Source organism: Talpa occidentalis, unplaced genomic scaffold (assembly GCF_014898055.3).
Source record: "Talpa occidentalis isolate TD23 unplaced genomic scaffold, MPIMG_talOcc4v2.1 talOcc4.10, whole genome shotgun sequence".
Classification (NCBI taxonomy): Eukaryota; Metazoa; Chordata; class Mammalia; order Eulipotyphla; family Talpidae; genus Talpa; species Talpa occidentalis.
In genome coordinates this window covers 95863030-96005101 of record NW_023600993.1, presented here as the reverse complement: position 1 = coordinate 96005101, position 142072 = coordinate 95863030, and the positions used below count along the sequence as shown (strand labels likewise).

Below are 142072 nucleotides of genomic sequence, written 5' to 3'. Positions count from 1 at the left end.
CTGTGTTACCTGGGGAGGACTCCTGTGACTAAGGTAGAAATAGGGACCGAAGACTGGGACATGTCTGGAAATGTAGGAAAACTCTGGGCCAGGCGTCAGAATGTCAGGTCCCTTCCTCCCTCTAGCCCTGTGTGAGCTTAGGCATCTCTCTGGGCCTCAGCCCCCACTGTGGCCTGAGAGTTGCCCCTTGTGGCCTCCTGGAGCCCTTCCAGTTCTGAGGGAGCCCCTGAGTCACATGTGTCAGCAAAACCAATACCCACGTGACCATCTGGCCTGGCCTGAGGAGGGAGCTAATTGTTCCCAGTCCCTTTCTGTGTATGTTAGGGGGGCATTGGTTAGGGGGACTCTGGTTAGGGATCGCCCGTGTGGGACTCCCGGTCATGGATGACAGGATGTGCCAAGCACTATCTCCCCCTCCGGTCTGGGACCTCACTGCGGCTGGAAACCTTATTTTCTCTTCTTTATTTCACAGTAGGGCACAGTCTGCCAGTCATCTCTTTAGGCCGCTGGGTGGGGGTAGGGGAGCCTCATCCCCTGCTCTTTGCTGTCCCAGAGGCCCCTTCTCAAGACAGCAGATCCCTCGTTCAGAACATAACCCCATACAAAAATTTCAATTATTTTAAGAAAGTTGTTTGGGATAAAGCAGAGAATGGGGGGAGGTCTTCTCCCACCCTGTGGCAGCCCCTTATGTTTCCCCCCAGTGAAAGCCCTTACCCGTCAGGAGCGGGGATTGAAACCCAGAGACAGAAGGACTGGAGCCAGGGTCAGGCAGCACATCCATGGCTCCCATCTGCTCCTGGGCTCTGGCCTTCCCCAGCCTGGGGGGTGGAGGACAAAACAAGCTCCTTCCCTCTGCAGGGTCTTTCTTCCCCCACAGGAAGCTGAGGGGCCGGTGCCAAGGGGCTCCCCTCAGCTCAAACTCATCACAGCTCCTCACCAGGAGGCATGGGCTCCCCATCCCATGTGAGACCCCAGCAGGTTTGGCCTCCATCTCTGGGCCTGGTTCTCCCACCTCTGTAAGGGGAAGGCTGGATGAGTGATGAAGTGGCGAGGGTCTGTGGAGGCGGATGGGTGCCTGCACATGCTTCCTCTTCACGGCAACCCTCTAAGGGATACACCGTTATTTCATTTCACAGATGGGGAAACTGAGGCCCCTATGAGTAAAATAGCTTACCCAAGAGGAGGCAGAGCTGGGATCCGAACCCTGGTGACTGTCCCCTGGCCCCCACTGTGACCCACTGTGCAGTATTGCCTCGTAAAAGATTTCTGGAAGCACCGTCCAGTCCCTAGAGTCTGGGATTCAGACAGTATGATAGAAGAGGTCCAGAGGGCAGGGAGAGGCTCCTTACATCCTGGCTGTGTCACTTACTATGTGACCTTGGGCCAGTTGCTTCACCTCTCTGAGCCTTAGCATCCAGGCAGGACTGGAGTGAGAATTAAAAAGCTGGGCATGGCTGCATTCAGGAGCTGGCACTGACCAGGGTTAATCCTCCTGCAGTCTCCACCCCTGCCCCAGAGCCCCTGCAGTTCCTCTGGTGTGGAGGGGGTGGTGGAGACTTTCCCTCCCATCTTCAAGCTGCCCGGCTGTCTCCAGGGGAAGCTGTTTCCCTCAGCCCCTGAGCCCTCATGAAGGACTGACAGGATAGGGTCCAGCCACCCTCCCTCTGAGCTCAGAGGCCAGGACCTGCCCCTCAGAGGCCAGTTCATCCTCATACACCTGGGTGGGCATCTGGGCTGCCCAAGCTGCAGTGAGAGGAGCCTGGGCCAGTTTCCAGGAGCCCGGTGGGGTAGGAAGTGGGGGGGCCCCCAGGCCCCATCCCACTAGCCCTACCGGCCCCGGAGAAAACACTTGGTTCCTGGAAGCCCAGCCAGGCAGAGGGGGTGGAAGTGGCTGTGTTGGAGGAAACCTCACAGGATCTGCCAAGCCTCAGCCTGGAGGCCAGCGGCCCATGGACTAACCACGTGGGGCTGGCTTATGGGGGTGTTTACGGAAATGCTGGCCCTGGGGCTGGCCCAGCTGCTGGGCTGGGATCCCCTGGAGCTTCCACAGGCCTCACAGCACCAGCTTGCCAGGGGACATAAAAAGCTGCAGCTGGGGCCTTGTTTTCCTCTTCGGGCCACCTGGGGAGCAGACAGCTGAGGCGTCAGGCCCTGGGGCAGTGGAGATGGGCAAGATCTCCAGATCCTTTCTGGACCACCCTGCAAAGTGGCATCAACCTGAGATGGGACCCTGGAGCCAGGGTTCAGTCCCGGCTGTGGGCCTCACTGGCTCTGTAACTCTGGGCAAACTGCTTAACTTTTCTGTGCCTCAGTTTCCCTGTCTCTGGAATGGGGTTGATTGTTTGTCATGAAAGAGTTTCCTATTTGTAAAGTGCTTAGCACAATTGCTGTTACAACGTAAATGCAGTAAATGTTTTTGAGAGACAAGTTTGCAACTTAAATAGCAGCTAAGTGAAGTTACCCAGATGAATCAGATTTAGATCCTGCTGGAGGAAGCTTCAAGGTCAAGGTGAGGGATGGGGCTCAGGGTTTAGGAGCTGGGGGTGGGGTGGGATAGAACTGAGTATAGTCACAATGGCAACTAACTGGCGAGCATCAGCTTCTCCAGTGGGTTTGTGAGAACAGGGCCCCCAAGGTCTGCGTCCTGCTTGATTTCTGTGCCAGCAGAGACTGGCACCGAGTGGTGTTCCAACCGGACTTAGAATGACTTGAGCAACACCAGACGCCTTTGAGCCCTTGTTAGAGAGCAACCCATGATATTAAAACGGGTTCCTGGCTGTGGGTCCTCACCCGCGCTCTTTAAAGGGACTTATGAATACTCTACTACACACACACACACAAAAGGTTAATAAAAGGTTTATTTACAAGAGAAAAGGAAATAAGGAAAATGTACAACTCAGGGAAAAAATAGGGAAATAAAGTCTTTAATGCGTCCTACCCGATCCACCGACCTGGAAACCCAAAGTCACTGTCAGAGCTGGCCGGACGCTGCGAGCTGGCGGAGAGCCAAAATGGGGGATCCCCAAAGCCCACGTGTCTGCCTTTTATATCCACCTGGCTGCTTAACCCCACCCTCAGGTCCCAGCCACCTTCCCTTTGGTGGTGATGGGATTTGGAGTTCCCAGTGTCTTTGACTTTGACCTGGGGTGGGGGTGGAGTCCACAAAGCCTGTATGGAATTAGCTTTGGGACATCCTTTTCCCCCTAACAATTCCCCCCTTTCACTTTTTTGCCACCATTTCCATGGTGATGAAGATCGAATATATGGAGGTTGGGATGCAGTCTCAGATGAACATTTTGTCAGGTTTCAGTGTGAAAGAAAACCAGTCTCTCCAGGTATTTGTCCATTGTGGAAAGCAAAAGTCCTCCACTCCACCAACAGACTGAGCTGTGTCCTTCTTTCAGGGTTCAGAGAAGCAAACGTGGCACAGATAGGCCGGCCCAAGGTAGGTGGCAGAGCTGGGACTGAACCTATTGCTGCTATATCTAAGTTCAAAGTCTGCATTTGTAACTTCTGTGCTCCCTGCTGTCTTTCTGAATGCCAATGTCGCATTGAGCTGAACAGCCACAGGAGTTTAGTTGTGCCCAGCCTGAAAAGAGCCAGAAGGATCTCAAGGGAGGGAGGACATTTCAGGCAGAGGGAGCCACCTGAGGAAAAGCAGAGAGGCAGGACAGCCCACGGCTGTAGTCTTGGCACCATGACCTGTTTGTGGAATCCAGACTGTGGGGTTCAGGGCTGAGGTATGTGAATGGAGGAGCAGTAGGCAGCAGGGCTATGGGTTATCAGCCTGAAATGCCAGGGAATGGCTCCGACTCCCCTGTGGAAGCGGAGTCTCTGGACAGTCCCCAGTAGGGCCTGCATGAGGCTAGACGTGTGACTGCCCTGGTGGCCAGGGCGGAGGATGAATTCCAAGGGGAGGAGGAGAAGCAGGAGGTGCACACCAAAAACAAGCCTCTATCACTGGTGAGGAGCTGTCTCCCCCAAATCAACACTTAACTGTCTGTGCTCCACTTCATCCAAGCAGTGGATGCACAGATTTGGGGCCCAGGGCCTGGGCCCAGAGCAGCCAGGCTTAGAGTCCTTGGAGTCCAGAAACATGCCTCTCCCTTCCCAGCACCTGCCCCCACCCCCCACTCCGCCAGCAATAACCTTTCAAAATAACTCCATTTTGGCCACAGAGGCTGCCAGCAGCGGGAGGAGTCGCTGAAGGCAGCAGTGACTGGGGTCAAGGGCACACAAGATCCTCATCAGCCAAGTTGTCCCCCCTCAGCCCACCAGGGACTCAGACAGATGGGAGCTGAGACCTGCAGGACCTGGGGCCGTGAGCTTGGTCACGTGCCTGAGGCTCCTTCATTCACAAAGAGAGACAATAGTAAAGGAGGGTGTGAGGATTATGGGGAGCTTGCAGGTGAGGTGCTTAGCGGGGTTCACAGCGACTTCTCCATCAGCGAGCTAGGGGAGCTAGGAAGGCAGAAGTATCTGTCCGGTCTGGGGAGAGACCTGAAATGGCCTGATGCCTGGAGGGTATCTGGGTCATTCCCCACCCCCACCCCTACCCTCAGCTCTCCTTCAGGAGCCTGGGGCCTGACTTAGCTCAGGAAGGTCAGTCTCTCCCAACAGATGTTAGGGCTCCTGCCTTGAGCCATCTGTCTGCACCCGAGGGTGGAGCTGGTCACAGGTGGGGCTTCTGTGTTTGTAGAATGGGCATGTCGCAGCTCACAGGGTGTCGTGAAGATGAGACAAGACAGCATCACCATACTCAGCACACGCAGTGCTGGCTTGTGGCCCTGAATATTAGTGATTACTATTTTCAAAGATTTTTTTTATTATGTATGTATACAAAAACTGGGGTATAGGCCAGAGTTGTGTGTGTGGGGGCGGGGGGTGAGAGGATTCACCAAAGACAGAGTAGGGAGCAGAACAGGTGGACTGACTGAAATACACTGCTGAGGGGAGCAGCGGGTGAGACAGGAGAGGTCTGCTGCGCCCTGTGGGTAGCTTCCTGGCTGGAGATTGAACTCATGCTGCCCTGGCTGGTGACAGCTTGATAATGCTGACTTTAATCCCTGCGCCACCAGGGAGGCCTAGTGATTAGTATTTTCATGCTACAACATAGAGCAGAGGCTTTAAGACAAGGAAAGTCATCGAAATTCATTGTCATTTAATACTGCTGGAAGGAGAGAAATAATAAAAGTTTGCAATATACACAGGTGGAGGAGCCAAGGAAGCCATTGGGAGAGACCAGAGACAAGGCCATGGCTGGAAACAGCTCAGCCCCTCCCGCTGCAGCCAGTAAAAATGATAGTGACAATAATAGCTTTTCCCAGAGCCAAGCACAGGGTGAGTGCTGAGCCTGTGCGTATGTTTGCACAGAATATCTCATTCCCTCCCCAACATAATGGGATGCAGGGCTGGGGTTTGGGGGCAGTGAAGCAACTAGGGTGCATGTTGAAGGAGGGGTTCACTCTGGCCAAGAAGACAGTCCCCCCTGAGAGCTAGCACCTTCATAAATATCACCCCCACACACCTGCCTGGCCTCTCCCAGTCCCTGCCTTGCCGTGAGCTTAGGAGAAAATGATCCTCATTTAACAGAGGTGGAAACAGAGGCTTGTCAGGTTGGGCCTACGTCTGGGTCACACAGGAAGGAGGGAAGAGGCAGAGGTCAGGCTTCTCTGGTTTTGAAGCTCTTTTTACCCTGAGAAGCTGCCACCCCACCTGGGTTGGGAGGCCCCAGCCCATAGCCCTGAAGGCCCAGAGTTTCCTAGTGCCTCCTGCCTCTGGCTGACCCCTGGGGCTGGAAGAGGTGGCTGCAGGGCGGGGGCCTGGAGATTCCTCTCCACATTCCAGAAGGTTAAGTCTGGGGACCCAGGCTCCCGGCTTCAGCCATCACGTTCCCCAGAAGGAATCTCTACTCATAACAAACCCCAAAGGTCACTCGTCTGGGAAGGAGCATTCCGTCTCCACCCCAGGGCAGGAGAGAGGCCCCAGCATCTATGAAGAACACCCAGATACCCAGATAGGGGGACCTGCTTCTGACCAGCCCGTGAGCCCCCGGCCCCCTCTGGGTTCCCTCTGTGATAGCATCTGGATGGGGCAGGTGCACAGAATGAATGGAGGTCCCAGTTGAAGGAGTCCCTGGGGAAGACAAGGGCAGTGACTGTGAGGGCTCGGGCCTCAGCCTCCTGTGCTCAGATCCCCCTTTCACCACCTCCTGGCTGTGTGACTTTGGGCAAGTTACTTTACCTCTCTGTGCCTCAGTTTCCCCTCCTGTAAAACAAGGATGATGACGCCTACTGCATAGTGGAAGGACAGGGATTAAATGAGACCCATTCACTCAACATCTATTTATGGGAGGCCTGCCAGCCTATTTACTTTAGAAAATGCTGGATATTATTTACTTTAGAAAATGCTGGCACCGTAAAAATGAAGCAAATACTATAAAATGTTAACAGGCGTTAGTTCTAGGGGTTAGGTAAATGGTAAATGGGTGCTCTAACTGTCTTCTGTGCTTTTCTGTATGTGGAAATTTTTTATCAATAGGAAAGAATAAGAGAAAGAAGAAAGCTGAAGGAAGGGGAGGCAGGAAGGGAACATGCCTGCCCTGTTGAACTTTACAATCAACAGGGGAATCAGACAATAAACAAGGAGAACCTGCAGAGCGTGGGTTGCTGCTAAGTCCTCCGGAGCAAAGCCAAGGGGAGAGCCCCCGGGGGAGTGGCCAGGCAAGGTCTCCGTGGAAGGTGACATTGCAGAGTAGAGCTCAGTTCTCCTGTGCTGCATCCTGTGTCCTGGCGTGACCGTCCACCCAGTGGGAGTCACAGCCACGCCCAGCGGCCAACACTCTTGGGACTTTGGAACCTTAGAATTCTACGTCACAGCTACAAATCTCAGTTCAAAAGCCATCGGGGTGGGAAATGTCATTTTAATTTCATTTTTATTGTCACACCCTCCTTCCTAGGTGGGCCAAGCATTCGTCTGGATCAATTTTATTTCTGCCACACCCCACCTCCCAGCACCCACGCATTCCCAGGGGCTGAGTCAAAGTGCGAGGTGTCTCGGGCCTTCGCTGCAAGGCCGTACCGTGTCTCGACTGTCCCCTCTCTACTTTCAGAATCTTCTGGGAGCCCATGGATCCATACAAGCCAAAATATGCCCCCACGTAGCCTTCCCTCTGGCTCTCCCCAGCCTTCCTATTTGGGGGGAAGGAGCTTGTGACCCATCAGTTGGGGCATGAGGGGTTATGTGCAGGAACAGCACCCCATTCTGGTCCCAGGTACTGTGCCGTGTCCACTTGGGTCAGCTGCAGCCCCCCCATGTCCCCGCCTCCAGGATCCAGGCTGAGGGAACAGCCTGAATGTTCTATGGTAGAGGGACAGGAAGACACGGGCTCATGGTTTTAGGCCACGTCCCTTCAGGAATGATCTGTTTTGTGGGGAGGGCTTTCAAAAACTTGAAAACTTGTTCTCTGTTTCTGGGCACACGCAAGGCGCTGTTTCCCAGTCTCATTTGCAGGTAGATGTGGCCGTGTGACCGCATCCTGGCCTCTGGGGCGTCAGCCACATCACCTGCACCATGTCAGATCCAGACTATCATCATCTCCCCGCCATCCTCGTCCCCCCTCCCCGCCTCCCTGCTGAGTGAGGGGATCCCGAGAAGGAGGGAAACAGGGCAGTCAGGGAGTCTGTCCTGAATGGGCCACACGGAGCAGCCCTCCCCACGCCCCACTGTGATGTAAGAGAACCAGCACCACTGGGGTCTGGGGTCCTTTGTGGCAGCAGCTTGCGCACCTGAACCCCACCAACACGCATGCCCATCCCTCCAAACCAGCCAAGGGGATGAGAGAACGTGGCATGGCCGAGGCCCGGGGCTGGGGGGGCAGTTTCTCTTTCAGCTCACTGCCCGCCCTATGCCAGGACAAAGGCTCCGTGGAGGAGGAAGAGGCAGGAAGGGGGGAGAACGGGCTCAAGACACAAGTTGGCCAGGGGGCGGGATCTGCGGGACAGCTGCTTCCTCGCATGCCAGGGCCAAGAGGGGTCCAGCAGGGAAGGGATCTGATGGCAGTGGGGTTGCCGTTACTCCTCCATTGCCGCTCGGCCCTCGGACCCACACGCCAGGTGCCATCCTGCGGAAGGAGGAGAATCAGGCTGCGGCTGAATCATGGCATATGCTCCTCCAGCTGAGGAACTGGGTTTCTTCCAACCACGGGTTGGGGGAGACTCTTAGCACGTGGCATCCCAGGAGCCGAGGGCCCGGGCCTCTGCAGGAGCTGTTTTAGCCCTTGCCTTCCTCTCCCAGGAGGGGAATTTACGGGGTCATTAAGGGGCTAGCTCCAGCATCTCGAGTCCACAACTCCCTAGCCAGGCGCAGTGAGCTCAGCTCCCGAACCTGAAATTAATTCCTTCAACATGAGTGGAGGTGAAATGAAATCACTGACAGAGGGCTACGCTGGAGTCCTTGAACTTAAGTGCAGACTGATCCTGTTATTGCACCACCCCCTCTCCATCCTGCACCTCCACGAGGATTGGACAGGCCCGTGCCTTCCTGGGGCACTTTCTCTTCCCCAGAGCAGACAATCAGGACAGGCTGCCCTGGCTGCCCTCATCCTGACTCCTCCCCCTGCTGGCACCCCATGGTGCCAGCCCTCAGTCTTCCTGCTTGGATGATGGGCTCATCAGCTCCCTGCCCCTCTAGCGCACAGGGCTGTAATAGGACTCAAGTGAACAAGCAGATCACTGTGCTTCAGGAGACAGATTCCCCCAGCACCTGGTCTTGGGTTCGAATCCCAGTTCCAACTTACTTTCATTTTGTGACCTTGAAAGTGCCACTGAACGAAGGTGTGGGGCATTCCGCTGGGATAACGCTGCTTCCTAGTTCATAGGGATGAAATGTGATCAGGCACGTAAATGCTCAGCTCTGTGCCTGGATCTAGGGAGGGCTCTGTTGGGAGAAACAATGACAAGTATCATTAGGGTTAGGTCATTGCTGGAGATTTTGCGAAGTGTAGAGAGGGCTGCAAGTTGAGTCCCCATAAGAGACAACAGAGGAAAGTTCTACACCACCTTAACACCATTTGGTTCTCCCCGACTCCCCTGACCCAACTGCTCTTTCAGAGTTCACTTCCATTACCCTCTTCCTGGGATTTTGCACCATATGGGAGGCAGCGTGGTGCAGAAATGGAAATCTGGGTTTTCCTGTTCTAGTCCCACTTTTGCTGCTCCCTGGCTGTGTAACCCTGGGCAAGCGCATTCCCTTTCTGAGCCTCTGTAACAATTGCTTGAGGCAGTGGGACGGCAGGGTCTACACCAGACCTTCCTCACAGCAGCCAGTGGCCAAGGAGAGAGGGTGTGGCTCTCCGGAGGGCTCAGGGTCGGGGTCACTGGTCTGTGTGGAATTTGGTCTCTGCTGCCAGTACTGCCTCTCCTGATGCCTGGAATTCCATTAGTGACTCATGTCTTTGGGAAATCATGGCCCTCACCCCACTGATTAATGACAATAATAATCCCTCGTGGCATCTCTTTGCTGAGAGTGTTCATACTCCTGGTGTCTCTTGGTCTCAACATGCTGCTATGAAGTAATGAGAGTGAGGAAAACTCAGGTCTGAAGCTATGCAGTAAGGTAGGAGTCAAGTGTGGAGCCCCCATCTCCTGGCTTCTTGGTCAGTGCCTTTCCTCCTATCAACTTTGCTTAAAAATGTTGCCCCTGATATCTGTGCACCCCATGTTTACAACAGCATTATTTACAATAGCCAAAAGATAGAAACCATCCACATGTCCATCAAGAGATGAATGGGTAAGCAAAATACATGCAATGGAATATTACTTAGTCTTGAAAAAGAAGGGCATTCTGACACCTACAACGTGGAAAAACCTGGAGAACATTATGCTAAGTGAAATAATCCATCAGAAACACAAATACTGCATGAACCCACCTATGTGAGGTCTCTAGAGGAGTCAAGTTCATAGAGACAGAAAGCAGGGGGGTGGGGAGTACTGCTTTGTGGCTGCAGAGTTTGTTTTGCAAGAAGAAAGAGTCCTGTGGATGGATGGTAGTGATGGTAGTACAACAACGGGAAGCTGCTTAGTGTCACTGAGGCACACACTTAGAAATGTTAAGATGGCAAATTTTATGTTTGCTTTGCCAAACTGGGTTTTCCTTTCTAGTCCCACTTGCCTTGCCAAATTTTGCCTTGCAGAAATTAATTTTTTTAAATAATGCTGCTCCCAAGAGGAAGATGGTTTAGTGCTAATATTTTTAATGACATAGAGTTTAATTGATCATGATCTGTATTGGTCAGGACAGGCCAGGTTTGGCTGCTATAATAACAAACAACCCCCAAACCTGGCTCCTGAGTCAAACACTAAACCACTGCACCATGCTGCCTCTCACACCAAACCTGTCCCCTCCCGGAGCATTTTGCTTTGCTGGGCTGAAACTCTCCCTTCTCTATCTGCAGCCCAGACTCAGGATAAGGCCAGGGAATCAGTCAGATCTACCCTCTACAGGCTGTGTGACCTTTCTGAGTCTCAGTTTATGCATCTGGAAAATGGGGGCAATATCAGCATGTAGCTTGAGAAGAGACATCCAGATACGTAGAAAGCACTTAGCATGGCCTAGGATGTGCTGTCAGGCCGTGGGTATAAGTTAGCTTCAAGCTGAACCTGGCACATGGAGTGGGAAGGGAGGAATCGAGTAGACTTTAATCTCCTGCCAGCTTGGCTTCAGCTTCAACACTCAGGGAGAAACACCTCCCTCCAGCCAGCCTTGAGTCAGGGCTGGGGAATGGGAGGGACAGGAGCCAGAGGCTGCAGAGACGGTTGTCTCGCGCCTAAAATACTTTCTACCCAATAATCTGTTTTCAATCTCATTCTCTTTTATTTCTTTTTCAAGCCCATCCTGCCAAGGAACAAGCATGTATGTGTGCGTCACTCTCAGCCCAGCCAGTGTCCCTCCCTGTGGGAATTTCTAATTTAAGGAGTGGGGTACAGGACCCCTTAATGTACCATGTGTGTCCCGCCTCCACATCCTTCATGTGCTGTTCCCCGCCCTGCCAGGCAGGGTCTCCTCAGTTCGTCCCTTTCTGCTCGTCATCCGTCCAGCTCAGCCACGGGGCTGCACCTGCCCAGCCCCCTCCCTGCTCACCAGCCCCTGCTGTCTCCCATTCTGGGCACTCGTCTTGAATTCTTGTCTCCTCTAGTTAATGCTTGGAGGGCAGGGACACTTCTTTGGCAAATCCACAGTGATCCTGAGTCCAGGTGTGATTTTTCATCACCATATCCACGGGAAGAGGAGGTGATGATCCTGATCCCTATTTTGCCCCTGAGCAATAATTGGAGGTCCTGAGAGCAGAAGTGAGTGGTTGTGCAGTTGCTGAGGGCCTTGCTCTCCTTGGGCTGAGCACACAGTAGGCCCACACCTGGATCTGCATGGCTGGGACTGGGTGAGCTTGGTGGAAGCTGGACACTCTTCTTCCTGGACACCTGGTAGCCACCCCCAGTCTGCAGTTCCTGGCCCCCCATTGCGGTAGATTGATTATAAAACTGGGTCCAAACTCCACCCCTTGCTGCTTCTGATTCTTTTGTCACGAGACTTTACCCTAGTTCCCCATTCAAAAGATGGATTCTAGTTCCCCCCAATATGGGTTGACCTTGGTCAACAGAATGTGCGAAGCAGCCTTTGTCCTAGTTCTGAGCCTGGCCTCAGAGGCCCGGCAGCTTCTCTGTGTCTCTCCCATCTCTGCCTTTCACCCTCTCCCCCATCTTTCCCCCATCCTTCCTCATTCTCCCCTCCCTCTGCGGGATCCTAAATGAAGAGGGGGGGCAAACTATGTGAAGAGCCCAGTTGTCTCAGCCAGTTCTTAGGTAACACAGCTCCACTGTCATTTAAGCCACAAACATGATCTCCACTCAAACTGAAAATGTCCAGTCAATGTCCTCCTGGAAGCTCCGGTCTTGACTTAGGTTTAGATCTCCCCCCCTTGCCCAGCACAGGTCTGCTTCTGGCTGGAGGCCTCTGCAGTGAGCAGGAGGGAAGAAGCTATTTCTCCATTTCCTCCCCACCCCCCGTGCAGCTAGGCCCTGGTCTGGGTCGTGATGGGGGCGGGAGGATGGCAAGAGTCTCAAGGAGTGCCACCATCCTGGCCAGCTGCCAGCTCTCTAGCCAGGCCCCTTGCTGACTGAGAGGCTGGTCCAGTGCTGTCCAGTGAAACACAACATAATATACAAAAATGAATGGAAAGCAGGGCCTTGAACAGATATGTGGAGACAAATGTGCACAGCAGCATTCTTCACAACAGCCAAGATGTGGAGGCAACACGTATGTCCAAGTGATGAATGGACAAACAAATGTGGTATGTTAATATGGTGAAATAGTATGCAGCCTTGAAAAAGGATGAAAATCTGACACCTGCTCCAACATGGAGACACACACAGGACAGTGTGCTAAGGAAGGTGTTCAGAGGGGCTCATCATACACCTAGAGGAGTCACACTCATGGAGACAGAAAGTAGAAAGGCAGCTCCGGAGTCTGGGAGGAAGATGGGATGGGGAGTGAGTGTTTAATGGATGCAGAGTTTCTATTTGGGATGATGACACATTCTGGAGGTGGGGGGTGGGGGAGGGTGGTGGTTGCCCGGCAATGCAAATGGACTCAACACCACTGAGCTGTAGCTAAACATGGTGAGCCTGGCGCATTGGCTGTTATGTATATTTAACCACAATAACACAATACCATCTGAGCCACAATGGCAAACCACACATGTGATTTAAAATTGTCTAGCAGACACATTTTTAAAAGGAAAGTAAAAACCCAGATGGAATTAACTTGAAGAAATTATATCTAATCAAAAACATCATCATTTCAACACATCATCCACATAAAGTGTTCAAGGAGTTCTTTTTTCATATAAACAAAATCCAGAGTGTATTTTCTACTTATGGCACAGTTGAGGTCACGAGCCTCAAAGCTGATGGGTGGTGGCTGCTGTGTCAATTAGAGTGGGTCAAGGACAAGCCTTTCCGTGAATGGGTGGTGTGTTTCTGTTGGATGCACGGGCATTTTTAATTTTGATGACCAGGTTGCCTTGTCATTCAACCGTGTGAATCCAGGTTGCCTTGCTGGTTGAATCCCACCAGCAAGGTAGGGGGGTGTGTTCTCCATACCCCCACAGGTTAACTGACAATTTGACCGCTAAAAAGGGCCAGCTCGGGTGGATTGAACACAGGTCACCTGTTGGGAATGAAGCTAAGGCTTTGTCAATATGTGAAAAGCCATTGCATTTCCTTCTCTGTGACCCACTGCTCACCTCCTTTGGGGGCTGTGTTTGTATTTCTCTACACACACACCCAGACCCTTCCCCACCCAGAACCTGGAGCTGACTGGGAGCTGGAGGCTAGATACTTCAGGATTACCTGGTGGCGAGGCTGTTTGCAGCTGGAAGAATTGTGTGAGTGCCAGGAAGCAGGTCATCTTTAAGGGCCCACCGCCCTCTGCTGGCCACGCTGTTCCTCCCCACCCCTCCTCACCACGAGTCTGGCCCCAGGGCAGTTAAGGGCTGGGGCTGCCTCTGGAGTTGGGGTTTGATCTCACTCCCACCCTTTCTTCCTGCTGTGTGACTTCAGGGCGGCAACTCCACCTCTCCGGGATGTCCATCTTCTCATCTGTAAAATGGAGATAGTAACCATCCCTCCCTCACAGGGCTGCTGGAGGGAAAATCAGGGAAAAGGCATGGAGGTAGAACAAAACAAGTGCTAAATCGATGGTACTTGGGGCCTGGTGCTGGAGTTCTTTGGCGGCTGGAATTCTTGGGGCAGAGGCTAGTGAAGGAGGTGGCAGGTACAGCTGGCGCATCCTAGGCCCCTGCTGCCCGACAGGCTTCCAGGCCTCGACTTCTTCCTTGTGCAATGGCCAGCCCACTTCACAGAAGGGGTTCAGACGTGCAGCGACGCTGGCACCCTCACACCTGTAAGCCCCCATGCTTCATCTGGGCACAGCCCCAGCCCTGACCCACACGAGAGTGTCGAGCAAATCCAGGCTGAGCACATGGAGGCACTTGGACTCTCCTAGCCCAGCCTCCCTCCAAGACCCTGACTGAGCTCCTCTGGGACACGCTTTCTCCCCATGGAGCCCTAGGAGGGCACTCCCAGGACCACCTCACCTGAGCTCCAGCTGTTTGGTGGTGCCAGCGTGGGCAGTTCCACCTGAGCCAGCCCAGCCTCCTGCCACAGAGCTGCCCTCTTCTGTGACAGCTCTCGCCTAATGGACAATTCACCCAAGTCCTGCCCCCGCTCTGCAGATCTGTGGCTCCCCACTGCTTGCCAAATAAGTTCAGGTTCCCTACCTGGCATTCAAGGCTACCCATGGCCTGTTTGAGCCGCATGAGAAGCACCCATGAAAATCCAGCCCCTCCCGATTGGAGTAAATTCCTCTTTATCCACCCATTCCTCCAGCATCCATTCATTCAACAGTTTATAGTAATCCTGTACCGATCTGCACCTATCACCTACCCTAAAGATACTAGTCTAGGCACTGGAGCAGGGGAGACAGCAGTGTAACCATGACAGCCAAAATGTTTTAGTTCTGCAAATGTTGTCAAGCACCCCACACACACACACCGCACACACACCCCCCGATTTCGGTTCTGCCATGAGCAGTCATGTCCCCCAGTCTCAGATAATTTATATCAGTGGTGATGGCCCCTGTTTGAGAGAGTTATTTCAGGATTAATTAGGTTCGGTGTAAAAGTGCCTGCGCGTGGTGAATGCCAGCTGAGAGGCGACCGGCGGCGAGGGGCGGCTGACTTCGGCTCCCAGGTTCAAGGGAGCGGGGGCTTTGCTCTCTCTGTCCACTAGAGAGCACCAGGAATCAGACTTGCTGCCTGGAGCTCCCCGCCCAGATAAGGCTCAAGGCAGGGAAACTGCATGTTCTCTCGGTCCCTGGATCTGGTTGTCGGTGGGGCTCGGGGGCAGCTTGCAATCGGCCCGTGAGTGCTCGGGCATTTCGATTGGTCATCACGCCCAGTGTCCAGCCCACAGCCCGGGACTGGGAGAGCAAAAAGCCCTGGATTCTGGAGCTGGCTCTTTGCATTTCTGTTCGTGTGGCCTTGGGCGAGTGACTTGACCTCTCTGAGCCTCGATTTCCTTTGCTATACACATGGAATTGTTATTGGTCCCCAAATGGAAAAAGGCTCTTTATGCGGAGGGATGCAGATCGCGATGCTTCCCATCAAGTAAATGGATGCCACAGCGTCATGAGCTGTTTCCCTGCTGATGGGAATTGTGATGTATTAATTAATCCAGATGTTTTATTGAGTGCCTCACCACGAGACAATGCCTCTTTAGCTTATGAGATTGACAAAAATGAAGCTAGCAGAGTTACGTGGCAGGACTCTGGGTAATAGATTTACCCCAATTCAGCACCCCCAGAACCCCCAAAGTCCCTGTAATACCTGTGCATTGCCTGGACACAGAAAAGGAAGAAAGGACTCCAGATGTTTTGGTTTCATCTTTCCCCGGCCTCTGCAGGCTCTGTGCAGGCAGGACTGTCAGGCTGGCTGCCTGGCCTTTGAATTCTCCATCCTGGCACTGTGCCTGGCACACACTACTCTCTACAGACACGTGGTTAATGATCAAGGATGATTTGTGCCAAGTTTACAAATGAGGAACTGAGGTTCAGAGAAGGGGTATGACTTGTCCAAGGGGAACCAGCTAGGGGGACAGGGCTGCGGTCCTGAGGAAGCTCCTTCTACTCTGGGTCTGTCTCAGCTCCCTACACCCCAGCCCCCCTTTGCCAAAACCAGCTGACTTTACAAATATATATTCATGGAGGACTTGTTAGGCCACAGCCTTAAATGGTGTTTGAATTTTCCCCATTTTATGGACGGGAAAACTGAGGCACCTCAGTGCCCTCACTCATCAGGTCTCAAAGCCAGGAAACACTAGAGCAGGATGTTGTCCAGACCATGTCACTGAAATGCTTGCCATTCACCCCTCTGCCAGCTGCCACCCTGAGGGGCTGCTGGGTGTGGGTCTTCTCTATCCCCCCACATCCCTCCCCCCCCCCAACCCCGCACCCTGGTCACGCCTTCTTTTGTGCCATCCTGCACAACCCAGGCCCGGGATGGGGACCCTCGGTTCAGGACTTTGGTAAGGCCGGGGAGGAGGGACTTGTCCAGCAGATGAGGCCCCTTCTTGTTGTGGCCCCATTTGGAAGTTAATGGGTTGTCCTGGGTTTCCAGTGCAAGGTCACCTCTGCCCTTTGAGCCTGGAGCTACCTGTCCACACCCCACCCCATTCTGTATACACCTGCTGAAGTCGGTGCTTTGAGGGTGCAGGGAGGAGGCAAATATTGCACTTTGGCCCCTTTATCTGTACCCCCTCGGATATGTCCAGAGTGTGTGTCCCGTGTGCCACTGATGTAAGTGTGTGTTCATGCACATGCCTGCGGAAGTCAGCAGTCCCGTGCTGAGTGCACTGGGCTCAGCTTGAAGCACTTTCATTGTAATTTTGGCTCAAGGTGGCAACCTAGGAGGATCCAGAACTCAGCTCCTGGCTTGGATCTCCTTGCTAGAGATCAGGTGGAGGAAAACCCCACACTGAAGCAGGCAGGCGAGGCCAAGGCACAATCTTGCCATAAGACCCTCCTGAATGTGACCTGCCATCCAGAGGGAAATCAAAACCCCAGGCTGCTCCCTGAGGAGCAAAGAGTTTGAACCCACATCTGGCACCCCAACTTTTTAAAGACCTGTACCTGAAATGCCTTTGTTGTCTCCTTGAGAGAAATCTGGATAGACAAACACAGCAGACAGGACATGTGGGGCCCAGGGTCTGGGCCCTTTATCTCTCCCTCGAGCTTTTCCCCAGCCTCCCTGTTTAGAGGCCCTGCAGTGGACACCAAGCAAGAGAGATTCTATATAAGATTTTTGAGAGAGTGAAGGCCACAATATTAGCCTTTCCTCTTATCTAATGTAAGCATTTAAAGCTAAAAATTCCCTCTAAGCCCTGCTTTAGATGCATCCCACACACGATGTACTGTATTTTTCATTTTCACTTTGTTTGAAATATTTTCTAATTTTCGTCATGGTTTCCTCTTGGATGCATGGGTTATTTATGTGTAGTCTAATTTTAAAATATGTGGGGTTTTCTTAGGTATCATCTTGTTATTGCTATCTAATTCCACCCCACTGTGATCAGAGAGTAGACTCTGATAGATTTCCACATTTTGAAATAGAATGAGGGTGGTTTGAAGGCACAGTGTAAGTCTACCCCACCCCCAACCCGGTACCTGGTGTACCTGAGAAGCAGTCACGGAGTGGAGAAATAGCTGAATGTCAGTTAGGTCAAGGTGGCTGCTGGTGTCATTCACACCACAGTGACTTGAGTTTTTGATTAGTTGTCTAACAGTTAATGAGAAGAGGTATTCAAATCTCCATACTCTGATCCTTGCAAAGCCTTGTTCATAGAAGCACTGTCCACAACAGCCAAAGGCTGAAAGCAACCCAGTGTCCACCTCGGGGTGAATGGTGGGCAACTCTGGTCTATACATGCAGTATAACATTACCTAGCCTTGAAAAGAAAGCAAATTCTGGCACCTGCTACAGCATGGATGAGGCCTGAGAACATTATGTCAAGTGAAAGAAGTCGGTCACAAAAAGACAAATACTGTGTGACTCCACATATGTGATGAGATGTCTAGAGAAGTGACATTCATAGAGACCGCAGATAGGGTTGTGATGGCCATGGGCTGAGGAGAGGGGAAATGGAGTGGTGTCTCGTGGGTAGAGTTCCTGTTTTACCAGATGAAAAAGTCTTGGAGTTTGGTTACAACGCGAATACATCACGCTACTGAACCTTACACTTAAAATGGTAATTTTTATGTTATGTGTATTTTACCATAACTAGAAATCCTTACATATTTTTTAAATTTTCGATCATTATTGTGGATTCTATTTTCCCTTCAGTTCTATCAAGTCTCGCTTTGTGTGGTAACATACATCTGAAGAGGTGTGACCGTGACCTCTAAATCCAATGCCACATTGTAAGCCTATGTAAGCACAATTAAAAAGTATTTTTATGTATGCTTTATGTATTTTGAAGCTTTGTTATTAGGCACATATATAATAACTATCATGATTTCCTGCTAAATTGACCTGCATTGATTATAAAGTCAGGTTTATCCTCATCTATAGATCTGATTGGAATCCCCTAGTTCCAACCATCTAATGTGATTGAAAACAAGAGTTTGAAAGTAACGGAGCCCTTTGTACCACCTCTATGTGAGGTGATCAATACTGAATGGCTTTGAGCTTCAGTTTCCCCTCTGGGGCTTTATACTTGTACCTATGTCCCAGGATTTTCAGAAAGATGAAGCATAAAACAGTACCCAACACAGTACATAGTGAGTACACAGTAAGCATTAATTGTTAGCATCATCTTGTTATCATATATGTAAAGATGGTTGGGAAATCTTTGAGATAATGGAAGTCAAGCTATAAAAGGAATCTTTGAGACAAACCAGATTATCCTGAGCAAAAAACGTCAGCATTATCCTCAAGTATCTCTTGAGCTATAATAAGATGGAAAATACAACCAATAATTTCTGGGGTGCCTAGGGAAAATCAGAACCCAAGAGAGAACCAGCGGCAGTGGTCAGCTTGACAGAAGAACTTCCCACAACCAAAATTTTGAGTATGCAGATTTTGGGGAAGGGATAAACTCTCCATTCCAGGAGTTTTGCAGAGTGGTTGGAGAGAGAGTTGGTGAAATGAAAGAAATGACTTCTGATGTCTCTACTTTGGCCTCAGTGTCTCTATTAGGGTCCTGAGATTTCCACCCCCCACCCCCCGAGTTTGGCCACACAGGCAGCAAGAAGCCAAATGAGTATTATGGGCAACATATTCCCCTCCTCCCCCGCCTGGCCTCTTTGTGCTCGCATTCCACCAACACAGCCGAGTCTGCACCCCATTACCATTGGACCTTTGCACAAGCCATATCGTCACCAAAGAGGCGCATGCAGGTCTTGTGGATATGCAACTTTCTAATCGAAGGAAAAAAACAATGTAAAATCAAATAATAAAATGAAAATAAAACTTACCAGGTTTTTTTTTTTAAACTGATGTAACATTGGCTATAGCAGGTCAATTTCAGGTATAAAAACTTATAAATCATTATCTGTCTACCCTATATCATGCTTGCCACCCCAAGTCTAGTGTCATCCTTCACCATTCAACTGACCCCTTTAACCAAATTTACCCACCCCACTTCCCTGCTTCCTTCTTGGTAGTCACTATTCTTTTAGTCTAAATTTTTGTTTACAACATTAAAAAACCTGATAAACACTATACAATCACTGAAAAATAACAATGTTTACAGTAATACCCTGATACAACTCTATGATACTTTTATCCCTACATTTGGGCTGTACACTTTTAAGATAACCTTTCAGAGAACATCTATTTTATAATATTTTCTTTAGAGGAATGAGAAGATATTTAGTCTTTAGCGCAGTTCATACAAAGTTTTTTTTTTTTGATGGGAGAATTAGGAACATTTTTTTCGCCTTCACAGCTCATTGGTAGTCATAAATTTTAGGGTTGTTAACAAATTTGGAAAAGCCTCTATCAAATTTCTTCACTTAGGAGCTCAATGATTTCAGGACTTTCCATGTTTCCTTGATTAGTAATTGCAATAGTTCTTTGAATGGATGCCATCTGCCACCCGCTTCATTGCCAATGACATCTTTGTAATGGTGCATTTTGAGTTTTGTCATTTTTATTGACATCAGCATTTCGTGACAACTTCCCCTTAGCTAGATCCCCAAAAATGCCATGGGCCCTCCAGAGATACCCAAAATGAGAGGCATGTGACTGAAGGGGAAGTCAGAGAGCACAGAGGCCGCATTCTTAATCAATTGCAGTTTTTCCAGCAGCTCACTTTGGCACGCTTCACAACAGCACATGACCCCGTGTCCATGCTGCTGGGGCCCCTCCCAGGTCAGTGGAAGGTGCTGGCAAGTGAAGGGCTCTAGCTTAAGCTCCAGGAGTTTCGCAGTAAAGAATTAATAATCCCTTTCTGCCTCTGCCCAGAAAGAAATCCCTGCCATGCCCTTGCCTGATCACGGTGACCAGGTCCTCACCTGGTCCGGCTCCACTCAGGCGTTACTTCTTCCAGGAGGCCTCCAGAGCGGGTCAGCGCTCCTGCTCCCTCCCGTGACCTGCCCCCTGGGCTGGAGGCCACGCCTGCCCAGCTCAGCCAGTATCCTCAGTAGGCTGCCTGCTACATTGCAAAACCACAGGCTCTGAAGGCTGGAGGGACCAGCCAGGCTCACCTGGACGGTAATTTGCAGTGGGGGAGTAGGCACCAAAGTCTCACTCCAGTCAGCATCAGGGATTCAAGCTTCCTAATTGTGTTGTGGGTGCCAGATTTGTGTGCTAGGGTCCATTGTGATCCCCTCCCCTGGGCCAACTCCTCAGCCTAAATATCTTACATCATCTTGGGCCAACCTCAACCTCTAGGCTATGTTTGAGCACTAGATGTGTGCTGGGTGCAGGCTGTAGCTGCAGCAGGGCCACTAAGTTGTCCTTTGCTTTCCCAGTACAGGGCCTTACCCTGGAGTGCCTGTGCCTGTACTAAAGATCCAGGTGCTTCAACTCTGGTTAAAAAAAGTACTTAGCTGTTGTCTAAATTTTGGCCTGGCTAGGGGCAAGACAGGTGTTTTGCATAGTTTTACTTCAGGTTGCAACTAATAACCTCTACAAGGAGATACAGGTGAGCAGGCCCGGCTCTCCCTGCAGTTTGGGCTTCATCTACAGCAGGAACTTCAGGCTCAACCCATAATAATCACTGTGTCCCTGCTCCCACCGTTCTCCAATGATACACCTTCTGTCCTGAATGCCAACTCTGTGTACCCCCTTATTTAGTGTAGTGCCAGGCTTCCAAAGTCCCCAGTGTGGTATGTGCCCCTGAGTCAACACCTCTAGGGGGCTCCAATCAGCTGCTACCCCTCCCTCTACTATGTTGTGCTGGCCCGGTATTGCTCAAACAGGGCCCGGTGACAGTTTTTCCTACCCCTTCCTACCAGGCCATTGCTGCTGACGTAGGCTAGAGTTGTCCATTTGTCTTTTGACCTTACTGCAATTTAGTTGTGAGTATGTGGAGAAGGCGAGCCTGGTGTCTTCATCCTGCCGCCATCTTGCCTGACTCCAGTATCCTTTTAACATTTGAATTATTTGCCAGTTTTTCTTAGATGATTTCATAAAAATTCAGCTTTCTAGCTTGTGGCAGAGACTAGCTTTTTCCTAAAATCATATCCTTTCTGTCAAGGTACATGGTCTCCCTTGCAGTTAGCCAGGAGCACGTGAGCATGCTGCAGGCTGCAGCAGAGGGTGGGCCACAGTAACGTACACCTCTCCCTGCCCAGCCCCAAGACCTCCACCCATCCCTCCACACTCCCCTATGTCTGCCAGCCAGAAGACCCCAGGGAGGACTCCCACTTCTAAAAGGGGGCAGTCACAAAACTAAAGGGGTGAGGCCTTCTGTGGCTGTGAGGGTCCCCCACTGGCGATGCTGGACTATGGTGGGAACAGAAAATACATCTTTATGGTGTTAAGGCATTGAGCTTTGGACACTGTTTGCTGCAGCAGCCTCTCCTGAATAATGCAGCTTCACAAAAAATCAGAAATCTGGTGACTCTGGATTTGCTTTCCTGTCTGGCAACGATGAACTGCAATGTGGGGGCCACTGCCCCCTTCAGCCTGGGAGGCACTTTCTAGCTCACCAGATCCATGACTTGTCTGCCTGGATCCTACAGTTATTTGAGTTGGCAACTTCCAGTCAAATACAATCTCTCTCTCTCTTAAACACATGGGGAAATTGAGGCACGCAGCAAGCCAGGGACTAGCTCAAGGTCATAGTGTAATGGGAACAGAGCTACAATTTGGCCTGAAGACTCCAACTCCTCCTTCAGGGCTTTTTCTCAGACTCTATCTTACTTGAGAGTGGAGGGGGGTTTGAAACCAGAGCCTCGCAGCTTGTGTGGGGCAACACTGGCTCTTTCCTACCACCGCTTAAGTGGTGGGAGCCCTTGGAAAAGTGGCAGTTTTATCTCCCATCGCCAGCAGCCACCCTGGGGCTCAGGCTGCAGGCAGAGACCAGCAGTGATGGAGGCTGCAGTGGTCCCCCTGCCACACCACCCCAGGGCGTGTGCAGTCTGTGGCTCAGGGCTGCAGTGAGGAGCATGGGGTCCCCTGGGTCAGCTCCAGCTGCAGGCTGTTGAGGGGCCCGGCCCACCCTGGGGTACAGCTGCAGACCCCACCCCCAAGGTGTGAGCTATGAGCTGATTAGTACTAAAGGGTCCAATCAGCCACAGGACTGAAAATGGTCCAATCAGACTTGTAGGTGGAGGGGCGGGGAGCCCTGAAAGAGGATATAGGGCAGAGCAGGGCCCAGCTTGGGCCCCCACACTCTGCTCCTGGCCTCTGAGGCGCCCTGACAGATGGGCGGGGGACTGAAAAAGGGCGGTGGGGAAATAGCTTCCTGATCCTGCAGTTTGCTTAGAATTGCCCACCAGCCAAAACAAGACTTCTCCCCAAAGGGCTGGAATCGTCCGGAGTGGAATGGGAGAGGGAGTGAAAAAGGGGTGGGGGGAGGCCGTGAAAAGGAGGATGATGGGGAATGGGAAGGGGAATGAAAAGGGGGGTGGGGAAAAGCTTCCCTGATCCTGCAGTTTGCTTAGAATTGCCCACCAGGCAGAACAAGACTCCTCCCCCAGGGACTAGAATTGTCTGGAGCAGCAGCCGCACCCAGCCCCCGGCTCCCTTAGGAAAGGTCTAGGTCCTGTTGCCGAAGCTTCACCGACAAAAAGTAGAGACAAATTTTCCTTCATCAAATCTTGAAGTGAATTTGTAAAATCCCACGGGAGATGGGGTGTATCAGGGAGGATGGGGGGAGCTCTGAAGGGTGAAGAGGCAGGTTCCGGGAGTGCCCCCTACGTGGCTGTGCTAGGGGGCTGCTCCCCCTCTACTTTCGCTCTGGTGCCTTGGGTATCTGTGGGACGCACATCTCTTAAAGCGTTCAGAGAAAACCCACAACTGAGGGTCTCCCCACGTTCCCTCTGACTTAGTGCTGCATGATCTGCTCTGGAAACATTCGTGGGGGCCCAGGGGTACTGAGGGGACAACAACCCTTTGCCTCTCTTTTACCTGCCTAAACCAGGCCACTGCTTGGAAGCCACAGCAGCTCTGCCGGAAACCTGGGCTGCCCCTCGCTCTCCACCATAGACTGGAGCAGCTGAGAAACTTGAATTTGTGAAGCTGCCACCATCCCTATGTTGATGGGAACAGGGAGAAATTCCTAAACTGAGGGCCTTGGGGGTGGGGAGAGAAGAGTATCCCCTCAGCCTGCCATGGTTGTTCAGTCCTGTTGGCACAGAAAGGCCCTGCCAGAAACCTCCAAGAACCTGAACCCCGGGCCTCGGGCACGAGCGTTCAGAGTGAGACAGGGCAAGCTAGGGTTATTAGGCAGTTTTAGGGATAGTGCAGGAGGGGACCTCTGAAGAATTTAGGGAGGCTTCAGAGATAAGGACAACCAAAGAAATATAACCAATTCCATTGGGAAAAACAAACATGCCAGGACCAAGGACAACATTGTTAATGCTGGTCCTGGTTTCCTTCAGGTGGTAAAGGGAGGCGGAGACTGGAGAAGTGGAGAGTGGTTTAATTTATGGACACATTAGAAGGGCAGCTGTTTAACTTCAATGCAGGGATGCCCATCCAGAGGACTGGGCCATAAAGATAAAGATACAACAAATGGGGAAAGACAGACCTACTAGATAAGGAATGTGAAGATCCCCACTCAGTAGCAAATTAAGTGAGACAGTCGAAAACTGACCAATCACAGAGAGACTGGTGAAGTTTTAGAATAATGAGGGAAAAAAGGTCTATATTCCCTGAAACACAATTCCACTTTGGCTTCCTTGCCCACCAGGCCTGGGAGTCCCACTTTATTTCTGTTCTTTTTCTCCTCAATAAACTTTTTCTTTCTCTAAACAAACTGCCTCTTCTCGCTTGCTTGCCTGAGCGTCTGCGAAGTTCCTGCTGCGGCTTCGTGAGACACCAACCCGTGGGGGTCTAGCGGCTGGGGCTCAGCGCTGCCCTGCAGCCTGGAATCCGTTCCTGGCTGGGAGACTAGGCCTGACAATTCCGGTATCAAGAGTAGTCCTCGAGAAGCAATGATGAGCAGTGACACCAGATGCTCATTAAACAGCAGCAGAGTCAGATTGGGCCACAGTCTCAAATTCCGAGAGTCAAAAGCTCAATTTGTTTAGCACCAAAACTCATTTGAAGGCAACACTGACCCTGAACAAATGCATCACTATTCATACACTAATTTCTACAGAAATATGAATGCGCTTAACTGTGGGGTTACTATGGGGACAGGATGGGCACGGGGCAGGCTCTCCATGATCCTATGCAGACGGGTAAAGGAGAGTCCTGGAGCCAGGGGGGGCCGGGAGGCTGGCAGGCGGCCTAGCCCCAGGCGAATCTTCACTCTTTTCTGGGCTTTCTGGCGTTCTCTCTTGACCTCTACTTCTCTGCTGGCGTCCCTGTACGCTGCCCTTATATGTCCAGTCTCAGCCCAGGTGTACCCACCTATGCATGCCACACCCTACTCCAGGTGTCCGCTATCAGGCGTGCATTTAATCTAATGGCAGGAGGGCGGAAAAGCCTGATACTTACCCTACTTACTAATCTAGACCCCACTGGTGAAACTTCCCTGGGTTCAGGGAGAAGGAAGCCCCAAGAGGTATGGGGGTTCTGGGGGCTCCTGGACCTGGGTGAGGAAGGAGGTGGGGTGCCAGATAATCCTGACTACTGAGGGCTCCCCAGTCAAGACCACAGGCTGGAGACTGGCAGTTAAACGTAGCAGAGAGACTATATCTTCCTACTGCTAACATAGGGCTTGTGCTTTTCTAAAACCCCAAATTCTCCAAATCCCAAAAATGCATCAGGGCCCTGAGACCTCAGGAATTGTGGCCAGTGTACATGCTAACTGCTTTGTGTTAACACGCTTATCCTGGCAATAACACTAGAACACTAAGCCATTGCCACCTTACAGATGGAGAAAGTGAGGCAGAGGGAGTGACTTTCTGCACAGCTAGTGAGTGTTGCAGTGGTTCACCCACTCCACAACCTGCCTTGCCAGGTGGGGTGGGTAGGAAACCACAGGGAATCACCATTTTAAGCTGCATATGCAACAAGAACAGGCCAGGAAGGGGTGCGAGGGGGATCCTGAGGTTGTAGATGTTCTCAGGAGGTGACCGCCCATTCTGGTTTGCCCTGGAACTGGTCTGGGTTTAGCACTGAAAGCCTACACCCCAAGAAACTCAGTCCCACCAAACTGGGAGGGTTGGTCACTCCAGTTCTTGAGGGACCTTGTGCCTCTTCCCCTTTAGACATCATGAGCATTACAACCTTCCTAAGGGGAGCTCCAGGGTCTGAGAACGTGGACTGCTCCATACAACACGGCTTTCTAAACCAGGATCACCTGTGGCCACTTCACCAGGCCAGGGAGAAAGCCTTGGAGTTGCTAATGGGTGGGATCCCGAGCTCAGCATGCTTCCAGCCCGTGCCTCCCTGAGAGGCTTGCCGGGACAAGAGCCGCTCTCTCTGACATTCCCCTTGAGCACTGACTTTGGACTCTGCTGTAAGCACAAAATGTTTAGGAGGGAGACCTGATAGTCCAATTTAGAAATGACTGGCTCTTCCCAGCTTTGAGCTTTAACTTGTTATAAGCCCATCTGACTTCTCAGGAATGAGCCCTATCAGAGACTCCTATGTACCGGCTTCAGGTCTGCCCTGGAGAAGCAAGGCTGGGGCTGTGGAGGCAGCAGAGTAAACCTTGCCTGGGTTCAGGGAGAAGGAAGCCCCAGGCGGCATGGGGGTTCTGGGGACTCCTGGACCTGAGTGAGGTGGGGACGCCAGATAATCCTGACTGAGGGCTCCCCAGTCAAGACCACAGGCTGGAGGCTGGCAGCTTAATGTAGCAGAGACAGAATACATTTACTTACCTCTGCCATTCTCTGAAATTCCAGTAAGACAAGTTTTTTCTTAGTGCATACTGGGACGAGGGAGCTAGCAGAGAGAAGTTGATCAAACTCTGGAAGCTGGAAAGAGGATGAGTTAGAGGATGGTGAGGCCCACGCTTTACTATTCCTGGAGCCTATCGGGCCCTCAGGAGCTCAGGGTCGGGAGAGCCAGGAACCTCCAAAGACCCAGGCATTGAAAAATAGAAGGGTGGCTTGGCTATTTGGGGAAACTGTACTTCCAAGTCTTTGAGCCCTGCTCAGCACAGCACAAGGTACTGGAAGGGGTGGGAAGATTATTTAATAAAATGTTCAGATAAGGCTCAGGACCGGGCCCGCAGAACAGGTCCTCGCTAAATCGGCGGTCTTACTGTCATCAGCTGGCCTCTTTCTGGCTCATTCTTTCAGTCTCAGAAATATGAGGCAGGAGAGGTAAAACGGATGCAGTCAGCCACCTGATAACACACACCCCATCCCCCTGCCCCCAACACACATCCATATACCTTCCACTCATGTCAGGTTATTTGTGGCAGGAGATGGCTAGTTTCCAACATCTATTATTCCCCTAGTAACAGAACCTCCCTTCTTAGCTAGTTACCTTGACTGCCAGTTACAAGGTATTTGTTCTGCAATTAGATGTGGGTTGCCATGTGAATCTAAGAAATGCCAGGGAATCTGGAAGTATCTTTAAAAAGAGTCAACAGGGCCACCCTGGTGGCGCAAGGGGTTAAGCACTTCACTATGAAGAAATTCACAGCCTCTGCAGCATCAGTTCGATCCCAGGCCGGCCAGGGAGCTACCCACATGGCGCAGACGACCTCTCCTGACTCGCCCGCTGCTCCCCTCAGCAGTGTACTTCGGTCAATCTGCCTGTTCTGTTCCCCACTCTGATGAATCCTCTCGCCCACCCCCCCAATACCTCTGGCCTGTACCCCAGCTCTCACATAAATCTTAAAAAAAAAAAAAAAAAATCTGGCCTGCTGCTGTGATAGCCAGTGTGCCAACAGACATTCTGGACAATGAGGCCACATGCTATATGCTAAAAATTGCAAAGCAGGAAGGTGGCAGGAACCACCTCCATGGAGTTGTCCAGCCTTGCACTGCTTAACTTTGAACACCATTTACATGATAGAAATAAACTTTTCTTGCTTGAGTTACTCTATTTTTAAGGTTTTCTGTTGTGTGCAACTGATTCTAATCCTGTCTGATATTTCCTATTCAAATAACCTACAAGGTCAGATATAGTGGAGACCTTTGCCCAGACTCTGCCGGGCCCAGAAGCAAAATCTGGCCCACAGATGTTTAGCTCACACTAAGTCTTAAAAATTAGGAGCTATTTGAACATGTTTTAAATATTTAAAGTGCAATTTCTAGCTTTTCTTGAATTGGAGGATATAGCGAGCTCTCAGCACAGATGAGACTTGTGCTCCCTCACTACACAATCTCCCTTCTGCTGTCCTGTGAACTAGGTATGTCTGTTACCCATGAACTGGGGCATGACCCCGTGAGCTCAGCGTACATGTTATGCCCACTCAACAGATGAGGAAACCAAGGGTGAGGATTTGCTCAGAGGCACAGAGCTCTTGGTGGTAGGCTAATCCAGACTGCATTCCACACTTGCTGTCAACCTTGCCTTCCTGACCCCTTGCTTGGAGTTTCACAGAGAAAGACAATAGAACCAAGGGGAATGAGTGACCTTGTCATATTGTAGCAAACTGGTGGTGCTGGCTCCTGGCTGCCTTGTGAGCTAATCAACCAGAGAGAATGGGGTTTTCCTCCAAATCCTCAGGGCCTGCTTCAGGGCCAGCCAAGAGGCAAACCCAGGATGCCCGCCCGCCCAGGGCTCTGCTGCCAGGCCCGGCTGCTATTCTACCGAGTAGGTCTTCCGGATGCTGACCTATTACCCAATGCAGTTCCACCTCACAGCTTTTTGATCTGAGTCTTGGTTTCTCACCAAGGGCTAATCACACCCCTTACCCTACAGGGCCAATGAAAGATCATGCTGTGAATCCATTCTCAAGGTGAGCAGCACATAGTAGAGGTTCAATAAATTGCAGCTATTGTGAGATGCTTTGTATGAGTGGGTGAGGGAGGGATTAATGTGACTATGTCTCAGAATCCTTTCCCTTAAGATCATCAGCTCGTCCTCCTTAAACCCAAAGCAGCCCAAGCCTTGAACATGGCAGGACATGACCCTGCTCAGATGAGGGCTTCCCCTCTATCTCACGAACTTGAAGTTACCTGTTCATGGTACATCATTCCACCAGCACATAAAAAAATTCCATGTTCCTCCCAGGCCCTGGGTCAGGCCTGGGGATCCAGGAGAAGTTGAACTTTCCTGCTGGTAAGGTTAAACAAGGTCACAGGACTGACAGATCATGGCAAGTCTTGTGGGAAGAGGAGAAAAAGGGCTTCCTGGAGGAGGCATTCCCATGTAGCCAGATGCTCCTTCACAACTGTGCTCTCCTCCCTCCCAAGATGTGCTGGGCTGCATGCCCCAGTGTCCCTGAAATTCCCTGTGGCCACATGTCCCCGCTGTGGGATAGGATGTGGGCTGATGCGTGTGCCCCTCTGAGCCTAGCCCATCAATAACCCAAACTCTTTTTCCTCTGAATAAAGACGACCCCCCCCCTCCAGAGCAATCTTGAGGTCCACTGTAGATTCAGCCTTGGTCCAGAAGGACTGAGTTGAAGGGCAGCTGCCCACCCAGAATTGTTAGGAGTAAGAACTTACTAGCTACTTGCCAATTACTTGTAACATCCCCCTTGTTACAGTAGCCACAGTGAAGCCTGAAAGCCTGTGGTGGGTTTTTAAATGTAACTTTTTCCCTTCATACCTTTAACAACTACATGTGGTTTTATTAGGGCTAAATCGTCAGTGCTGTCACAGCTTAATCCTTTATTTAATCCTTAACTGGAGATATACTCCTGACCAGGATTGGAATATTCTCATTCATTAATTAGATCAATCTTTCTTCCACTCCCTGCCCCACCCCCAACAGGTGATTTCTAGCCAAGGGAGCAAGCAGCAAGCTTAGCCAGGGCGTTGACCAAACTAAGGACGCCAGGAAGCAGCCCCAAACCTTGCCAGGGGCAATTGGACAGATCCCCAGCTTCCTCACCCCTCGGTGCAGTCAATTTGTAACAGGGTGGTCCCCAGGAAAGGGGGAGGTTCCCTGCCCCACCCAAGGGAGGGTGGAGCTGAGCAGGAAGAGGAGAAGCTGGAGAAGAGACTGAGGAAGGAAGGAAGCAGGATGGAGCCAGGAGACCTGGAGGAGGCACATGGAGCCTAGAGACACGTGAAGAAACTGCCTTGTCTTTTGGTCGTGGACTGGGTGACACAGATGTGGGTGAGACCCGTGGGGAGGTGACAATGGCAGCTTTTATCTTAATGTTGATTTTGCTCTTTTCCTTCCGGGCTTGTCCGGTTGTTTGTGACCCTTTTCTGTGGGTCCCCACTGGAAGATGCTTTAGACTTGTGGCAGGCTTTGGGGCCTTGTTCTGGGCCGATCCCATATGGATGGACTTTTACCCAAGAGGGGACGGGTAACTTTGGGTGCTTAATTTAGAAACTAGATTATTTGCCTTTCCTGTATTGTTTCCTAGTTTTATTAAAGTTCCTTCCCATTAAAGTCTCATATGTTTTGTGTTGATGCGGCGGATGGCAGAACCCATTTAAAATAGGCAGGCTTGCGGGGTTTGGGCTGCCCCTCTCTCTGTCCTATAACAAATTCAGACACAGCCTCTGGGGTTCCACTGGGGGACTGAGCTCCAGGCCTATAGCCTGCTAACCTGCCGGCTCTGCTTCCCTCACTTGTTTTGTGCACTTGCCTCCCCAGTTTTCCTGGAATCTCTTCCCAAATAAACTACTTGCACGTAAATCTTTGTCTCAGAATCTGCTTCTGGAGGAACCCTAACCCAGAGCAGAGTTCAGAGGCAGCAAAAAAGGGTGTTGCAGTAGTCTGAGGTTAGTAGCAAGGAGTCATTGTCCTTTGAGAAAGGAGCAAGAGGAAACTGGAGAGGGGGTGGTAGCGAGAGGGCCCCCTGCTAGGCGCCTTGGGGGAGACACAGCTGGCTCAGTGATGGGGTGTGGGGATGGGGTGCAGAGGGAATAAGTAGCCTGACTCCTCCCTCCATCTTTTGATCTGCTGGTGCCCTCTACTGACCAAACCCCTAGGACTAGTGGTCAAGCTGCCTGGCATAGGGCAGCAGAGAAGGGAGAGATGCACCCAGAGGGGCAAAGAGAAGGTTGGCAGCACAGGCCAATTATGTCTGAGTCTGAGCAGCTTGCAAAGCAGAATCTTGATAGTCCACTCCGAGAAGCCTCTCTGGGCATCAGATGGAGTTACCTAAGATCTGGAGCACGGTGGGGCTGGGGTGCGTAGGAGGGTCCATTACTTACTGCTCAACAATCCACCCAAGACCTGGTGGTTTCGAACAACGAACCTTTTATTATACAGGCACAGCTCGGCGATATTGTGGGTTTGATTCCAAACCACATAATATAGAGTATCTCAATAAAGCAAGTCACACACATTTTTTTTTTTTGGTTTCCCAGCATTAATAAAAGTTCACACTAGGGCCTCTCTGGTGGCGCAGCGGTTGAGCGCTGGGTTGCGAAGCTGCCCGCGGCCTCTGCAGCACCAGTTCAATTCCCGGCCGCCCGGGAGGGTCCCATATGGCGCGCAGACCTCTCCTGCCGCCTGCTGCTCCCCTCAGCAGTGTACTTCGTCAGTCTGCCTGTTCTGTTCCCCGCTCTGGTGAATTCTCTCACCCTCCAGCACTTCTGACTGTACCCAGTGCTTGTATAAATAAATAAATCTTAAAAAAATTCACACTGTACTGCACCCCATTAAGTATACGATGGCATTATGACAAAAACTATGGACATACCTTAAGTGGGACATATTTATGGGAGCATGCACAGACTGGGGGGGGTAAAAAGGGGGTCCATAGCCACTCAACACAGGGTGGTCACAAACCTTCAATTTTTTGTAAAAAAAGAAAAAAACTGCAAAGGAAAGTACAATAAAATGAGGTATGCTTGTGTACTATGATTTTATAGATCAGGAATCCGGGCAAGACTCAGCTAGGGAATTTCCAGAGCATGGCAAAAGTCAGCTGGTCTGACGCAGGGGGCCCCACCTAGCTCCACTAATGTTTGGAGTCTTGGTTGAAAGGCAGCACTCAGCCTGATGGCTTCTAGGTAGCTGGACTTCTTGCATAGTAACCTAAAGGGAATGTTCCAGAGGTTGCTTGGCCCTAATAGAAGCTTTAAGGGTTGTTCTGACCTAGGCTCTAAGTCCAGGAATGTCACCTCTATCACATTCTGCCAGTCGAGTCACTCAGGCCAGCTCTAATACCAAAGGAGAAAAATTGGACTCTACCTTGCAGTGGGAAGAAGAGCAAAGAACTTGAACCTGTGCCGTCAGAAGTGATGGTTCTGACAGTGCAGAGGGACTCAAATGTCCTCACGGCAGAGGAGATGGTCATAAGGTGGAGAGTAAAGGGTTTAGATTCAGGTTCAAATCCCAGCTCTGCCACTTAAAACACCTGGGCCAAGCAGGCTCTTCTCCCTCAGTGTCCTCATCCTGAAATGAGACCAGCTCCATCGTGAGACTTGTTATAACGAGTGGACAGTTCCATGATGCACTGCCCAGCGTACCTGACTCCAAGTTGTCTCAAATGAAGTTATTTACCCTGAGTGAATGGAGCCTAGAAAAGGACCTTATATAAAACTTCTGTGGCTTCAACAGTGCATTAGAATTTTTTTTACTCCATTTCCCACATACAACCCAACCCCACCCAGCTCCACCTGATCTTATCCCCTGGATGGTAGCTAGTATGGTTTCTCCTCCTCCCCCAAAGTCACCACCATCTCCAGGGGCTGTGCCTCCTTTCTGGTCTCCCACACTTCCTCTGGCACCTCTGAAATGCCCTCTCACGGCAAACCTGTACAAGAACCACCTGAGGCCTTGATGTAGATTCTAGTTGGGTAGACCTGGGGTGTGGGGCTGAGAGTCTGCACTTGTCCTCAGCTGCAAGGGGCTGCTCCTGAGTCCCAGATCACTTTGACTAGCTGGAAAATACCTTTTTCCAAGTAAAAGTTGGCGCCTATGGTGCCTCCATGTAAAACCCTGCAATGATTTTCTAGTGTTCTCGGGGATCCAGACCAACCCCTCACCATGACTCACTGGCTGCTGTGATCTAGGTCTTATCTGGTTCCCCAGCCCCTTGTCCTCTACTCCCCTTATTGATTTGTTAATTTATAAGATGAGAGAAAGCCGACCATTGACCATTGCACCAAGTACTGGCACATCACCAGTAACCTGAATATCCTAGTATTTCTCCCTTCTCGTCCTCCAATGCACTTGCCACTTACCTGAGCTAACCATTCTTCTGGAACTTGTGCTCACCTGTGCCTCGCTGTACTTTTGCCCTTCGAACACGCGTCTAGACATGCCTATTTTGGTTGTGCTTTTTACTATACTTTCTAAAAGTTACCCCATATTGTGTAGTGTTCTGCAATCTCCCACTCAACTCGTTCCTGAGACAGCAGCACTGTTTGCAGCTGAAGTTCCGTTTCTCTGCTGTATTTTCCCTGGCGTGACTGTCCCACAATTTGTTGGGCCACGGTGAACCTTTGGGGGTGTTTCCAAGGTTTTTGCTATGAATAGTACTAGTGTGAACAATCTTGAACCAGTTCTCCAAATGCACAGAGCAAGTTTCTCAAGGTAAATGCCCAGAAGGGGATCCGCTGTGTTCCCACCTCCCCTCTGGGATCTGGGATCTGGGTTCCCGGGCTCCTTTCATGCCCCCTCTCCCTAGGGTGGCCCAGAAGGGCCTCTCCACCTGGGGGGTGCCCCGCGCCTCCCCACCCACCTCAACTTCTTTACTTGGCGAACTCCTTCAGGTCCTCAGAAGCCTTCCCGACCCGCGGCGGCTCCCTGGCTGCACGGATGGAGCGTGGGCATGCGAGGGCGGGAGGAGCCGGCCCCACGAGGCTTGGAGCTCGGGGTGCTCGCTCAGGCCTGGCTCAGCAGGCGCCGGAGCGGCCGAGAGCGCGCCCGAGGGAGCGGGAGGCGCCTGCGCCCACAGGTGGCTCCAACCCGCCGCCCCGAGGCCAGGGTTTTGGCGGGCCAAGGTCCTGATCCCCGAGGGACCCATCTGTCCGTGCTGCTGGACGGGGTTCCAGGAAACGCGCGGCCCGGCGGGGCGGGGCCGGGGGAGGGCCCGGGGCGCAGGGGCGGGCCGGGGGCGGGCCCGGGCCCTGTTAAGAAGAGCGTGGCGGGCCCGGGAAGCTCACCCACCACCCGCTCGGCGGAGACCCACGAACACTCAGCGGAGGGAGCAGCGCGGCGACGCACGCTGGGCACCATGGCCCAGACCTTCGACAAGCCCAAAGTGAGCGCGGGCGGGAACTCGGGGTCGGGGTGTGGCTGCTTGTCTGGCACGGGGTCTAGGGGCTTCCACATGCACCGCGCCAAAGCTGGCCCTTGCAGACGCTCCCTCCCCCCGGCTCAGGCTCCCTCCCCACTCCAGGCATTTAATGAGTCAGGGGGCTTGGGAGGGTCCTGAATCCCGAGGCACCCCTGGCTATCCTGCTTCTGCGCCCGACTTGGCCTCCCTGGCCTCACTTTCACTACCTGTCAAACAGGCGTCCTGTCCTCAACAGCGCAGAATGGCCTTATAACCTTAGCAGGGGGCTTGGCCTCCCTGGACCGCAGCTGTAAACTGAACCCAGTGACTACGCCCACGGGCACCCAGTGTGCCTAGTGCGTGCTCCTCACTTAGCAACTGGAAACAGCTTTACTTCCAACACTGATGGCTTTGTGAAGAGAGGGTGAGCCATGCCAGGAGAGGGAGGTGTCCCCCTCTACTAGGGCCAGAGGGGTTGGCTGGACCTTGGTCTCTGGTAGGGCTGACTCTGGGCCCAGCATGGCCACTGGCCCCGTGAGTAAAGCCTTTCTCTCACAGAAGTGGTGGTGTCTTGAGAGTGGCTGGGTCGGAGAGGGTCTGGGCCCACTTGGCTGGCCTCTGAGCACAGGTTAAGACCAGAGAAGGGAGGGACCCAGCAAAGTGAATCAGCTAGTAGGGTTTGAAATTGCTGGGGCTGGTGGATCAGGAGGTGAGGGAGTAGGCTGCAATTAGCCTCAGCTTACCCTTCTGACAAGTAGATGTGATTGAAAATGGCAGATGTGACATGTTGATGAGAATCCTGTGTGTGTGATGGGATGAAAAGGCTCTCCAAGGAGGTAAGGCCTTACCCTCTTCTCCCCATCACTGCTGATGGCCCCACCACAGGGCAGAGGCTTCAAGCCCAATGTTGCAAGTGCTGGATACTTCACCCCAATGCCTCCTTCACACCTTGTCTGGATGCCCCCTTTGGTCCTGCTTCCCTATGGAGGCTTTTTCTTCCAGTGCTTTTGGATTCTCTGCCTTGGGCTGTGAAGCCTCCTTACCCTGGTGTGAACCCTAAGGCAGTAGGCAGAGCCCCTCAATGGGCGTGAAATGGGAGGAGGAAGATGCACAGTGGTCCTTGTGACAATTGGAAAACAGGCCTGTGAGGGAGGGACAGTTACTAGTCCCATTTTTTGACCTCACCCAGTTCTGATTCAAGGTGGCAGGTCATTTCCTTTCAGTTTCCATCCTTGAGAAATGGGCTGCACCTGCTTGAGGGGTGTCCAGAAATTAAAAGGTGACACTTGAGAGGGAAGGTGTTCGTGAGGGCTGATACAGTCTATTATGCAGAGAGGTGGGAAGCGAGGAGCCTTGAAGCCACCGTGACCAGGGCTGGCTCCCTGCCTTCCCAGGGACAGAGCAGGTGATAAGAACTAGCCTCTGTAGCTGGAGCTTGGTTTTCACTCTGGGCCATGCACCATCTGAACCTCTTATCTGCACGAATCATTTGATCTTGGCAACAACTCTGGGTGCAGGTGTCTTCCACTTTATAGATGAAAAAAGAGGCACCAAGAAGTTCATGAGGCCTAAAATGAGAGGCACCTGGGATAGGAGCCCACCTTTGGGGATGGAGGGACCATGCCCTTGTGCTACCTCTCATCCTTGCACCTGGTGAGGCCCAGGACCTGGCCGTCTTTGGACGGTGCTCGCCTGCTCTGTCTTAAACTTAAATGGGTCCTCAAGACACCTGAGACTTGAAGGCCAGCCTCAATCATAGGTTGAAGCTCCTCCTGGAGATGCTGATCATCCACAGGCCACACATTAGGGAGCAAGGCCCGAAGCAGCTGCCTGCCTGGCTAGTTATTTAAATTCTCACTTCCTGTGCACTTGTGGGGCTCAGCACCGAGATGGTGCTGAGGCAAGGCTGGAAAATCCCAGAGCCTACACCTACGAGTCAGGTGCCAGTTAACAATAATAACCACGGCTCATTTTGAGTGTCCAGGAGGCCCGGGCTCCTTGGGTGATTATCTCACAGAGTTACTATTCCCTAGACAGCTCCACAAAGCAGATGTTTTCCTCCCCAGTTGCAGCTAAAGAAACTTGAGGCCCACAGACACCCACAGTCAGAGCCTTTAAGCTGTGGAGCCAGCTGGGCCTGTCAGAAGGGCAGCTCTAAACTGTCTTCCTGATGCAGGCCAGAGTGGCTGCTAACTCTTCCAACTTTTCAATTCTCATATTTAAGCAGTTTCTCCCTAGCAGGTACAGTCCTAACTAGTGCATCGCTATTAACTTGTGTAATGCTCACAACAGCCCTGGAGGTGGGACCTTTTATCTTCATTGATATGTGAGGACACTGAGACTTAGGGAAGGAACTTGTCAGTCAGAAAGCAGCAGAACTAGACTAAAACTGGAGTTGATGCTGTTCATGGTGCTAATTGCCTTTCCTACTTCTTCAGGGTGGCCTTGGGCCTCAGATACTAGGCGTGGACCCCTGTGCCTCCACCTAATGGCTGAGGGCTCAGATGGGCAGTCTGAAGCCGCTTTCTTCTGTGAGATAGGCTGATGAAAGCCAGCTTCTCTTCAGAGGGAGCTGACGTGCTTGTGAAGTGACCTAAGTGTGGCCCCTTCTCTGGGATGGTGGGCTCTGGGATCCCTTCCACCTGCACTGTGCCGCCCTCTGGCTTTCCTGCCATCAAAGCCCTCTGCCAGCGCTGCTGTGGGCATCCAGTGCTTTGAAGTAACCAGAGCCACCTGCTAAAAGAAAATAGGCCCAGGGAAGAGCTCGCCTCAGAGGCAACTTACGTGAGAGGGAATGAATGAGGTTGGGTTTCACTGAAGCCTTTTGAGAGAGGAAGCAAGGATCAGAGAGGGAAGTGTGGGTTCTATGGTCACATAGCAAGCCGACCTCTTGATATTCTGCCTGACTTTAGGGTGGGCTTGGCTGGAGTGAGAAAGGCCCTGTAAGGTTGGGAGGACCTTGTCCACCTGTTCACTTGACCTAGGGGGGTGCCCTCTGGGACTGGGAAGACGGGAGGAGAGTAGACCAGGGGTCAAAGGAAGGTTGGAACATATTTACCGAGACTATTGGGTAATACTCTCACCCCTTACGGTTCTCAGACCCAGAAGCTGCAAAGTGGGGGGAAGGACCACCTTCAAGTTCCTGTGACCAGAGAAGCTGAAACTTGGGCACTAGCTGGGGCCCGATTGCTTGGGTCTGAGTGCTGATACCCCCACTTATCAGTGAGGGGGATTGATTACCTAACTGCCGTGTCTCGATTTGCCCATCGGTGAAATGGGAATTATTCTAAGTATTCACCCCACAAAAAACCTCAAGGACGGGCCTGGCACAGGGGGCTCACTGTGCCATGGCTATTACTCACCATCCCGGTCAGGGCTCTAATTGTTCTGTTTAGATTTTACCAGCTGACTCAGCACAGATGCATTTGCAGGTGGAAGGGAGAGTGGTGTGGGCATTGTGACCTCTGACTTTTGAGTCAGCTTCCTGTACCCTAATCTCTGAGCATAAGTGTTCTCACCGTTAAAATGGGGGTGGTTACTGCACTGAGTGCCTACACTGTTGTCCCCCCAGATGTCTCCTAGACAAAGTCAAAACAGAGCCTTACCTTCCCAAAACCCCTAGGGAAGGTTGCAGCAGCAGAGTCAGGCCCCACGTCAGCAGGAGGCTCTGAGGAACTGACTGCTCCCCCTTCAAGACTGCTCCTTCCTTGAAGCTGCAGGAACCCAGGCAGGGCTGAATGGCGAGGACTTCCTGGAGGTGGTGTGACTAAAGCAACTTGTCATCTCAGAACTGTTGTCCTGGCCTCACCCTGAAAATTAGCATCAAAGAGGGTTTTGAGCTCTGGTTACTGCTCAGCTCAGGGCCAAGAGCAGGGCTGGGAAGAGGTCTGATTGGTGATGGGCACCCATGGTTCTTCTAAGTCCTGAATATTGTGCCCAGGTCCTGGGCACTGATCAGGCAACCCTGGCCATTCTGCCCTGTCTGGGTTCTCTGCCAGCCCCTTCCTTGAGACAGAGGACCTAGCCCTGCTGACAAAGGACAGAAGAGAAAAAAATAATCAGTCAATCAACACCTACTGAGCCCTTCTTGCTGTGCTGGGCCCTGGCCTGGGCACCAAGGGCACAGCAGAGTAGGTCTGATCAGTAAGTGAACTTAAAAGCTAATGGGTGAACAAGGAGACAGTGATGGATTTTGGAGCGCTGGGGGCAGCATGCTGGGGGATGCCTTGGTGGGCAGCCCTACCACCCACTGGCAGTCGTGAGCAGGAGTCACATCCGGGCCTGTTTGTCCCAAGAGTCTAAGACCTGGGTCCCTACCTGGGCTCTGCCTTGATACCTTGGGTGAGGGGGACTGCCCTTCTCTGGGCGTCACCTGGATGGCTGGCATTTCCTAGGAAAACTGGCATGTTTGCTCTTGCCCCCACAGTGCCCACACCTACTGGGGGGATAGTCAGTATTCACCGATAAGTGGAGAAGCTTCCTGTTCAGGTGGGGAAGATTTCCTGCAATTCTGACGGATGCTGACTGAGTCAGCCTCGCGGAGAGCGGAGCAAGAGCCAGGGAAGAGGGCATGAGGTCTCCGGAGAGATCAGGAGGCTGCGTGCAGGCCTGGGGCAAGTGCCAGGGAAGTCGTGTGGTCTGTGGGCAGGACTTAGCTTAGAGGTGGAGAGGCTTGGGTTGCAATGCAGCTTGGCTAGTACCAGTCTGTGACCCTGGGCGGGTCCTGCAATTTCTGCCCTTAGCTTGGTGAGTCCCTTTCCTGGCCTGCAACATGGCGCTAATGTGTGCCTTGTCTAGGGATTAAGATTAAATGAGATAAAGGGTCTGTATAAGAGGAAGCTATTTTTACGGTTGTTGTGGTTGTATTTACATCTGAGCCTGTGAGAATGTAGGCAGCTCTTAGGAGCCCATGTCTTCTGGGCTTCTGCTTGTGCTGCTGCTGGGCGACCAGGTGGCCCTTGGCCCCACCTTATACCCAGCAGCCCCCTGTGCTTCTTAGAAGACCTCCCAGAAAAACCCTGGCAGTGTCTCATGGGCCGGCCATGTCTGCCTGTGCCCTTGCAAATCCTTATGATTGTTTTTGCACAGGGAAGCAGAAATAGCCTGTTTTTTTTTTTTTTTTTTTTAGTTGAGAAAACTGAGGTTCAGAAATGAAGACCAGAAAAGGGCCAGAGCCAGGAGGGGGCACCTGGCAACCTGACTCTAAAGCCCTCACCCTTAACTCTTGGCTCTGTGCCGTGAGACGCTTATGGGCTGAGCAGAGTTGATGATCACCAAGGTATCAGGTGCTCTTAGAGTTCTGGAAACATCTGCATTGCCCAGTAGATTCCTGATAAGCTATGCTTAAGTCAAGCCTGCTTTCGAGAATGGCACCTGCTTTCGAGAATGGAGCCTAACTATTGAGATTGTGGACATTCAGCAATCCAGGAAGTCTATGGCCAACACTTTGAAGTTGGGTTTCATCTCATGGGTTGGTTGAGAGCAGGATCTGCCTGTGTGGTGCCCAGGGTTCAGCGGGCTCCTACAGGAGCAAGACAGGCCCTGGCCTTAAAAGCACAAGCTTCAGGGGCCTCTCTGGTGGCACAAGGGGTTAAGATGAAGCACTATGAAGCTATCCACAGCCTCTGCAGCACAAGTTCTATCCCCGGCCAGCCAGGGAGCTACCCACATGGCGCAGCAGACCTCTCCTGTCTCGCCCATTGCTCCCCTCAGTCAATCTACCTGTTCTACTCCCTACTCTCTGGTGAATACTCACCCCCCCAACACCTCTGGTCTGTACCCCAGTTCTTGTATGCATAAATAAATCTTAAAAACCCACAAGCTTCATGGGCCTCCCCTGGTGGCGCAGCAGCTGGGCACTGGGTTGCGAGGCTGCCCACAACCTCTGCAGCGCCAGTTTGATCCCCGGCCACTGGGCGAGGGTCCCACAAAATAAATAAAAATTAAAAAATAAAGTAAAAAAAACACCCCACAAGCTTCAGAAAAAAAAAAAAACAAAAAAAATCACATAATTCGGAACAGGGCTCAGGTTAGGGTTCTGGCTCTGCCAGCTGTGCTTAACACAGGCTCTGTTGGTTCCTGCTTCTGCCACTTGCTGTGTGGCCTTGAACAAGTAATCTAACTCTCTGGACTTCAGCATTCACAGCTGAAACATAACAATGAAGCACATCCCGCAGATGAGGATTAAATAAGATGGTGTGAAAGTTCAGTGAGTGTGTAAGTGTCCAGTATGTAGTGACTAGTCATCCTGGTTCACATTAGCACCGACCCAGGGTTACCAGCGACCCCCTGGGAGGCTCTTCAGGCTTCATGCAGGTTTATTCTGTCTTCCCTTTGCAGGTGGAGCTGCACGTCCACCTTGATGGAGCCATCAAGCCAGAAACCATCTTATACTACGGCAAGTAAGTCCATGGATGGGGGGAAAAAAAAAAAAGGACCGTCTTCCCCAGGACTTGGGTGGGGTCCACAGTCAGGCCTGGAGGCCTCTGGACGGCCAACGGCCATTGCTTTCTTCCCGCATCCCTGTGGGATTAAGTCTTTCTCTGGGGTAGAGGTGTTTGGTAGGAACTGGAGGCCTCAGCTCTAAGTTAGACTCACAGCCCACATCGTCTGCCTTCTGGGCCTCTGGCTTCGCTCCTGCTGCCCAGTGAGGCCACACGGACACACGAGGACACATGGAGGCAGCTCCAGGGCTGAGCCGGTCACTGTTTCACTCGGCAGCAGCTGTGGTCTCACTGACCGGGCCCCCTCAAGTGTTTGCTGCCCCCCCTTATATGGACGAGGGTATTGGCGGTGCTAACCCACCTTCCAAAGGGAGAGCAGACTCTGAAGTGCAGCAGCTACAGAGGCCACACTGCAGTGACTGGTAGAGCCGATGGGTGACCTGTGGCAGCTGATCCCCAAGGCTTGTCCTCGACCATCATGGAAAATACTGAAGTCCCCCTGCACCTCCTGAAATCTCCATCCCTTCTAATGAGAGTGTTCCTTCTGCCTCAGCTCACGATGTGATAGGCTAAGAGATCCCCCCAGTCTGCCCTGCCACATACCCCCTCAAGGATTCATAGTGGCCCCTCCTGGGTCCTGTGCTTCAGGGCAGGGACTGTGGAGGCCAGTGGGTCTGGATTCAAACCCAAATGCACATCTCCTTGCTGAGATCTTGGCCTTGTACTTTTAGGGTAAGAACAGCCTTCCTCCTGATCTGGACCTGGAGGTGTGGGGGTCCCTCCTACCCGCCGCCCTCCCCCTGCAGGCCAGTGTTCTATCTGGTTCGTCCCCATCTCTTGTTTGGGAGGCTTATGCTTCCCCATGTTGCCTTGAGCTCGTCCACTTGGACCCAGAATAGAGCCTTCTGCTCCATAAACAGAGGCCCTCGCGTGTCAGGAAGAGCCTGGGGGCCTGGGGAGTTTGGCTCCTGGGATGCACTCGGGAGCATCTCCTGCTCCCCAAGAGCAGAGGCCGAAGACCCTCCTCTATCCTGTCACAATTCTGGACTCTTCTGTCCTGGGAAGCAGCCTTTTGACTTAATGTCCTCATCCTATTGGTAAATTAACTCCCCGCCAGCACCGCCTTCAGGCTGAGGCGCCGCACCCTCGCAGCTGGGAGGCAGACTCTGCCCCGTTTCACCGAGGAGGAAACTGAGCCACGATGGGCGGGCGAGGTGACTTGCTGGGTGAGCCCCAGGCCACACCCTGCCCGTGACCCCACGCTTGGCTCGAGGACTGGTGAAGTAATGAGGGGGAAATGAGGCACTAAGTGACTTATAAGTGTCCATTAATTGATGTTACAGCCTCTCGGCTCTAGTTAAGTGGGCAGAAGCTGCTGGCTTATCTCTGCCCGTCCTTTGCCCGTGGTGCCTCCAGTCATTGCCGTGGCCCTAATGAGGTCATTAGGACCAGTTATTGGGCTCCTTGATGGGATCTAATCTCAGGCGCTGATTTGGGGGTCATAGGGTGCTCATTAAGTGGGAGGAGAAGGGTGGGGTGTAGGGAAAAGGGAGAGGAGTCACCCCTGTGGGGTGGCTGATGGGGTGGACCGTTTCTCTCAGCCGCCTGGGTGTCTGGGGAGGTGCCAGCTGGAGCTGGCGCTCCCGTCGGATAGAGTGAGAGTTGACCAGACTCAGACATGGACTCCCGGTTGGGGGGAGGAGAGCCTCTGGCTGTGACCCCCTCATCCAGCCAGGCCTCATCCAGTGACCGCCTGCCTTGGTGATTTGGGCCCCAGTTGACCATGCCCTTTTCTTCCTCCTTCAGTTCCTCTGATTCCTTCCTCTTGGGGGGGGGCCGAAGGGAGGTTTGCTGCTTTCGCTTTCTCAGCTTCCTTCAAGGCCCTGTCAGCTCTTTTTCCAAAGCACAGTCTGAACCTGGCTGCTTTTTCCTTCCTGGTCTGAGCCACCAACATCCCTCTCCGGGGCTGTGGCCAAGGCCTCCGCACTGGTCTCCAGGTGTCCACTGGCCGCCTCTGCCTACTGTCCCTCAGTACTGTAGTCAGAACCTCTGAGCTCGCTGCCCTGTTCAGCCCGGCCCCCTTATGCCCACCCTGCTCGGGGTCGGAGCCAATGTTTATATATGGCCTTTCAAGTCCCACAGAGCCCTCTGACCTCTTCTGCTCCTTGCTTAGTCCCCAGTGGGTGTTTTTCAAACATGCCAGACATAGTAAACAGAGAGGTTGAGTAACTTCCCCAAGGTCACACAGCCTTTAACAACTGGAATTTAAATTGGGCCATCAGGTGTCAAAGTCTGCCTGCCCCCAAACACATACATCATCTTATTTGTGCCTCTGTGCCCTGAAAAGAAAATACTGTTTGTTAACGAGGACACAGAGGACTTCAGAGGGGACTGTTCCTGCCCAGGGTGATAAGACAAATAAAGGAAGGGAGTGGACTACGAACACCAAAGTCTTGGCTCATCCTGCCTTGCTGGGCGCTCTGTGTGAGGCTCCCTGTAACTGCCTCACTCACAAGGTGGGCCGAGAACTGGCCAGTGCCCCGGGGCATGGCTGTGACTGACCAGGGAGGTAGAACAGTGAAGAGAACAGTGTGGCTTGGGAAGGCAGGAGGAGCAGGGCCCTGGAACAACTCCTGCCTGCTTCAACTCTGGGCCCCTGACAGGAGCTTTGCAGCTGTGTGAGCAGCGCCAGGAGGCCCTGTCATGGGAGATGCCGGAGTCGCTGTGCTGCTTGTTTGCTGCGGGGCCTTGAGCAGCTCTGGGTCTTTTGTCCTGGTTTCCTTCCAGTCCCTGAGCAGTGCCAGAAGCAGCTGTTAAAGTGAATCACTTCATGCTGCTCCCTGCCTGAGCTCCTCCAGTGGCTTTTTGGTGCCTTCAGGATAAAGCCCCACCCCCTACTAGGCCACCAGCAGCCCTGCCTTGGCTGGTCAGCTACTACCCACTGGCTCTGAATCCAGCCTTTGCCCTGCCCGTCCCTCTGCCTGGAGTCGTCTTCCTCTCCCTCTGTTCCTCTTCCCTTGTCTGCTCTTCTGCTTAAAGATGGCCCCCGAGAGGTCTTCTGGCCGCTCTCATCAAAAGATCCCCCAGTAGCTGTTGATGAGGCTGGAGAGGAAGAGACTAATGGGAGGGATATTTAGGAAGTTTAAAAAAAAAGACTTGGGGGCTGGCTGCAGTGGGCAGGGGTGATGGAATCAGGGGAAGGTCCCTGTCTGGCCGGGACAGGTGGAATGCGGAGCCCGGAGGGGAAGGGTAGTCTGACGCACCTGCCTTCTGGGGGTGGTCTCTGCTGTCCATCCAGTGCCCAGCCCTTTGTAGGCCTCACGGTGGTGCCTGTGTGAAGGTGGGGGTTGGGGGCTGTGGCCCACCGGACCCGGAGAGGACAGACGTTCACCTGGACAGGTGGGAAGATCACATGGGCCCCTGCATTTGGCAATACGAGAGCCAGAACCTGCGTGTCACCCCTCTGGCCCCCACTGGCTCCCAGCAAGCTGTGCAGTGACTGTAACAGCCTCTGCAGGGGGCAGCTCCTGGGGGGCCATGAGGGTGGCTGGGGCAGGCTGGCCAGCGGTGGTCCAACATTAATCTCCGGGTGCAGGGCCACATCGGGGCACCATGCCAGAGTCACCGGAACAGCCAGTAGGCATCAGGGAGACCCCTGGGGTAACTGCTGGTCATTAATAAGAACTCGGACATCCCCCAAAATGAGGAAGGGGCACATTTTAGGGGGCTTTGTCGGACAATGTTTTAATAACAGCTGTCAGAGGACTTGAACTCTGGTTAAACTTCATTTCTTTAGGGATTTCCCCCCTTCTGTCCTGGATCCGTGGCTAAGCAGATAACTGAACTATCTGATTTAATCAACTAATTTTTATCTTCTGGTCTTTTTGTTCTGCTTGCTGGACTTTCTCCGTTTTATTTTCCATTCCTTTTATGACATCCCGACGCTGCTGCCACGCTCTCAGGTGGCCGAGAGTGCTGTGCTTTCTTACTCCCAGGCCCCTTTTTTTAAAAAGGGCTCTTCTTGCCTCAGGGAGGTCACATCCCCCCCAATCCTTGAGGATGTTCTTTGTAGGGTTTTTAAGTTTTCCTCTGTCATCTGAACTGTTTGCTAAGTTCAGTTGGCTGCTGCTTGTCCCTCCCCAGAGAAGCATTTCTTGAATGTCTGGAGTTCTTTGCCTGTCCCTTTTATCTTAAAAGTGGAAAAACAGAGGCCATGCATGGGCCAGAGCAAGGAAGGAGCACCACCCAGCCTGGCACCTGGATGCTGGTGGCTGGGAGGGGGGCCTCAGCCAGAAGGACTTTTCTTAGCAAGGCCTGGGTGAGCGGTGGCCGCAGGCCAATTGGGCGGGACCTGGGGCAGGGGTGAAAGCGAGCTCCGAGGTGGACATCCAGCTGCCAGCACACTGGGCCAAGCCAGGCATATCAATGCCTGGTGGCCAGACAGAGGAAGTTCTGCTTCTGCCTGGGACATTTGTGGTGCTGCAGCTGTTGTCCCCAATAACCCCTGACCTCTGACATAGGGCCAGCTGGGGCTGGGGAAGAAGCTGAGGGCCTGTCCCTAGGCACAGTCCCTATGAACACACAGGCCCCTCTTGTCTCCCTTGAGACTTACTGGCTGGTTGTGGGCCCGGGGAGAGGCAGTACAGGAAGGACTCGGTCCTGGTTCTCTATGCCCTGAGCCTCAGTTTCCCTTTCTGCCCAGTGGGAGGAGGAGGGAGGTAGATGGACAGATTTCCTACTGGGGTCCTCTGAGGGTTCTGGGGGTCCTGCTTAGGCAGTCTACCACCCTAATTTTTTGTCCCCAGGAAAAGGGGGGTCGCCCTCCCTGCTGACACGGTAGAGGGCCTGAAGAACATCATCGGCATGGACAAGCCGCTCTCCCTCCCGGGCTTCCTGGCCAAGTTCGACTACTACATGCCTGCCATTGCGTGAGTCTCCCCGGCCCCCGGGCCTGTGCCAGCAGAAGCCGGCAGGACCGGACCAGCCCTAGGCTGGTGGGGCCCCGGCTCCTCTTCTTGCCATTGTGTGTGTGTTCTGGTCAATCTCCACAACTTTGGGTCTTGCTTTTCCCTTCTGGAAAGTGGGTGTGATGAACTGAAATTCCTTCAACTTCTGCAAGGTGACAGGTGTGGAGCTTAATAACACACGTCTTAGCATCAGACACCCATGGGATAACTGACCCTGGGTAGACTTCCCTTCTTGGGGCTCAGTTCCTTCACCGAGGCAGTGGTGGGGCTTGGAGGGTGGGGCAGACACGGCACTGCCTTCAAGTCCTTCTTACTTTGAAGGTAATTGATGCCTTTTGACAACCAGCCTCCCATGCATGTTTGTTACCTTTCATTTCTTCTATCTCTTAATGGAATATCTGTCAGTTCTTGGTTCTTTTAGTGACCGAAGATTTTTTAGGTCTTACATGTAGAAGAACATAATGTGTACAGTTCACACAATGGAGTTTTCAGTCATCTACAGACCTGCTAGGTGGACACTTCATTTGCAGAGGAGGAAACGAAGGCCCAGGACCACATAACTGGAAAGGGCTGAAGCCCAGCTTTTACCCCCCAGTGCACCTCTAGTTTCCTAAGGCAGGCAAGAGTCAGGCCTTGGCAGTCAATGCTACAGGAAGGGTCAGGAGACAAAGGGATTGGGCAGTCAGGGAATGCTGCCTGGAGGAGGAAGTATGGAGCAGGGCTTGGGATGGAGAGATGTGATGTTCAGAGGGCTAGACCTGAGGAAAGCTTTGGAGGATGGACTGAGCCTGGGCTGTTGGAGGACCGGTGAAGAACATGTAGGTGACAGAGGCCATAGGCAGGCTTGGGGAGTCTTGGGGAAATGTGTGTCAGGGCTGCTGGCTCCTTGGGGCAAATTTTTGGGATCGGCCTGCAGGTCTCCCACTGTTCTGTCCTCGCTGGGAAGCAGGTGTGCTTGCCTCTTGGGAAGCACCTGGCTGCTCCCTGGAGACACCCACGCCAGAACTTACAGGGAGGGCTCCCGCATGGGCCAAGGTACCTCCTCACATCACCCCCGCAAGGCAGCGCCTGCCTCCCTGGTCACAAGGCAGAGAGGCCCAGCTCCTGCAGGCCCATGTGGGCAGGCAGTTAGAGGTCTCCTTCAGGGCTGCCTGACCTTGGGGGCCACAGCCCTGGAGACCCTGACCTCCCCCCACTCCTTGCCACCGTCCACAGGTGTCAGGTGGGCGCCTCATCTCCTCCCCTCCCCCTTTGGCCCACTCCGCTCCAAGCACAGGGCCTCCTGCAGCTCTGCAGGGAGTACACCCCAGTCTCAGTGCTGTTCCCTCTGCCTGGAATGCTGTTCCTGGATGCCCCGTGGCTCCATCTCCTTTACACCTCTCTTGAACTTCACTTTCTCAGCGAGGCCTCCCGGACTGTTCTGAAAATTGTGGCTGCCTCCTGCTTTGTCTCCATAGAACTTGATCCCCTGCCCTACTGCTGGCTTTGTTGTGTTTATTTACCTGCCTGCCTCTCTGTTAGGAAGTTGGCTCCGTGAGAGCAGGGGTTTTGTCTACCTGTTTGCTGTCCCCCCTCATGTTAGGACGGAGCCACAAATGGTTTCCTTGGCTGTCTGGGCAGCGGGGACAGCCTTCGGGCCAGGCTTAGGCCCTCGGCCCAGGCCCTCCCTCGCCCCCAGGTCTTCCCCACTGGAGGGGAAGCCGCTGCCGGCTGCCCTTCCTCATCCCGCAGTCTCGGCTCCTCTAGTGGCCCTCGTCCTGCAGTGGCCTGTCCCACTCCTGGCGCACCTTTCTAATTACCAGGCCCTTTTCACTCTTCATGATGGGAACTCCCAGCTAGTGTGGTGGACGCCGCCCCAGAGGCCCCGCTGCGCCTTACCCCCCAGGGCCAACACTCAAGTAACGAGCAGAATTCTTGGCATTTGCCAGGGCCAGTGTTTGGAGCATTGCAGATGAGTTTTATGAGGGTGATGAAATGGAACCATCTGTCCTCGCAATCACTGGTGTCAGAGGGTGACAGACCAACCAGGAGTCACACGGCAGATAACGTGTGGGAACAGGAGTCAACTCTGAGTCCCAGGCATCTCCCCCATGGATTTGTTACTTATGTCCTCTCCACAAGCTCTGCCCCTACCCCCCAGCTTTATTGGGGTGTACTCGACAAAGAAGGCGTTCCATTGAGGTGTGCATCTTGGGGTTTCGATAAACGTACAGAGATGCTCAGTCAAGCTGGTTGACTGCCATGGCCTCTCATGGTTTGTGTGGTGTGCACACTTGGGCTCTCTCAGAGCACACCCCCCCGCGCGCAGTGTCAACAGGCACGTCGCTGTCTCACGCCTCCAGGACATCCAGCTTGCACAACTGACACTTTGTGCTCTTGGACCCACGTCGACTGCCCCCCTGCTGCGGCCAGCACCGGGCTTTACCGGTCTGATGGTTTGAGATTCCACACAGGACTGAGGCAGGACTTGCCTCCCTGTGTCTGGTTTATATCACATTGCGTAATGGCCTGCGTGTTCACCCGTGTCCTCGCAGATGGCAGGATTTCCTTCTTCGGGGCTGAATCCTATTAGGGGTTGTGGGGGAGAGGCGAGTGTGGCTTTTTTCCATTCATTCAGCGGCCACAGGTGACCTCATCTTGGTTGTGGTGAGTGATGCTGCAGTGACCTGGGTGCGGCTGTCTCTGCAAGTACTGATTTCAATTCCTTGGAATAAATACCCAGAAATAAAAGTGCTTGGGTGACTTGGATCATATTTTTCTCTTTTTGAGGACCCTCCATACTGCTCTCTGGAGGGCTGCACCAGCTGACTTCCCACCTACCAGGCTCCCTTTTCCGCCCAGCCTCACCAACACTTACCTGTCATTTCGGTATCAGCCGTCCTGACGCCCCTGCAGTGAGGATGTGCGTTTCCCTGGCGCTGAGGCTGGGCCACTTGGATGTCTTTTAAAAGTTTTCCATTGGTTTCTTTGCCCATTTCTTAATTGGGTTAGGGTTTTGTTTTGCTAGTGAGCTGTATGAGTTTTTAATAGTTTGGACACTAGCTCTTATCAAGCATGATTTGCAAATACTTGCTATTCCATTTTGTTGGTTTCCTTTGTCTACACACAAAGGAAATGAATCCTGGGTCTCACTGTGCTTTCATTGGGGGGGGCCTGTCTCTCTCTTCCTGCCACTCTCCATCCATCACTCAAGTATTTGACCACTGTGTCCTTGGCTGAGGAGTCCTTGCCTGGTGGAGACTGTTCCGTGGTGCAGGTGGAAGTCGGCTAAGGGCACCACGTGATGTGTAATGTGGGCTAGTGATAAGGAACCCAGAGAAAACTGGAGCCCAGGGAAGGCGGGGCCCTTTGTAAGATAAAGTGGGCCTGAGAGGGCCTCTCTGAGGTGAGGCAGGAACTGGGATGTAAATGGAGGGAGCATCGGATGAGCTGGGAAGGACATGCAGGCGGGGGTGCAAGAACAAGGGCCCTGACATGGAAGCAAGCTTGACAGTTCCTTGGACAGAAAGAAGGCTCTGCCGGCCTCTTGGGATGAGAGATGGTGGAGGAGGGGGGAGGTTGACAGGACTGCTTTATGCGGGTCTGTGGGTCAGGTGACAGAGCTGGGTCTTCATTCTATGTGGCTGAAAGCCATCAGCGCTCACCCAGAGGCACAGTATGCTCTCATTTGTGTTTTTCAAAGCAGAACAGCCATCAGGGCAAGCAGGGATGGGGAGGCTGGTTAGCAGCATGGAGGGGGGTTTAGAGCCTGGGTGGGACAGAATTGGCCTTGCTGTGCTTCTAGGATCTTCAGCAGATGCCTGGAGCTGGGGGCTGAGGGACTGGGGCTAGAAGTGGGTTTGATCTGCCCAGGCTTGGAGGGGTAACCTCCTTGCTCCTGGAGGTCCCAAAGGCTGGCAGAGGTTGTAGGAACCCCCTCTCCTTTCCAGGGGCTGCCGGGAAGCCATCAAGAGGATTGCCTATGAATTTGTGGAGATGAAGGCCAATGAGGGTGTGGTGTACGTGGAGGTGCGCTACAGCCCACACCTGCTGGCCAACTCGAAAGTGTATCCGATTCCCTGGGGCCAGCAAGAGTGAGTGACTGCCTGGGGGGACCGGCATAGGGTCAGGTGGCCTAGCCCATCCTAGGTCTCAGAAAGAGGGGCTTAACTCTGGTGCAAGATGGGGCTCCCATCCCTCATCGGGTTTAGGTTTTTACCTTGGACAGAGGTGTTTGTCCTTGTCTAGTTCTGGGACACAGGCCTGCTGTCCAGGAATGACTTCCCAGGGCCCTGCAGTAACCCCAGAGCAAAGAGAGGGGCCTCCAAGTGGTACCATATCCAGCCTCGCCCCTCTGGAATCAGACCAGGTCCCGGTTTAGCAGGGTATCCCCCTATGAAAGACAGAGGGCTGCACCTGACCCACCCTGCACAGGGACAGCCCTTCTGGGTGTGGATGTGCCCAGGCAGACTGGAGGAAGGTGGAAAGTGGGTGCTAGGGCTTGGGCCTCATTGGTCTTTCCTAAGAGACGGGGTGAGTCGAGGAGGGGCCTCCTGGGACTCCTGGGAAGGTTCCTCTTCCCCTCCTGCTCTCCCCGCGTCTGTCTTCTGTCCACACTCCGGGGCTGGCCTTTGGGTTTTCATTTGTCTCAAGTCCATTCCTACCCCTCTCACACACACAGGGGGGACCTCACCCCTAGTGAGGTGGTGGCCCTAGTGAACCAGGGCCTGCAGGAGGGGGAGCGAGACTTCAGGGTGAAGGTGCGGTCCATCCTGTGCTGCATGCGCCACCAGCCGGGTGAGTGTGACCTCGGCCCTGCCCCGGCTGCCCACGTGGACCCAGCCCGCCTCCTGGCCTGGGCCTGGGCTGTATGGCTTGCTGTGAATGCCACCCATGCTGTGGCTGGCCCCTTGAGCCCAACTGCAAGAGTTTTCTGAAAACATCAGAGCCTCCTGGGCAGGCTGAGAACTTGCTGGGACAGACTTCTCTCCAGGGAGACTAGGCCTTGACAGCCCTATGACCAGCAGGAGGCTTAAAACTAAGAAGCCCAAACAAAAAAATCTAGGTCCATGGGCCCCCCAACCCCGGAGGCCCTGTGGTCCAGGCCCTTTCCTGTCTGGGCCACAGAACCCGTGACTAGGCCTGGTTTGCAGGCTTTCTGGGAGGGGTCTCCCCTGTGATGATACCCATCGGACTCCAGGTGCAGGGTCCTGCTGCGTCACCTGGCAGTCAGGTCTCCCTGGGCCTCAGACACGTGCCGTCATGGGAAGGGAGCACACTCACCTCCTCCACTGGGAAACAGTGAGAATCCACAAAGGGCTCACGATGTTCCTCCCTGCAGCAGCAGCCTGTGAGGTGGGGCTCCTGCTGCACATTCCCACTTTCCGGAGGAGGACCGACCCCGAGGCAGTGTGAAGCCTCTTGGTCCTCCCTCAGGAAGGACAGCCTGGCTCTGAAGTCTGGTTTTTAAAACTTGACAACTTTATTGGCCCAAGAGTACATAGTGCACTAGCGCTGTGTCGTGTGATACAGCGAGTTATTTTAATGTTAAACTGGGCTGCCACCTCCTCAGGCTCAGTGGGGCCAAGCCCACTGGTGGTGCCCAGGCCCTGCCCTCGGCACTTTGTGTAGACATCTGAGCAAAGCCTTGCCCAGCCCTGCATGGTAGCTGAGGGGAAGGGGCAGGCGCCAGAGCCGCTTGCTGGAGGCCACGTGGCTGGGCCACGGGAGTTGGGATTTGGAGACAAGACACCGGGCCCTCTGTCCTGGGCTGGTCTCGGGGTGTGGGGGGCTCTCCTCTGTGCTCCTGACAGGCCCGTGGGGGTGTGGCCCACAGACTGGTCCCCTGAGGTGGTGGCGCTGTGTAAGAAGTACCGGGAGCAGGGTGTGGTGGCCATCGATCTGGCTGGAGATGAGACCATCCCAGACAGCAGCCTCTTCCAGGGACACCTGCAGGCCTACGAGGTGGGTCCTGGGGAGGGAGGGGCGAGGCCGGTCTCCCCCACCACAGGGAGAGGTCACACCATAGGTTCGCTCAAGACGTGGGCTCATGTGTATCTCAGTTGGGTCTGAGGGCTCCAGAAGTTGGGAATGTGGTTTAAAGACCGCACTGGGGCTGCGAGTTCTGTGTTTGGGCCTGTTTCTGCCCATCTGCTATGTGAACTTGAGTGAGGCTGTCTGTCCCTGGGCCTGTTTTACCTGCTGGGATGACAGGGTCAGGGCAGAGATCACTGAGCCTCACAGTGCACCTCCTGTGGGAGGGATAAAGCATGAGGGGCAGGGGGTGGGCTCTGGGGTCTCGTGGCCCAGGTTCAGGCCTTGGGTTCCCCTTCTCCAGCTGTTTTGACCTTGGTCATGTTACTTTCCTGAGCTTCAACCCCATAAAATTGGTTATAGCTGTGACAATGTTGATAAACCATTTCTCATGGTGCCCAACACATAACTGCTTAATAAATGCCTAAGACTTAAAAACAATTAAAAGCCAAAATGAAAAACGGGCTCCCCCATCTTGAAGTATGGGGCATGCTTCAGGCTGCCAAGACTCGGCCCCAAAGTGTGGTGAAGGCAGGCCTGCTGGGCCCTCACCTGGGCCCCTTGGCGCCCATGGCCTGCCACTTCCCTTTCAGGAGGCTGTGAGGAGCGGCATTCACCGCACCGTCCACGCCGGGGAGGTGGGGTCGGCAGAAGTGGTCAAACAGGTGAGCAGGTTGGGCTGGTCTAGGGCTCTTGTGCCTCCTCCCACCCCGCCTCTCCTGGGCTCACTCAGCGTCTCTGCAGGCTGTGGAAAGACTCAAGACAGAGAGGCTGGGACATGGCTACCACACCATAGAGGACCCGGCCCTTTATGCCAAGTTGCTGGCAGAAAACATGCACTTTGAGGTGAGGGGTCAGGAGGGCCCCAGAGCTGAAGGAGCCAGGGGAACGTGGCAAGAGTGGGCCTTGAAGCTGCCTGGTGGGAGGGCCCAGCTTGCTCTGGGGCTACCCATGCCAGCCCATACCTATTCTTCCAGGTCTGTCCCCGGTCCAGCTACCTCACAGGCGCCTGGAGGCCAGAAACAGAGCACGCGGTGGTTCGGTGAGGCTGGGCCTCTGGGGTCTACTCTGTTTTGTCTTAGGGAGACCCGGGCTGGGGAGGGAATGCAGGCCCCGGGCTCTGTCCAGGGTCTTTGGATGTGAAATCGCTTCAAGTCCCAAAGGAGGAGGCGTTCCTGCTCTCACCTTACAATGACTCCAAAGCACAGATGTGCTGTGACCTGATTGAGGTCACCATCACCAACTCCGAGCTGCGGCGCTACAGCTCATCTTGCTGTAGCAGCCACCCTGCTGCACGAAGGGGAGCTTCTACCCTAGATTCTGCCTTCGAGGCGTCAGGAAGGTGAACCTCCCCTGCCAGGCTCTGCCCCTGCCCCCTCTGGGGTGGAGGGGTCCCCCAGCACCACATTGATATTCTTCCCTGGAAGGCCTGCCCATCCCACCTGAAGTCTAACATGGCGAACTTGACCCATCTTTGAGCTGTCTTGGGATTGAACACTGGGGGTGGCACCAGCCTTCACGAGGGCAAAGCTCCCTTTCTCTGCAGCAAGAACTTAGGGTGACCATGGTCTGCCTGTCAACCTTACAAGATGGGAAGGAGCTGGGGCTCTGACTTCAAGGGGCTCCCGAGGCCTGCATTAGGGACATCCAAGTGAAGATTCTGGGAGGCATGTGGGAAACAGCCTGGGGCCTGGAGAGTCAAGAGTCATCTAAACAGACCTGCTGGTTGAAGTGTCGGAAGATGGAGCAAGATGGGTCAGGAGAGAACCCGGAGGGGCAGTGACATCTTGGGGACAGGCAGAAAGTCAGTGTGGTGACTGAGAAAACAAGGGAGCACTCCAAGAACAGCCAACAGGGTAAAAATTCTACTCCAGTGAGGGAAGGACTCAGAACGTTGCATTGGTGGTTGGGGGCTCGTTAGGAATGGTTTCCATGGTGTGTGTGAAATGCCAGATCCCGGTGGGACTGTGGAGGGTGCTGGGGGGGCAGTCAACTTTTCCAGGGTGGTTGCAATAAAGAGGAAGGTGAGAGAAGGTGGTGGGTAGCTGGAGGGGGTGCTGCTTTTGGGGGCTCACAAGCCCCCACTCTACTTGCCCTTGCACCACACCCCTCTTCTGCCGGGTCAGGCAGGTCCAGGTCTTGAGCTGCTCGTCACGTGGCCCTGGTCAAGTCACCGAGCTGAGTTTTTCTCCCTCTGCACAGAGGATAAGCCTTTTCAGGTCCGCCTCAGGAGGCCTGTGGCGCAAAGGAGGTGAAGGCCAGGTGCAGAGACTTTACAGAAGAGTAAGCGTTGCCTCTTCCTCCTCCCCTACCCATCACCCAGGTTCAAAAGGGACAAGGCTAACTATTCCATCAACACGGATGACCCGCTCATCTTCAAGTCCACCCTCAACACCGATTACCATATGCTCAAAAATCTAATGGACTTTACTGAAGATGAGTTTAAGAGACTGGTGAGTGGGCTGCGGCCCCGTGGGCTCTGACTGGGCTCTGGGGGCGTGAGGCCTGTAGGGCCTGGAGCCCCAGAATTGAAGCTATGCTGAGCTAGACCTAGAGTCTGACACTCCCGTGAGACCTCTGGCTGACATCCTCACCTTGGCCCAGGTGTTTACCTTTTGAGGGTTGTGGCACCTCAGAATCTGCTAAAAGCTGTCAGCTGCCCCCCCAGAAATCTCACCTGTGAGATTCTGCTCTTTTCAGGCTGTGGCTCCCGTGCTGAGTCCTTGACTTCAGGGGCTGCAGGAGGTCTACCCCTGCAGGAGGGTCTCCCTAGCCCCTGTCTCTGAGGTTTCCCCAACTTCTCACATCTCTCCCACTCTGAGAACACAGACCCTGTCTCTGCTCTGGCACTTGCCCACCCAAATGAGCCCACCCCCTGAGCTTAACTGCCCACGTTCAGCAACGAGACCGGGGTGCTGCTAGCTTGCCAGCTCCCCTCCCTGTGCTCTGGTTCCATGTTGTCTGCCTTTCTGGCCCTTCCAGAACATCAAATCAGCCGAGTCCAGCTTCCTCCCAGAAAATGAGAAGAAGGAGCTTCTTGATCAGCTCCACAAGGCCTATGGGATGTGACCTGCAGCCCCTGCAGGTATGTTCCTGGCTGGGCTGTTCCACTGGTCTGCCCTGCTCCAGCCGGGCTTTCTGTGGGACCGGCAGCAAGAGCCTCCCTTCCTGCGTGGGCAGCACCAAGAGTGTGTAGCCTCCCTGGTTGTGGGGGCCCTGGCTGGTGGCCTCACTGCACTAGGTTTCTGTATGCTGGAGTCTGGTCTAAGGGGGACACTCTTGAAAGCCCATCCCAAAGGCCCTGGCAACAAGGCCATCTCCAAGGCCATCCCAAAGCCAAGGGCTGAGAGTGGGCCCAGGCCACAGGCCCCAGCTCCCAGTTCTGCTCCTTCCTTCTTGGGTGGCTGTGGCAAGGCTCTCCCTCGCTCTAAGCCTCAGTCTCCCCACTGGCTCTGATGTGCTGTGATTTTTTTTTTTCCCACAACCTGGGTACCATGAGACACCTAACCTTCCTGCTTCTTTGACCTGGCAAGCAGGGCAGTGTCCGTGAAGATGTCAGGGCCATCTCGCTGAGCCCTTGTCCTGGGATGGCATCTTCACAACCAATTTGAGCGACGCTCTGACTTCTCACCTCAGGAGGACTGATTTCCATGGTCAGCTGTTGCGGTTCTTGAAGTCAGGGTCCCCGCCATGCACACCTGTGCTCTGCACATCACCCCCCCCCCCCACTCTGATCATGGGTGCGGGCCGGGTTGAATCTGAAACCTTCCTGTGATGATTCTAAGCTGGTGCCTAATAAAATAACCAGGACTGGTATCGGGCAGCACTGGAGTGGCGTGTGGTCTTGGCGAGGTGGGCATGGAGCCTTTGGGGGCCCCACTCTCGGGCTGCCTGCTCAGGCAGCACACTTGGGGGCTAGAGGGCACCATAGCCTGCCCTCCCTTCAGGAGAAACGAGGCTTCTCTTGGTGGGGCACCTCCTTATGATGCCCCTGAACACTCAGCCTCTCCTTCCCCAGGTTTTCAGGGGAAAATCTTCCTTCTGGGTTCCGGAAGCCGTGGACTAGGGGAGATGAAAGGAGACCCTTAGATGCTGGGCCAGGGAGTGGTGCCAGCTCAGTGAACTCCAGCACCTGCTCAGGCACTTCACTCGGAAGCTGGGGCAGCAAACTGGACATGGGGAGACGAGGCCCAGCCCCCGCCTTTGCTACTTCAAGGGGGAATAATCCTCTAAGCCAGTCGCACAAATCATCAGCATTTATTTCCTGGGTCCTGGGTGTCACTTCTCTTGGTAGAAAGGACAGAGTAGATCAGATAGTTTTGAGAACAAAATCCTTCCCGAGAAATGGATCTGATCTGTGAAGCTCCATGAGGGACCCTCAGAGCTGCATAGAGATATGTTGGAGTTCAGCTTACAATGGCTTCCAGAAAAAGGCGAATTGATTGTCCACTTCCCTCCCTCTGCTGAAAAAGATCTAAAGTTTTTAAAAAGTTAAAATTGTTTTTTTTAAAAAAAGGGATAAGATCTTAACCCAGCAGGTTGGGAGTAGGGAGGAGGGGCCGGGCTGGACCGTGGTCCCTGCCCAGACCCCGTGTCAGAAGGGCGCTTGGGGAGCTGCTCCCCGAGGTGGGCAGGGCCCAGACCCTGCATTCCGGCGCCTGCTGAATAAATAACATCCTGGTTTACAGTGTCTTGAGAGGGTGCTCAGGCACGGTGAGGAGATGGTGGGAGCGGGAAGCCTGTGGGGGTGGCCTGCTTGCCTGGGACATGGGGCTCAGAGAGGAGGCTGCCGGGCCAGTGCCAGGGCTCCCCCGATCCAGGTGGGGACAGCAGGTCTCTTCCAGCCTCCTCGGGCAAGGTCATGCTCAAGACGAGGTGGTCCCGTCGCTGCTCTTGGGCTGGTTGCCAGCTTCCTTGTCTGCAGTGCCCGCCTCCGTCTGTCCTTCTGGAGAGAGGGTAGCAGGTGCACAGATGTAAACACAAAACGGTGTCTGGAAAGGCCCAACCAGTGTGGGAAGCGGGACGGGAGCTGCACTAGAGTGGTGGTGGCCAAAGAGAACTTCAGCCTGGGCTGTAACACTTTGAGAAAATGTGTGTGGTGGGACCGCAAAAGGCCTACATGGTGGGTAGATGCCAAGCACATCAGGCAATCTCACTGCTGAGATTCTCCGCGGGTTCTCTAGAGCAGAAGAAACTGAAGCCCCAGGATGGATCAGGTGTTTACCGAATGGGGCCTGGAAGGAGGCCAGCTCAGAGACCAGCTCTGACTCTGGCTGAGTCAGAGCCCAGGCAGGAGCCCCGCTGTGGCTGTCGCCCTGGCCCATCCTTGCCAGACCGGCCCGCCCCCACGACGCCCCGCTTTTACATCCTCAGGCTTCACCTTCATGGACTCCGGAGGGGCACCTGCCAGGGCTCCAGACTGGCAGGCGTTAGCCGTGCCACCCACCCAGCCCGGCAGGATGAGTGTCCTGATGCAGAACTACTGAGAATGTCTTGGGTGAACCGAGGCGAAGTGGTGGAGACAGCGTGACGTGTGATAGGGCACCTCGCAACCCGGCGCCCACCCTCTCTGCTCCAAGTTGCCCTAGGGAGAGTGTCAGTGGACGGAAGTGGTGCAGGAGCAACTTGGACTTCTGCGGACCCCCCAGGCCTACCCAAGGGCTCCCCAACCCCAGGTGGTACCTAGAGCCAAGGCTCGGTCCCAGAGGGGCCCTCTTGGCTCCCCAGAACTCTGACAAACCAGACTGTGCCACACTGTTTGGCCCTGAGCCTCCCACCTTAAGAACATTCTCCTTTGTGCCCTTGCTGATCTCTCTCACCGTGTTTGGTGTCAAACTTGAACAGGCCATGGACCTGGGGAGGCCAGTGGCTGAGGTTGCGGCTCCCTCTCCCCTCTGCCCCCCCATATGTGCACCAGTCTCCTGGGAAGCTTTAGACAAATAGATCTGAAGCCAGGCCTGCTGGAGCAGACTCTATTCCGTTCCTTCTAGTGAGCCTGCTGCACCAAGCAGACCACAGCCCTGCCTGCACAAAGCACGCAATGCCTGACCTACTAGAAGGTTCCTCAGCCAGTCGCTCTGGCCTGCACACATGCTGTACTTGAAATGGGCTGTTTTTCCTCAGGTCTTTTAAAATGTCAGTCACCCTGGCAGGCCAATAAATGTACCTGGAGGAATCAGACACCTCAGGGGTGGTGAATGGACACAAGAAGGCCTGGGCTCATGGGTGAGAGGATATGTCTGCTGAGGTGGGTAGAGACAGCAAACAGTTTACCAGCACTGAGCAGAGGGGACAGGGGCTGGAAAGCCATGCCTGGCAGCACGCCCGGGTGGCAGCTGGTCATTCAGTCAGCGGTGAACAGCCTTCGGCATGTGCCAATCGCCACCAGGCACGGAGAGCAAGGCCCCATGTGGGAGCAGCTCAGGGGGAAGGGCTTGAGCTACGTGGGCTTCTGGAGGCCTGACGGGAGGTGTCTGGGGTGAGAAAAATGAGCTGGGCCAGGGGAGCAGTGTGCAGGCCACACAGGAGGTCCTAAGAAGCAGCCCTTTCTGCTGTGGGTCAGAGGCGCAAGGGGGGGAAGGACGAAGGCCATGCAGGAGGCTCCTGTGCCCAACAGGCCACTCTGCAAGGAAGGAGTGTGGGTGCCAGGTGCTCACTGCAACTGCATGAACTTGCTGGGTGCCCCCTGAGCACCCATCTTCGCTGGGCCCGTGCCTCTACCACATCTGTTCTGAACGCACAGGTGACCTCTGGCCAGCTAAGGCCAAGAGCTCTGGACTGGGGGGGCAACCCAAGGAAAATGGGGCTGTACTTGCCACGGACAGCTCAGTGTGAGACAGAAACCAGCAAGAGCGGCGTGCTGGGGTGGCAGGAGCAAGCTCTAACTGGGCCAGCCAGGTTCCCAGAGGCATGAGCTGAGGACGGAGGAGGAGGGCGTCCTGGCAAGGCGGCGGGTAGGTGGGCGGGTGGGTGCTGTTTTCTCCACTCAGCCTGGTTTCTAAGTGCTTGCTCTGTGGCAGCATAGCAGGAGGCCCCCTGAGCCCCGGAGCTCATATTTAAAGCCAGACCTTGTCAGAGCAAGGGGGTTATGGGTGGGGGAGGCCGGGGAGGCCCAGTGACCACAGGACCAGGCAGGGCCACTCAGCAGAGGACGCAGTGAGATGCTCACCCGCCCCCTCCAGTGCCAGCTCGCCCATGTCTCCAGCCAGCTTCCGCACGCTCACAGCCTCTGAGTCCCCCTGAATGTCAGCCACGGCGTTCCGACGGCCTGTGCGGTCACAGGAGATGAAATCCGAGTAGGAGGACTCGACCTCCATCATGCCTGTCGCATCGCTCTGCAGGCCTGTAGGGACAGGAGGGCAGGGGTTAGTCAAGGTGCGTCCCAGAGAGAGATGACACTCAGCTCCCCAGCGTGGATGCCTTTTAACAAAAGGACAGTCATTGCTTTTGATCCGTGAAGACAAAAGTACACAGAAAAGAAGTTGCCCAGAATGTCACAGCCAGGACACAGCAGCATTTTCAAGAGCACCCCTCTTGTCTCTGTTACTGCTGGCCTGCAGAGGCGGTATGGACAAGTCGGCCCAGCCCTGCGCCACTCCTGGGGGCGGCATCTGTCACCTAAGGGCCTGACCAAGGCGTGCAGGACTCCCAGGGCCTGACAGGCTGAGGCTCAGGGGAAGGGTGCAGTTTAGTGCCAGAGGGTGTGGAGCAGAGGGCCTGCAGACATTCAAGTGTGAGGTGAGGAAAGGAAGGAGGTGGTGGTGCCAGACAGAGTCTGGATTTACCATGGAGGGAGACTCAACAGGCCGTGGTGCTGGATGGAAGAATGAGCTTTGTGACATACGCAGGTGGACAGATGAGTGAGCAGCAGGTAGGCATGGGCAAAGGAGCAGTGCTTTGGGGAGTGACGGGGGCATGGAGACGCACTGCACTCGGCCCTGTTGGCTCTGATCTGCCTGGGTGTCCCGCAAGGGGAGAGGTGTGGTGGGGACATGGAGATAGGGCAGTAAGACATGACTTTGACGGTTATTTCTACAGAGATGGTGGTTAACAGCCCTGCTGGTTAAAATATGCCCTGGAGAGAGAAAAGAATCACACGTATACAGGAAGCAAAAGATGTTAGGAGTCACACCATAACATAATGTTTTATAGCCTGTGCTGTGGAACACCAAACATTGTTTCCCATGGGTGATTTTTTTTCTTTTACCTGCACACCTGGATGTGCCTTGCTTAGCCTGGCCCAGACATGAGCACAAGCCACTTGCCAGTTTCCACTTCTACACGCAGCACAAGGTCCTTGTAAATCTGTGTGCGCCCATCCCCAATTATTTCCTAGAGTATATTCTTAGAAGTGCAACTACTGGGCTAACAGGAAGGGCAAAATCATTTTTAAGACAGTGTTCAAACACATTACCGCGATGCCTTCCTGATGGCAGTGGTTTTTATAATGACAAAACTGAGGGGGAAACAAACTTCTATACCTGGTACAGTTTTATTCCCACCCCCCAGCACAGCAGCACACAACATCCGTTTTTCTTCACGCATGGCAACAACAGGCACTCATAGTAAGAAGGCCAGACTGCTAGGGAGGCTGGTAACTCACTTGGCAGCTATGGTTTTCTGAAGGCAGCAGGCCCTGAATTGGGGAGTGGGTGGGCAGCCAATTAAAATGACCATATTATGTATGGTCTTGACACCAAGACCAGACAAGGATATCACAAGAAAACTAGAGGCCAGTATCCCCAATGAGGAGATGCTCATAAGCCACCACCCAGTGGGCTTATTGCAGAGATGCTACATGAACCAGCGCCTGCCAATGGATGCGAGACACTGATCACATGAAGGCTAAACTCATCTCGATAGAGGTAGGAAAAAAAGCATTTGACAAAACTGAACATCCATTTATGATAAAAACTCAGCAAAGTGAGTACAGAGGGGGAGTACCCCAACATAATAAGGCCATGTAAGACAGGCCCACAGCGGATATCTTTAATGGTGAAAAACCAGACAGTTTTCCTTTAAGATCAAGGAATAAGACAAAGATGCCCACGTGGTCTTAGAACAATTAGGCAAGAAAAAAGAAAACACATCCAAATTGGAAAAGGAAGTAAAACTCACTATTTGCAGACAACATGATATAGATAAAATTCTAACTGTTTCCACCAGAAACAGAATCAAATTCAGTAAAGTTGCAGGATACACTATCAACAAAGATCTGTTGTTTTCTGTGCAATGATTAAAAAAAAAAACTGTCAGAGAAAACTGTCAGAAATTAAGGAAACAATCCTACTTACAATTATAGCAAAAATACCTGGGAAGAAATTTAACAAGGAGATAAAAAGACCTGGCCACTGAAAACTACGACACTGGTGAAAGAAACAAGCTATTCTGTGCTGAAGGACTGGAAGAATCAATGTTAAAATGTCCTCACTTCAGCAGTCAACTAAACTGACTCTGCTCTTGTCCCTGTCCAGGTTGCCCTAAGGGAGTTTAAAGACAGCCCTTTCTGGTGGGCTGTCTCTCCAATAAACTGTTGAGAAAACTGGACCATGATCTCATGCCATGCACAAAAAATGAACTCAAAGTGGATTAAAGACCAGAAGCCATTACACTAGAAGAAAACAGGTGGTAAACTCCTTGATATTGGTCTTGGCCTTGGTGATGATATTTTTGCATCTCCAAAAACAAAGGCATCCAGAGCAGTAATAAACAAGCGGGACCATATCTAAAAAGCTGCTGCACAGCAACCTACAGAGGAAATATTTGCAAACCATGCATTTGATAAGGCGCTAATATCTAAAATAAAGAATCCAAAAAAAACCCAATCTGACTGAAAATGGACAGATCTGAATATTCTTCCAAAGGTAACAGACAACGAAAAGCTGCTCCGTGTTGCTAATCATCAAGAAATGCAAATCCAAACCACACTGAGGTGTCACCTCACACCTGCTAGAATGCCTGCCATCAAAAAGACAAGGAATGAGAAGTGTGAGCAAGAATACGGGGAAAGGTGACTGCTGTGCACTGCTGGTTATTATCTGCAGAAAAGGAGAACATGAACACTGCCCATGCTGTCTGCCTCCCACAGTCGGTGCAGCATCGGTTACGATAACCGAGATACAGAAACTGTCCATCGGTGGATGAATGGGTAAAGAAAATAACCACATAAATATACACGTATATGTATATGTCACAGCGTACAAAGGAAAATCTTGCCATTGTGACATGGATGGAACTCAAGGGAATGTTAAGTGAAACAAATCAGACAGACAAATACCAGATGATCTCACTTGTATGTAGGCTCTGAGGGGGGAAAAAATAAGTTCAAGTGCAGAGAACAGACTGGAGGTTGTCAGAGGCAGGGGTGGGAGGATGGGTGAAATAAATGCCAGGGCAGGGGTGGGGTGAGTGGGGGGTGGGGTCAAAAGGTACTTCTAGTTGGAAAAGTCTGGGGTCGGGGGGAGAGTGGCCAGCAAGAGGCCTCTAGTTAATAATGCTATAGGTATATTTGCAAGTTGCTAAGAGTAGATCTTAAAAGATCTCATCACAAGAAAAATTTTGGAACATGCTGTGGCCATGAATGTTAACTAGAATTACTGTGGAGAAAATGCCACAATACATACAAATACCGGAGCTTTGTTATAGCAAGTATGTCAGCTTTACTTCAACAAAAAAGAAAAAAAAATGTGGCAGAAGAACCTGTACTGAAAAGTAAGGTATCTCAGACACTGCTCATTGGAAAATGCAGTTTGCAAAATACCACCTAAAAGAAAATCCTAATATTAGCAGATAAAAGGAAAAAAAAAAAAACCTTGTCAAATGGGAATCGGGGAACTTTCACTTTCTAAGGCTATTTTTGTAATGGTTGAAGTTTTTATAAGCCTAAGCTATTGTCTGATGCTTTCGGGAGATAATGGACATTGGGCAGGAAGTGCCTGGAAAGTGCCAGGGTGGGGCGTGTGTGTGTGTAGAGGGGGTCTCAGAAGAGACACCTAAGAAACAGATTAAGTGCACTCAGATCAGGCAGGGGAGACAGAGAGGTGCCCTGTAGTAGAAAGAGGACAGAATGAAAGACTTGACTGTTGAGAACCAGGCTCTGCCCCTCCAGCCTCCCTCGCCTGGGCTAAGTTAAGGTGGGTGTTCCCCAGCAGCTCCCCTGACCGCCAGCAGAGGGCGCGCCCAGCCCACTTTTACAAAGTTACCTTGCGCGACGTCCCTGAAGTCCCCGGAGGTGCTTCCTTCTGCAGGTCACAGTTGAATCCCCGCACTCTCACGCCGGGGAAGCCGCTCAGAGTTGCAGAAAGGGGAAATGACCTGTTGCAATAGCCGTAATAAAGAAAAAATTATGACAACTCTACCCGTAAAGATAAGCCTTCCATACTTCACTTCATGGCCACAAGAGCCCCCAAAGGTCAGGGAGGTGAGGTGACCATGGCTCAAAGGGTTCAGGCAGACCCATCTGGTGCCCGGGCTTGTCCTCCACATTACACCTGCCGCCTGAGCTGTCCCCTTAGCTCTTAGCCTCCAATGAGAATGTGGCTCAGTGAGGACGGCCTTTCAGCAACAGCAAGGCTAATCCTGGTGCCCGAGCCCACCTGTTCTGGCTGCTCCATTCTAGATCCTCAACCAGTATCTGGCTCAATAAATGCCTGAATTAAATTCGAATCTATTTGTCTATCCATCTTTCTGTATTGCTGTCTGTCCACTCTCCCTCCTTCCCCATCCGTGCGGATATAAAGCGCCTGTCTCAGCACAGCCTTGAAGGCCCCGTCCACTGTCCTGCGATATTCTTGTCTGGTATCGCTAAGATCCGATACCGTGGATGGAGTTACAGGCTCCATCTACAAGGCCAGCTTCTACTGGAACAGACACCCTGGGCTGTGGCTCCTGCCTTGCTCGTGTGACCTCAGGAGCTGCCCAGTGCAGAAAGCTGAACCCCTGGCTCAGAGGGAAAATGTGCAAACTCAAGGCCCAATCCTGGAAAACCCCCAGGGAGCCAACCTGCTCTCCTGCGCCGCCGGCCCCACCCCACAGGGAACAGGACTTCCCTAGACACGTCTGGGGAGCTCTTTGACCTGCAATGCAAGTACATAATCGCGCTGTTATCCAAAATTTGAATAATCTCATAATCTCACTCTCTGCTCTTTAAGGTCAGCATTAAATTGAGAAATGAAAAAAATCTTCAGAGTTGGAAATCAAGTCAAAAAATGGCCATTCTTAGACTGTCCATGGGAGTGGAAACTGCCAGGACCTCTTACCCTGAAGCTGCTGTAGTGCTGATGATAATAAAACCCTAGAAACAGACCTAAGCCCATAGGCAGTCAAAAACTTTCCTGACTGGATAGTATTCTGTTATCTCAAGGTGCAGACTGGTATTGATGGACTTTGGGGATGCGTCCATCAAAGCTGAATCGCCACATGAAACGATCTGTATGTAAATTCCTCTGCTTGTAAAGCTTATTGCTAAATGTCCCTCCACAAGCGTTATTTCATTCCCATTGGGCATATATTAGGTGCATGCTGTTGTACCCCATTCTCATCAATGTTGTCTTTTCTTCCCCAACCTGCAAGCTCTAGCTCTTTATTATTGCTCCTGTGAGTGAACCTGAATATATTTCCACATGCATTTCTTTTTCTGTGCACTGGTTGTTTAAATACTTTCCCCCATTTTTCTGATTGTATCTTGTTTATTATCGAGTTGGAGATGTTCTTTACATATTAAGGAAATTAAACTTTTTAACTTTCGGCATTTCTTCCTATGCATGTACTTTTTCTGTTCGTGTAGTCAGACTGATGCATATTTTATGGTTTCTGGGTTCTGAGTCATGCTTGGAGATGTCTTTCCTACTCTGAGGTAAAGAATTTCCCCTCATTTATTTCTGACACCTTCATGGCTTTATTTTTCCACATTTAAAATCTTTAACTGATCTGGAATCTATGTACTATAAGGTATGAGTTCCACCTTTATTTTTTTCTACTTATCTCAAGTTCATTTATGGAATAATCCAAATGAAAGGGTTCAGAGAGCTCTTCTAGAAAACCTTTCACTTATAGCTAGGAGAAGTGAGGTTCAGAAAGGGAAAGTGATCCCCCAAAGTCCTTAAGTCTAGGGGTTCAAAGTCATGGTCCAGAGCTCTTTCTTCCTCACCACACTGCCTCCTCAGAGGTCTCCGGGGACACTACACATCTGGGAGGGTGGGGGTGGTGGGGAGGCCTCCAGCCCAGATTTCCCTGTTACTAGCTGGAGACCAAGGACAAGTCGCTTCACCTCTCTCCACTTGTTTCCTCCGGGGCAGGGGACTGTGGTGAGATGCAGCGAGATGACGATGATGTATATGTAAAGTCTGATAAGGTATGTGGAAGGCAAGAGGCACACAATTAATTAGTTTGGTCTCTTTTTGTTGGCTGACTTGTCAAAAGGACAGTTGTACTGATATTTTCATTCAATATTTTGTTCTCATGCAGTGTTGAATAGTGCAGAGAAGGTCAAAACGTAAGCTTCCTTCTTTTGCGCTGAGAAGGAAGTTCTAGGTGGCTGCGTGTATACTGTGGTCCCTGAGAGGCGGAGCCCATAGCTGAAGCTCAATGAATGTTTAATGAATGAGTCAATAATAGAAAATGTTCTAGATTCCAGGTTAGAAAGAGCAAAGGCCTGCAGCCTGGCATCTGAACAGCAGCCAAAGGCCTGACACAAACTCCGTGTAGTAGGGCGGACACCCCTGAATGAGTCCCTTCTCTCCCAGCTTCCATCCCCCACCCCACTGAAGAAGGTTGAAACAGGATCTCTAAGTCACTTCCGGTCCTGACCCTTCCTCCCTTTCTTCCGTCTCTCTCACTCCCTCACTTATTCAGTGTTTACTGATCCCCTTCTACATCCCAGGATGGGTCTGCTTCACGATTACAATGACATTTGCAATCTGATAAGAGAAGGGTATTGACAGATAAGAGAATCTACCTCTTAATGTGCTCAGGCTGTGGAGTGGACAGCAGGAGCCTCCGCTGTGGATGGCTCAGTTAAAGGCTGTGTAGTCAGGGAAGGCTTCCTTGAGGAGGCAGCCCTGGGCTGAGATTTACAGAAAAGTCGCAGGTGATCTCGGCAGAGACAACAGCCAGTCTGGGACACACTGATGGAGCCTCTCCCAGCTCAGCTGGAGCCCTGCAGGTGATGCACCTATGTTCCTGTTCCTCCCCAGAAGGCTTTGCTGCCTCCCTGGGTCTGGGTGCAGGGAAGGCACCTGCCTGACCTGAAGGCCCAGAATGGAAGGGAGGGTGGCTCAGCTTCCTGGACCCTTGATGCCCCGGGCACAGGCTGCAGGTCCACAGGTACTTATACTAGGCACTGTCAGGGTCCCCCCGGGAAGCATCTTCCTCCCCTGGTTTGATTTCTCCCCCACCTTTGTAAACGGAAGAGGCCCCGGGCACTGCCAAGAGCCACAAGGTCTGTTCCAAGTTTGCAGCTCTCAGTCCTCATGACTTAGGCAGATCCCATTACAGCTCCAAACTGTTTTCCAAATATTCCAGAAAGGTCATTTCCTGTGTTTTTTTTTTTTTTCTTTAAAAATTAAATATTTGCAAAGGCCATACAAAAAGCAAGCAGATCATTTTGCAGAGGACAGAGCAGAGAGGGGGCTGGGTCCCCTGGGAGAGGACAACTTGAGGCTGGGAGGAGAGGCCCTCAGCTTCTCTGATGGAAGCAAGGCCACGGAAGCCCGATGGAAACACCAGAGCCAGTGGGACGGGCGTTTCTTGGACCCAAAGAGAAGTGGCTGCTCTGTGCTGGGAAGCCAGGACGACAGACACTGAGGGGAACAGAAAAGTCAGGGCCCCAAAACGAGCACATTCTGAGAACCTGGGAAAGGACAGGCATGGGGCCTGTGGGGATGGGCACCAACCTCCTGTGAGGGCCTCAAGGGACGCGCAGCGCAGAGCCCCAGCCGGGCTCACTGGGCAGCTGTCCCCAGGAGCGTCAGGGGAAGCAGCCAGGCAGGCCCGGAAGGGGTAGAGAGGACAGGGCAGGGGACTGGATCAGGCAGGGTCCTCAGTGACCTCCAGGTGGTCAGTCCTCCGGCCAGCTCTGTCCTGTGATGACTCGCAGCTGCTGAGATGGCTCTCCCCCAGGGCTTTGTGACAGCACAAACCGGGCTTCTCTTCCACCCCTGGCCATGGCTCAACTTCTCCATGCAGTCAGGGACCTTAACATGCCAGGACCAGGCCAGGGTCCTCTCCTCTCTTCCTGGGGGTTCTTCTCCCGGTATGTGTCAGTGACTCCCCAGAAGTCCTGGCCTCTGGATTGGCCAATCTGACCTGGTCCTCTGGACATGTTCCAATATGACTCCACCAGCCTGCTCCCTCCAGCCTCCCCAGCTCAGGAGGTGGCCACTGAGGCTGCAGGCCAGGAAGCAGGGAACTCCCCTCCCCTCTCACCATTCACATGCATGCTGCCCCACAGGCCTGCCACTTCTACTTTCCACACACCTTGGATCTGCCCACCTCTCCCTCCACACGCCTTAACCTGGCCTCCTTCATTTCTCACCTACAGCACCCCTGGTGGGCCTCCTCGCTGCACCCCTGCTTCCCCCCGCCCCTCACTCAAGGTCTATTTCTATACCAGTAGCAGGGAGATGTTTGCAGACCAGACACTGGGTCATGTGATTCCCCTGCTCTGTTCAACCTTTGATGCTTTTCCCATTCCATCTGGCAAAATCCAAAGTCTTTACACCAGCCCTGCACTGACCTGGCCCTGGCTCCCTCTGGGACCTCTAGTCTCATTTCCACTTTCTCCTTGGCCATTCTGTCCTGACCACACCAACCTCTCTAATTCCTCAAACCAGCTAAGCTCTTCTTGACCTCAGGGCCTGCGCAAGCCTCCTCCAGAGCCCACCCTGTTTCCTGCTCTTTGCAGAGCCTTATTTGTGGATTCTCGTTCTGGCTTTTATTTTTTTTTTTTAAAGATTTATGCATACAAGAACTGGGGTACAGGCCAGGGAATGGGGGTGGGGATGAGGAGTCACCAGAGACAGAGTAGGGAGCAAAACAGGCAGACTGACTGAAATATGCTGCTGAGAGGAGCAGTGGGCGAGTCAGGAGAGGTCTGCGCCATATGAGTAACCCCCCAGGCTGGGATTGAACCCGTGCTGCAGAAGCTGTGGACAACCTCATAGGCTGTCTTAACCCCTTGCACCACCAGGGAGGCCCTCCTGCCCTGGCTTTTCAAATTCTCTGGCTCTAAGGCCCGGACCCAAGGGCCCTGTGGAGTGTGACACTCTCCCCAGTGTCCCTCTGCCCTGCACGCTGCCGGGAAGGCACAGCTGAAGCTGGATGGTGCCCTGATTGCAGATTCCCACCCTGGGGGTGTAACAAATGCTTTGGAAGGTGACTGTAGGGATGAACAGGGGCTGGCAGCGACAGAGGCCTCCCTGCAGGCCAGACTGCACCAAGCATCCCACAGACAGCCCCTCACCTGACTCTGCAGCACTCTGAGAAGCAGAAGCCATTATTATTCCTGGCCTATTGAAGAGGAGGCTGAGGCGCAGGGAGGAGAGAGCTTGGGCACAGTCGTGAGCCACGCAGTCTGTGTTGGGCTTTGAGGCACAGACATCCATGCTTAGCCTGCCTGGCCCCTAGTTTAAAAGGGATTTGGGTCCATTTCCTTTCCTCTCCTCCTTTCTCCTTTAGCCCCAACCTCATTTAAGGCATTTCTAAAGGAAGAGCAAGAACGCAGTAAGTCCTGGGAAAATATTTCACGATGCTGGCTGAAACATCCCCCAGATGTATGCAATTCTAGTTTTTGTTACTTCACTTCAGTTATCTAAAAACTCACCCCGTCAGCAGCTTCCGTCCATCTGTGGCAGGGCAGTATCAGCGCTGTACAGGGGGCTGGCCTGGGGGGACAGTCTCTGGTCTCTGTGCAAGTCTGTGCTCCATGGAGCTCTCTGGAAAGAGCAGCTGGATGACTGTGGGGACCAGGCACTCTGGGACCCCAGGCCTCCTGCTGCTTCCACATTTTCCAACTTGCCAAGGGTTCAGCTTGAAAGTAAGCTTCCCAGAGACTGGCAGCCCCATCACTGCGCAGGGAGGGGCAGGAAGGGAAAATGAGATCACTTCCAAGCAGGCTGGGGCCAAAAGGCCAGGGCCAGACCGAGCTCCAGCTCTGCTGATGCCGCTGGGCACCCCCAACAAGGTTCGTTCCCCTCAAACTGGTCTCGAGTTCAGCTGGGCATCTCCGGAACCACTTTTGAAAGACATCTGCATATTCCCTAGCATTCTTCCTCTCAGGAGAGGGCGTCTGATCTGCCCCCTCCTGAAGGAGCAGCGGAGAGAATGGCTTCTCACTGAGAGGATGCAACACAAGTGAAGTTTCTCACCCCAACATGGGGTGAGAAAAGGCCATGCAACTGCCACTGGCTCTCGCACACACCACTTGTGTTGGGAGCTCTGCGGTACAGGTGGGACAGCTGAGCAGCCATGCTTGGAGGAAGTGCCCTCTCCGGACATTCTGAGTCAGCAGGAGCAGCTTGCAGCGGGCAGCACATGGCTGTGCTTGGCCTGGGAGATATGAGCCAGAGTCTCCCAGCCATGCCGCTCCCAAATTCCTGACCCACAGACACCATGAAAGAGAATAAAGTACTGCTGTTTGTGGGTCTGCTAAGCAGGTCTGTTAAGCAGACCTGTTCGGCCACCATTATTGTTACCTGCAGTTCTGCATTCCTGTGCAAGGTCAGAATTGCCTGGTCAATCAGTCAGAGCCTAACCTTACCACCAGGTGCCTTTCAAATCAATCACCAGCAGAAAGCTGGATCACCCTGGGAAGGGTGTGCACCACGGGGTATGACAAGGGACCTCAGAAGCTGATCGGTGGAACATCTTGTTGATAAGACTGGAACCATGGCCAGGGCTGGGGTATGGTTTCAATTACAACACTTGGTCATCAAGCAGATAAGAATTATCTGGTCAGCAGGCTCAAGTCCCCCCGAAGCCCTAGATGACAAAAACACATCCTTTAGTTTCACCCACCTTTTTCTCCTTATCCTCCTACCCCACATAACTGAGGCTGTATGATGATTCTAACAATAAAAAGGCCAGGATCTTGCTTGTTCAGCAGCATCCGGCGTTGTGCAGCCTGCTCTACGACTCCCATTCGTCAGTGTGGTGTTGCCAAGTCTCGTGGCAAAGTGTCACGCAGCAATGGGCAACCAGAGTGACGGCTAATGTAACCCTCTCCAGTTCCTCTGGAATTCTATACAAAGCGCACCCAAGGCCACTGTGGAGATAGAAGACCTCACCTCTGTAATATTCATTCATTCGACAAAATTTTATTGCTCACTCAGGAAGTACCAGGCCCGACTCAAGGCCATGGAGACAAAAACAGTAAGTTCAGGGCTAGTGAGAGAGAGGACTCATCCAGCCTCAATTCCTAACCCAGTTGAATGATCAGATTCATAGGGGACCGCACCACCCTTGGGAGTCTGACAGTGCCAGGCAGGGGGCCACAGCCCACCTGTGTGAGCAGGGAGAAGAACACTTGTGTGTAAGAGTCTTTAAAAATGGTGAGAATCTTTTTAAAAGCCTGAAAATTAAGAGCTATGAAAAGTGCATAAAGCAGAGTGGGGACCACGAGCCCCGTTATTTACACCTGGCCACTAATTTTAAGGCAACTTCTCTTTTATGCTCCTCGCTCACCAGGCACTGGGGATTCAGCAGTGACAGACTCGCTGCCCTCGGGAAGCTCACATTCTAGAGGAGCAGCCCACGAACAAACAGAGCAAATAACAGGTGGCCGAAGTGCTATGGAGAAAACGAAGCGGGGCTAGGGACACGAGATTTCCTGCAGCCTGGACAAGGGGACACTGGTGCAGGGACTGATGGAAGCGGGGGGAGGGGGAGCAAGTACCTGGGGATGGTGTGCCAAGCAGAAAAAATAGCATACAGAAGGTGGGGTCCGCTTGGCGTCCAGAAAGCTCACAAGGAGCCCAGGGCTAGAGGACAGAGTGCGGAAAGGCCGCCGGCGTCTCGGGGACCAGGGCTGACTTGGGAGTTTGTTCTGATCTTGATTTCACCCGTTCACTGGTGCTTCTAACCGAGTGTTTTCCTGCGTCCCTTCCCCGCCAGTTTTCAGAGCCTTCTCTCCAGTGCAGGGTGAGGAAAGCCCTGGGGGCAGAGGGTGTTGCTTCCCACATCACTCACAGGCAGACACACTAGATGCCCTAAGGCAGTGCCAGTAGGGCTTGGACTGTCCTGTCCCAAGCTGAAGGGGAAATAATATTCCATTCTTCCTGCCTCTCGACAGAAACAGAGTTCAGAATCCACACAACACCACCTAGGTAGATAGTAATTAACCAACAGCCCCCCCAGAACCTGTACGAGCAATATCCTGGCAATCAGGAGCTCTGCCTTCGACCCTCAGGAACAGTCTGCACCACGCCTGCCCCTGAGCAGAACTCCAGCTGGAGTCTGCCTGGGATGGCCAATGCCCAGCCACATGTCCTGCGTAACTCCTAGAGACCCCGCAGCCTGAGCACCCTCTCCCTGGCCCAGCAGAGCCTGTTTTGCCACCTGCAGCATCCGGATTTCTTCCTAATAAAAATTCTTGCACTTGGCATTTATAAGTTGTCATTCAACTAACACATACTGAAGTCTCCATAAACCAGGTACCAGGCAGGTGCTGGCAGACTTGCCTTCCTGACCAGTTCCAAGAGCCTCAGTCCCCTTCCTTGTCATCGTATCCCCTGCACACAGCATGGTTCTAAACATGGAAGATGCTCATTAAAAATATTCATCAAATGAATTAAAGTACAAACAAAATAGGAACTTAAGAACATTCATACCCTCAAGCCAGCGGTTAACATAACCACCTGAGCCCTGGTTTCTGACCAAGTAAATAAGGATGGTATAATAACAATGACTGCTATTTACAGGGTACACACACTGCGGTGTCAGACTTGACAGCAGCCCTGGAGCTAGGATATCCTAGAGCCCGGCCTACACCAGGACAAGCTGAGCCAGCTCCTAGGCCCGGAGCTAAGGTGGTGCCGCTATTTGGCCCATGGAAAGGTGAGCTTAAAGGGCGGAAGTGACAGGACTGACTGGGAGATGAAAGGAAGGTTCTCCTTTGCGTCACTGACCTGCCTGTCCCCACCTGGTCCTCTGACCTGCTGGAGTTCTGCTCCCTATGCTTTGGTCACCCAAGACTAAGTGTGGACTCTCTCCTCAGCGACACTGAAGAGAATCCCACTGTGGAGCTCTCACGATGGAGTGCCCAGACTCAGAAGTGGCGTGAGTCCCTGGTGCTCCAGCCAGGGTGGGACAGAGCCGGGGTCTGAGCCGCTCTCCTCCCTGCTCAGGGCATGTTTTTCAGGGCAGCTCGCTCAGGTGATGGCTTCCTCCCGACGCAGACAGAACTGCAGCCATCTCCTCCCCCACCACAGAACTGTCTGCTCCTGATCCCGGCACCTCTGCACCAATGGCTATTCCCACCTCAAACAGGGCCGCATTGTGAAAACGGATGAGGCGTTTTCAGAGTGATTTTTCTGAGAACTCTCCCCACCGCCCACCACACAGTGCCTAACAAGGCTTTCCAAGGGCCTCCCTGGTGGTGCAAGAGGTGAAGGCACAGCACTGTGAAGCCATCCGCAGCCTCTGCAGCACGAGTTCGATACCCAGCCAGGGAGCAACCCACACTGCAGGAGACTTCCGTCTCGCCCGCTGCTCCCCTCAGCAGTGTATTTGTCAGTCTGCCTGTTCTGTTCCCCACTCTGTCTCTGGTAAGCCCTCTCACCCTCTCCACCTCTGGCCTATACCCCAGTTCTTGTATGCATAAATAAATAAAACTTTAAAAACAAACAAAAAAAAAAAAACCCACAAAGCTTTCTAAAAGAACGGGCTCATGGATTAGAGTGTCGGGAGAGACAGACGTGGCCATAACATGAAGAGCTTGAGAGGGCGCATAGTTGTCTGTCCTCCCAGAGTCTGACCGGGTCCTGAATTTCAGTGCCCTTCACCTTGACTACTACAGGGAGAGAGAAACCAAGCCAGGGGTTCAGATGACAGGAAAGAGATCCTGTGCTCAGCACCCACAGGTCCCAGTGCCAGTGGAGAAACTCATCGCTTCACAGCTGCTCTCTGATGGGAGCCAATTTGACAGGCTGCGCTGACAAATAGAGGTGACTCACAGAAAACTTGCCTCCTGCCTATATCAGCAAGCATGTAGCTTCTTAGTTAATAAAGCCTTCTATAAAATACAGTAGTGTCCAGTTTCATTTGCCTAATTATCCATCAGGGAATGAGTCACTCCAGATCACCCAGATTTCCTCCCAGTTACTCTTTTCAGGATCAGAACTCTACCTGGAGACAAAGCAGATTAGCAGTTGCCTAGGCCTGGGGGGTGGGGTTGGGAAGGTGATGAGTAAAGGCACAGGATTTCTTTATGGGGTGATGAGAATGCTCTAGAAGGGACTCTGGTGATGGCAGCACGATGCTGTGACTACATTGAAGGCACTGAATTTGCAGTGAGCCATGGGTGAGAGGCTTAATTATTAACTTAAGCCAGAAATTAGATATGTCTAAATATAAAAGCTGACCCAAAGTGGCCATACTTCGAAGCAGGCCACACACGTTCTATGACCTGCAGTTTCATCCAACTGGAAGGAACCTGTACCATCTCTCCTGAGCTGACCTCTGGGCTGTGCTTGCTATGAGCTGAGTCTCGCTTGATTTCGCTCCTCTATCATGGTATGAAAATCCCTGCAGTGGGCCTTTGTCTTTTTGAAAGACTTTACCGGTCATTTGTTGTAAAGCTGTTGTAAACAGGAAAGCTGGTGTTATCGTGTGTGATTCCATCTGCTTAAGTACACGGCTGAAGAAGCCTGTTCTCTTTGAAGCCCTCAGAGGTGGACTGCCTGGTGCTGCACAGAAACCGTCTGTAAGAGGGGTCAGTCCTGTGAGATGGCATACAGCCTCTGCCCACCGTGACCCTGCCTTCTCTCCAGGGACCGAGATTCCTCTCATTTCTTCTGGAGCCTATTTCTTTTCTTTCTTCAACCAGAAATAAGGTATTTAGGTAATCACTCATAATGCTATGGCGTGAGCAATGTGATTACCCACCCACCTGGCTTAGTTTCTTTTTCCTGCTTGCATCGCTTCAGGTTTTTCCCTGTTGACTGATGGATGTGGAAATTCTAAGGAACCAGAAAAAAAAAAAAAGTGAGACACTCATTAAGGTTGTACACAGAAATAATCTCTTGGAAAAATAGGTTAACAATGTCTATTAACATATTAACTGCAGATTCCTTGAGAAAGTTGAATGTCTAGGAATTTAAACTGTTGATCATGTAAGTAAAGGGTATTCAGTGAAAAACATGATTCAAAAAAAGGAAACAATTTTTAACGCCTGCTAATAGGAAAAAAATTCAATTACAGTCTAGCAATATGAGAAATCACACAATTATCACAAAGAATGAGGGAAAGTCATTATACAACATGGAAAGATGCACATGCTCTGTTAAAAAGTGGTATACAATTGAAAATAGTATAGCTTTTCAATAAGAATATGGGCACAGGGCCTCCCCGGTGGCGCAGAGGTTGAGCGCTGGGTTGCAAAGCTGCCCGTGGCCTCTGCGGCGCCGGTTCGATCCCCGGCTGCTCCCCGGCCACTGGAGGAGGGTCCCACATGGCACGCAGACCTCTCCTGCCGCCTGCTGCTCCCCTCAGCAGTGTACTTCGGTCCTTCTGCCTGCTCTGCTCCCCGCTCTGGCTCTGGTGAATTCTCTCACCCTCCCGCGCTGCTGACTGTACCCAGTGCATGTATAAACAAACAAAACAAACAAATAAATAAATGCCTCTATTAAAAAAAAATAAGAATATGGGCACAATTGTTTATGTTTAGGAAAAAAGTACAGCTCTAGTAGGTTACACTTTTTTTCTAATCTACATAGAAAAAGGTAAAAACTATAAACAGGATTCTCTCTGGGACTCAAACTGGGGAGAAAAAAATGAAAAACTTTCACTTGTATTTGTTCTGTATGAAAAGTTTTAAATCGGCATGTGCAGCTTTCATAATTATATACACTACCGAAAATTCTGTATCCAGTTAAAATATCATGAGTGAGAGCAAAAGACATTTTCAGCAAAGACTGAGCAAGTTTATCATTTACAGACCCCAAGAACATTCTCCAACAGAGAAAACTAAACACAGAAAGCAACTGAGATTTTACAATCAATAGGTAAATGTAAAGAATAAAATGAAGCTAATTGGGAGATCAAAACAAAATTGTTATTACAATGCAATGTGACAAGTAACACTGAGGATGGAAGAGACCAGAGTGAAAACTTCCTAAGGTTCTGGATTACTCAGGGGCAGGTGGGGCAGGGATCCTGGAACGTTCCCTTTTTTTGAGGACCACTCTTATAATTTAACAAATGATGCTGGCATCTGTAGAACAAAACTTGACCACTACCGCTTACTACCTATAAACAAATTCCAAGGGGATTAAAATGTCAGGATTAAATTAATTGAAGCTATAAAAATGTTAGAACATCATTTAGGAAAACATTTATACAACTTTGAGGTCAAGAAATTATTTCTAAACAAGGCAAGAATCCAGACACTTTGAAGAGAAAAACAGAAAATAAACATATATTACAATAAATTTTTTCTGTAAATGCAAATATTTTTCTTAACCATTTCTTAAAAATTTTGTAACACCCATGGAATCCTTAATATGTAAATATGGAAAGAGCTCCTACCACCTCAGAAAGACAAACAACTCATGAAAAATGGGTGAAGAGGAAAAAAAAAAAATGAAATGGCCAATTACCATGAAACGAAGTGCAGTCTCACTGGTGAAGGGTATAAGAGTTAGGAAAAATGTGAACTTGGTCACAAAATGAAACAACAGAGAGGAAAATGGAAGAGAGAGAATAACTCATGTTAATCAAGATTTAGGAACTGGACATACTCATTGCTGAGGAGAATGCAAGTTACTAAAACTCACTGGAAAGCAGGATACCATCAACTAAAAGGTTTAAATACAATAACTTTTGACCGAGCACTACTGTTTTTGAAAATATAACCTATAAGAATAAAAGTAGAGAGGGGTATGTATACAAAGATATTTAATGCAACAATATTTTTTTGTGGAGACAAAAAGCAGCCACAATTAGAATACCTGTCAAAGAAATGTCACTCTACCCTGGCACCTCTACATTGACAGCCTTAAAGCTATTTAAAATGGTGAATTAGATACGTACCTATCCGTGGTGTATATATTTGGAGGGAATAATAAACTGTAAAATTATAAAGTATGATCCCACATATATCCATTTAAACAGGAGTCTGGAGAAAGTTCTGGAAGGATCTGCACCTAAGTGATTACCGGTTCTCTCAGCAGGATGGAAATGGGGAGTCGGGGGCTGAGAGATTGACTTTTATGCATCTTCAAATTAATTAGTTACGATAAGCACATGTATTACTTTAGGAAAAATTAATGAGGCAGATAAAGCACAACAACAAAGGAAAAAGCATACAAGATCAGAGAAAACAGTGGTAACTGATGTTCCATGGCCCATTCATTGTCACAGAGGACAGGTAACAGCATTTATTGTCAGCTTCTTTTTTTGGTCAAAATAGAACAGGTTTTCCAACCTGTCATTCCGACAGTTGGAAGACAAAAAGTTTTAGAAGCTTCATGAAAAAGTGCATTTCCAAGATATTTATGCCTTTTATGTAAAAGGGTGTGGAGGAGAGGATGAAGGAGTCTTAATTAAAAAAAAAAATCCGGGGCCTCCCTGGTGGCGCAGGGGTTAAAGACCCAGCACTATCAAGCTGTCACCAGCCGCTGCAACAGGAGTTCGATCCCAGGCCAGGGAGCAACCCACATGGCGCAGCAGACCTCTCCTGTCTCCCCGCTGCTCCCGTGAGCAGTGTACTTCAGTAGATCCACCTGTTCTGCTCCCCACTCTTGTCTCAGGTGAATCCTCTCACCCCCACCCCCCACCTCTGGCCTGCACTCCAGCTCTTGCATCCATAAATCTTTTTTTAAAATCCCCTTTTAAAATTCAGAAGAAAGTCTTAAGTTTGGGCTTGAAACTGCCCAGTGTAGGTTGTGTGTGGGCTGGCGCTTTGCTGGTGTTTTCTGTGGCTCAGCGCGCTTGATCACCTTCCTCCCCCAACCCCAATTAAACCCACTCCTGGGAGCTTCCGTCTGCTGGGACCACAGCCCTGTAAACAGCGGCGTCTTTGCTCACTTGGCTCGTGTCTCCAAGCAGATGCTTGGCTCCTATCTCACATGGGCCCTGAAATCTAGAGACGAGAGACGGATTGTTTTGCAAACCATTCTGATGGAAGAAGGAGGGAGGGGACACACTTTATTCCAGTGGACGAAACGAAGAGGAGGGTTAGCGCGCTCAGGAAGGACAGCTCCCTGTGGGGGCGGGGGGGGGGGGCTCTGACAGGGCAACGGGCACAGCTAGCTCCTTCCACTTCTACCCGACCCCCTGGCTCTACCCAGCACCCATCAGCCTCCTCACGCCTCCGCATCCATGCTCCACGCAGCAAGCCTCACCCACAGAGGCCCCACCGCTGCCCTGCTGACTCTCCTCCCAGTAACCTTCACCTGCTTCTCTTTGCCCTCCCCTCTCCGTTCAGGCACGCGGCCTCCTTTTAATTCTCAAACATTCCATATGCTTCCCCGCCTTGGGCCCTTCTCACGTGTCTGTTATCCTTTCCCACCCCACAGCACCCTGAGCTCCTACCTGAGCTCTGGACATAACTGACCCCACAACTTGGTTAAAACACCTCCTCAGCAAGCCTACCCTCACCACATCTCCTCCTCGTCTGCCCTCTTTATTTCACCCACCACTATCTGCTTGTTCATTCACTTCATGTGAGGAAGGGCCCGGCCTGTCTCACACAACACTGGTGTAGGGAAAATGGAGTTTAATCAGGCTTTTTTCCACCCTCCTGTCTCTTTTCCTCTACAGCTACCATGTGTGGTCTTGCATTCCTCCTAGGTCGCCACATGGATGCCCAGGGCAGAGAGGTGTGGGCACGGGGCACATGCACCTGTGATTATGGACACCTGGGCCCAGAGCACAGGGCATGCCCATAGGTAAATACAGACACCTGTGCCCAGCAGTGAGGGCTAAAAGGGGCGTGAGGGCAGCATCACTCTGAGGGTAGGGGGCTCAGCTGCTGTCTCCCTCCCTGCTGGTCTGTCTCCTGATTCAGCACTAAAGGCCTGTAACATGTACTGAAGGCTCCAAAATTCCCTTTTTTTTCTGTGAAAATCGACAATGAAGCTGCCCAGCCTAGGATGGCTGCACAACAACTGTCTACCTATCACCTAGCCCAGTGCCTGGCAGGTATCAGGTGTGCCACACATACTGATGAACATGGGGAGGATGGATCGAAGTGAACTGAAGGCGCAGCTCAAATGCCCCGTCCATCCGCTTTCCCAGCCTTGCCTGCACTGCCCTCCAGTCACGCGTTAGAGCCGCTGGGCCTTGGCTCCCCACAGCACCTCGCATGGTGCCTAATATGAGGGTTCTTAGAGCAGGTGAACACACACGGCAAAGCACAATTGAAGGCTGCAGCCTCTGTGCAACCAGTCGGTTTCTCTTACCCAAGGGACTACAACACAGAATATGAGCACCTTGGAGGCTCTGTTCCGGGAGGAATTAAATTTGAAATGCAGTGGCAGGGTGTGGGGCGGAGGAAGAAGGGGCAAGGCCTACTGCTAGTGGGCACTGACAGGCAGAAGCTTCCTGGTGGCAGACTGAAGATGTGCCCCAGATCTAAAAGATCCAGGCCCATCCCCACTGACTTACAAAAAGTCAGTGAAATCACTGGGTATGATTTAAATGTTTTTCTGTACTGTACTTTTCCTTCGTAAACATGTTCTAATTCTGTAACCAGAAAAATTAAAAAATCCAAAACAAGTTAACAGTGGCTTTAGACGAATCACCCATGCTTAGATTTTCTTATTAACGTGGCGGCAGATGCAGGTCTCTAGGGTGGCGTGTGCGCAGTTCCTTTCCCTGGAGCAGGTTGAGGGGTGGGGGGGACTGGAAGGCCCGGGGGGGGGGGGACTTAGAAGGCCGAGGGCGGGGCAGGGCTCCTGTCTCCCTACAGCAGGTGCTGGCACAGCTGAGTCAGGAAATGGATGGGGAAGTGTGGGGTGATGAAGCAAGTTCAAGTTTGGGGACCTCCTCCCACTCACTGCCAATGCTCACCGTAACATCCTCCCCTGACGCACAGAGAGCCCCCAAGAACGGAGGCTGTCTCCTAGTGACCCTGCTTCCCCCTTCTCATGCTTGGTGCCAGCAGCGCCCAGTGCAGTTCACCCACGCCAGAGACCACACCTACAGAGCGCTGAGCACGGCAGCTACCTGGGCCTCTGGACACGATAAAATCACAACAGCCATCAAGGACTTCATCTCCTCAGCGCCCCGATGACCCATTATTCAGTTCAGGGAAGCCAAGCTGATGAGCTTCTATTTCTTAGAAGATTAGAGAGACTTCCTTTCACGTTAGGAGAGGCTGGCTGCCTCCGCTAAGAGCAGATGCATTTTAAACTGCAATTTGGATTCACTCAGCGGCGCAGCGGACTGCAACGTCCAGGGAAGCCGCCCGTTGAAGGAGCGGCACTCCGTTTTCACAAAGCTCTTCTGAAAGATTTCCAGGAGGGGGTGAGCTCAGCCTTGGGTCGTGATTAATGACTTGTTTCCAAGAACTTAAGATTTTCCACGTCTGTCTCCACTTAAGAATCACTCCTCGCCCCTCGTGAAAACACTCAGCAGTTAATTGGGTGCGTTCGGCTTCTTGTCACACTCAGGGAGTAACACCTGCTACCAGCTTCCGCCTGAAGTGGCCGGGTGAGGGGCAGCTGGTGCCAGAAGAGCAGTGCCGCTTCTGCTTTGGCCTCAGCCCTGGGCCGGGTGACAGGCAACAGCACTGAGCCTGGGTTTGATACTGATGTGCCAGCTCCAGGGCCCATCGGGTGGGTTTCAAAGTGGATGCGTTCCCAGGCTTCAGGTTCCTCCCATGGTGCCATCCTGCCACCGAGGGGGCAGGCTCCCATGCACCTGGCTAACGTGCCCTTCTGAACACCTTAGTGTGGCTAATCCCAAGCATGTATTTTTGCTTTTTTTCTATTGTTTTGTACAATAATTGATTTCTCTGCTCATGTGAAGTTCCCATAAATCTCCCACCACCACATCATCTGTGAGCTGTCACCATAGTCCCTGCCAAGCATATTTTTTTGTACGAACTAAGTGTTTCAAGTTTTACCAAACTTCATCCTCACGCTGCCCCTTTGAGGTGGGTACAATTGCAAAGCCCCATTTCACAGCAGAGAAGCAGGTTCTGTGAGGGGGGCAATCTGTGATCTCTGCGAGGTGGTGCAGGCAGCACCCTTACTCTAACCTCATCATGAACCCTACATCTAAAGTGACAGGGACTGTGGGCCCTGACCCTCCAGGGGTTACAAAAGGAAATGCCCCAAGGGGCCAAGGGGTAGGCAGGAGACCAGAGTGGGCAAGGCAGCAGCTAGAAGAAGGTGATCACTCAGACAAGTCATCCACATTCAAGCATCCACATTCTAATAAAAACAAAACCCAAAACCAAAGCCGCTCTGACCTCTGGCTCAGCTCACACTTCATTTTACGGGTGGAGGAAGGTGATGTGGAAAGACAGTAGGGAGGGCCTCCCTGGTGGCGCATGGGTTGAGCGCTGGGTTGCGAAGCTGCCCGCAGCCTCTGCAGCGCTGGTTTGATCTCTGGCTGCTCCCCAGCTGCCACAGGAGGGTCCCACATGGCGCGCAGACCTCTCCTGCCGCCCGCTGCTCCCCTCAGCAGTGTCCTTCGGTCCTTCTGCCTGCTCTGCTCCCTGCTCTGGCTCTGGTGAATTCTCTCACCCTCCCGTGCTTCTGACTGTACCCAGTGCTTGCATAAATAAATAAATAAATCTTTAAAAAAAAAAAGTAGGGAGCAGCGGATAGTTCAGGAGTTTGGGGAGAGTGACCGCAGCTGTCACCTGTTAGCTCTGAGGCATGGGAAAGCCCTCTCGCCTATCCAGGCCTTTCCCATATAAAATGGAGGTCATCTCTGCTTCACATCATATTTGTGAAGATTAAAAGGAATTGACATATGCAAGATGCGCAGCTCTGGGGAGACGTGCACTTCAGAGAGAACCAAAGTCACAGAGAGCTGGGCGAAGCGGCTCTCCCCTGCCAGGGGGCCCCAAACACACTGCAGGGGGCAGGGGTGGGTGTTAGGAACACACTAACAGCTGCCTCTGACAGCACAGCACAAGAAAGCCACCCTCATCTGGCCCACCAAGGCCTGCTCCCAAGGGTGGACGGTCTCCCCACACTTCCACTCTCCCTCCCTGGCAAGACAAGGGCCTCCCTCCAGAATATCACCTCCACTCCACCTCAAGAGAAATGACTTTCAATTCCCCAAAGTCTCAAAAGCCTGGCTGCTGGTGGGGACGGTGGGGACCTGAGTTCTCAGGTAGACCCTGTGGCTCTGAGACTCTCCGCTAACTCTCTGAATTCAAGTAACTGTTAAATATTGCACCTTTCTGAGGGTCAGGGTCTCTGATCGCCTTAAAGATTAAAGCCCTTTAAATTGCCCACTCCTGAGACCTTGGAAACGCAAATCCAAGACCTGACAACTTTTCTCTGTACTCTGGCTCTGCAGCGGAGGTGCTGTCCAGGTGAACCAGAGCTGGGAAGGAGGCACGAGAAGGATTTTCCCTCTGTTTGCTCAGCTGGGAACCAGCACGGTGGGCTTCGGGTGAAGCTGACTACAAGGTGTCTCCTCTGGCCCAAGGGCCGGGCCTTCTACCAGGCGTGGGACGTAGTGACGGGCAAGACAGGCTCGCGGGGGTGGGGCACGGGCGGCAGTGGAGACACAGTGAGCTCAGTCTCACCAGCGACTCTGCACAGTTCAGGTAAACAGACGGCACCTGGGCTAATGTGGGGCGAGCGTGGAGACTGCCCCTAGTCAGTCGGGATGGCATTACTGACCACCTCGCGTGGAAAAGGACGCGCTTCACTCGGGGCCTCCCACTTAGGAGGCGCTCGGTGATGTTCATTCCCTTCTGAGGCTTTTTTGTTTGCAGGAACACCAAACCCAATAAAACTAGAGGAATTCAGAAGTAGCTTAATTCTAATCCTCCTACAAGCACCAGTTTTCAGGAGCTCAGGGACACTGAAAGCCTGGGGCACTCTGCTCCTGGAGGGGGACGGGAAAGAAACATGGCTGGCTCACTTCATGCTGAACTTGGAAACACACAGTCATCAACTCTTGCCCCCGATTCAGGTACAATAAGGAGACGCAGGCCCAGAGGCTTGAAACACTTGCCCAGGGTCTTGTTTCCTGGCGCGCCCCTTCTGTCATATGTGGGCGCTTCGTTTTTTAAAGCTGAAGTCTTTCCCCTTAAGCTGTGATTTTTCATACTTTCACCTGCTGGTAGGGGAAGGGAAGAGGGTCACACCCAGCCCCTGCAAGCCCTGTCTCTCAAGCCACTGTGGACCCTCAGCCCAGGCCCCCGCAGTAAGCGGCCCAGGGGTGGCAAGGCCCCTTTGCGCCTCTCTGCAGAGTGTGGTTCCCTCATTTAAAGCCCCGAAAATGGACCCCGGCAAAGAAAATGCTGAGGGTTTATGTGCTCTGTTTATTTCCTAGGCATAAACAGCAAATTTTGAAAAGGAAGCAATAAAAAGATCACAAAGCCAAGGTTAATTTCCCCTTTCCAGCCAAGGTTAACCCCCTTTCCACCTTGGAGTCTGTCGCACGGCGACGGTGGCACTGGCGTGTGGGACGAGGTCACGCTGTGAAATAAGTCCTATGTCTTCCATTTCAAACACCCATCTTGTATTTGTGAGGGGGGGGCTACAGGGATTTTTACTTTCAGAGGCAGACGTCTTAGAGATCTAAGACGTCTGTGCTGCCTTTGAAATCAGACACAAGGCTTTACAAACACCAGTTGCTACGGGAGGCTTGCTTTCTTCACCTCTATTTGGGGCAAGCTTTTCAAGCTCTACATATAGTCTGTCAAAGTTCTCTGGGTAAAAAAAAAAAAAAAAAAAAAAAAAGGAAAACCGCATTTGAATGGAGCCCATCTGTGAGACAGGAGGCGCAGATTAGCCCCAGGCAGTTTCAGACAAAGCCATAATTTTCTGAGCAATAATATATCATATCATAAAAATAGGCACTTTGTGACCAGCAGGCGGAAAGCAAGCCCTCCAGAGCCTCTGTTTCTCCCTGGGGTGGGGACGGCGGAGCAGAATCAAGTTCTACTTACACAGCAGAGAGTTTCTTCTAAGACCGGGGATCCTCAGTCAGAAGTGAAGGTAGAATTTCAGAAACGCCTGCCGGGTGAGGGCAAGTCACACTAGCAGACGGGCCAGCGGAGGGTGCTGGCAAGATCCTCCCGGTTCTCTTTCTCTGCCTTTCTCCCCGTGTCTCCTAAATGAAATGCACTTCAAGGTTTTAGTGGGAGTTTCCCACGTCTCCGGCCAAGTAAGTCCCCATTTGTTGTAACCCAATGCTGGGCCCGGTGATGTCAACCACTCAGCTCCCTTGCTCAGTTTCCACCTCCCCGTCCACCAGGGAGATGCATTTCCTTTGGACAATGAGGGGGCGGGGGGGGGGGGGGGGGGGGGGGGGGAGGACAGGGAGCTGTAACTGCATCCCAGGCCGCCTCATTTGCCTAACATCCGTCCTGCAATTTCCAACGGTGCAGCCTAGTGACAAGAGGCTTCCTAGCCACTCACTGGGCCTAGAGTTCCCAGCCTAAGCCCCTTCGCTCTTAGTCACTGCTGACTATCCAGACAGCCAGGCTGTGCGGTTGGCCATGCTGTGTTAGCTCATCTCTGGTGCAGGATACACAGGTCAGGGTGGAGAACTGTACTACCACCCCCTTCTCTCTCTTCTGCTCAATTTTCCAAGACGCTTAATTTCTCCAAGTTTCCTAGGTGGGTGGCACAATGCATGGGCCTGTCCTTCACTAGGGGAGATGGCACAGGGGAGGCTGGAAAGAGCAGTGTTCTGTGGCCCCGACCTGGCTTCCCATCTTGGTCACGCTCCTAACTGAATGAACGGCCTCAAGCAAGTCACCTCTCGGCCTCAGTTTCCCCATCAATAAGATGCTGGTCTTGGCACCTCCTGCTTCTGCAGTTCCGTGACTGAGGACAAATGCAGCACAAGGAACTCACGACGAGCTGATCAGCTCCACGCTTGAGGGAGGGAAGGACCCTGGAGGGCTACTCCTCAAAATACCAGCCCCCTGCACGGTGCCGCCGCTTAGCACTGGCAGAAAGCCCAAAAGAATTCACGGAACCAGTCCAGGGGATATGGAAAGAGGCAGCACAAACCATTACATGAGAAAAAGAAGAGAATTCAGCCATCCTCAGGGATCGACAGGGACAGCAGCGGTTACGAGATTACTCAGCCCCTGCCTGTGGAGGGTGCTGGTGGGGAGAACAGAAAACCTCTCTGCTTTTGTGTGTGGTGGGGAGGGGCTCTGAGCATCATTTGGGAGCTGGAAGTGTGGAAGTGGGTCTGAGTCCTTTGTGACTTAACTTCTCTGAGCTTGTTTGTTTTAAATGTAAAATGGGATTCTAGGGCTTCCATTTTAGGACTGAGAACTAAATACCCCACGTAAGGGAACTGAAAGTATGTGGCACATACTAAATGTTGACTAGATGGGGGCTCTTTTCTTTCTTTTCTTTCTTTTTTTTTGGGTAAGTGTCATCTGAATCTCATTTTGTGGCTAGGGAATCGAAACAGAGAAGTGGCAAGTCCAAGGTTACACAGCACCAGGTGAAAAGGCCAGATCTGGAATCTGAGTGTTTTAGTTCCGACTTACGTCAGTGCACATATCACACACTGCTACTTCTCAAAATAGTTACACCACTGAGCCTGGCCCTTATTTCTAAATGGGATTTAACTTAGAAAAATGAGTCGATTGAAAACGAAATGGAGATGGGGAGGGGTGGGAGAATTTTCTTGGGTTCAACCAGGCCAGGTGTAGGGAGGAGCAGTCAATCTGTTGCCTAAAGGAAACACTTTGGGCCGCTAGGAAAGAGGGGTGCTTACTTAATTTGCGACTGTAAGACAAGAATGTTAATATTGCATGGCCTGAAGCAAGTTTGGGTTTCAGCTGCCACTCCCCAAAAGAGGCAGATCTGACCTGTCTTAAAGCTGCGGGGATGAGAAATTGGGCCTGGAACTCTGTTGGGAAGAAGTTATTTGTAGACGAGGAAAGGCTATGGTCCGTTTGTGACTTAACAAGAATTTTAATTAGTTCTCAGGAAACCCTGATGCCCTCCAGGAAAGGCCCAGGCACACAGGCTGGCCCTTAGGAGGCAGTTTGCCAGTCTCCAGGCTTTCTCACAACTCAGTGTGGGCAGTAGCAGAATAAAAAGAACACCAGCCTCATAACCCATGGAGAGCAGCAGTTAACAGCTCAGTGGGTCCTGGGTGCCCCTCATGTCCTGGGCCTTCTGGCTGTGAGTGACCTTGGCGAGCTCACGTCTTTGTGCCGTGGTTTCCCAAAGCAAAGGAAGACTAACAGCTTTGCTCTTACAGGGCTCTTGTGTGCGTTAAGTACCTGGCATTCACAAGTTCCAAAGTACTTGCAAAAATAAGCTACAACAATTCAACAGTAAAGAGACTATTTTCTAATCCTGACTCAGTTTCCCAGCCTCTGCCCTGAGAGTGATGCGACAATGAACAAATAAGGTCAAAGAATGTCAGGATGTCAGAAGGGCCCAGACTTCTTCTAGAATGTCAGGATGGAAGAAACAAAAGCCCATGGAGAGCTGGTGGGCGTATTCTCGGCAGCAACACTCAACCTGGAGGCGCAGGGCCCGTGTGGGCGTCAGGAAGCGAGCTGGGCTCTTGATGGGCCAGTGTTTTGACGTCACCCTCCGTGCTTCCAGTCGTGCTGTTTCCTTGAGTGAAAGGAGCCCCTTTGTATCTTCACAAAGATCTGGTGACACTTGCCTTGCAGCCTGAATAACTACAGAATCCACGAAAGAACACTGAGTGCCCCGGCACCCTCACATAGTCTTCCGACAAGCAGGTCAGCTCTGTGTGCTGGGCCACGCTCCGTACTGAGCCCTCCATAGACCCACTTTCTGTGAGCCGCACCTCAGCAGGTGCAGAGGTATTGAATCTCTTCATCTACAGTGGATCTACTGATGCATGTTAAGGCCGACAACTTGCTCACAGGTGCACGGGTAAAGCGATGAGGCCAGGCCAGTGTCCTTAGGCCCGTGGGAGCTCTTCCCAGCCAGCAGCACTGGCTCCATTTGGGGATCGAGGAAGGTGGCTGCTGCAGAGTATAGGGCGGTCTGAAGGGCTTGAAACCCCTTCCCCACAAAGCTGCCCTGCCTGCCCACCCCTCCTCGCCTGTCTGGAATGGGCTCTCCCCTCTGTGATAGCCTCAGTACTTATTCGCTACTCTCAAGAACTTATCCTTGACTCCTTTGAGGCGTATTTATTTCTGGGCAAATATTATTCCTCTGCTAGAACATGAACCTCTAAAAAGATCTGTCTAATTGATAAGCATTTTGTATATATTATGAGACAGCTATGAAAATAAGAAAATTGATAAGTAACAAATTTTTACTGAATGCTTCCCATATGCCAGATAGCATTCTAACCACTTTATATAAATGACCTCACTAAAGGACAAAGAAGGTCCTTATGAGGTAGATATAACTGTTATCTCCACGGACACATGAGGAATTCCAGATACAGATCATGGAGTAGCTGACGATGTCTACTGAGAAGTGCATGCGTGGACAGCACACCCTTCCAGTTCAAAGAGCTGCTGTAAGATACCACCAGCATGTCACCCATGAAAGGCTGGCTCAGCTGTCACGCCATTTCACTCTCTCGCTCACTGAGCCACATACCATTATTTTTTTTAACATATTTGAGCAACATATTGACTATGACATAAAAATAGATTTTGTTTTCTTTCCAATTATAATCATAATTGCTTATTGTTCAAAAATAGGAAAACACAGAAGAGCAGAAAAAAGGGAGGAAAATCATCCATCACCCAATCACCCAGAAATGACTATTTAGCCTTTTGGGGTACAGACCCAAAAGAACCACATCTACACTCAAAGCAATGTCTGAAACCAGAGGCTTACATCATTTTGGGGGTGAGGGGGAGGAGTCAACCCCACGAATGAGGAAAACTATGTCAGGTGTTTATGGTTTCTGCATACACCTGGCTGCTTTCCTAGCATCTGGGGTCCAACCCTGAGCAGTCCAGGCCTGGGGTAAAGAAAGCATGCGTTTAAAAAAGAGGATCCTGTCTTCTAAGCTACGAATCAAACATTCCCTCTTAGAGGCAGACATTATTGAACAAGAGATTTCATTTTGAATATTTTTTAAAAAGGGAAAGTCCACAGAAGCAGGATGAAAGAGGGAAGCTGAAGTCTGGAGCACAGGGACACAACTGGAAATGGGAAGCAGCTGCTGTGGGGCAGTCGGGGTTGAGGCTCTGGGCTTGGAGATGGCAGGTAGAAAGAGGATCTGGGAGGAGGATAATGAGGGGTCCCACTGAAGACTGTGCCACCGGCTCCCCACCCCAAACCTGCAGCACACAGAGGGTCAGGAAGTTCTGCAGGGTCTGGGCAGGAGGGCCCTTTGAGTACATCCAAGGAGATGCCTGGAATGATCTGGGGTGTCTAGTAAGAGAGCAGGCACCCTATCCTGACCTGTGAAAGCCCCTCAGCCAACACTGCTTATGGGCATGGAAGCACAAGCACAGAGAGCTTCTGGCAGCTTCCCAGGTGGAGGCAAGGCCAGGCACACAGACAACCAACTCCAAAGGCAACCAAGGCCCATCTTCTAAAAGGAGGTCTTTACCATTACAAGTGATTTAAACAACAACCAACAGGGCTTCTGAGCAAAACCAACAGCATGACATAAGAGCATAAAATTGAGAGAAAGTGGACCTTATGATGCAAAAGAAAATCTGGACAAATGAGAAGCTTTTTAAAAAGTTTGTCGTAAGAGTCTGAAGACAAAATAAGCTGACAAAATGGGGCTCTTAGAAATAATATGAATATTAAAATTAATAATTCCATAAAGGACTGTACAATAAGAAAAGGACACCTTTCAAACAGGAAAATATTCACAGGATAAAGAAGGATCTTGCTGTAGGACAACAACCCAGAAAGGTCAATGTCATCCTAAATAGGAATTCCAGAAGCTAAGAAATCATACAGGAAGTTCTCTAAAGCTGAAGGAAGATATACACCTTAAAACTGAAAAATTTAAAAAGTGCTAGGAAGAATAAAAAGGACCTTGGGGCCTCCCCGGTGGCGCAGAGTTTGAGCGCTGGGTTGCGAAGCTGCCCGCAGCCTCTGCAGCGCTGGTTCGATCCCCGGCTGCTCCCCGGCCACTGGAAGTGGGTCCCACATGGCCCGCAGACCTCTCCTGCCGCCCGCTGCTCCCCTCAGCAGTGCACTTAGGTCCTTCTGCCTGCTCTGCTCCCCGCTCTGGCTCTGGTGAATTCTCTCACCCTCCCGCACTTCTGACTGTACCCAGTACTTGTATAAATAAATAAATCTTAAAAAATAAATAAATAAAAAGGACCACACTTATAGTCTCCTCATCTTCTAAAATTCAAAAGGACAAAAATCCTATACTCATCTAGAAAGACAGTTTCAAAAGAATCAGCGGTATGACTCTCACCAGGAATCCTGGCTATCAGGAGACAAGGAAGCAGTGCTTTCTAAGAGTCAAGTTCTAAAGGAAAATTATTTGAAACCTAGAATTTACACTAGGCAAACTAGTAATATTTTCAGAGATGGAAGGACTTAAAACAATTTATCCCTCATGCACTGTTTCCTGTTTTCTCAGTAAACTCCTGGAGAGTATACGTCACCCAAGTGAGGGTTTAAACTAAGAAGCAGGATTTGAATATAGGGAGGCAAATGAGAGATGAAAGGCACCCACAGGTGATGGTGCAGCTGGGACCTCAGCTGAGCCAGTGCCAAGGCGATGAGGGCAGGAGGGCCGAGGGTGCCAGGGGAACAGCTGACTCCTGAAAGGCTTGTCGGAAACTGTATTGAAAGTCTACAGGAAAAGTGTAGAAAGAATGAACAATAAGGAACAAGCAAAACTGAGCAGATTAAAGCAGCAGCTATTATTAAGCCCAGGAAACAGTCATACAGAAAGGAAAAATAATTAGAACGTTACTGGCTCAGTGGTAAACAATATTTACAGTGCCACAACAATGTAAAGCACTAAATCCTGTTTTAACCCAAAAAACTGTGGTAATGTGAGAAAAGCGGAAGGAGGAGTGTGAGTAGGGCTGTGGTGTTTATGGAAAAGCTCAAACCTCACATGCCATTCCGGGGGGTAACCTCAAAACTGACAGCTGGAGAAAAGGCAGAATGATTCCATCTGATTTGAACAAAGAAGTACTTATGGTGAACAGGAGCTCTCTGCTAATAAGGAATTACTGCTTAGTTTCTATAGAATAATGGCAGGATAGTTATGTTAAAAAAAAAAAGTCTTTTTTTTTTTTTTTTAAAGATTCATTTATGCATACAAGAACTGGGGTACAGGCTGGGGCAGGGGTGAGAGGACCCACCAGAGACAGAGTGGGGAGCAGAACAGCGGATAGATTGACTGAAATACACTGCTGAGGGGAGCAGCGGGCAAGACAGAGGTCTACTGCACCATGTGGGTAGCTCCCTGGCCAGGGGATTGAACTCATGCTGCAGAGGCTGCAGACAGCTTCACAGTGCTGTGCTTATTAACCCCTTGCACCACCAGGGAGGCCCAAAGGAGTCCTTATTCTAACAGAGAATCATGCTAAAGCAGTGATGAATGGGGTGATGTGATGTCTAGCATTTACTCCAGGATGACTCGCCATGATTCTTGAAGCAGGGTAATGTTTGGCACATGACTATTATACTGGTCTCTCTGGTACTGTAAATGTTTGAAAATTTCTACAGTAAGAACATTTTTTTTTCAGAGACACAGCCAGCCATATAAGCATCGTATTTAGATCTAGGAACATAAACATATTCTATAGGTATATGGAGACTCGAGCAGACAGTTAACAAAGTGCATGTTTTGGGGAGCAGGACAGGAGGGAGGGGATACGTGTTTTTTGGTTTAAGTTTAGAATAATATTTGAGCTTAAAAAGAATTAAGCAAACCTATGTGCACGGGCCATCTTGACAAAAACAGAATCAATTTTAAAAATCAATGGAGGTAATATTATTTAGAGAGATGGGGGCAGCCAGAGAGCTAAAGTGGAAAAATTAAATGACAGCCTCAGGGTGAGGGGCTAAACAGGAGACCGAGGGTCTTTCTGGACATGGAACTTTTTCAATGATGTTCATGTATTTTGACTTAAAAAAAATGTTATTTATTATGCTTAGGGAAAAACCAGATAGAGAAACTATATGATTTCACTCACATGTAGTACATAAAGATAAAGGAAATGAATAAACTAAATAAAATAAATCTTTTCAACTATATAACCAAATTAGTGGTAAACCAGAAGGGGGAAGGGGCATGGGTAAGTTAGGAAAAAGGAGTCCACTGTATGGTGTAGGATAGAATTGGACTTTCAGTCGTGAACACAATGTAACAGGTACAGGCGCTGATTTATAATGCTGTACACTTGAAACCGACAAGTTATAAACCAACACTACTTCAATAAAAAACATGTTTAATGTTATCTCTTATCAGTTATTGCCAGCACTTTCAACAAGGCCATATAGCTAATCTCAACATCTACAAACTGCATCTGTTTCTCAGGTGAAAGAACCCTGACTCACCCAGAGCCAGTGTCTCCACATTACAAACGATAATAACTATTGGGTTATCGGAAAAGTTATGACTCATTTTTTTGTTGAAAAATATAGAAAAACATCATGACTTTTCTAACAACCCAATATCACTGTCCCTTAACTACTGCCTATTTAGTGCCTCAAATATGTTATTCTAATCTCTGTAACATCCATGAGGCAGGTATTAACATTCCCATTTTACAGATGAGAAGACTGAGGCAGGAACCATTTACCTGAGGTCACAGTGCAGAAGGCCAAGCTTGTGAGACCCTTCCCAGTATCCTACCTGTCCTTTTTATATTCCACTAGCTTGGCAGAATCCAGAAAGTGCTTTTACATAAATTTTCTCATCCACTCCAGGAAACAGACAAGACGGGCTTATCCTCATTTGACAGATGGAGGAACTAAAGCTAAGAAATGTTAGGTAACTTGTCGAAGAATTCAGATTTCCTGATCCTTCATCCAGAACTTTCTAGCACCCCTCATTGTTGGTCACGTCAACAACAAAATGTCAAGTTATTCATAACCTCTTCATAGGCATGCATCTGACGTTAGAGTCACTGTAAATGAAAGGTGCTGACGTAGCAATTTTAAAGAGAGACTTATTTTTTCCAAAAGAAAGAGTAATAAACCATGCGTGTCCTCAGTCGCTCTAATGGCGGCATTTTGCTTGAGTCCTCAAAAGGGCTCTGGAAATGTCAGCAGCCTGCCCGCCTGACATACAGCAGACCGGCTGCTGGCACGGGCAGCGTGCAGCAGTTCTGACAACCGGTGCCACCCTTCTTGGCTCCAAAAGAAAGGAAAGAGCCAAGCGTGCTCCGGCCCTGAAGAGAATGTCTGTGTCTCTGAGATCCACTTCAGGCCTCGGCCATGTGGCCCAAGGGCTTTTTATAGTTGCCAGGAATCTGAGATCCGCACTGTTCAGGAGCAGCAGCACGTCTGTAAAGAAGGGGCTACCGGCTGGGAGGGCATGAGAGGCAAACCAGGGAACTGAAGGGCCTGGGGTCAGCCTGCTCCCCCATCATCTCGACCTCTTTGTGGCTGATGGCTCTGCCCTGTAGAGAAGCCGCCCAAGAGCTGGGCCCCCAAGCGTCGTTAGCCTGGTGTAAGATGCTGCTCCCAGGCTGTTCTGGCATCTGAACAATGGCCAAGCAGCAGCGAGGGGAAGAAGCTGTTTACTTGAGTTCAAACTATTTATAGCCCCAGCAATCTGCACATATTTGGATGACAAATCTCCAGGCTACAAGTGAGCGATGCTTTGCTCCCGGACAATTTCACCAAACACATTCTCTGCCCACGCCACCCCCGGAGCCCCCTAATTAACACATGTTGCCCTCAGGATGTTTTATTTAAGTTGCTGAATTTTAAAAGATGATAAAAAGATATCACATTAAAAACAAGTAACTTTAATCCATTTGCTTGAGTTGGAATTACAGTGTCATCTTTAAGGCTTGAATCAGAGATTAAACTCGAATGTGTGTGTATGCTATAAAAAATGCCACGTACCAAAAAGGAAAACAGCACCTCTGAAATTTAACAAGCATTTTGTGCCTAGAGATGCTGAGCTCGGCTCAAGACCTAAAAAAGAGGATGTTTCTCATTGCACAGTTTATGAAGAACGTCCATCTGCTCTCAAAAGAATAGATCGACAAACAATATGTAATCACACACATCCCAAACAAACAAAAGAGATCTTATTACCCACCCATTCCTGGGCAGAAGAGACTCGGGTCCGTTGCTGGGCAATGCTCCCTCCCCCACCGCCGTGTACAGGAGGCAGGTCTGCTGGTCACATACCTTGTGCAGGGGCCTCTGCACAATTTCAACTCATGAAGGTACTGTACCCTTGCCAACAAATTTGTTTGGAAAAACCAGCTGCCTTGTTTTCATAGCAAAAGCAGTGCTGATCAGCCATCTCCCCTGAGCCAGACACTGCCTAATTCCAAAGGGGAAAAGTGGTTGCTGATCAACATGCCGACTGGCTGAAACGTGGGCAGCCCTCCCGTCTTAAGCACAACGCGGGCACGAACAGCACAGAGGAAAAGGGCAGCAAGTGAGGAGGAAGGTTACAGTAGACATGCTGGACAATTTAGGGAGAAGAAACAGAAAGGATTCTTAAAAGGGATACCTTGCTTTTTTTATCTAACCCTCTGCTAATGAAGCTCATTAGAATTCAAACAGGACACCCCACTTTTTATAACCAGGAGACAATGCAGATGAGGATAAAGGAAAGAGACATGTCTATACAGAGGGAAGCAAGTTACTTTAGAAATTGCAAAATATTTTAAAAAAATTGTAGATGAATTGGTCGATACTACATTGACCAGAAATTTTAAGCCATGTAATCTTCGACCCAACGATTCTACTTCAGGAATTCAAAGAATATCCTTGTCATTCAGACCTTAGCTAAAATGTCACCACTTCAGAGGGTCTTTCTCTCCCCACCCACCCACCTCACGTGACTGTCAGCACAGCGCTATTTCTCTTGTTACTCATTTATCTCCTGCCTCGATGCCACCTTCCTCCTCCACGCTTCGACGTCAGCTGTGTAGGAGCGGGCCCTGGTCTGTCTGACACACCTCTCTTCATATGTGCTGCACTAGCCAGGGACACCGCATGCCTCCCCTTGCATGGGCCTCACAGCTGTGAGGTTTCTGCTGTCAGCCCATTTTACAGATGAGCAAACTGTGGCACAGTTTAAGTCTAGCGAGTGCCAGTGAGTGGCCATGGGAGTATGAACACTGGTGGGTAGGATTACCAAGCCCAGCTCTTAAGCACTTCTCTCAGAATGGACCAAAAGTTTCAGTGTGCACACATTTAACCAAGCAATTCCAGCCTGGGGAATTTATCACACGGAGTTAATCAGATAAGAACACATCTTTCGTTACCGCAGATTGCTTATTTAGCAAATATTAGAAATATGTTTAGAGAAATCACTCGTTTACTTTTTGGTGAACAGGACCTACCTTCTCCTTCTCAAAGATGCTGTGAGGAGTTAATCAGCAGTGCACAGTACCCAGCTCGTGGTTGGTGTTTTATTGTTGGGCTACATGCATTTGCTCTCTAAAGGAGATGCCATGTGCCAAATTGTTGAAGGACACTATCTCTGGACGGTGAGGTTCTGGGGCATTCCTTTATAAACTGTATTTCCATGATCTAATAAAATGCACACAATGTTATACTCATCAAAAATATTTTACTATTTAAAAAAAAGAAGGTAAAGCTGGACAGACTCAGAAGAGGAAACTCAGCTTACAGGACAGTGAGGAAAACTAGTTTAGTAGATCTCAAAAAGAATGTTCTTCCTCTTTTACTTTATGTAAGAAGAAGTTCTTGAATGTATTTAAAGATCTATCCCATTGCAGGGCCTACAGCACAGTGAAGTGAAGGAGATTCTTACTAAGCATACAGACCAGCAGAACTTATCAAGAGGGCTTCATAAAATTTGAGAAAATGTTAAAATATATAACAAAAAGAAAAAAAAATACGCTTGATAAACACATCTGTCTTCTAAAGATTGCTCCTGCCAACTGGAAAGCCTTTCTGGCTGCTGATAACCTTTTCAGGTTCAGCCATATATAACAATAACAAACATAAAAGCTGAGGAGTGCTAAGTAGCTCTACACAAGAAAGAAAGAACTGGAATTCCAGGGGAAATCTGAAAAATAAAAGCAGGGGAAGGGGCAAGGGAAGATAGCAGAGCTCTGGATTTTCTGGGATTCCCAAATCAATGGTCAAAGTGAACATGACACGTACAGATACTTTTGAAGAATGTGTTCTTCGTTCTTGATGGGAAGCAAGCAAGGGACTGCCTCTTTATCCTGAGCTGACAGGCTGAGAAACAGAGCAAGGGGAGGCAGAGGCGTAGGCCCACACCTTCATCCCCAAGGAACCTACAGGATCTTGGGGAAACTTGAAAATTCTACAAGATGTGAGACAAGGAGTGAAGCTGAGCTGGTCTAGATCTTTAAGGGCTAACATATCTGGGTCATATATAGTTCAATCATCAAGAGGGAGCAAAGAACAAGTGAGCACGTACATGCGCGGCAGTGAGTTGACTGCCAGCACCAGTGGAAGGCTGTTTGTGCAGAAATCTCGGTCACATCATCTTTTGAGAATGAGATGATAGCTAAGATCCTGCTCTTCTGAAAAAGCATATCTTCAAAGGAATGTGGTTCCAAGGGGTCAGTGGAAGCCCTGCAGGCCAGCTCCAGATCTAAGACAGGTGCATGTACCGAGCAGGAGAGCTCTTGCTCTGCGGAAACCACAGCGGTGCTGGTAGACATTGCTCGCTGTTGACCACGGACATCACAAACTGCCCTGCCCTGCAGTTTACGCAGAAGGCATGAGAACACTCAACATTCATTCATTTGTAAGCATTTGCTGGGGAACTTAATATGGTAGATCCTGAAGGTATTGAAGATGTGATCCCTGCACTATGAAGTTCCAGTAAACTGGGGGAAGGAAACAAAACAACCGACCACGTCAATAGGGTGAGATAAGTCAGACTGTCCATTTCACACTCGCCTTCCTTTTTGACTCCAGGCTTTACTGACTACAAACCAAACAACAGGTTGAAGTGAGTGACATGAACAGTAAGCACAAGGAGAGAAGAACAGGGGCCAAGGCACTGTGGCCATCGTAAATAGACAGTCTGCTCCCCTGAGGACTCCTGGTTTCTTTCTGTGTGGGCATACAAGTATCTCAAAGCCACTAGAGTCCTTTTCTTTAATAAATAGTAACCATGGATCTTTTAAAATGCCACTTTAAGAAAAAGGAATTATCAAACAAAAAGACTGTTCTGAAAAACCCACCCAGGAGAAGGTTAAGAAGCCCAAGGTCCACACTGCCAGTTTGCATGGTGAGATCAGCAAATATTTATTGAGCTGGAAAACAAGAATAATGTATGGGGCTGTCATATAGATTAACACGTTGTAAATGCTTATATTCCCATTTAATAGTTGATATAAAGGGAAAGTGACAACTCATAAATCATAATTTCAGCTCATAAATCCTGAAGCCAAAATCAACGTATGGACCAACCTTCCTTTTCCCAGCTCACAAGGAAACTAGCAGTAATGAGAACTAAAGATGGGGAGGTGTAGGCGCAGAGTGGAGGGAGCAAGTTAGGTGGCGCTGTTCACAGCATGGTGCTGAAACGAGGTGGCCTGGTGGGAAAATCCTGGTGTGTCCTCCACTTACCAGCTGTGGAACCTCAGGCAAATCCCTTGACCTCTCTGAATGTTGGCAACTCATTTTTGAAATGAGGAAAACACCAGTGGCTGTCTAATTGAATGCGGAGAGGTAGAGGGAAGACAGCACAAAGAGGAAGGCAGAGGGGTGCTCATTTCTTCCTCATTCACAGAGGCGAGTCAAGAGGCACAAAGTGAGAGGATGAGGACTGTCTTTACAGCCAGTTGTGCACCAGATACCCTGAAACCCTTCTTCCCAAATACCTCCAATGATGGGGCATGGCAAGTTTTTTGAGGTCAAATAAGAAGCACAAACCCAGGGAGATAAGCAAGCACTATGTTAGACATCTGCAATTCTGATAATGCAGAGGTGGCCTAAAAAGAGCAGGAAAGAGTGTGTGTACATAATTAGAATACTTAGACTATTGGAGGTTATCACTACATTACTAAAAAAACAATCGAGTCAAAAACAAGTGGCTTTCAGAAGAAGGCCTGGGAGAATTTTTGCTGATCTATCTGGTTGTTTACTTTTGTGTACATGAATTACTTTTATAATTTTTGTTAAATTGACAAAGAAGGGTTAGTGGAATTCTGCCATCGCCAACTATAATAAATAATAATGGGATAAATAACAAATAAAAATTTCAAAAGAAAATCATTCGGTCTTATGACTGGAAGGTGCCTTAGTAAAGATGTTTGATGAGCATGAGCAGAGTTGTGGAGACAGAAACGTGTAGGGGGCCTGAAAATAGCACAACACCCCTAAAAGGTAATTTGACAACATGTAATAAATCCCTCAATAAATATGCCTTTTTATGCACAAACTTTATACACAGGGAATGGATGGGAATGCTCTGTACTTTCTGTTCTATTTTCTTTGGATGCAAAACTGGACTAAAAAATAAAATTTACTAATAAAAGTATACAAGTTCTTTGACCCTCTTATTTCACTTCTAAGAATTTATCCTAGAAGGCATCAATGGGTGTGTGCAAAGACTCCACCCAAGGTTTCTCACTGCAGCCGTGCTAAGAAGACACAAACTGAGAACAATCCTAAAAGTTCACTATCGGGGAAGGGAAAAATAGCTACAGAATGAAATATTATAAAGCACAGCAAATGATGTTCAAGAACAGCAGCTGATGCCTTGAACAAAACAGCCTCATTTTAATGTTAAGGTTATGAAAAGTTGGTATCACTAGAGCCATATTAAAACAGGGTTGAAGAAATCACTGCCGAAAAAGCCACTTTAAACTGGACCTGGCCCAACATTCCACGAAGCCAACAAGAATGAGAATATCCTGCTTGACAGGACTAATAAAGACAAATTTTACCTACTATTACCTTCCCCTTGTGACCTTCCATCTTGTGACACCTTATCTATTACTTCCTCTTCCATTACATCATCCTTCCTTTCTCCTCTGCAAGAATCCCACCCCCCCCCCCCGCCCGCCCGCCACGAACCTCACCCCATCCCCACACTCCAGGTCCTTCCTTTAGGATGTGTTTTAAGTTTCTGCCACAATCTGTGTACCTTGAATTTCAATTCTCTATTTTCAAGTAAACACATTTCAGTTAACCTGCTAACCTGGCTGTTCTCTTAAGGTGAACAAGGTATACATAGTAGGGGCTCATGCTTGTAAAAGGGAAAATGGTATTTGCATAAAAAAGAATGAATGAAACTTTTAGTAACACTACAGGTAATTTCAATAGTTTATTGGTCATTTTAACTTTTTTTTCTGCAAAGCATTTTTTTGGCATTAAAAACATACTATTATACAGAGATATATAAAAAGTTATTTTCAAGTTCCTTTGGACAATACATGCCGAGTGCTACAAACATGTACACACATTGACTTCCAAGCTAGAGAGGTGTTTACAGCAGTTATGTGTAATCGTGCAAACATGGAAGCACTCAAAACATCAAACACATTTGTCCGGCCACTAAAAGTGGTGGAGACATGAGCCACACCCTTCCCGGCAGCAGGCCTCTGGGGCCCTGTGTCCTTTATCTCGGGGCCTGGTACAGACAAGGTGTGTTGCCAGCCGTGCCTGGCACAGGGAGTGGACACTGGGGCCATTCTGATATGTGGAAGACGTACAGAAACACAAGACTGAGGAAGATCTTTATGAGGAGGAGAGAGAAAAGCCCCTGAAGCTCTTCCGCAAGCGAAGGGAAGTGAGGTCTCAACTCTGCTCAGTTACCTCAGCTGCGAGTCATTCCTGTCTCAGGTGGCTTGACCATCACAAGCAAGGCCAGAGAAAGAAGGGGGGTGGGTGAGGAAAGGGAATTAAAATAGAAGAAAAAGAAGGATTTTCCCAAAAGTGGATGGTCCTGAGAAGTCTCCGAGCTCCTTAGCCTGAGCCTTGCCTCCAAAAGCCTTGATGAGACCGTCTCAGAAGAAGACCCTAGAGCTTTCTTCTATTTTCCCGTGACTGAGTGTACTGCTGCTAGTGGCACCATGATAATTATACATCCAGTGGATATTATTATAATGAAAGATTAGATCAAGGGCACAGAATTAAAATGGTAATGTCAGACTATATATATCAATGGCATAGTTTATAACAAACAGAGACTATTTATTAAAGAGCTGCAAAGAGGCTACTGTGTCCGCAGATGAAAATTCTTAGGCAGAAAAATATTCCAGGCCTGAAGCAGAGCAGTCTTTACAAGAGAGCAGTCTTGCAAAAGATAAAAGGGGCCCTCCTCCCTACCACCACCCCCTCCAGGGAGGACATAGGCTGCAGGCAGAGAGATAAGAAGAGTCTAAATACTTATGTCTTTGGTTTTCTTAAGTCCCAATAAGGAAAACAAAAATGATATATTTGAAGAGAGAGTTAGAAAGACAACAGGAAGCAGACTGGTCACTTCTGTTAGAGGAACTACAGGAAGCTGACCCAAAGCTCTGTGTGAAATGAAAGAAGAAAATCAGATGGGAAGAAAACACCGAAGATTTCATGATGGGAGAACCAGGCAACTGCCTTGTTAGCTGGGGAAAAAGACCAGCAGAGTGTGGACTGAATACATATACTTGGCTTTAAGAAGAGAAGAACAAGGTTCACCTGAATTATGACCCTTATAATTCTTATGCACCTACTTATTAACTCCATATTTGCAAACATCAGCAAGGATGATTCTGATTCAATTTATTTAATTCACAGGGAAGACTGTTCTTCCATATACTCTTCATGAGCCATTAGCTTTTGGCCATATCCTAAGATTATCCATACGTTACAGCAGAGAATCTACTGTCTTTCTAACAACAGGATCCTTTATGAGCTGGAGACACCATCCTATGAAGCTGAGGACTAGACGAGACACGACAGAACAAAAAGTCACCCCCCCAAATTAATTAAAATTAAAATGACAGAAATAGAGTAAATATGAATTCCTTGGGAAGGACTGAGGGTATGGCTCACCATAGAACCCAGAGGAATCTGCACATAAGTTCACCTTGCCTCTTCTGCTGTGCCCCAGTTTCTTCCCCCAATTCCAGGTTTGGGGGTCTCAGGAAAGCACACATGGGCACTCTGCAAAGCAGTTTCACCAGGTGACTAGCCAGGGGCTGAGGGGGCAGGCCCACTGCAGCCAAACACCGCACGGTCCTCATATGGACTTGGGGCAGAGTCGGGCCCCCTCTCAGCAGAGGGACCTGTGCAAACACCACCGAGCCATACGAGGGAGGGTAGGTTTCTTGATCTGAAGTGCCCAACCTCTTGGCACTTGGGAGTGCAGCAATCAAGGGAAGCACTAAGAAACACTGACCCTCAGCTGAAGATTTTGAGTGAAAGGCTGGAAAGTCAGTCTCAAAAGAACCTCCATGAGGGCAATGAAGTAAGACCCACACTACCCAGGGAGCATCAAAAGGCCCAGAATATCCACGCTCTGGCCATCGCCCCGGTCTCCTAGGCCCCTCTCACTCAGACAGAGTCTCCCTGACAAGTAAACAACCATCTTAAAGAGTCTGCACAGCAACAACTCCAGGTGTTACCACAAGCTTGCACAGAGTTCAAAAGGCGGGGGTTTCCACACAGATGATTCATTTGCAGACTTAACAAAAGATTTCGAAGACTCTGAGGATTGATATTGCTGTAAATGTGACAGAATTTGAAACTAACTAGCATTTGACTATTATGTGATTTTTAAGATTATTGACTTAGGAATGTTTTTCAGAGAATATTAAATATTTGCAAATGATGTTTCTGCCAAGCTTGTTAATTACTTTGGAATAATTAATTTGAAACAATTGATTACAGTATTCTAGAGAATGAACACATTAAATAATAAAAGTAAGCTACAATTATATTTGTAAAAAAATTAAATAAAAATGTTTTATACCAGCAAATACATTATATGGATGTATTATGCGTATAATAAATATTTATTATGTATACATATACATAGAGAGCTATTACATTCAGCTAAACCTTCCTGTCACTCCACTGTTTAAAAACCTTGCCTCTAGATAATTAACAAATCCTTAGTGCAGCTTTCAAGATATTTCACAATCTGGTATTCTACCTGCTATGGGTTGAATAGAGTTCCTCCAAAAATTATATGTTGAGGGCCCCTAGTACCTCAGAATGGGACTGGAGATAGGGGCTTTATGAAGAGGTTATATCACAGGAAAATAGGTAGGCCCTCGTCTAATATGACTGGCATCCTCATGAGATAAGGAGATAGCCCAAGAGGAAACTATGTGAAGACACAAGGAGGCCAAAGAAGAGAGGCCTCAGGAGAAACTAAGCTTTGACAACACCTTGGATTTCCTGTGTCCAGAATTGCGAGAAACAAATTTCTATTGTTGAAGTCACCCAAGCTGTGGTCCTTTATTACAGCAGCCCTACAAACACAACACCACCTCTAGTCCTATCCTGATTATTCAGCTTCTCCAGGCTCTGACTATTCTGGAATGATCGCTAGGCAGTCCTTGACCATCCTCAACACTGGCCTGCGTCCATGACTATGCAGTATCCTCTGCATGGATCAGTCTTGGCTTATGCACCTAGAAAACTCCTCCTTAGTCTTTTTTGATCCAACCCAAGGACCACCTCATCACTGTTCCACAATTAATGACATTTATTATTCATGCCCTAGCCCCATGGTGTAATTTGGCTTCTTTGGCATCCATTCTTAAACCTCTCTGGTTTGTCTTCTAGTACTATTCAAGCTTGAAAATTCTATATTCCCTAGCAACTTGGGGCTCTGATGCGGCTACAGTTCTGATCTTACAGGCAGAAGTGAACCATGAAGATGGACTGGATCTTTGGACAAGCACAGTGGCAGAACCATCAGTTATTATGGGGCAGCGCTTGCAGAGCATCTGGTGACCAATCCCTGGTGTCATAGATGCAGAGCAAGAGCAGAAGTGGGGTTTCCCCTAGGGAGGTTAGATGGTTTTCCTGCCTCTCACTGGCTGCTTGATTCCAGCTCGGTATTATCCAGGCTCACTTCTTTGGTCCTCCCTGAGATTCTGGAAGCTCCTTAAATTTTCTTTAATAACACATGCTTTCCTGTTTAAGCCCACTTCAGTGTGCAATGGGTATTTTGTTAGTGCCTGAAAGCTTTGACAGACTCAGAACTTGGAATCAGAAGTGATTATAGACAACAGATTTCTAAGGAAATGGAACAGAGCCTGGATAACTGAGTATTTTCCAAACTATGGGTCAAAATCAATCAGTGGATCAGGAAACCAATTTAATAGGTTTAATACTCTCTGAAAGAGACTCTTTCAGAGTGGTTTGCAGACTGCATTGTTAATGATGGCAGTTCAGTTATGTACAGTGGTACAGTGTGTGTGCACATGAGTGTACTGAGTCATGACATAAATTATGCATCTTACAGTGAATCAAAGTTAAAAGCCTTTTTTATATCTTACACCTCTCCTTATCTAGAATAGCACTCCCCCATTACTATCTTAAAGAGCTATCTGAACCCCCATGTTCATTGCAGTATTGTTCACAATAGCCAAGACAAAGAAACAGATGAGTGTGTGTGGGGTGAGTATTTTTTAAAGATTTATTTATTTATGCATACAAGAGCTGGGATGTGGGCAAGAGGTGTGGGGGTGAGAGGATTCTCCAGAGATAGAGTGGGGAGCAGAACGGGCAGATCTACTGAAACACACTGCTGCAGGGAGCAGCGGGCAAGACATGAGAAGTTCTCTTGCAACAAACTTAGTGCTGTAGTGGCTGCCAATAGCTTCATGGTCCTGAAACTTAACCCCTTACGCCACCAGGGAGGCCCCTGTATGTGTGCATTTTTAATGGAATATCACTTAGCCATCAGAAAGTAGTAAATTGTGCCATTTGAAACAATAGGAAAGAATCTAGAGTACTAAGCTAAGTGAAATTAGACAAATGCAGAAAAATACTGTATGACATCACTAATGTCTTGAATCTAAAAAATAATTTGAAAAAAAAATTTGAACCCCACGGAAACACAGTAGAATGGTGATTAGTAGGGGTTGGAGGATGGGGGGTGGCGGCGAATGGGAAGATGCTGATTGCTCAAAGGGTACAAGTCTTCCAGTTACAATGCTTAAGCTCTAGGGATCTAATGGACACATGGTAATTATACAGTTCATAATACTGTGTTGTGCACTGAAATTCCCTATGACAGTAGATCTTTAGCCTTCTTACCCTCCCTACAGCACCCCCCAAAAGGTTAATACTTCAGGTAATGGATGTGTGTGTATGTATATCATCTTGTGTACTTTAAATATATTTTCACCTGTCAATTATATTTCAATAAAGCTGAAAAAACTTATAATTGTTTAAAAACATGAGGAACAGTAAGCAAAATGCACACAGACAGACATACACAAAATAGGTGGGAATACTAAGATGAAAGAACAACTTTCAGAGTTGAACAGAATGCTTCTCAGATGAAGTCAAGTATCCCATGGGTCTAAACTACTGTGTAATTACCCCAAACCAACAGGGTGGTATCTTCGAGTTCAGACACAGAAAGATACAAGGCACTTTGTGTACTTATAATTTAGATTAAGGCCAATGTGCATTAAAAAAAAAGGTATAAACTTAGAAAAACTGAGATTGGCAAGATTTGGAGAACCAAACAAAATCGAGTGAGAAACAACCTTTCTATAAATGTATTTCAGAGGATTTTGGCAGGAAACTTCTTAAGCACTATGCTTTAGGCTTCTTTTTAATGGAGGGGCGGGGAAGGAAAGTAGAGAATAAACTTAGGTATCTCAATATATTTTTGTTTGCTTATTTGTCTTAAAAGAAACAAAAACATTTCCTAATTCCAAACACTTAGGATAATTCTATCCATAATATCTTTTCTTTCTTTAAGAATAACAACCACCAAAATAGCACAGTTACATGTTAAATGATTTCTGGCACTGTGTCAAAAATCTAGACACTGAAATAGAACACTTAAATACTAAGCTTCCTTAAATTCCTAAAACTCAAAACTGTAACATTAATTTTAATGCTTATCTCTTAGAAAAGGAAAACGTCACAGGTACTGTTGGTAACACAAGGAAATCAAGAAGGTGATTATTTTCCTGTTTTGTCAAGCCATGGTTTGAGTAGGCTTTCTCCCAAATGCAGGCAGCCTGGGAGTCTTTCCAGGAAGACTTTAAAAAAAAAAAAATTCTGTATTCTGTTGAGACACTTCAGAACCTACAAGGCTCTGAGGGGTTTTTCCTCTGCTGAAACTATTTAGGGGGACCAAGACCCTGGTTCTGTTCCCAAATTGGAGTCTCCTGCCTACCTGCAAGGCACCACCTTCCTGCCTGGTCCGCTGCTGCCCCTCCCCACCCCAGGGGGTTCTGAGCTTGTCATCAGTACCAAGTCTGGACCCCGCTTTAAGCCCATCCCTCCCACTGCTCTGAGATCAAGTTAAAAGTTCTTCTCATAAGGACTTTCATGTGTTTGTCTCATCCCTGAATGTAACCTCTCCCTGTATGGAACCCTTACTTCAGTTAAGGAAAATGCTTTTTATTAATAAACCGGTCCACAACCCTCTGCATGACCTCGCCTTCCATTTTCTTCAAATTTATCTTGTACCAAAGTGCCCCTCACTTGACTGTCCTCTGGTCACACTGTAACTTGTTTGGTCAAGGCGTTCCCACATGTGGCTTTCTGCCTGGTCTCTTCAGTCATCCCTGCCCCTCTGTACCCTCTTCCTCCTGGTGAGCCCTCACACAGCCAGCCAGTCTCCTGCTCATCTGGGGCACCTGTGCCTCCAAGAAGCCGCCTTCCCCCCTTCATCCCGGTGCGCCAGCACGAGCTCACACATGTTGCTCAAGGCACTGCCGTGCTCTCTTTGCCGCCTCCTCTTCCACCAGGCCGTGTCTTACCAGCCCTCCTTGTACAATCTTATGATCTCAGCAGGCGCAGTGTCTTTATTCTTCGCTGTTGTAGCCCCAGCACCTGGCATATCAAGGATGATCAGTAAATACCCGCTTTGTGGGTGCTGACTGAGCATGAGGCTATTAGTCATTCTGGTCTTGAAGCCTGCCTTCCCTTTTGCTGATTGTGATGTGCCGCCTGAGTTCTGTGGCTGCCACCACAGATCCAGCTGTTTAGTCACTGGACCTCTGGCTCTGGGTCTGCTCGGCTCCCTATCCCACGACAAGAAAAACTCTTAGGTTCATCAGGATGTAAACAAAGGTGATAACATGAGTGTGACTGATCAGCACGTACCTTATTAGGTACGTGTCGAACTTCCCAGCCAAAGGAATTGTTTGGTCTAGACAAGGTTTTCTGTGAGATGTTAGGCTACTTGGCGCTTGTTAGTCTGGCCACTCCAGGGCAGTGCAGCCTCAGCCTTTCCTGAGGTGGAACTGATGACACCCTTGAGCTTCCAACTTTGGAAAGTTAAAAAAAAAAACAACCCCGACTAAAGTCCCTAAAAATTCTCTCCCTTGCAAGGTTGTTATGAGGGGTGGGAAGGAAAAGGAGAAGGATGAGTCAGTGTGAGTCAGTGTTAAGCAAAAAGCTCTGCTTCTGGTAAACAGTTTGCTCTTTTCCAGAAGGATTAGGATTACCCGACTCCCCATGCTAAAAATACACAAATAACAGGTGGTCTACATTATATAAGTAGTCCCCAAACACCGACTCAGATCGTCGACTCTAAAAAGGGAACAGTTCGGCAGAGATGAGCCAGACCTTCTTCAGCGCCTCATGGAGAAGGCCCAAGACCATGTGAGTGTTTAAGACAATTAAGATCCTAAACATTCTGACAGCTCACTCGAGTGACCTAGAGGAAATACTGTACTTCCTTGTAGTAGCTACCACTTCAATAGCACCTGCTGTGCCAATAACTGGGGCCCCACACTTCATGTCATTCACCTTGAAACTTACAACAGTCCTGCTGAGATGGGTACTGTCATCAGTGTTTTATTGATTGGCAACCTGGAGCTCACAGGGGGTAAGGGATTTACCCCAAGGCTGCCTAGTGGCGGCACCATTATTTGAGTCAGATCTGATGTGGGAGGGCCTGCTTTCCAAACTCAAGTCAGAAGTATGCAGGAGCATGTGCAAGGCATGTGCCAGGTGCCACAGGGGCACACTGGAGGAAGAGGCCACTCCAGCGATCAAAGTGAGAAGAAAACGGTGTTATCTAGGAGACAAGAGAGATTTGCTTCTCTATTTCCAGAACCTTGAAGAAGGTCTACGCATAGGAGTTACCTGGAAATTATGACTGAAATGTACATGGAAGATAAGGGAAACACACAACAAACTGTAAACTACTCCAGTTGGCTTGTGGGACTTGTGGTTTAGCTTCTTGAGAGTGTGCGCTGGGGGCTTAGATTATATCTTGCTGCAGGGCTCCAGGGGAGATTAGTCAACAAGGTGGCATTTGAGATAAGCTTGACAAAAGGTCTTTGACAGGTGAAGTAAGAAGTAAAGAGATGGGTGGAGGAAGGGGGTGGGCAGGATAGGACTGTTGGGAAAACCCACTAGTCCCTCCATCAAAACAGAGAAATTGAGGAGGAAAAGCCTAGTATTACGTGAGCTTTCTCTTCCTCCCGTGTGTTCCCTGTGGCACCTGGCACATACCTGAGTCTGCTTTCTATGGAAAAGCAAATCACCAATACTGGATCCTCCCTGGTGGCCTAGGGGTTAAGTCTCAGTGCTACCACCTTTAAGGCCAACTGGCCAGGGAGCTAACCCACATCATGTGCTGATCTCTCCTCTCTGGTCCTCTGCTCCCCTCAGCAGTGTATTTCAGCAGATCTGTCTGTTCTGCTCCCCACTCTGTCTCTGGTGAATCCTCTCAAAAAAAGAAAAAGAAAAAGAAAAAAAAAGGAATTCCCAATATTTCCTAGTCGACCCAGACCAATACATGAAGAGCTACACTTAATGGTTAAATAAATCAAGAACTGCCACAGAGTCTTTCTAGATGGAAGTGGCAGTGGTGTGGGGTCTAACTGAATAAATGAAAGTACACGTACAAATCTGGAACATATGCGGTTATCTAACAAAAAGAGCACTGCAGATAAGATCTACCACCTTCACTGCCTCACACTGAATCATTACAGTATGGGTTCTGTGAGTGGAAACATCTCTTAATAGAACCGATACATAGCTCCTTCTTTAGAGGACCAAAGACTCTCAACAGGCACAGTTTGCTAGAGGCTTTCTGGAAATGGGGGCTGGGGGAGAGCATTTTCAGTTGTCACATATTTGATTGCTTCCTCACTCAAATGGGACCAGGATGTTAAATATCCAATGAACTGTGAGGAGTCTTACAAAAACACAAATGCCCCACTACCGTGCCTGACTTTCAAGATAGTTGTGTAGGTGAAGTCTGTTTATAATTATCAAAGCCTAGAATTTCACTCCTTTTTACATGTAAAAAGTGCTTTTGGGCTGTTTCAGAGGCCATGGATTATCCAAGAATGCATGGAAAAGGAGATATGGAAATACCACATAAAAGGAAGATGACGCTCGGTTTTGTCACTGGGGTGAATTTATCACATTTGTAGCCCTTTTCCGAACAGGTGAAAAACTGAAAAACACAGAGGAAGATAAAAGCATATGCAGCAAAACCGTCACACTCTTTGATTTAGGTGTTTAATCCAGATGCTCACTGTACTTTAAAAAAAAATTCTGTAATTTGAAATTTTGCATAGTATAAAGCTGGGGGTCCTCATTAAGTGGGCCGTCATAATGGAAACTAAAAGCACAGACACGAGAGCTCTGTGACACCAGGCAGGTCACTTTCCCCTTCCAGTCCCTCAGTTTACCCACCTGTAACCACCAGATAATAATCCCTACCTCACAGAGCTACTCTAAGGATTAAATAAAACAATAAATGGAAAAGCTGCTTAGAACAAAGCCTGGCACAGAGTAGGCATCACCAAAGTCAAGGCCATTGTCATCACCTACTCACAAACTATCCTGAGGTAGTTGTGCAAGCAGAAAGGTTGGAAATTCTTGACCAAGAGGCATTTTCACACTATATCCTTCCAATCAGATCCTTTCTCTCTCTGCTGCTTCGTAAATGTGCACCAGACAAGCTTACGCCTCTGACACTCTAGTGCAGTTTCCCCTCAATGTCTCCTGACCTTATTCTCTTCCCCCTCCCACCTCAGTGTCTTTTTCTCCTCCCTTCCCCCTAACTCTATTCTTCCTGCAGGACACCAGCCAAGCACCAGCTCCTGGGAGCCTTGCAAGGCTCAGCCACCACTTGGCTGACCTCTGGAGTCCTCCCTTCACTTAGCATCAGTCAGCCTGAAAGTGTCAACAACCTTTCACTTTGCAGCTGCCTCTCGAGAACAGGGCTAGGCCTTTCTTTGCCGTATATTTTTTTAGACTTCTCACAGCCCCTTGGAAGACTCACAGTGAAATCTTTCTTTGATCCAGGCTGCTGCATTTACTCTTTAAAGACCCTGCTCTGGCTTCTAATGCTGCCCCAAACAGAACACTTCCTTTGACACAGCTCTGCTGACATAAGCCAATCAAGGGTGGTTCCAAAGAATTCCCAGCTACATATGCAGAGGCTGGGCACACTGAACTGGGTCCTCCTTTTTCTCAACATCATCAAAGTTCAGCACAAGCTGTGTCTTCCTAGTCTTCCTGTAAAGAATAGGCCAAATATCCTACTATATGGACCAATGGGATAAATAGGTGATATTCTCAAGGTGACAGGACCCAAGTCCTTTCCCTAAAGTGGTGTCTAAGGGGCCTCTGTGGTGCCCTAGGGGGTTGAGTCTCAGCACTAACACCACAATGGCCTGGGTTCGATCCCCAGCCAGGGAGCTGACTCACATGGCGCAGCAGACCTCTCCTGTCTTGCACACTGCTCCCCTCAGCAGTGTATTTCAGTCAGTCTGCCTGTTCTGCTCTGCACTCTGTCTCTGGTGAATCCTCTCATCCTCCCACCTCTGACCTGCACCCCAGTTCTCCTATGCATAAATAAATAAATCCTTAAAGTGGTATCTAAGAGAAACATATATACACATGGGAGCAAAGCAAAGAAAAGCAAAGCCTCATCATACCAGAGTAGAATTCCAGTGAGCTAAACTGGGCCATGTCATACATAGCATTCCCCTGCTTAGAACCTTCCCACACCTCCCACTCTCCTTAGAACGAGATCCATATTCCTTATCCTGGTGTACAAAGCCTGAGGTGACCCCAGTACTTTCTCTCCTCTGAAGCTGTACCCCCTGCTCCCCTTCTCTCACAGTCTATCTCTTGGCATCATCATCCCAGCTGTTCTTTGAACAGAACTCAACTCTAAGGCCCGTGGCTTCCAGTCATGGCTCTACTACTTAAGCAGCTGCACCACCCCAGAAAAGTTTCCTAATCTCTTTGAAATTCTGTTCCCTTATCCACAGAACTCAGTTGTTTGGGAAATATCAGCGAGTCCTGCTCTAGGCACTGAAGACTGCCCTCACTCTCTTTTGCTTATCTATCCGGACAAAGGCAGTTAAATAAGATAATTTCAGAGAGTAGTGAATTCCATGAAAAAAATTAAACAAGTGGCAGGACGGGTGACATCACACTGCACAGTGGTCAAAGAAGTTTGCCTTCAGGGGACGTGAGAGCTGAGATCTATTAAGGAAAACGGGGTAAAGAGGACATGGAAGCTCCCCATATTGTTTCTTGCAAATGCATATGAATCTACAATATCTCAAAAAGTAAAAAAAAAAAAAAAATTGCTTTGGCGCCTCTGTAGGTTTATATACATAAAAAATATGTATATATACATAAATATTTTTTCACTTTGATAATGTCCTATTTAACTCTGTTACTTGCTTATATATCTCCAAAACATCATTTTAACATATAACTTATTTAAAATCAATGATATATTCTGTATCTTTATGCAATGTCTTGAAATCCACTGTGGGTGACACACCTCAACTTGGACTCGCCCCATTTCCAGTGCTCGAGTCACAGGTGAGAACGGCTACCATATCGGCCAGGACAACTTTAAGGTTCTATCTAAAGCCTTTGATCATGGGAATTTGACTCTTACTTCTCTCTCTACTCACTTTCTACCCCCACCACCCAGTTTTATTGAGATATAACTGACAAACTGGGTTATATTTGTTCTCGGCACACGTACAACCATGAATCCTGTAGCAGGATGAGAGGGGAATCAGACCAGAGAGGAGCTGCTGTGGCTGTCTGTCTGATGTCTGGCCGGTTGCAGCAGGAAGCAGGGTGAGAGTTTTGCTGCTATGGCAACGTAACTGAGTGTGGACTGAATGTGGATAGGAGCATGCGGAGCGAGCAGGAAGGTTTATAGCTTAGGCAATGAGCATTTACATCCTATCTACCTAGCAGTGAGAATTAAGAGAATTAATTCTGCTGTGAGAATTAAGTGAGTTAATACACGTTAAACACCCACACAATGCTAAGGATATAGCAGATGCTCAGAATAAGTTGAAATGAAAGGGGAAAAAAGATCCTAATGTTTCAGTATATAATAAAACGAAGGCACACCCCAGATACTGGATAAAATCCCCCAGTTCTTTCACAAATTAAAACTAACCCCAAATTTCATTTTTCAGTGATTGAAAAGGAAGATCAAGGAGAAGATTTAGACCCCCTTCTAAATTCCTTTTTTGTCATTCAGAAGACATAAGCATGTCTCAGAGAAATAAAGGATTTCCCAAATTAAAAAAAAAAACAAAAAAAAACTCCAGTTTTTCCTGTCAGTTCCTCCATTTTTAAGTCTAAATTACATTTAAATTAAAATTTAAATCACAGGTGCTTATCTTTTAATACATCATTGGCCGGACGACTACTATAGATGATTTGTGCTGGATCCTTTGAAAAGAAATATCAACAAAATATAGTGGAATCCCAGGGAAAATAAAGAAAAGACACTGTGTATTAAAACACAGTTAAATAGAACAGGAAATGGAGTTAAGAGTTCATGTGTCCTTAGGGCCAAATAGTGGCATTAGGATGTGGTTCTTTTTGAGATAAAACTACACTTTGTATTTGTTTTTGTTATTTGTGGATATAGAATGGGAGTTTAATTTGTTGGAATGAAGAAGTTGACAGCAGTACAAAATACCATAAATCACAAATAGTAAGAAAGCCAAATTTTTACTAACTGAAAACAACCCAAATTAAACTTTTAAAAAGTCAAACCTAATAGCAAGTGGTGGCTTGAAAAAAGAAAATTTTTCCTGAGAATTTAAGGCGTTGACTTTCTGACCTAGGTTTATATAACTCCCATACCCAGGAGACAGGACAGCTGATTGTCCTGTCCAAACAAACACTGACGAAATTTATTATAACCAGCAGGGATATTCCATTTCTCTTCCCACAGTATCTCTTAACGCTTATCTCAGACAGATATGTGTGTGTGTGGTTTAGATGAATGTTCTGCATAATTAGAATTCCTTGCAGTACCAAGGAGAAAGAGTCTTAGTTTGCATTTAAAAGAAAAGAATATTGACTTTTCTAGAGGAATTCTGGCTTTGGGAAAGCTATTTTTAATAAGGAGTTAAGCAAGTGTTATAAGAAAAATATAGACAAATGAAGATATGTTTATATTTCAAAGACAGGGAGAAATAGAATCTGCTACAAATTTTTTCCAACACTAATCCTCAGCAAGTGGTTCCTTAAAATTCTATTTTTATCCCTTTATCAACTTGGCTGATAAGTTCTTCATTCTAGTACATATATGGACAAATTTTATAAAGCAAAATTGTTTTCATAGTTTAAATACATTTTGCAAATGGAAATGAAGCTTACTGTGGTATAATGTTTATTTGCGAGGCTGACAAATGACTGGGGCCCATTAACACATGAGGTCATAGTAGAGTCCACACAAGGCACAGACTTGACCTGCAAAGTTCCAGAAGCACCATCCCTCCGCATCAGAACACCACTCTGGAAAATCGTGACTAATGTTAATAACCCAGAAAACATTTACATGCATAATTTTACTGCCTTGTGTGATATCTCTGAGGGAATTATTATTCCCATTTTTCAGATGAACAAACAGCAGCTCAGAAAGGTTGGGATCTAAGGACACCAAACTCAGCACCCTGAAGCTAAGCAGTAGTGACAGTAATGGCAGGGACAGGAACAACAGTAGCCACGGAAGCACTGGTAACCCTCAGGGAAGTAGGCAGGTTTGCTTTTGGAACACCAGGCACCTTTCCCCTGGCCACCATATGTGCCCTGTTTCTTTCCAAAATCAAAAAGAGCATCTCAAAGCCATGACCCACAGTCATGTTCCCTCATCCCAAATCAAAATGTTTATAACTGTTAAAGTTGGATGATGGGAGTTTCTTTATACTGCTCTCTCTACCTTTGTTTATCTTTGACAACGACCTTATAAATACTCAGCATTTTTTGCTCTAATGCGAAATCTGACCTATTTAAGACTCAAAAGTGACATTGATTCATTCCGTCAACATAAATTCTGCTCCCATTATGTTGGGATATGTATAGGCCCAGCAAAGAACTCTTGTCCTCAACCAGCTGAGAGTTTAGGAGCAGATACAAAATGAATGCAAAAATCATTACCAAGAAGGAGTATTTATGAGAAATGCTATAAAAAGAAAAGTTTACACAAAGTGCTATGTGACTTGGAATGAGAAGTCACATCAGGACACATTCCATTATACTGCATTCCTTGGGACAGTCCAAACTTTTTGGTGTATTAAACACTAAACATCTAAAATCAGTGAGGGGTCCACAAGAAGAAATGGAGTTAAAACCCAAAAGCAAAATTAGGGCTGGAATGCTCACATACCTTCTTTCACGGTTTAATGGTTTCCAGACCGAAATCCAGGCCTCTTAGGGAAGAGGGGCAGAATTCCCCTGAAGTTCCAAAACATCCTGATTAGAGAGGATCTAGCTGTAAAAAGCTTAACAGGGCACTGTTTGTCAAACTAAAGCCACCGATGTCCAATAGTAAGATTTGGTGATGGCATTCATTTCAATTGATGCACACTAATTCACGCATAATGGTTTACAAAGAAATAAAGCAGACACTCCCTCCCTAATGAGATCAGGACTAATGACAGTAGAAATCATTAAAAAAAAAAAAAAAAGTTGGTTAAAGAGAGAAACCACTAAAATGTACAGTTTATTTGCCAAATATTGATAATTGCTGTTAATCTAGCATCAGTTAAGTGGAAGCTGGTTAAGGAACTTCTGCATATTGACTGACATAAAGATATGCCTGATGTAGCTAAGTGGGAAATATGTATCATAAAACACTATATAAAGTGATTCGAGTTCTTGTTCTTTCCTGAGCACAGCTTTGTACTCCTATGAGTTCTCTCGCACTTTCCAAGGATTGGCAAACAGAGAACAATGGTTCTAAGGCCACAGGGAAGCTATGCCATTTTATTAGCTTCTCTGGAAATATTTCAATGAAGGTTCACTTTTTGATCACGGTGCCTTCAGCATTAGTAGATTAACCACAAGAAAAGAACCGACACTAAAAAGATCTAATGTTTTGGGTTTTAACTTAAAAACCACACAGAAACAGGTATAATGTTTCAGACAAACTAATTAAAAGTAATATGTACCACATTTATTTTGTTTTTTTTTAATTTTTTTTTAAAGATTTATTTATACAAGAACTGGGGTACAGGCCAGATGCGCAGGAGGGTGAGAGAATTCACCAGAGACAGAGCAGGGAACAGAACAGGCAGATTGACCTAAGTACACTGCTGAGGGGAGCAGTGGGTGAGGCAGGAGCGGTCTGCTGCGCCACGTGGGACCCTCGACGGCCGGCCAGGATAGAACCCACGCTGTAGAGGCTGCGGACAGCTTCACAGCACTGCACTCAACCACCTGCGCCACCAGGGGAGGCCCACCACCACATTTATTTTGTTAAGTAGTAAAATACAACCACTAAGGAGAATCACTAAGCAGAACGCTAAGCTTTGGTACAATATTCAAACAGAAAAATGACCTTGTCTTAAAAGTACTTTGGCTGTGGAAACTCATTTACAAGAAAAAACACTACCCAAATCTGCCTCATGTATAGGTATTTTGTATTAATTGCTTATGAAAACTTAAAAAGTCATATTTTTATATATGGAGAGAGAGTGTGTGTGTGTGTTCTGGCATTCCCCAGGCAGTTGAAGTTCCCAGAGAATGTTACAGCATAGAATTAAGGCAGTTTTATTATTACTTTGATTAAAAATAAAAATTTAAAAAGACTTTATGTGCGAAATGTTCACAAGGTAGCAATCAGCTACCTGTGTATTTCCCCAAATCTGACCATTTTCAGAGCTTCCCTTCCTAAGCACTAATCTCTATCTAATACCTTGCAGCTATTAGTTGTCTCAAAACAAAGGCATGTTTGTTTTGAGAGGCATGTTTCTAGGCATGTTTTCAAGAAGGCTGTAAGACCAGTCTATACAGAAGCAAGGGCAACAATTGAAAAGTGAAACGGAGCAGGGCTTAGGGTAGCAGGAGTCTTTAACTACTCAACATGTAAAACGTTTAAAAAAAAAAAAACCAGCAGCGAATATTTACTGAGTGGCTTTCACAGCCAGGCACCTTACCAAGTGCTTTAACTACAAAGTCAACAATCCTAATGATTCTACGCAGTACTCTACATTCCATACATTTATTCAAAATACTTCCACGATATAAAGAAATTTGAAATATGTCTCCTCTACTTGCTAATTCTGAGCAACTTGTACTCTCTGAACCCCAATTTCCACATTTCTTTAAAAGGTGAACTGTACACTGTGGTACAGGCCTGTATTTCCTAGTCCCACCTCACTGCCGTGATGAAATGCAGCTGCTTATGCCTTAGCAGGCAGGAACAGGGCTCTACTTTTGTTGCCACTGTGTGCACAGGTGGTCTGGCTGCCCCCACCCCACTCCAGCCTGATATCTTCGCTCTTCACAACCAAGTCATACTGAGGAGATCCAGCATGCTTATGACATCAGAGCTGGCTGGAACCATCCACACTACCTCCAGGGGTAACAGAGAGTCAAAAACATCAGATTATGGGAAAATCCCAGAGCTGTCACATTTCTTCATGTATTTAACTCAACCTGAATACTAGAGCATTAGATTCCTAGGGGGTCCTGTAATTCTGGCTGGCAGTCACTCAAAAAAGCCTTTAAAGGAAATTCTAAAATGTGTCAGTGCAATGTACTATTTTATAAGTAGTAGATCTGTACATGATTGAAAGCTTCCTGAGGAGCTGGCTCTGTCTCAGGGTGGTCCTATAACACTGGAACAGTATGGTTTTGAGCAGGACCCGACAAGAAAACTTTATTTTATATTATGGGTCAGGCATACAGCAAAAGTAAAAGTTTTACAAAACAGAACTTATTCTTGCTACATGAGATGGACTCTGATTTTTTTTTTCTGTTTACTCAGTTTTTTTTTTTTTTTTTTTTCATAAAAAAAAAAAAATGCGGGCCTCCCCGGTGGTGCAGCGGTTGAGCACTGGGTTGCGAAGCTGCCCGCAGCCTCTGCAGTGCTGGTTCAATCCCAGGCTGCTCCCCGGTCACTGGAGGAGGGTCCCACATGGCGCGCAGACCTCTCCTGCCGCCCGCTGCTCCCCTCAGCAGTGTGCTTGGGTCCTTCTGCCTGCTCTGCGCCCCGCTCTGGCTCTGTGAATTCTCTCACCCTCCCGCGCTTCTGACTGTACCCAGTGCTTGTATAAGTAAATAAATAAATCTTTTAAAAAAAAATGCTGGAACTCTTCCTCTTAATAATTCCTCAACCTACGAAGGTGTGACAACCTATGTCTGAAAACCCTGATACGGGCAGCCCTTCCACCGTGTGGTTTTGCCAATACAAAGACTGACCCAGGAAAGCGATGTGAACAACCAGGTCTGGACAGAGCAAATGGACTTTGTTCCTTAAAAAAAAAAAAAAAAAATTAAGGGCCTCTCTGGTGGCACAAGGGGTTAAGCACCACACTATGAGGCAATCTGCAGTCTCTGCAGCACGAGTTCGATCCCCGGCCAGCCAGGGAGCTACCCACATGGCGCAGCAGACCTCTCCTGTCACGCTTGCTGCTCCCCTCAGCAGTGTATTTCAGTCAGTCTGTTCTGTTCCCCACTCTGTCTCTGGTGAATCCTCTCACCCCCCACATCTCTGGCCTGTACCTCAGCTCTTGTATGTATAAATAAATAAATCTTTAAAAAAAAAATTAAGCTGAGTTGTTGGGGGGAATTTTTTTTCCACCTACCAGAGTGGAGCATACATGACAGGGTGCAAGGTTTCCATTCATTTGGGGCAGTCGAATGTAAGAGAGTACATGACTTAGCATCACAAAGCCTGAATTCATCTTGCAATGTCTAATGAAGTAAAAGACCTCAGCAGTTATCCTTAATAGCTGCTAAAACTATTTTGTGAAAGATTGATGAGAAACTTGTAGTGGTACACCATGTTATCACAACACCTAAACCTGATCAACAACTTAATATTGGACATGGGAGGGAACCAAATTTTATGGCCTGCTGATGCAAGGCACAGCACTGCTCACAAAGTATAAAGGCCCCCCAAAAAATGAATAAAAAGAATAAAGGAATCACGAAAGGAATGCAATCAGCCAAGTCCAGATGTGAGATGCTGCGCAGGGCAAATGGCCTGATTTTTCTCACAAATAAAAGGGGGCGGGGAGGGAAATTGCTACAGATCAAGGGATTTACATGACTATCAACCAGATGGGATAAGTGGGCCTTGTTTAGGTTCCAATTCAAACAAACTGTAGAAAGACATTTATGAGACAGTTGAGGAAACCAAATACCAAAGGATATTAATTAGGTAATACTTAAGGATTCACACTGTTCCTTTTCTAAGGTGTGATAACGCCATTGCGATTATGATGAGGGAGGGAGAGAGAAAAAGTCCTTCTCTCTTAGATGCATTTTGAACTATTTAGTATGACATGATGTCTAGATCTGCTTTTAAAAAAATCCAAGGTGGAGAGGGAGTAGGAGTTACAAATGAAACAAAATTGACCATATAGTGATAATTTTTGATGCTGGGGCATGAGTAAAAGGAAAACCCTGGATTCAAACTCAGAGTTAATTAGACATAGAAGCTGGGAGGTCTCCTGAATATTTGATCTTTGATTTTCTCATCTGAAAATGGAAATGATATTTTGTTAGAAGGAAGGAAGTGAGATCATGGATTCGCATCCTTTGGAAATCCACATTTTATAAATTTCAAGACTCTTTACAAATGTTAGCACAACAGTTAGTTCCCTTTCTCTGTGATGTTCTAGAAGCAGAGAGATGACAGGTTTGTGGGAGTAGAGATAAGTGATAAACCGAGACCATTCAGACTCAAGAATTTTTCTTTTGGAGAAGGCAATTCTGCTACCGGTGTGGCAATTTTTGATACTGGTGTTGAGTTGTCTTGATTGTTGGGCAGTAACTGAGCCAAGATGCTGCAGGAACTGCAGGCTCTTCATCAGATTGCCCAGAAGAACATAAGTACCATGTAACACAGGCAGCTCAAAAGTGAAGTTCCAGGAAAACCAAAGCTATTTCAGGAAAATAACGGCATCCCTGGGCATCTACAGGGTTAAGTGGTAGGTGCCCCCATGTGTGGGTAGGACAGCATGTCTACATGTCAGCTGCTATGGCTTCATTTTCCTAAGAGCAGGACTGACATCAATTTTTTAAAAAAAGATTTATTTATGCATACAAGAACTGGGGTGTACACTGGGGGGTGAGAGGATTCACCAGAGAGAATGGGAAGAACAGGCAGATCTACTGAAATACACTACTGAGGGGAGCAATGGGCAAGACAGGAGAGGTCTCTTGTGCCATGTGGGTCAGCTCCCTGGCCAGCTGGGGTCTGAACTCATGCTGCTGCAGTGGCTGCCAATGGCTTGACAGCGCTTTGTCTTTAACTCCTGCACCACCAGGGAGGCCCTGGACTGACATCAATTTATCTTCCCAGCAATCATCTGGTTCAATGGACCAGAAATCTGATAAACAATTGGAGTTCTTTGGGGGGGGTCAGTATTTATTGACTTGTTTTTTTTTTTTTTTTTATTTTCTAGAGGCATGTCTTATTTATTTATTTATTATTTGTTTGTTTGTTTGGTTTATACATGCACTGGGTACAGTCAGAAGCGCGGGAGGGTGAGAATTCACCAGAGCCAGAGCGGGGACCAGAGCAGGCAGAAGGACCGAAGGACACTGCTGAGGGGAGCAGCGGGCGGCAGGAGAGGTCTGCTCGCCATGTGGGACCCTCCTCCGGTGGCCGGGGAGCAGCCGGGGATCGAACCGGCTGCAGAGGCTGCAGGCAGCTGCGCAACCCAGCGCTCAGCCGCTGCGCCACCGGGGAGGCCCCAGTATTTATTGACTTGTACTAACGCCAATAAAGCAGTCCTTACCATAAAAAAAAGTTTTCGTTTTATAATAACTCCTTACAGTTTACTATCAATTGACCCTTTTCTGATATTTGCAATAAATTGAAGTTCTCCAATTTGTTTAAATTTTTTGTTTGCCAATTATTCATATTTCTCCCATTAAAGGTGGGAAAAAAATTTATAGGAGACTTGTCAAGCTAAACTGAACATAATTAAGAATCAATATAATTTAAACAGGACATTATTTAAAAGAGTCCAGGTGCTTTTAGGAAAAATAAATATGTATCTTTCAACACTAAAGGCTTATCTTGTATAAAAGGAAAGTAGTAGAGGTTCAAGCCTAAGTGACAGAAAGGGAAATTTGGCACTACCGGCTTCAGTTGGCAGAGCAGGTGGTAGGAAGTCAGGGTGATCTTGCTATAATGCTAATCTGATGAAGCCCTCCTCTTTCCTTCCCAGGGCCTCCCCCTGCTTTCAGGAAAAAGTCCAACCGCCTGAACAAGGGATTAGGTGTTTCTCCCCCCTGATCCTCTAGTCTAAGTCCTTCAAGGACTGACACCCCTTCTTGCCACAGGCCAGAGGCTTTAGTCTTCCACTTCTCTCTTCTTTGCCTCTTAGGGGTCAAGTCCTTTTGATTCTCCCCAAGTGTCTGTCAAATCTGCCCTCTCCAGTCTGTGCCTGTTGCCACTACCCTAGATTAGGCTTGTCTTAACCTTTACTCCCCCATCTTCAAAACAGTATATATCCTTATTGCTTTTTCTGATTATGAAAGCAATTCATGCTCATAAAAAAAAAAAAAGAAAGAAAAAGAAGGCAATAAGGAAAGGAATAAAAGTCTCCCCCAATCTCATGGATCTCATGATAGAGAGAGCTAATCTTTCCAGTACACTCATGTTCATAGCAGCACCACTCACAATAGTTAAAAAGGAGAAGCAAGCCACGTGTCTGAGGATGGATCTGCAATGTATGTAGATGTACATACAATGGAATATTATTCGGCCTTTAGAAAGGAGCTTCTGACACAAACTATAATATAGATCAACCCAGAAGACATCGTGCTCTGTGACATGAGCCAGTCACAAAAGGTCAAATCGTGTCTATGATTCCATGAAGGACCTATGGTAGTTACATTCGTAGAAACAGAAAGTAGAATGGTGGCACCCCAGGACAAAGGGGACGGAAACGGAGACCTGTTGTTTAATGGATAGAGTTTCAGTTTGTAAGATGCAAAGTTCTGGAGACTGCCCAAGAATGTGAATCTACTTGACACTACTTCAATGTACAGTTAAAAACTGTTAAAGATGGTAAATTTTGAGTATCTTATGACAATTAAAAATTAAAATTTTTGAAAGAACGAATCTTTCTAGACATTTTTCCTATAAATATGTATATACTTAAAAATAGGAACATACTGTACTGTAGTCTGCTTTTCACAGCTAACCATATGATATAAATATATATATATATATACATACATATAACTCCCACCTTATTCTTTTTTAATGGCTGCTAGTATCTACCACATGACTGCACCATAATTTAACCAGTCTGTTTTCAGTTCTTCATTATAAAAATATCATCATCGACTTCTCTGCATAGTTTCACATTTTGTCTTATGATCAACATCTGGCTTTTTTACATTCTGTTATCAACATCCTGACTTTCCCAAGAGAAAAATACTGCCTCTTCAGCCAAACATCCCTCCTCCCCCTCTCCAGCTAACTCATTCTATGTGGCTAGTCTGGGCACACTTATTTTTTTAAGTTTCTTCCTAGGTATTTCTTTTTCATGTTGTTTTGTCATTTCTCCTACAATTACATTTTCTGATTCTGACTGCTTGCATAAAGCTATTGCTTGTACCATGTAGTTGCTTGTCCCTTAAATCTGATAATATCTGATTATTTGAAACTTAATTCTCTTGCATTTTCTCAGCAGAAGAGCACATCAGGTAGATAATCATATCATGTAGGTAGCAATTAAGAGTAAAAGCTCTGGGCTTAGACCATCCTGGATTCAAATCCTGTATGACCCTGAGTAAGCATTTTATTCAATTTCCTCATCCATAAAGCAAGAACGATCATAGAGGTTATTGCACAGAGTTGCTGTAAATATATTATTGAGACGAGAGTGTGAAAAGTGCTTAATGCAGCATTAGCTCAACAGATGTCTGCTATCTGACGATAATGAAAGTATAGCTTTCTCTCCACACTTACACCTAATAGCTATTTTTTGTTTCATTACACCGGTGCACTCCTTCTCAACAATTACCTTGCTTCCCACCTCTCCCAAAAAGTAGAAGCCGTCAATCCTTTTAAAGGATTTGTGCCGTGGATCTCACACATTCTCACTTTCTCAGGAAAGTTGTGCCACTGAGTTTCCTTTTCACCCCATACTCTCTCAGCCTCCCTACTGACTCTCTGCAATCAGTTTTTAAATCTGTTCATGTCTCTTTCATGCTTGAAAAGACTTTACCCTCTTCCCCAATTGCTCTCCAGTCTTCTCTTTCTTCCCTTTCATAGCCAAACTTCTTTGAGCTGCCTACACTTTGTCTTTACTTTCTCACATCCCACTCTCTCCTCATCCCACTGATATATTACATTGAACCTTTGGAAGCTGCTGATATTACAGATTCCGCCCCCACCATTTCACCAAATCTGCTCAATTAGGTTCCCAGTGACCTCTATATTTATTTATCCAACGGGCACATTTTCACGTTTGACTTATTCTACTTGAAATCCCAGCAGCATCCAGCAAAGCTAATCTCTTCCTTTACCCTTCATTACTACACTCCTGGTGTCCCTTCTACTTCTCTGGCCATTTCTTCTTGGTATGGTCTAAGCGAATGGTTCTTCCAAGAGTGTGCAACACAGTGGCCCTGAATCTGGGCCTTTTTATGTCTCTCTGGATGGGTCCCTTCCAATACTGATTAAAGTTCCAGTTGTACTGAACTGCCTTTATCTCTATGACGGTCCCTTTGAAAATGTTTGGAACATATGCCATGAGGGCAAAGACCTGATTCCTTACTACATAGTGCCTGGCCCACAATAGATGCTCAATAAATATTCTGTCAATCACTATAATGAATGGCTGCAATGTGAAAAACAGATTGGAGGAGGAGACCAAGCAAGAACAACAAAAACCTTGATCTTTCAGAAACCATGCCTCTGACACCTCTCTCTCTCTCTCTCTCTCTCTCTCTCACACACACACACACACACACACACCCCACTCACTGCCTTCTTAACATGCCTTAAAAGTGGCTCTCCACTGCCCCTAAGATAAAGTCCAAATTCCACAAAATTCACAAAGAGACACAAAGGAAGTCCTTCAGAAGGGACACCTGCTTATCTCACCATCCAGCAAGCCCACTTTCATTTCTCAGAAGCCGTCTCTAGCAACTCCACGAAATCCTTGCATATGCCCCAGCAGCCTACACTGTCTCCCCAGGACTTTGCACATGCTGCTCTCTGCTTAGAACACTGTGCACTTCATCAGTCTCACCTTCTAGACCATACAAAGGCAGCCTTCATGTCTCATTTTGGAAGTCATCTCCCTTTTGCATCTCTTACCAACCTCTTCAACCTCATCTCTGGCAATCTGGGTTCACTGCCTCCTCTGTGCATTCACAGTCCCCTATTTCTCCAAAATCATAGCTGGAACCACAGTGCATTCCTCTTTATGGGCCTGTTTCTTCCGTAAAACTGTGGAGTTCCCTGAGGACAAGATCTCTCATTCACGCTTTTCTCCCTGGCGATCAGCCCAGGCCCTGGCACAAAATAAATGCTCAATGATCGACCTCCTTGTGGTGGTAGTAGTAGTAATAAAAACTGCCAGGCATGGAGAACTTACCTGCAAGAGTTTCATATATAAATCCACTTTCCATAATCTTAGAAGACAGGTGCTATGCTCACCCCCATTTTGCAGATGAGAAAACTAGTGCACGAAGAATATCTGGCCCCAGAAGAGTGATAAACCAGCATACATTTTCCGCGGTTCTGACTTATTCCCCGAACCCCAAATAAGGGCTTTTTTTCAAAAAAAAGAAACTTTCAGACCAGGCCAAGCAATGACCCCTAAACATAATAAGCTGCCCCGTGCCCACTCCACGCCGGCGCCAGGCGGCGTCAAAGGACACGAGGGAGCGGCGCGCGGCGCAGGGGACAAAGCTCTGGCCCCCGCCTCCTTCCCTGGGGTCCCCCGCGCCCCAGCCCCTCGCCCGCGGCGCCCCGTGGACGCTGGGGCCGGCGCGTTCGGCCGCGGGGGCCAGCTCAGCCCCGGCTCACCTGCCGCCCCGCCGCCTCGCCGAGCCCGGCCGCCGGCCCGCAGCGCCTCCCCCGGCTGCCAGGCGCCTGCTGCGCGCGGCGGAGCCCGTTGCCTTGGCGACGAGCTGCCCGGCTCCGGCGACCGGCGCTACGGCGGCTCGGAGGGGACCAGGGGGTTCGCGTTCCCTGCTGCAGCCCCTGAGCCGGCTGAGGAGGGGGCCCGCGTGGGCGTGAGGCTCCCGAGGGTGAGCGCCCCGAGAGGGGCTCTGCAGCCTGGGCGAGAGGGGTGGAAGGGAATGCTGGGGGTTGGGGGGCAGTCAGCCCAGGGGAGGACGTGTGCCTGAGCTGCTGCAGGTGCCTCAGTTTATGCCTCTGGAGCCAGAGATTGGGACCGTGAGGGCGAGAGTGTTACAAGGCAGGGAGATGTGCACCCCAGAACCCCCAAAACCTGCATGCTCTAAATGGGTTTGGGGACCTGTTACAAGAGGACCCAACCAGAGGCATGAAGCTCGCTAGACTGGAAATATTTACGAATTGCTCATGTGGGCCTCCCCGGTGGCGCAATTAAAGCACTGCACTATGAAGCAAGCCACAGCCTCTGCAGCACGAGTTCGATCCCCAGCCAGCCAGGGAGCAACCCACATGGCGCAGCAGACCTCTCCTGACTCGCCCGCTGCTCCCCTCAGCAGTACTTGGGCCAATCTGCCTGTTCTGTTCCCCACTCTCTCTGGTGAATCCTCTCACACACACCCGCATCTCTGGCCTGTACCCCAGCTCTTGCATGCATTAATAAATAAATCTTGAGAAAAAAAAAAAAAAGGAATAGCTGATGTGAGAAGGGTGGCAGATGCCCCTGTCTTTGAACTCCAAAAGGCTCAGGTGGCAAAGAATGAATAAACTTGTTTTTGGGGGCTCAAGGTGAGAATTAGATCACCAGATTTGATTTCAATACAGGAAATAATTTCATCTGTAACCTGCAACTATACTTCTTGGAATAATCCTGCAGATACAGTGGAACCTGAGCACAGGATAATCACTGCTTCATTGTTCGTAGATGCAAAAGGATTGAGTCCAGTCTGAATGCCATCAGCTGAGGAGTGAGTAAATAAATCATGGTGCAATTGTTAAAAAAGTAAAATTCACACAGTTAGAGACCTAATTGATTTTATTGAAAGAGTCATGATTCATGAATCAGGCAGCATCCCATGTAAACCCTTCAAGAGTTCACAAAAAATGGAGGGTATTTATAGACAGAAAAACAAGGTTATTAGCAAAAGAAAGATTATTTCTGGTAAAACCACCTTCTGTCTGGACAAGCAGGCCTGAGCTCAACAGTGTAGATTAGGAAGCCTGAACTTGGTTGGTTTAGGATCACACTTTTGGGAGAGGTTGAAACTGTCCTAGGTGTGAAATCTGAGAGGTGGGTGTGACATGAAAAACTCCATTTTAGATCTGGTTGTTTTTTTTTTTTCTTCTATTTTTAACACATCGGTAAAATGAATTACTATAGCAAAAATTGGGAGACTGAGCTAGCTGTAGATGTAACTATAGTTCAGATACAGACCTACTTTCAAGGTCTGCATATAGCAAGGATCTCCTAAGAAGTCCCTCTTTGCTTTTACTCTTACCTCCAATCTTACCCCAGTCCTGCCCCAGTATATTCTCCACCCAACATCTAAAACAGTGCTTTTAAAATACGCACTAGTGTCCTTCTCCTGCTCAGAACCTTTCAACAGCATCCCCATTTAGAATGAAATCTAGAGGCATCACCTTTGGAGAATGGGTGGGAGTTCTTTGATCCCTTTGAGAATGAATTCAGCAAAGTCATCTTAACCAGCACATGGCAAGTTTATTGAGAAAAAGATATGCTTGCTCAGGCACAAGCAGGCAAAGGCTGTGTTTTCTACAGGATGGGGTAGCCTTCTATATACTTTGGAATTTCTCCCTTTGTTCTCTGGAGTTGGGTTGGTTTGTTGTAAAGATGTACTATTTCTACACCGCTCCCCCCTCACCAACCAACCTCTGGTTCCTGGTCATATGAAATTTGCAGAGCAGGTTTAAGGACTAGGTGAATTATCCCTGTTCCCACCCCTGCCTCTTCCAGGAGGCTGGCAGTCTTAGGTAATGGGCTTTGGCTTTTTTGAGCACGATGTTCTCAGCAGCAATCAGCAGGTTTGTTTCTGATGCCACTATCAGCCTCAGAGGGACACAGACAGCTTTATTAGGGATGTGACATAATCACTTTATCAAGTTTCCAGGAATGTATTTGGAGCCAGTTAATGGTAGTCACGAAAAGGGGCATAGGCGATGCAACTCAGTGATTTCACATTTATTCCTAAAGAGGGAATACAATTCAGTGGTCAGAGTTTCTTTTTTTTTAATATTATTTTTAAAATTTTATATGTTTTTACATCATTTTTCATTTTTTGCGCAATATATGCATTTTCATCTTGGTTATAGTCCCCATAGAATTCCCACCCCCCCTTTGTTTTGATCCTCCTCCCTCCTTCCACCCCCCCACCCCATAGTGTGTCTCTGGTTTGTAGTTGCTTGTTGATTTTGATATTTACTTTATTATAATTAGTCTTTTTCCTGGTCCCTTATTTAGGTTTTCTAAATTCCTGCTATGAGTGAGACCATCGGGTATTTTTCTTTTTCTTTCTGGCTTATTTCACTGAGCATGATTCCTTCCAGTTCCATCCATGTTGCTGCAAATGGCGTGAGTTTATCTTTTTTGATAGCTGAGTAATATTCCATGGTGTATATGTACCGCATCTTCTTGATCCAGTCATCTATTTGGGGGCATTTGGGTTATTTCCATAGCTTAGCTATTGTAAACAGTGCTGCTATAAACATAGGGGTACAGGTACCCTTTTGAATTAATGTTTCTGTGTCCTTTGGGTAAGGAGTGGAATTGCTGGATCATATGGAAACTCCATCTTTAGCAGGTTGAGGAGTCTCCACACAGCTTTCCATAGTGGTTGGACCAGTTTGCACTCCCACCAGCAATGCAGGAGAATTTCTTTTTCTCCACAACCTCGCCAACATTTGCTGTTGCTAGTTTTTTTAATATGTGCCATTCTCACTGGTGTAAGATGGTACCTCATGGTAGTTTTGATTTGCATTTCCCTGATTACAAGTGATGTTGAACATTTTTTCATATGCCTGTTGGCCATTTGCCTTTCCTCTTTGGAGAAGTTTCTTTTTAGCTCTTCTGCCCTTTTTGACTGGATTATTTTCTTTGTTTTTGTTGAGTCTCGTCAGCCCTTTGTAGATTTTTATGATCAGTCCTTTATCATTAGCGTTGTGTGCAAAATTTTTCTCCCATTAGGTGGGGTTTCTCTTTGTTTTGGTTATTGTCTCTTTTGCTGTACAGAAGCTCTTTAATTTGATGTAGTCCCAGCTGTTTGTTTGCCTTCATTATCACTGCTTTGGGTGATGTGTTTTTAAGGTCGGAGTTTCTTATGCCTCATTTTTTAGTCTGGGGGGGGGTTGCTGTTGCAAAATGGAGGGAACCCTACTACAATTACCATGGTCAGCTAGCACCAAGGACTAACCTCCGATGCCTATCGAACTTCATCTTCCACCATTTTCTCTCTTGCCCAGTCTCCAGTCAAACTAGCCTTGAGGTATTTAAGTCAGGCATGCGTCTGTCTTAGGGTGCTTCCTCTTGTTCCGTCTTGGAAACATTCTTCTTCCGCAGGGCTTGCTTCCTCACTTTCTTGGTATGTCTGCTCAAGCATTAGGTCTTCAAGAACACCTGCCCTCAATTTAAAATAGCCAACCCCACCAACTCTAATTGCTTCTGCTTTTTTTTTTTTTTCATCTTCAGAGCTTTTGTCAGTATCTGACATTGTATATTGTTTGTTTATTGCTTGTCTCTTGTCCCCACAGCAGAAATTCTTTTAAGGGCAGGCATTTGTTTTGCTCCTTGCTGTTTTATCATCTCTGGGAACAGTGCCTGGGACATAGTAAGAACTTAGTAAATATTGAATGAATGAATAAGTTAAGTGAAAAAGGCAATGTGCAACACCATGTGGTTGGAATGCTGCCATGTGTGGAAAAGAGGTGACAGATAATACATATAATGCAGACATATGCTTATATGAACTCTGGAAGGAGATCTGGGACCTGCTGCAGGATGGGGTGGGGTGGTAAGATAATACATTTTCACTGTATGTTCTCTTATGAAATATTAAAAAAACCCAAAGTCTCATCCAGTTGTAGGTTTTTCAGTGAACATGCCCTGTTTTAGATCACCCTCTTTGATGCCTCAGGTCCCTAAACACCGAATAAATATCCCTAGTCTGTTCCATCATTCTTTAGAATTTACAACTTTATAAATTCTCCATATATATGTATTAAATTTTGTTTTTTCTCCTACTAATTTGTCTTAGAAGAAATCAGATGGGGTGGGGGATTTCCCCCTGCATCCTGCCAGTAGGAATGTAGGGGCTCAAAATAGACCACCCTAGAATACGCTACTTTGGCATAGATTATTTGAGCTACAGGCAATTGAGAAGCAGACACAGAAATTGTTCTGCCCTCCCCCTAGAAGTTTCCCTTTTTACCAGGAAGGGCAGATGTTAATTGTAGGAGAGAAGTCCAGACTCCTATCAGTGAGAAGAATCCAAATCACAATCCTTACTAAAATCATGCTTACTTCCATTAGTTTCTCCTGTATATTTACCTTCTGACAGTCTGCTCCCCCAGCAGCCTAAAATCCTTTCCTTAGTCTTATCACTTCTCTATAAAACTTAAAATTTTTAATACTTTGTTGGAATGATCTAGAAACCTCTAGGTCTAGCTGGCCCAATCATTGAAACTAGGAGAGGCGAAAAAGCAGCCTAGAGAATCCTCATGTACATGTGGATGGGGTTGCCTGCAATGGCAGTGAGCCCCCAGCCTAGAGGAGACATGGTCAAGTCATAGTCCCACCTCATAGTCTTACATGAGGTGGGAAGTTGGAGTAGATGATCTCAAAGGTGACCCCCACCTTTGCCACCCAGAGGAGGCACACTTAACCCCTCAGAAACACTGTGCGATCAGCAGGACCCCACAAGTGGGAGGACTAATACATGCCAGTGAGAAAGCAAAAGACTTCAGCTGCCAGTTGCCCCAAGTTCCTCGCAGAGTACAAACAGTACCCACTGAACCAGATACCAGACAAGGCCGTTGTGCAATTGGAGCAAGATGCAGCAAGGCCACTCAGGAACCACAAATCTAATTCAACACCCTCCTCTCTGACCAGCAGTAGTGGTCCTGCTTCTTTTTCAATGACAACTTGGGTCCTGCTTTAATCTTCCTACTACCTGGATAAAAATTATTAAGCTACCTAATTGTCAAATTGCCCCAGCTTCTTAAATGTGTCTAATTCAACTGTTTCCCACTTCCAAAAAAAAAAAAAAATTCTTAAAGATACCCAGCACAGGGCCTCCCTGGTGGTGCAAGGGGTTAAGCACCACACTATGAGGCAATCTGCAGCCTCAGCAGCATCCCAGCCGGCCAGAGAGCAATCCACATGGCACAGCAGACCTCTCCTGTCTCGCCAGCTGCTCCCCTCAGCAGTGTATTTCGGTTAGTCTGCCTATTCTGTGCCCCACTCTGTCTCTGGTGAATCCTCTCACCTCCCAGACCTCTGGCCAGCACCCCTGCTCTTGTATGCATAAATGAATAAATCTTAAAAAAAAAAAATACCCAGCACAAACCCAAATTTTAAAATAAGCTTTTCCCAATTCTCTCTATCAATATGTTTCATGTTTTTCTCTGGTGTACATTCTCTCTTGCTGCACAAGCTAAATAAATCTAATTCTTTTTCACTACAGGTGGGATCTGGTCATGGCTTCATCATGAGTTGTAGCTTTTTTCTGCCCAGTCCAGCAATACCTAGACAGGAAGAAACAAAGATTCAGCACTACCTGGAAGGTTTGTTTGTCCTGAAGTGGACAAGGACAGGGGTGGGGGTGTGGAGGGAGTAGGGAAGAAAGGCTAAGGTACTGGAGCTGGAATCTCTTCCCAATCTGTAGCCTAAACTTTTTGTTAGAAAAGTAGAACTTGATGCAGTTACAAATGACTGGTCTCTCAGAGAAGAATATCAAGTTTGTCTTCCCCCTATCTCTGGCAATTTCCTCCTTTGTTTGACAGGTTTGTCTTCTTGAATTCCAAGGAAAAGGGAGTTAAACAGCTGTTGCTGAGAAAGTGTTATAGAGCAACCCCGATATTAAACGGGTTCCTGGCTGTGGGTCCTCACCAGCGCGCTTTAAAGGGACTTATGAATACTCTACTACAGACACACACAAAAGGGTTAATAAAAGGTTTATTTACAAGAGAAAAAGAAATAAGGAAAATGTACAACTCAGGAAGAAAATAGGGAAGTAAAGTCTTTAATGTGTCCTACCCGATCCAACGACCTGGAAACCCAAAGTCACTCTCAGAGCTGGCCGCACGGCTGCGAGCTGGCGGAGAGCCAAAATGGGGGACCCCCAAAGCCCACGTGTCTGCCTTTTGTATCCACCTGGCTGCTTAACCCCACCCTCAGGTCCCAGCCACCTTCCCTTTGGTGGTGATGGGATTTGGAGTTCCCAGTGTCTTTGGCTTTGACCTGGGTGGGGGTGGAGTCCACAAAGCCTGTATGGAATTTGCTTTGGGACATCCTTTTGTTATAGGACAGGGAGAGGGGCAGCCCAAAACCCCGCAAACCTGCCTATTCTACATGGGTTCTGCCATCCGCCGCATCAACACAAAACATAGGAGACTTTAATGGGAAGGAACTTTAATAAAACTAGGAAACAATACAGGTAAGGCAAAGAGTCTAGTTTCTAAATGAAGCACCCAAAGTTACCCGTCCCCTCGTGGGTAAAAGTCCATCCATATGGGATCAGCCCAGAACAAGGCCCCAAAGCCTGCCACAAGTCTAAAGCATCTTCCAGTGGGGACCCACAGCAAAGGGTCACAAACAACCGGACAAGCCCGGAAGGAAAAGAGCAAAATCCACATCAAGATAAAAGCTGCCATTGTCACCTCTCCACGGGTCTCACCCACATCTGTGTCACCCAGTCCACGACCAAAAGACAAGCGCAGTTTCTTCACGTGTCTCTAGGCTCCACGCGCCTCCTCCAGGTCTCCTGGCTCCATCCTGCTTCCTTCCTTCCTCAGTCTCTTCTTGCAGCTTCTTCTCTCCCTGCTCAGCTCCACCCTTCCTTGGGTGGGGCAGGGAAGCTGGAACCTCCCCCTTTCCTGGGGACCACCCTGTTACAATCCCCCCTTTTAATTTTTATTCCACCATATCTATGGTGGCACAGATTTTATGGTGTAATTTTAGGAGACAGTCTTTTTTTTTTTTTCAGGGTTTCAATGTGTGTAAGAGAAGCAACAATTAGTCAGCAGCATTGTCCATGAATGTCCAGTATGACAGTTTTATTACTTAAAAATAGTCCATTATTCAAGCCAAAAGAAAAAAAGTTGGAGCATTGGCTAAAACAAGATAGCAAATATATTAAAATCACAGGGAAAAAATGTTAAAATGGTTCAACTGATGTAAAACACAAATTTTTTTAACCTTGATCCCAAACTTTTAACAGCATAGCAAAAGTTTGCAAACTAAATATACTTTTAAACCATTTTTCCTATTTTTGCATAAAATCACAGGGCAGAATAACTAAGCAGCAATTTTAGCTGGCTTTGTTGAAATACTCCATATAGGATCAGAGCGAACCATTGGCATCCAGTCGATGTAGGCTTCAGGTATAAAGTTGGTCTCATCAGACTCCACCTGGGCTTCCTCTTCTCGAGGGTACCAGGGCTTTTTCGTTGGCCGGGTTGTCCAGTCCTGCCAATGGAGGCAAGCTTCCTCACCTTCTTTGGAGGTCTCTGGAACCCTACAAACAAGTTCTTCTCTTCTTGGTTTAGCTCTGTTTCGACTTTTGGAAGAACTCCACACAAAGCCACACAATTAAACTCACGTCCAATTTTTTGTTAAAACAGGCAAAATCCCTATGTAAGTTATGCAAAAACAGACTCTAAGATAAGTAGCAAAATTACTACCACTATTTGTATGCTGTGTTGGTATCAAGGGGAGAGAAAATGTGACAAGTTAGCTTTGCTGGAAAAAAAATTGCAACCTTTCTGCAGATCCTGGTTACTCAAAACAAAACAAAAACTTCGTGGATTCAGGACAGAATGCATAAAAAAAAAATTTCCAGTATTATGTCAAAGAAACCTTAGTAAATGTCGGGTGTATTTCCAGGTCTATTCAGTCCTTTGTAGGAAAGTTTTTTTTTCCTCAACAGTTCCATCAATAGGAATCTGTTGAGACCTTTTTTTCCTATATTGCCAGATACAATTTCTGTAGACATGAAACAATTGAATTATACAATATTACAAGGTGACAATCACCAGTGACAATTTAAATACCAGATACTAAGAGGTCGTTTTTTTTTTTAAATACACATTTTAGAAAACCACTGTTAACATTCTGTATACACCAAAGTTTTACCATTTTCCCAAGTGACAATGCTTCCCTTCCAGTTTTACTTCATTAGGTAAAAGCCAAACAAAACAAATTTATCTAATGCCTTTCCAGGAGGAAAGGGAGAAACTTTGTGGAGTGTCTCAGGAGCTCTACTGAGGTTCCACAAAATTTCCTTGCATCAGTCAAATGACAGGCTACCAAATTTGTACTTGAATTTAGATTTCTGGGAAGCTTTGCCATAAATATCAGAAAATTAGCAGAAACAACAATATTCAATCTCTAAGAAGGCACCGGCTTAGTTCAGTAGCACAACGTTGACAATCAAACCATAACTTTTTGTTTTTCTCATAACTGGAGACTCTTTTTTTTTCTTTCCAACGTCTATGGGCACCATGTATATCAATTCGTCGATCACTGGAGGTCAAGACAGTTAGACACAAGGACATACAGACATACAACGTATAGACAAAGACAGTTTTTTTTTTTTTTTTTTTTTTTTTAGTTATGCCACGTAGAATATGTTATGTAACTGCAGTTTTACTCCATAGGCTCAGAAAAAAAATGTCAAAGTCCAAAAAAAATGTGGAGTGTTGCTGGCAGAAAAATTTCCGGTTGTCATCCTACAAACCTAAGACTTTGGAAATAGGAAGGAAAAGTTTTATTAATCACAAGAGTTAAACGACCTTGTTTATCACATTAGGGTTTTCAGTGTTGAAGACTTTTTGTTAGAAGTCAATCCTGGGGTATTCTGTACAGCAACTGAAAGAATAAAAATAACAGTTAACTTTTAAGCAAAAGGAGTCATTTCTTGTTAGCCACCAAGCAGGCACTTCTTGGGTTTCCTGGAATAGAACCTGAAAAAGCAAAATCAAATTATCAGTAATTAACTTTTAATTAAAAGGAGTCATCTCCTTACTTCTGTTAGCCACTCTGGGACAGAAGCTGAAAGAGCAGATTAAATATCTAAGCACAGATTATGTTATAGGACAGGGAGAGGGGCAGCCCAAGCCCCGCAAACCTGCCTATTCTAAATGGGTTCTGCCATCCGCCGCATCAACACAAAACACATGAGACTTTAATGGGAAGGAACTTTAATAAAACTAGGAAATAATACAGGTAAGGCAAAGAGTCTAGTTTCTAAATGAAGCACCCAAAGTTACCCATCCCCTCGTGGGTAAAAGTCCATCCATATGGGATCGGCCCAGAACAAGGCCCCAAAGTCTACCACAAGTCTAAAACATCTTCCAGTGGGGACCCACAGAAAAGGGTCACAAACAACTGGACAAGCCCGGAAGGAAAAGAGCAAAATCAACATCAAGATAAAAACTGCCATTGTCACCTCCCCACGGGTCTCACCCACATCTGTGTCACCCAGTCCACGACCAAAAGACAAGCAGTTTCTTTATGTGTCTCTAGGCTCCATGCGCCTCCTCTAGGTCTCCTTCTGGCTCCATCCTGCTTCCTTCCTCAGTCTCTTCTGCAGCTTCTCCTCTTCCTGCTCAGCTCCACCCTCCCTTGGGTGGGGCAGGGAACCTGGAACTTCCCCCTTTCCTGGGGACCACCCTGTTACAATTACACCTCCCCCACACTAGGGAGGGACAACAACAACACAGGTATGAAAACCTGGTATAGTTACATGATGCACCCTAAAGAGTGCTTTCCACAACAGACCTTCCTCAGTAGGAAGCAGAAACTTAGAATCTTGTCTTACACCAGCAATTGAACAAATTCAGGATTCAAAATGGCAAACATGCCCAAAACAAATTGTGTAGACAAAATTCACAGCAGCAAATCCTTTCAGACTCAGACAAAATCTTGTTAATTTTTCTGATCCAGACTTTGCAAAAATTCAAGTTATCTCCAAGAATCCATCAAGGATACCAGCGATTACCAGTTACTGCTTAAAGCTACTCTTTCCTTAACACCCAGGCATACATTTGCTAATTAAAACACCTCTGCTCCACAATTGGCTTGCAAAATCCATCAGGCAGAGAGCAGGAAGTAGCCAAAGACAAAGCAACATACCACTGAAGAACCATTATTGCCTTTAGAAATGCTAATGAGACAGCAGAGATTACAAAAAGAAAGAAAAAAAAAAGTTCCAAGTGGCCTCAGACGCCATCTTTGATCTGGCCACATGGTCCAATGTACTGCCTAATCTTTTGAGTAAAACCGGCACAGAACAATTTCCACAAAATCAAATGTCTTAGCAAGTTACTACAAACAAATTACATACAGACACACAGATCTTCACAAAGCCCAAGCCAGTTTTTCAACAGCAAATCGACATATGAAACAAACACACCCGAGAAACCAAAAATTACATTTGTGCTTATGGTAGCCAGCGCCACAGGGAAGCCCAATTTCCCCATGGGGCTGACTAACCACGGATGGCTCTGTCCCATCTGGGTCGCCAAATCTGTTATAGGACAGGGAGAGGGGCAGCCCAAAACCCCGCAAACCTGCCTATTCTACATGGGTTCTGCCATCCGCCGCATCAACACAAAACATAGGAGACTTTAATGGGAAGGAACTTTAATAAAACTAGGAAACAATACAGGTAAGGCAAAGAGTCTAGTTTCTAAATGAAGCACCCAAAGTTACCCGTCCCCTCGTGGGTAAAAGTCCATCCATATGGGATCAGCCCAGAACAAGGCCCCAATGCCTGCCACGAGTCTAAAGCATCTTCCAGTGGGGACCCACAGCAAAGGGTCACAAACAACCGGACAAGCCCGGAAGGAAAAGAGCAAAATCCACATCAAGATAAAAGCTGCCATTGTCACCTCTCCACGGGTCTCACCCACATCTGTGTCACCCAGTCCACGACCAAAAGACAAGCGCAGTTTCTTCACGTGTCTCTAGGCTCCACGCGCCTCCTCCAGGTCTCCTGGCTCCATCCTGCTTCCTTCCTTCCTCAGTCTCTTCTTGCAACTTCTTCTCTCCCTGCTCAGCTCCACCCTTCCTTGGGTGGGGCAGGGAAGCTGGAACCTCCCCCTTTCCTGGGGACCACCCTGTTACACTTTTTCCCCTAACAAAAGCAAGCTGGCGCCCACCAGTCTCCATACCCACTCTTCCCCTCCTCCCCTTTGCAGACCCTTGCCCGTCACCCCCTTTTTTCCCCTTTGTATAAATAACCCTGCACCCTACCTAAGAGCAGGACGGTGATCTTTCAGACACGAATCTGCTGCCCTCATTTGCCCACAAATCAAACCAGTTTCGTTTTTCTCAAACTCTGTTTCCTTTTATTGGCAGAGGGAAAGGCTGGGTTTTGACATCACTGTTGGTCTTCGTTCTCCCTCACTCCAACCACCTTGTGATTTTGTTTCTGCTACTGCATTCCCCTGAACTTTGAGAATGAATTGCATTACATCTCAAACAAAATTCTCTGTGCCCCTCTGAGGTTGACAACACCAGGGCAAGCATCTGCTGGGCTGTAACCCCAAAGAAACACTCTGCTGAACATTTAACTCAAGAACCATTACTGCCTGGCACCTGCTGTGATCTGGGGATGTGAAGCCCACTTTCCCTTCATTTCCCACACCTCACATCCCTCCCTCTGCCCCATCCTGCCAATATGTAATCACAGCACCCCTGTCATGGGGAAACCTGGTTTTTCTTTTAGGGTGTGAGTTAGGCTGAGCCCATTGGTGGCTGCCTCATATAATAAAACTCATTTGTGAACAGATTTTCTCCTGTTTCAGAGTTTGACTTTCTGGGTGGCAAGTAAGAGACCCAGTTTGACCATGTTACAGTAGAATTTAAGAAAGCTTGAGTGTTTTCTTTCCTTAGCAGTCAACCCTTTCTGTGACTTTGGGTAAACCATTTCATTTTGAGCTTTTTTCCATTTCTGTAAAATAAGGTTTTGGAATTAATAGAAAAAAAAAGGCCCAAAATGAAGTTCTTTAAGTCACTCCCCCACCCAGACTTGAGGCAGTGAAACAGGACAGGTTTGTCTTCTTTATGACTGGTCTCTCAGATAGGCATTAACAAGTTTGTCTTCCCCCTATCTCTTGCAATTTCCCCCCTTGTTTGACAGGTTTGTCTTCTTGCATTCCGAGAAAAAGGGAGTTAAACAGCAGTTGTTGAAAAAGAAGCTGGACTCATCCACCCGAAATCTCAGAAATCTTAGGAATCTCCATGCTGATCCTTCCCTTCTCCCCTTTGCAGATCCTTGCCCCTCCCCCACCTTTTCCCCCCTTCGTATAAATAATCCTGCACTTTGCCAAAGAGCAGGATGGTTGTCTCTCAGACACGAGTCTGTTCCCCTCCTCAGTCTGTGGACAAATTAAACTATTTTCCTTCTCCTCAAACTCTGTTTCCTTTTACTGGCTGAGGGAAACTGAGGCTGGCATTTGGTATCAGACTTAATACCTTTTGCAATTTGAACCTCACCCAAAAGTTTGATCCTGAACCTGAACTTCAATCTGAAGTTCCCGAATCAGCACTAGTGAGGTCAACTGCATAAAACCTACCCCTGAGGCTTTACCTGAAATAATCTTTTCCTTTGCTGATAATCTTGTCCCATCCTTTCTGTCTTCATTTTTGTGTAAACTCTTGAAGGGTTCACATGGGATGCTGCTTGATGTATGAATCTTTTAATAAACTCCTCAATTAGAGCTCTAACTTTGTAAATTTTGCTTTTTAAGAAAAAATATATATATTTTTAAAGATTTATTTATACAAGCACTGGGTACAGTCAGAAGCGCGGGAGGGTGAGAGAATTCACCAGAGCCAGAGCAGGGAGCAGAGCAGGCAGACTGACGAAGTACACTGCTGAGGGGAGCAGCGGGCGGCAGGAGAGACCCTTGCCCGGTGTCCAGGGATTGAACCGGCGCTGCAGAGGCTGCAGGCAGCTTTGCAACCCAGCGCTCAACCGCTGAGCCACCGGGGAGGCCCTAAGAGAATATATTTCTAAGGCTTCTTCCAATTTGAAACAGGATTTTCTTACTCTTCCTTTCAAAGTTACTTAATGTCTTGTTCATTCACCCTTAGATAATTCCGTTTACTCCAAATGGTATTATATATCCCACATTTTAGGAAATAGTGTCCTTATTCTCCTGATGAGCTTGCACTTATCATTCAGTTCTCAAGTTAAAACTAAAGTCTTCATCTTTATCCTTCAAGTTTTCAAATTAAATATAAATATAGTCTTCCAGGACTCCCCCCACACACACACACAGCTAAGTGACTTTCCCTCATATAGTAGGCATTAAATACACACTTACTGAAATATTCCCTCACACTTCTTCATGGAATTAACTCATCACAGCATGTCACGGTGCTTTTATGCTCTCTGACAGTCTCTCTTTCCCTAGGCCATGAATTCTTGTGCTCTTCTGTACCCTCCATCTCGACACTTAGGAGGCTTCAAGTGAATACCAGCGAGATGAATCAGGAGCAAAACCTCGCAGCTGGAGCAGCCCGGGTCCGCCCTAGCCCCGCCTCCCTCACGCCCACACTGGTTTAGCCCCGCCCTGATCCGCGACAGGTTGGGTTTAGCCCCGCCCCCTCGAACCCGAGCCGCCCTAGCCCCGCCTCCCCTCGTACCCGAGCCGTCTTAGCCCCGCCTCCCCTCGAACCCGAGCCGCCCTAGCCCCGCCTCCCCTCGAACCCGAGCCTCCCTAGCCCCGCCTCCCCTCGAACCCGAGCCTCCCTAGCCCCGCCTCCCCTCGAACCCGAGCCGCCCTAGCCCCGCCTCCTCTCTACCTCGGACTGGTTTGGTCCCACCCCGGGGCGGGTAAAGCTCCGCCTACCCCCTCAACCAATAACAGGCGTCCTCTGGGCTGCGGCGCAGGGCGGTGGGCGGGGCCACGCGATGACGCACAAGGCGCGTTTCCGGCCTGAGGAACCGTCGCGTTTCTGAGGAGACGCCTCAGCAGCCGGTTACCACCGCGCCCGCAGCCTCCGGCCGGCCGCCTCCGTCGCCCTGTCACCATGGGGGCCGTGCTGGGCGTCTTCTCCCTCGCCAGCTGGGTGAGTGCGGGGTCCGGTGTGTCAGCCGAGCCGCGGCTTGGGAGAGCGCCCCGGGAGCCCCAAGTCCGGACCCGAACGGCCCTCGGGCTCAGGCCCGCGGGTGCGGAGGGCCCCCCGGAGCCGCGGGGCGTCGGCGGCCGCCGGGGCCGGAAGCCGCGGGCCCGGGCCGGGGCGGGCGGCTCGCCTTCCGCGGTCGCGGCGGGACGCCGGAGGCCCGGCCGCCATTGTTTACAATCCCCGTCGCCCCGCCCCGCCCCGCCCCCGCGCCTTCCGGCCCGGGGTCCCCCGGAGCTGCCCGGGAGCTGGAAATAGGGAGTTCCCGGGGCGGGGGCTCTCGGGTTCCCCTGAAGCGCCGTCTTAAGGGGCGTCGTGAGGTGTGGGAGGCCCGGGCACTGTCTGTCCCACGGCGTGGAATTCGCCAGCGCGGGCGTGAGTAGCCGCCGGAATCTTCACCGCGGCCCGCGGGCAGCTCTGGCTCGAGGGGAGGAAGGCCCGGGGCTGACTCGGAATTGCAGGCGAAGGCCTCAGCGATTTGGGACCTTGTGCAAATCATGTGTTTCTGCCTTCCCGTGAGAGCACGCCAGCAATCCTCGCCTCGTGTGCGCTTGTCCGGATGAAAGAAATAAAGGGTTGCATCATTTTTGTGGATTGTAGACATCTTTTAAAAAGGACATTTTTAAAAAGACCTTAGGGTCTGTGAATGTAGCCGCTTTAGAGGAGCTGCAGTCCTTGAACGCATTCTTTTGTTTCATAATTTCCCAACCGATTTGGTTGACCAAGGACTCCATTTCAGTTCAGTCCACTACCATTTTCTGGGAACACACTGTGCTTTCCATCCTTTTGATGGTTGACCTTAAATGGAAAGGGCACTTGGTTATTGACAGGTTGCTTGGGAGCAGTCGCTTTCCATTTTTTAACTTTGACCCAACGTGAGGACTTTTGCATAGTAGGTTTAATACACCCATTTAGACAAAAGTGTCATGAAATGATTCTTACCATTAATTGCCATCTGCTGTGTTAAGTTTTTCTTTTCACATTTAAAAAGACCCTGATCAACTGATTTTCACAATCCACTACTGAGACAAACTCACCATTTGCAAAATAGGGTTAGAAGTGAATTGGTAATATGAAACAAAGATAGTTTTCTTATCCTAGTAACCTGAAACACATTTAGGCTTTGCTGTGAAACTGATTTGAATTGATGCCATCAAAGCACTTATATGTATCCATTGCTTTTATACTTTATTAATACCAGTTGTTTCGGAATTTGGAATGGAATGGAAGATTAATAGGAACTGGAGTCAAAAATAGCAGAGAGCCAAATAATGTAGATACCCACTGTATCTACATTAAAGTCTAAGTAGGCTTTTAAGTGATATGGGAGCCAATACAGAAAAAGGGAATGATGTGATCCGACCTCTCTTTTAACAAGGTTGCTGGAGGATAGATGTTGGGAATAAAAGGGTAAAGCAGTATAGGAGAAGAAAGAAAAAATTCCTTCCATCCTCTGTGGGATTACTAGTTGGGGGATGGTGAGTTAAAATGATAAAAGGCATGTTAACCAGAGAAAAGAGAAGTTATGTATGTGTGCTGTACTGCACACAGATTTTCTGGGTGTCCAGTGAGGTGAGGGTATTATAGAATTTAATATGGGAACAGGAGGAGAGACTTCTATCAAAAGAACAAAATGGTTACTTTAGGAAAAACTAAATGGGTTTTTGAGAATAAACAGGGGAGGGCCTCCTGGTGGCGCAGGTGGTTGAGTGCTGCACTGTGAAGCTGTTGGCAGGCTCTGCAGCCCAGGTTCGATCCCGGCTGGCTGCAGAGAAACCCACATGGCGCAGCAGACCTCCCCTGTCTCCCCCGCTGCTCCCCTCAGCAGTGTGTTTCGTCAGTCTGCCTGTTCTGTTCCCCACTACTGTCTCTGGTGACTCCTTTCACCCTCCCGCACATCTGGCCTGTACCCCAGTTTTTGTATAAATAAATAAATCTTTAAAAAAAAATAAGCAGGAGATAATACTTGTTTTTATAGGTGTGGACACGTCTTTTTGTTGTCTTTATCGCCATGAAATTCCCCTGGGGGGAGAATTTATGACATCCAATATCCCAGAAATTACTGCATGTAATCAAATAAGGAAAGCTCCAAGAAGGCTTTTTTCCTGCATCTGTTGAATCTCAAAGTCTTCATCTTTATTTGTATTGTTATACCAACTCTGGGTTTTTAATGGGTTGCTACAGTAGTGAGGTAGGAGCTGGAGCAGTTAATCTCCGTGAGATGATCGTAGTGATTTGGACAATGGAGAAAACTAAGGATGCTATGAAAGTGGTAAGATTCTGGATATGTTGGGAAATGACATAACATACCAGGACAGATTTGTTCCATTGCTTGAGTAGCTGTGTAAAGTGTAAGAGGTATAACACTGGGTGGTCCCCCCTTGAAGTACTTACTGCTCATGACAGTTAGAAGTCAATAGGTGTATTAATTTGCGGGGATTGAATAACAACTGGGTGACTCAAAAGAAATTTACTGTCTAATAGTACTGGCAGCTGGAATGTGAGACTAAAGTGCCAGCAGGGTTGGTTCATTCTGGGAGTGGCAAGGGTAAGTTCCATGTTCCTTCCCTAACTTCTGGTGCTGCCAGCAATCTTGAGTATTTCTTGGTTTGTACATCTTTACCTTCATCTTCACATGGTACTCTCCCTATGGTGTGTGTCTGTGTCCAGCGTCTCCTTTTTATGACCCTGGTGACATTGGGCTTGGTGCCCATTCTCCTCTAGTATAACATGGTTTTTAGCTAAATAATCGTATTTCTATATAAGGTCTCATTCTGAGGTACTGGGAGTTAGGACTTCCAAGAATGAATTTGGGGAGGGGAACACAATTCAGCCATGACAAACAGTAGGTAATTATGAGATTATTTAATTGAACAGGAAAGATAGGCAAAGGGAGTCAGGAGTATAGAGTGCAGACAAAGTAAACCTGAAGCAGTTTGTATCATTTTTGGCTATAAGATGTCTGTATTTCTTTCTATGGTCAGATACAGACTTCTGTTACAGTCTTTGGACCAAATTATAATTAAGAATTGGAGGCTGAGGCTGGATGGTCAGTTTCCCATGGCTGGTGCTATTGACATTTTAATGGCTGCTATGATACTCTGAGCACTGTCAGACGTCGTGCCAAGTATGTTATATTCCTGATACTAGCTCAATTCTTCACACAGTAATTCTGCTTTGGGTAGATGATGTTATGCCCATTTTACTGATGAGGAATTTGGATTTAGAAGTTCATCAGTTTGGGCCTCCCCGGTGATGCAGCGGTTGAGCGCTGGGTTGCGAAGCTGCCCACAGCCTCTGCAGCGCCGGTTTGATCACCGGCTGCAGGCGAGGGTCCTACATGATGTGCAGATCTCTCCTGCCGCCCGCTGCTCCCCTCAGCAGTGTTTTCAGTCTTTCTGCCTGCTCTGCTCCCCGCCGTGGCTCTGGTGAATTCTCTCACCCTCCCGCGCTTCTGACTGTACCCAGTGCTTGTATAAATAAATAAATCTTAAAAAAAAAAATCAAGAAAATAATAAAAAAATAGAAGTTTAGCAGCTTGCTCCAAATAAAATAAAGCCATAGTAAAATTCAAACAATGTCATTTATTAAAAGTAAAGATTATTACTGGGATCATACTGTAAGATTAGAATGCTCATTGTTTATATCTGCTGCTTCTGCTGATAATTCTGAACTAACCTGTCCCTGTAATGTCACTTGATAATGTCACCTGTCAAAGCAATTCAAGAGATTCGCTAATCAAGTATGTATAGGAATGACTCAGCTTATACCTCTCTCACCTGGAATGTCCATTAGGAGATTTTAGCTGATCAAAGATCTAGGTTACTCTTAAAAATTTTTTAAGTAACAGTTATATAACTTAAAATTAACCGTTGTAAAGTGTGTAATTCAGTGGCATTAGTGTAGTCACTGTTTTAGGCTGGCATCACATCTGTCTCATTCCAAAACATTTTCAGGGGGTTGGGAATTGTATGGGGACTATAACCAAGATGAAAATGCATACATTGTGCAAAAATGAAAAATGATGTAGTAAAAAATACATAAAATCCAAAAATAATAATTAAAAAATAAAATCAGAAGGGAAAAATTTTTTTTTTATCACATTCCCTAAAGGGAAACCTGACGCCCATTGAAGTCACTCCCACTCCCTGTTCCTTCCAACCTCTGAAAGCCTCTTTAATCAGCTTTCTCTCTCTAGAATAATCCGTGAAATCATACAGTATGTTGATCTTTTGTGTCTGACACGTTCAGAAAAGATTCATCCATGTCATACTGCTATCATTTTTTTAAGGTTTATTTTATTTATGTATGCATATAAGAGCTGGGGTGTAGGCCAGAGTGTGGGAAGGGGAGGTGAGAGGATTTACCAGAGACAGAGTGGGGAGCAGAACAGGCAGATTGACTGAAATTCACTGCTGAGGGGAGCAGTGGGCGGGACAGGAGAGGTCTGCTGTGCCATGTGGGTCACCTCCCTGGCCAGGGATCGAAATCATGCTACAGTGACTGTGGATTGCTTCATAGTGCTGAGACTTAACCCCTTGCGCCACCAGGGAGGCCCTGCTATCATTATTTGTAAGTGTCATGTAATGTAGCTTTCTGCTGTAATATCAGATTTGATTACCAGGATTCTCAATAAACAGGAAGTGAAGTTTGTATTTTTCTCATTATTAAGATATATCATTTTTAAAATAATGATTTCTCTGCGAATATAGCTAACATTTGTTAGACTCTCATATGTTTTAGGCACTGTGGCGAGTGCTTATTTAATAAAACAATGTCTGAGGGAGGAAGTCTATTTTTGAGTATTATTGAGTCTGTTCTTTTAAGATGGAGAAATAGGCTGAGCTTATGTAACTTGCTCAACTGAAGTGGCAGAAACTGTTGCCTCCAGAGCCCATGCTTATAACCATTTCTTCCTCAGCCCTGATTCTCTCAGTTGAGATTGTCAAAGTCTGTTTGTCTTATCTTCTGCAACACTGATATCATGAAGGCGTCCACCGAAGGTCTCAAATGGCCCTGGTGTGCTTGTTACAGGTTCCTTGCCTCTGCAGTGGTGCATCATGTTTGCTGTGTAGTTGCTGTCCCAACTGTAAAAATTCTACTTTGACTCGCCTCGTCTACGCTCTCGTTCTTATCCTGGCCACTGCTGTATCCTTTATCATGCAACTTGATGGAGTACAAACTCAGCTGAAGAAGGTGAGTAGAAGTAACAGTACTTTTACTGTACTGGTTATTTTTGTTTATATTTTGCAAATTTTTAGTTGTAATTGATTTTATTTATTTCTTTACTGTTATGGTGCTTAATCAGGTTTATTGTAATTGTTGGGTGTTTTGATTACTTTTGGGTATAGTCAATACACAGAATATGAAGACATTAGTCCTTTTCCAGAAATAAAGATAGTCAAAATGTTTATTTTTAGATTCTAGACAAGCAGCTGATACAGAGAAATAGGAGTATTGTATAGCAAAATAGATATCAAGAGTGGTCCTAAACCTTTTCTTTTATTGTGTATTTAAAATGTAAACATTAAACTAGGTTAACCCTTTATCTTTAGGAGCGAGTTGTAGCATGAAAATTCACAGGAAAATGGGTGAAGATAACCTCATTAACAGAAAAGAGCAACAGAAGAGAGCACTTCACTTTTATCTTTAAAATGCAAGTTTATTCTTGTTCGATGAAAAAATTGTAAGTGAATTGAAAGGCAGAGAAAATCCCATAGACCAGTCTTGGAGTTGTTGAAGTAGTCAGTTTTATAAACCCAGACTTTCCTGTGGTGAAATAAATCTCTTTAAATGTTGATATTCCCAAAGTATTGAAATTACTTTTCAGATTCCTGGATTCTGTGAAGGGGGATTTAAAATCCAAGCTACTGATATAAAGGTGGATAAAGATTGCGATGTGCTGGTCGGTTACAAAGCTGTGTATCGGATCTACTTTGCCTTGGCCATCTATTTCTTTGCCTTCTCTCTGCTCATGTTAAAAGTAAAATCGAGCAAAGATCCCAGAGCAGCAATACACAATGGGTATGTTAAGATGTATTTACTATTATCTTGTTATATTATGGACCCTCCCCTTCAGCAGTAAATGTTTCCCTTCTGCTGGGAGCAGTAGAGTTGCAAATCAGTGACCCAGGTGTTCGTCTGACTTACGCCAGTGACGTTGGTTCAGCGTCATCTTCAGTTGAAACCCTATAGTTTAGATGAGTGTCTTGTCTTCCCACTTCTGACCCCAAGCTCCCTTATTACCTTTATTTCTAATGGACACTGGAAGGCTAGAGCGAATTTTGTAAACTTTATATGTTTTATTGCCCCCTTTTTACAGATTGAGTAGCTGAATTTCATAGATAAATTAATTGCCTGAGATCTCTCAGCCAGTGAGAGTTTAAGCTAGGACTGAGATCGAGGTCTGTCATGAATAAGCCTGATTCTTTTTTACTCTGCCATACAAGCACGCTTTAAGGATTATGGACTGAAAACCATATTTGATTGTGGCTTTCCCATCGGTAAACTCTGTGATTGTAGGGAAGTCACTTATGTCCTATGTTGTAAGAGGAGGATTAGGTCATAACTGCCCTCCCCACATCTAATAGTTAATTGCTT

The 142072-nt window shown here is 48.7% G+C and overlaps 3 protein-coding genes and 1 long non-coding RNA gene across 9 annotated transcripts in view; 3 read left to right on the top strand and 1 right to left on the bottom strand.

The window, feature by feature from the left end:
* The first annotated feature begins 33366 nt into the window (after positions 1 to 33366).
* ADA (adenosine deaminase) lies at positions 33367 to 54786 on the top strand. Of its 2 annotated transcripts, none has more exons than XM_054697788.1 (12): positions 33367 to 33476; positions 39831 to 39892; positions 44740 to 44862; positions 48831 to 48974; positions 49562 to 49677; positions 50717 to 50844; positions 51507 to 51578; positions 51658 to 51759; positions 51891 to 51955; positions 53237 to 53366; positions 53896 to 53998; positions 54447 to 54786. In XM_054697788.1, the coding sequence occupies exons 1-11, from the start codon at positions 33450 to 33452 to the stop codon at positions 53980 to 53982; spliced, it is 1056 nt and encodes a 351-aa protein (XP_054553763.1). In that variant the 5' UTR covers positions 33367 to 33449; the 3' UTR covers positions 53983 to 53998; positions 54447 to 54786. The 2 variants fall into 2 exon arrangements, with proteins under 2 accessions (XP_054553763.1, XP_037355164.1); XM_037499267.2 differs by having other exon boundaries at positions 54450 to 54785.
* A 335-nt stretch (positions 54787 to 55121) lies between these two features.
* On the bottom strand, positions 55122 to 121037 carry PKIG (cAMP-dependent protein kinase inhibitor gamma). 5 transcript variants are annotated; one of them, XM_037499232.2, is made up of 5 exons: positions 120997 to 121037; positions 73016 to 73085; positions 62115 to 62226; positions 58082 to 58255; positions 55122 to 55858 (listed from the first exon to the last, which is right to left on the bottom strand). In XM_037499232.2, the coding sequence occupies exons 4-5, from the start codon at positions 58230 to 58232 to the stop codon at positions 55779 to 55781; spliced, it is 231 nt and encodes a 76-aa protein (XP_037355129.1). In that variant the 5' UTR covers positions 58233 to 58255; positions 62115 to 62226; positions 73016 to 73085; positions 120997 to 121037; the 3' UTR covers positions 55122 to 55778. The 5 variants fall into 5 exon arrangements, with proteins under 5 accessions (XP_037355129.1, XP_037355138.1, XP_037355121.1 ...); XM_037499241.2 differs by lacking the exon at positions 120997 to 121037 and adding an exon at positions 120563 to 120778; XM_037499224.2 differs by lacking the exon at positions 120997 to 121037 and adding an exon at positions 82214 to 82418.
* Positions 121038 to 122024: 987 nt separating this feature from the next.
* On the top strand, positions 122025 to 127283 carry LOC129146232 (uncharacterized). The gene is made up of 3 exons (XR_008552766.1): positions 122025 to 122072; positions 126801 to 126900; positions 127120 to 127283. It is a non-coding gene; the product is annotated as an uncharacterized LOC129146232 (long non-coding RNA).
* Positions 127284 to 135268: 7985 nt separating this feature from the next.
* SERINC3 (serine incorporator 3) overlaps positions 135269 to 142072 on the top strand; it is a 17065-nt gene continuing 10261 nt past the window's right edge. The window contains exons 1-3 of the mRNA XM_037499185.2: positions 135269 to 135418; positions 140507 to 140668; positions 141303 to 141496. Of these exons, the coding sequence (XP_037355082.1) occupies positions 135380 to 135418; positions 140507 to 140668; positions 141303 to 141496 (395 nt within the window). The 5' untranslated portion in view covers positions 135269 to 135379. The remainder of the gene's footprint in view (positions 135419 to 140506; positions 140669 to 141302; positions 141497 to 142072) is intronic.

Coding starts and splice junctions, on each gene's coding strand:
- PKIG (XM_037499232.2), bottom strand. CDS start 58,232: ATGATGGAGGTCGAGTCCTCCTACTCGGATTTCATCTCCTGTGACCGC. Junction 55,859..58,081: donor GCTGGCACTGGAGGGGGCGG/GTGAGCATCTCA, acceptor CCCTCTCTCCAG/AAGGACAGACGGAGGCGGGC.
- ADA (XM_054697788.1), top strand. CDS start 33,450: ATGGCCCAGACCTTCGACAAGCCCAAA. Junction 33,477..39,830: donor AGACCTTCGACAAGCCCAAA/GTGAGCGCGGGC, acceptor TTCCCTTTGCAG/GTGGAGCTGCACGTCCACCT. Junction 53,367..53,895: donor AAGATGAGTTTAAGAGACTG/GTGAGTGGGCTG, acceptor TGGCCCTTCCAG/AACATCAAATCAGCCGAGTC.